At 40.8% G+C, this 142,590-nt stretch overlaps 9 protein-coding genes across 10 annotated transcripts in view; 6 read left to right on the top strand and 3 right to left on the bottom strand.

The window, feature by feature from the left end:
• The window catches only part of ptprna (protein tyrosine phosphatase receptor type Na), a 19,575-nt gene extending 13,363 nt beyond the window's left edge, over positions 1–6,212 (top strand). The window contains exons 14-24 of the mRNA XM_070837529.1: positions 143–352; positions 1,154–1,411; positions 1,544–1,691; positions 1,894–1,967; positions 2,478–2,555; positions 2,806–2,925; positions 3,807–3,973; positions 4,892–4,945; positions 5,069–5,133; positions 5,837–5,910; positions 6,025–6,212. Coding sequence (XP_070693630.1) covers positions 143–352; positions 1,154–1,411; positions 1,544–1,691; positions 1,894–1,967; positions 2,478–2,555; positions 2,806–2,925; positions 3,807–3,973; positions 4,892–4,945; positions 5,069–5,133; positions 5,837–5,910; positions 6,025–6,096 — 1,320 coding nt within the window. The 3' untranslated portion in view covers positions 6,097–6,212. The remainder of the gene's footprint in view (positions 1–142; positions 353–1,153; positions 1,412–1,543; positions 1,692–1,893; positions 1,968–2,477; positions 2,556–2,805; positions 2,926–3,806; positions 3,974–4,891; positions 4,946–5,068; positions 5,134–5,836; positions 5,911–6,024) is intronic.
• A 177-nt stretch (positions 6,213–6,389) lies between these two features.
• Positions 6,390–18,942, bottom strand: dnajb2 (DnaJ heat shock protein family (Hsp40) member B2). 2 transcript variants are annotated; one of them, XM_070837531.1, is made up of 11 exons: positions 18,698–18,942; positions 16,672–16,758; positions 16,204–16,313; positions 15,850–15,903; positions 15,348–15,464; positions 14,531–14,605; positions 14,056–14,185; positions 13,462–13,532; positions 11,413–11,706; positions 8,020–8,091; positions 6,390–7,821 (listed from the first exon to the last, which is right to left on the bottom strand). In XM_070837531.1, the coding sequence occupies exons 2-10, from the start codon at positions 16,734–16,736 to the stop codon at positions 8,063–8,065; spliced, it is 945 nt and encodes a 314-aa protein (XP_070693632.1). In that variant the 5' UTR covers positions 16,737–16,758; positions 18,698–18,942; the 3' UTR covers positions 6,390–7,821; positions 8,020–8,062. The 2 variants fall into 2 exon arrangements, with proteins under 2 accessions (XP_070693632.1, XP_070693633.1); XM_070837532.1 differs by having other exon boundaries at positions 18,702–18,942.
• A 1,467-nt stretch (positions 18,943–20,409) lies between these two features.
• LOC139208069 (tubulin alpha chain) lies at positions 20,410–23,930 on the bottom strand. The gene is made up of 4 exons (XM_070837621.1): positions 23,852–23,930; positions 22,163–22,385; positions 21,703–21,851; positions 20,410–21,506 (listed from the first exon to the last, which is right to left on the bottom strand). The coding sequence occupies exons 1-4, from the start codon at positions 23,852–23,854 to the stop codon at positions 20,529–20,531; spliced, it is 1,353 nt and encodes a 450-aa protein (XP_070693722.1). The 5' UTR covers positions 23,855–23,930; the 3' UTR covers positions 20,410–20,528.
• A 1,388-nt stretch (positions 23,931–25,318) lies between these two features.
• LOC139208107 (tubulin alpha chain-like) lies at positions 25,319–26,977 on the bottom strand. Its single transcript, XM_070837673.1, has 3 exons — positions 26,782–26,977; positions 26,402–26,550; positions 25,319–26,293 (listed from the first exon to the last, which is right to left on the bottom strand). Exons 1-3 carry the CDS (start codon positions 26,900–26,902, stop codon positions 25,319–25,321), a joined length of 1,245 nt encoding a protein of 414 aa, XP_070693774.1. The 5' UTR covers positions 26,903–26,977.
• Positions 26,978–30,732: 3,755 nt separating this feature from the next.
• LOC139208015 (tubulin alpha chain-like) lies at positions 30,733–37,583 on the top strand. Its single transcript, XM_070837551.1, has 4 exons — positions 30,733–30,862; positions 34,586–34,808; positions 35,441–35,589; positions 36,309–37,583. The coding sequence occupies exons 1-4, from the start codon at positions 30,860–30,862 to the stop codon at positions 37,281–37,283; spliced, it is 1,350 nt and encodes a 449-aa protein (XP_070693652.1). The 5' UTR covers positions 30,733–30,859; the 3' UTR covers positions 37,284–37,583.
• A 1,335-nt stretch (positions 37,584–38,918) lies between these two features.
• Positions 38,919–42,341, top strand: LOC139208525 (trans-1,2-dihydrobenzene-1,2-diol dehydrogenase-like). The gene is made up of 7 exons (XM_070838235.1): positions 38,919–39,029; positions 39,755–39,866; positions 40,066–40,229; positions 40,304–40,556; positions 40,749–40,873; positions 41,565–41,715; positions 42,062–42,341. The coding sequence occupies exons 1-7, from the start codon at positions 38,940–38,942 to the stop codon at positions 42,169–42,171; spliced, it is 1,005 nt and encodes a 334-aa protein (XP_070694336.1). The 5' UTR covers positions 38,919–38,939; the 3' UTR covers positions 42,172–42,341.
• Positions 42,342–42,722: 381 nt separating this feature from the next.
• Positions 42,723–51,180, top strand: pofut2 (protein O-fucosyltransferase 2). Its single transcript, XM_070838186.1, has 9 exons — positions 42,723–42,898; positions 44,154–44,407; positions 44,677–44,821; positions 45,294–45,404; positions 46,336–46,402; positions 47,329–47,454; positions 48,013–48,193; positions 48,584–48,707; positions 49,556–51,180. Exons 1-9 carry the CDS (start codon positions 42,723–42,725, stop codon positions 49,707–49,709), a joined length of 1,338 nt encoding a protein of 445 aa, XP_070694287.1. The 3' UTR covers positions 49,710–51,180.
• Positions 51,181–54,028: 2,848 nt separating this feature from the next.
• Positions 54,029–116,812, top strand: abca12 (ATP-binding cassette, sub-family A (ABC1), member 12). Its single transcript, XM_070838360.1, has 70 exons — positions 54,029–54,103; positions 54,529–54,622; positions 56,984–57,134; positions 58,279–58,409; positions 59,292–59,353; positions 59,663–59,833; positions 59,984–60,177; positions 60,462–60,580; positions 60,873–60,973; positions 61,318–61,464; positions 62,137–62,303; positions 62,954–63,087; positions 63,691–63,821; positions 64,410–64,574; positions 64,902–65,110; positions 65,494–65,627; positions 65,860–65,974; positions 66,901–69,531; positions 69,980–70,092; positions 70,368–70,435; positions 70,757–70,905; positions 71,102–71,232; positions 71,469–71,611; positions 73,293–73,460; positions 73,682–73,899; positions 75,069–76,013; positions 76,167–76,273; positions 77,519–77,625; positions 77,955–78,154; positions 78,632–78,708; positions 79,460–79,590; positions 80,626–80,796; positions 81,964–82,128; positions 82,310–82,499; positions 83,563–83,702; positions 84,279–84,398; positions 84,561–84,651; positions 85,082–85,261; positions 85,836–86,163; positions 87,083–87,197; positions 87,553–87,882; positions 88,604–88,673; positions 88,789–88,923; positions 89,864–90,025; positions 90,259–90,442; positions 91,068–91,286; positions 93,415–93,611; positions 94,783–94,940; positions 95,957–96,190; positions 96,388–96,535; positions 97,079–97,325; positions 98,863–98,952; positions 100,001–100,088; positions 100,244–100,371; positions 100,988–101,075; positions 101,495–101,603; positions 103,326–103,380; positions 105,010–105,187; positions 105,493–105,608; positions 107,666–107,828; positions 108,132–108,385; positions 108,807–109,011; positions 109,381–109,490; positions 110,308–110,458; positions 112,853–112,987; positions 113,639–113,742; positions 114,037–114,129; positions 114,357–114,462; positions 115,358–115,495; positions 115,974–116,812. The coding sequence occupies exons 1-70, from the start codon at positions 54,038–54,040 to the stop codon at positions 116,076–116,078; spliced, it is 13,479 nt and encodes a 4,492-aa protein (XP_070694461.1). The 5' UTR covers positions 54,029–54,037; the 3' UTR covers positions 116,079–116,812.
• Positions 116,813–117,682: 870 nt separating this feature from the next.
• bard1 (BRCA1 associated RING domain 1) lies at positions 117,683–139,250 on the top strand. The gene is made up of 11 exons (XM_070838346.1): positions 117,683–117,774; positions 118,798–118,854; positions 119,457–119,605; positions 120,218–121,272; positions 121,733–121,813; positions 125,151–125,323; positions 129,627–129,753; positions 129,879–130,011; positions 131,907–131,999; positions 136,824–136,921; positions 138,766–139,250. Exons 1-11 carry the CDS (start codon positions 117,683–117,685, stop codon positions 139,111–139,113), a joined length of 2,406 nt encoding a protein of 801 aa, XP_070694447.1. The 3' UTR covers positions 139,114–139,250.
• The last annotated feature ends 3,340 nt before the right edge of the window (positions 139,251–142,590 follow it).

Raw genomic sequence — 142,590 nt, 5'->3', positions numbered from 1 at the left:
GCCAGATTCCCTGGTGGCAGGCGACTACCCTCAAAAGACCTGATGTGCATGTCAACAAGCAGAGAAAGTAATCAGTTTTCTTTGTGCTCCCTCTCCGCTGCCCATATGTTACTCACAACTCTTTATGATGTGTTTATCCCAGAGGACAGATGCGCGGGGTCTCCCTCAGGTAACCAGGGTTTCCAGAGGCTCCAGTGGGACAGTCATCACCCTCGTTTCCATGGCAGTTGTGGGAGGTGTGCTGGTATTGGCCATGGCTGTAGCTTGTCTCAGGCACTACGCTCAGCAAGTGGCCAATGGCAAGCTTGGCCTCGGGCCAGAGGGAGGAGCAGAAACACACTTTGACTACCAGGTAAGAGAGCATAAGCGGATTCAGGACTGAGGAACGGCCATTTTATATAATTTCCCACAGGTTTTCTCTGTTTGTTTTTTTGGTACCACTTTACAATAAGACTATCCTCATAGAGGATTTATAAATTGTTTATAATCCGTTTATTGATTACGTTATTAACACTTACTTAGGTTAAAGCATTAATAAGCTGTTATAACACATTTGTTAGTTGGTTGCGTGCCAAATAGTGTTATTACATGATGATTTATGGCCTAATATGATATGAAGATACAGCAAGAGGTGAACTGTTACAACAGAGAGAGGATCTGTGAACTGTGAATTCTGTAGCTAATGGATGTGTCTTACAGTTGTGTTCACTTTTTTGGCCTGTGCGAAAAACTTTTCTCTGTATCGGAACACAAACACAAAATCAAACCAGATTACCATTATACAGTGCAGTTAGCTTTCTTTCATATTCCTTTGTTGATCAATGCAGTGTCACTACGTAGTGCTCAAGAGGCCAAAGAAAGATCAAACAATACTGAGCTCCTTAAGCGACTGTTTCATGTATTTATAACTTCAGTGAGCCCACATCTATCTATACTGTGTGCACCTCAGATCTCATTTGTTACCTAGCGTACCTTATTCCCTCCATCAACCAGCATTAACACCCGTCAGCTTCATCCGACAGTTAATTAGTTTTGTTGCAGCCCTGTTATCAACTCATCAACTTTGGGTTTTACAGCTCTACCCCCCTCTCTCTCTCTCTCTCTCTCTCTCTCTCTCTCTCTCTCTCTCTCTCTCTCCTTATTTTCCATTCAGGAGCTATGTCGGCAGCACATGGCATCCAAATCGTCCCTGTGCCGCCAGGATTGTATGGCTGGGAGCATGGTGGGCTCTGCTATAGCCACGGGCGCTGGAGGTCGTAGGGGCACGGACACATCCCGTGTCAGCAGCGTTTCCTCCCAGTTCAGCGACGGTCCCCAGCACAGCCCGTCGTCCACCCACAGCTCCACCCCGTCCTGGAGCGAAGAGCCGGCCCAGTCTAACATGGACATCTCCACTGGTCACATGATACTGGTGAGTTGCTATACAAGAGTAGAGAGAAGTGTACTTCCCGGTGTAGTTAAGGAATCTCCTGGTGAAAAATCATTTTTTCCTGGTTCAGCAGATATTAACCTACATTTTAATTGCATGTCATCTCTCCGTCAGGCATACATGGAGGATCACCTGCGTAATAAGGATCGCCTTCAGAAGGAATGGGAGGCTTTGTGCTCCTACCAGGCTGACCCCAGCTCAGTCGCTGTGGCTCAACTCCCGAGCAACATGGACAAAAACAGACACGCTGAATCCCTCCCCTGTCAGTACATCAGTGTGTCACATCAGTGTGTCTGATCCGATCATGTCTATGTCAATCATCGATCAGCCTGCTAGTGAATAACACATATGCACATACAGCAACACACCAATATCAGTCATTTACCAGACTAAATCTGTATAGTATGCAGTAAATTGGCAGCACAGTGTTTTTTTTCATTCATTCTCATTTCATTCTTTTACAGATGATCACTCTCGCGTGAAGCTGAAGTCAGAAGTAAACCCAAATAAACAAGACTACATCAACGCCAGCATCATTGTAAGAATCTATCGAACAGTCCAAAACATTTAGTGGATAGCATGTGATGATATTTATAATTTGTGGTTTATTACATGATGATTTATGGCCTAATATGATATGAAGATACAGCAAGAGGTGAACTGTTACAACAGAGAGAGGATCTGTGAACTGTGAATTCTGTAGCTAATGGGATGTGTCTTAACAGTTGTGTTCAGTTTTTTGGCCTGTGCGAAAAACTTTTCTCTGTATCGGAACACAAACACAAAATCAAACCAGATTACCATTATACAGTGCAGTTAGCTTTCTTTCATATTCCTTTGTTGATCAATGCAGTGTCACTACGTAGTGCTCAAGAGGCCAAAGAAAGATCAAACAATACTGAGCTCCTTAAGCGACTGTTTCATGTATTTATAACTTCATGACTGTATGAGAATTGCTCCCATGCTGTAGCTCACATCTGTTTGAGAATCCCCAACAGGGAAAAAACTAAGAAACTTTGATCTCTTTCTTTTCTTTTTTAATCCATAGTTTGATCATGACCCTCGCCAGCCAGCGTATATCGCCACACAGGGACCACTGCCTCACACTGTTGCTGATTTCTGGCAGGTCAGTACAATCTTCCCTCAGTTATTTCTCTCCTTTTCTGCCTCTTTCTTTTTCTGTCTCACTCCCAATTTAATGGATTTGGCGACTGTTCAGTGACATATTAAAATGAAGGAGGTCACTGGGCCATTCAGTCCATCTGCAGGAAATCTGCCTCGTTACTTACAGATGTCACAGATTTATTTTAATGTGACAATCAGATGATGTGTGTGTGTGTGTGTGTCTGAATTCATGCATGTCCTCTGACTCACAGATGGTGTGGGAGAACGGCTGCACAGTGATAGTGATGATGTCAGCTCTGGTGGAAGATGGAGAGAAACAGTGCGAGCGATACTGGCCTGATGAGGGCTCATCACTCTACCACATCTATGAGGTTAATTTCCTGTTGTAACTCATAACCTTTAATTTCACACAGTCATAATAGTTTTGTTCAAACACGCATGGAGTATATGAGAGGCAGGGTTATTTGTGAAAACAGCAGATATGAGGCATAGATGCACAGTCCGTAAAATTTGGAGAGAAAAAACCACTGAAAATACAGAATCTTATGAGATTGAATTAACAGATAAATCTGGTCCTAACTTTCTTCTACAAGTTCAATTTTTTTCTACAGGGGAAAATTAGGGCCAGAGAAAAAATTGGCTCTGTTTTCTTTGATTTATATTAACAGTGTTATCTCCTGCAGCACTCCTCATATCACTTATCTTATTCACTGTAATCTGATCCAAAACCGCAATGGCTTTGTGCACCACTAGGCTGGCAATGTGGAGAAAAAACATTTCCTTAAAACAAGATCTCTAATATATACACTCAATATTCCTTTACAACTTAGTTTAAATGAGGAATTTGACCTAAGACCCACCTTATGAATACAGATTATGCAAATGTAAATTCCCCCCGTCTTTGATGACATCTCTCTCCCTGGTGCCAGACACAGGTCACTTATTGTTTTTTTTTTTCCTCACATCTGTAATCACATATTTTTTTTAAATAGTATTAAGATAAGAGCGAAAATAGAATAATTGATGTTGTTTTGTATCATGTAGTCTCCTAATTGTAAGTGCAAATAATTGAATTTTTGTCAATGCACACAGCCTGCTTTAGGTTAATGTTTGTCTGATGAAGACCTCATTACATTTTTGGGTGTGCTGACCACTTCTCCTCAACAATCAAGTCACATTTTTTCTGCCCTCCTGTCCATTTTGTCTCTTTTTCTGTCCGCCACCTCTCCCTCTCTGTTTTTGTGTGCATCAGGTGAACCTGGTGTCAGAGCACATCTGGTGTAAGGACTTCCTGGTTCGTAGCTTTTACCTTAAGAACGTCCAGACGCAGGAGACCAGGACGCTGACGCAGTTTCACCTGCTGAGCTGGCCGGCTGACGGCATCCCCACCTCCACACGGCCGCTGCTCGACTTCCGCAGGTGAGGAAAAACCATGAAACAATCACGCATACACACACACACACACACACACACACAGACCACCCACACACGCGTGCCCTTGGTTTCAACATGTGCCCCAGGATGCAGTCATTTTCAGTAAGTAAACACAGAATGGAGCAAACAGGTGGTCATGAATCAGTGTGTGTGTAATGTTGCAGTGACTCACTGGTACCTTTACACATCAGCGGGTCTGAATCCTCCTGAACACCTTGATCACATCCATCTTATTCTCCGTTTCCTATCTACGCTGTCATTCTGCATGGTGTATAATCAATTAAAACCCACATGTTGTACATTTCATACCCTATCCATCATCATCACCTCAGCTCTCTCTCTCTCTCCCTCTCCCCCAGTGTGCAGGTTGATAGGTTTGCATTTTAACATCTCCCAGTGTCATTTTTGTGGTTTGCAGCTAGTACTCTGGCTCCAGTTGCATAGTCACAAAAATGAGCATTGGCAGGTGTGACTGGCTACTGCAAGAGGGACAGTGAATCTGTGGCTTCCTCTCCACCTGTTCTCTCCTGTTTCACCATCTCACTCTCCTCCACGGCCTCGAGCAGTTTTTCCTTTCCAGACATTCTTTACATCATTCCTAATCTCACTGTTTTTGTCTCTCACATAGCCTTGTTACATTTTGCTCTCCACTCATCGCCTTTAATTTAACTGTAGCTGACAAGTACCTAAAGCTGCATGAGAGACATTAATAGCTGTGCTGTATGCATTTATTAATGTATTGATTAGTGACAAGTTTATTATGCATATTCATTGAATATGTGAACGAGGTTAGTCGGGAAGTCGCGAAGTTAATAATAAATGATTTACATTATATTAAATACATTTTTTTTCTGTTCTTTGTTCCCCTTTCTTTCTCTTCTGCTCCTTGTTCCCGCTTTTCAGAAAGGTGAATAAATGTTACAGAGGCCGCTCCTGCCCAATCATCGTTCACTGCAGGTAAAGAATAAACACACCCGATGAGATTTCTGTAAAGCAGCAGAATTTGCAGGCGCATACTATATGAAACACTTAAGTACATGTGCACTGATGGCTTCCTTTTTATCTCTGTCTCTCCCACAGTGATGGCACTAGCAGGGCCGGCACGTACATCCTTATTGACATGGTGCTGAACCGCATGGCCAAAGGTCAGTCACTCTCTCTCACACACGGGATTTAATTTAGTACCTAAACATTTTGACATGAAAACCATGCATGACCCAACATGCGCAAAAGGAAGATGAAGGAACATTTTGGATGTTGAGCATTTTAGTGTGAGGGTGGAATCATGTTAAAGTTTGCCTTGTGTTACCTATAGTGGACAACAGAGGGAGCTATACACTCAATGTAGTCAAATAATTCTGCTTCTATGACATCTGAATTATTATTCCACTCTAAGATGTGCATACATTAATTTGTCATTTATGGGGGCTGCTCCACAAAGTAGCTTAGTAGGGTAAGTTGACCACAAATATAAAATGTAGTTTGTTTTTAGATATTTCAACATGTATGATCAGCATTAGAACATGAATTGCTCACATTGCACCTCGCAGTAATACTGAATTAGTACAGTCTTTTGATTACTCTACATTTCACAGATCATAACTAAACAAATTTGTTTAGTTGTGTTTCTTTATTTACAGATCTGATCCGAGTTGTATTATTTTTTTAAAATGATCAGAGCTGCAAACTCACTGAACACCTCTCATAGAAGCACAGAAAGCACTTATCTACCTTTGTTATAGGTTCAGTGGATTCAGAAAAGAGGCTCTTTGAGTCTGTAGCACCAAAACAATGACCGCAAACCTCCAAAAACTTTGATGATAATGCTCTTACTGTTCCTATTGTTAGGAGTGAAGGAGATCGACATCGCAGCCTCACTGGAGCACATCAGAGACCAGAGACCAGGCCTGGTCCGCACAAAGGTACCATCAGCATGTGTGTGTGTTTGCACTGTTTGAGCAATTTTAAAGTGGACATCCATCGTAACCCAACTGTCTCCCTCCGTCCCCTCTCTCTCCCCTGCTCACCCCGATCAGGACCAGTTTGAGTTTGCGCTGACAGCGGTAGCTGAGGAGGTGAATGCCATCTTGAAAGCTCTGCCACAGTGAGCTGCAGCAGCTGAGGACACAGTGAGGACATGGCACAAGTACACAGAAATAAATACCCATAAGGATGCACTTGTAAAATCCAGTGGTGCATGCCTGGCCGTCACTGTAAATAAGAATTGGCTCTACCACACTTGGAGCAGTTACTGCTCTTGTTTTCAGCATGCAGTATTTTATCATCTAGTCATTCTCTGGGTTTGAAAAACTTCTTGGAACTTAATTTTAGGAAAAATGCATTAAAAGATTTATGGCAGGATGTAAATATGAACACAAGAGCAAATTGGTTTTTTTTAACATTATGGCACAAATTTGATCTCTTTTTTCCAGATGTTTCTACCTAATTAGACAACAATGAGGACGTCAGGTGTGAACTGCAAAGAGTAAAAACGTGCTTATACTGTGCCTCTGTGAATCCAGACAAACTCCCCTTCTGAGTATGACAGGACAGATTAAACTTCTGTGAAACATTGTTTACCTATCTTACTGCCATCTTTGCCTCACCAGTCTTTTTACTGAACATCATGATGGTATAATTACCCCGGATAATCAAACGTTAACAGACGATTTACCGCCAACACTGAGGGTTTTGTTTTACTGGTCTGTTGAATGTTACAATTTTCTGGGACTGAAATCTCTTCACAAACTTCAGATTTCCAAGACACCCATTTTGCTGATATCCAGTAATGTTTCAACCCATTTTAACTCTCTGAGTGTGGTGTTACGTGTCCCCCAGAATACTGTATGCTACTGTCCAGTGTGTGTTGATTTCTGGCAAGTTTCTTTTTTTTTTTTGTGAGGATCGTCTTTGCCTTGATGACACGATTGTTTACTTTAAGAACTGGTCCTTTTGTAGCGGATGCTGAACATTGACCATAAAGTCCACACCATCTTCTCTCTCTCTTCCTGCACACTACGTAACTTTGTTTCTTTAATTGTCTTACTCACTGTATGACCTTGTGATTAATGTAAATAATTCATGCTGATGATTGTGTTTATTTCATGTAGCAGACAGATAGAAAATATCTATAAAAAATGTATTTTTGACTTGACCTGAATAAATTTGTGACGTGATGCAGCAAGAAACAAAAAAGACTGTCATCTAGTGGGTGTGCTTTTTGTTTTGTAAAAGATAAAAAGAAAGATAAAATGGCACATTTAAAACGGGTTCTTTTGTCTGATATATTTTATCCTCTCTTTTGAAATCCAGGTATTATTCAAAATGCATCAATAGTGCATCCATTGTCACTTTGGGCTTTTCAGACAGTCCCCCTTGTACCTCTGTGGTCACAATGGTAGAAGAGCCAAAAACAAGTGGATCACAATATTGTCAAACAGATTTTCTTCAACCTCAAAATTCATTTTTGCCATTTTATCCTCAACTGTTTGCTGCCACCTCCTGTTGGAAAGATGAACTACTTCCAACTGATACAGAGCAGGAAATGCTTTATTTTCATTGCTTATATGTTCTGAAGCATTTCTCTATTCGCCTTATTCATCAGTTTCCATTTTAAAGCAAAATTCAAGCTGAAACATAGTTAGTTAATGCAGAGATTAGTTTCTTGGTTTTGAAAATACAAAGTTTCCAGTCTTTCACTCAATAATGAACTCTGTACACACATACATACATATAAATAACGCATTTATGTCTTTTTTTTAAGTGTCATTCAGCAGGTAGGAGCCATGGTGGGCAGAGAGAGACAAGTGCATCATGGGGAATTGACCTTTGACCTGTAAGAATAGACGTACAAGGACATGTTAAACTTTATCAGTATGCAAATACTGGACGCATCACTTGTTATGAATATGATTCTAAGAAAGGCAGGACTTCATCACCCGATCTGATCTACTTGGGGCTAATGAGACAGGAGAAGCGATGAGTGAACAACTTTCAGGGTGCTTCAGGTTCAAACTGGTTTGGTTCTTTACCTCAGGGCACGGTTAGGGCACAGAGCAGCATGAGCCAATCAGGTTAGCTTGTGAAGGCCTCGAAGTCTGATTCTGAAACAGGAAGCAGGAAGTGTAAGACAAAAAAACCCAACATAATCCAGGTTAAGTCCTGATATTGTAGCACAATAATGCGATTGTCATATTAGGAATTTAAAATTAATGTTTTATTTCTGTGATGTCACAATGAGATCTACTGTATTTACAGCAAATAGGACCACACGACACGATAAGGCAAGACAGGCATTAAAAGTTTTTAATAGTTAAAAATTGATGTTTGATAGCAAACTGAGATAAAATGATGCTCTGGAGCTATTTTACATTTGTGCTTTTTATGACGCAGTCTGCACAAACAGACCAGGACATCTGCATGGCATCAAGATAATGGTTACCATAAAGATAGACACACAGGTGTTAGTGTGCTGCTTTCACTGCAGTTCATCTAATTTTTCCTATTATTATTACTGTATCCTGATTAATTTAGTGGTAATGGTAATACTAGTATAGCATGAAATCAAGTAGTGACAATTAGTGGACAGTGCATAACTAGTGCTGCCGTGTTCTGAAAAAAATCCAATATCCCAACTCCTCTTCATCTTAGTCTTTATTTGTTATTTCCTTTTTAACAATCTGAAAATAAAAATAACATGGACGAAAACACACGTAGTACAAATAATACAGGCAGATGTATATTCATAAGAGAGACCCTCTGCCGCTGCTTTATCTCTCATTCCCTTTCCACACGCAAAATCAGTTTGGAGAGCAGAAAGGATAAACAGCTCAGAGTCAATGAGTCAAAATGATTTGAATTTGTTCAAACTGAAGATATGTTATGACAATGTTGCTCAGATTTTTGCCAGTAATGATAGGTATCCTTAAACGTGAAAGCAAAACTCATGCAGTGTTAAATAAATCAAGCATGAAAAACATATGACAAACAAATAACGACGATATTGTCCTCTATGAGCAGTGTTAAAGAAGAGCAGGGGAATGGACACTGCCTGTAATAAAGTACTTATTAAGACAGGCATGTAATTAGACACTGCTGGCACTAGTAATGACTTCCAACCTTATTTCACATATAAAGAAAATATCACATTTTTGTTCCTAGTATTCCACTATGAACGTGTGTACAGCTGTGGATTTTTTTTTTGCAGAAGAAACATTAAATATTATTAAATAAAATATATTTTTTTCTTTTAGAAAAAAGTCTTTTTAGGCTAAATTTGAAGTGTTTGTTGTTGTAATACTATTTTTTGCCACAAGAGTGCATCTTGCATATCAAAAGAGTGATTGATAGCTAAAAGCTCTGCCAACAGAGCCACCACAAGGTATCTATTAAACTCCACTAGTCTTACTTAGAACTGAGTAACTGCAACAAAAAAAAGAAGAAAACAACAACAAAATATTTATGCAATTTTTCTGCTGGTTTTTACAGATGAAAACAAGAAATAAAGGACGATTATCTTGGCAAAACCTTTTTATCACCTGCTCTTAAGTCATAAACACACAAGGGGAAAAAAAATGCATCACCAGATGTTTTTTTTTTTCTGGCTTGGCCCTCGAGGCCTCTGTAAAAGTCAGTGCCAGTGGAGGCAGGATTATGGAGACGCCCCGTGGGACAACAGCCTGTGAAATTTGACACACTAAGCAGCTAAACTGGAGCAGGTGGGGTTAAGTGTTTTGCCCAGAGGCACTTAGTCAACAGATGCTGATAGAAGGAAAATGCAGCTAAAGTATCTCCCCTACACCAAACCTAACAACACCTAACATTGACTTGGTGATGGAGCTCCATTTTTTAAACACTTGCACAGCCAACATGATGCAGTTAAATGTGATCACTCTCACTCTACGACCACATGGCAACACTCCCAATCACTAATGTATACCTTTGCCATTTTCCTCTGTTAGAAAAAGCTAGTGCTGACAGAAAAAGATAATCCAAAATCACAAACACCCCATTCAGCTTGTCAACTACAATACATTTGCTTTGCTTGAAATACATTTGTTTTACTGATTTGGCACATGTGCAGTGGTAACGGAAGCAAATAAGCACACAACAAAGTGGCCAAACCATGCAAAGGCACCAAAATGATTATTTGTAACTGTGATTTAAAATCAGTTACAGTACTGTACACATTCTTCACTGTAAAATCCCCATCTATAATATGACCAAATATGGTAATGATATTTTAGTCATTTTATGAATTCATTACTATTGCAACTTTCCAACAGTGTAAAACTTTGGCTGATGTCTCTCAATTCTCGAGAAGCCTGGCTGTATTTACAAGGTATTTGCATTTGTGTGAGTGTGTGAGCGTGTGCTTGAACTATACACTTCCTACAAATTATTGTCAGATGACCAGTAAACACAGTTTTTTTTGGATGTAACTAATTTTTATGTCACGGTGAATATCACCATAGAAAACTCTGTGGCCTACTTTGGATTTCTGTCTATTGTTTCAGACTGAGTGTGACACAGCTCTCGTTCGTTCCCTTTGCCAGATAGTCGCAATGAGAAAATTCTATGGCAGAGTCTCAACTGACCCAAACACACACACATACTCACACACACACCCAGAAAAACACACCCAAACAACAGTCTGCCCTGGGATTTAAATCAACTTTAAAACCTTCATCTAGATCTCTCTTAATCAAACTTTTTTCAGTCTTTGTGTAAATATTTGGCAAATCTACATACACTCAGAGTTTTATTTCAATTACCTGTCAATTTACCTATCAATTACCTGTTCTGATTCGCAGACATAGAAACAGAAACAGAACAACTTTAACTTTGAGCTGTATAGCAAATTACATAAATGTCTGGATTGGCAATCAACAAAGAAAGCCAGCAAGACACCACAAATCCAGTCAAAGCTCACTTAGTGTATCTTTTACCGGAGTTAAGACTGAGACGTTTTGTCATCAGTTGATGCTCTGCCTCAAATTAAGAGTGTGAAATTAGAGTCTGGCTATAGGCACGACACTGAAGTAAGTGTAAAGAATAAGGCATCCCAAATGTACACACAAACACACTGCATTAGCACACAATACACCCGCACTTCTTTTTCTTTTTCACACTGCTCTGACTGCTCTTTCCTGCAGGTTCAAACTCTTCTCCACTGCACTGGCTTACTGGCGTAGTGTCGGCAGTTGAGGGTGACTCGGGAGAGAGGTCTGGCGCCTTGGTTCCATTTCCCTCCTTTTCCCACCTACCTCCAGGCCCAAGGCCCATTTTAAATTCCCCCCCTTCATCTTTCTCCACTACAACAACCTTCTCACTACCAGCCACCTTCAAATTTGTAATCTTAATAACCCTGCCTCCTTTATGGCCACCAGTTTTGTCACACTTGTCTCTGACCCCACCCAAAGCACCTGATATGAAGTCGGTAGCAGCTGCTCTCTGCTGGGCTTCAATTTCTGACAGGCTGCATGCCAAAGCCATCTGCAGGTCTTCATCATCTTCATCATCCTCGCTGCCTCCTGCAACCCCGTAGTGGTAGAAGGGGGCGGAGCTAAATGACCGATGCGTGGCTGCAGCGTAAGGGCTGGAGCGGGACCTGTCAGACTCAGCAGGTGACCTGGTCTGGATTTGTGGCTTCTGTGACTGACGGTGCTGTCCGTCTCGTCGGCTCAGCTCAAGCGCAAGGGCCATTTCATCCTCCACACCTGGGAACAACACACACAGCAACATATGTCTCGAAAACTATGCTACTACAATGGATTCAAAGATTCTCTTTTTGATAAGCAAGTGTACTTCCTGTCTTTGTTAGATCTATTACTTTTATTTTGCATTCGGTACCACTTTAAGGTAAATTTGTGAGATTCCATTCAAGATATTGTGGATGCTTAAAAGACTGAACTTAGCAAATATAACATGCAGTCATGGAAAAAATTATTAGACCACCCTTGTTTTCTTCAATTTCTTGTTCATTTTAATGCCTGGTACCACTAAAGGTATATTACCTGAAGAATACAATGAACACAACAAAAAATGCAGCTGATTCCATAATACTTTATGTCCTATTTGACATGCTTAAGCTTAATTGTATTCCCAGGGTATATAAGAGGCCATTTCATGTCATAAGCAGCACTGCCCGTGCAAAGGCCTAGAGTGGTTTCCTGCTTACATTCAAGCCGTAGCACAACTCAGAAGTTGTCAGCTCTCACATAATGCCTAAAACAAAAGAATTATGTGAAGCCACAAAGGCAGCCATCTCGGCACTGCTGGAAATTGGCATGAGTGAGAGACAGGTAGCCAAAAAACTGAAGATCTCCAAGACAGCCGTTCATTACACCAAGAAAAAGCAAGCCGAACATGGTACTACCAAATTGCTAGCTGGTCGAGGCAGGAAACGTCTTTCTACCCCACGAGAGGACCGTGCACTCATCCGTTCCTGTGTCAGGAATCGTCGTCAGACCTCCAGGGACCTTAAAAATGAGTGGGCACTGTCGAGAAATGTGACTTGTTCAGCAAGGACAGTTCGAAACCGACTTCTTGAAGCTGGTCTGAAGTCACACAGGGCACAGAAGAAGCCCTTCATCAACGAAAGGCAGAGGAAGGCCCGGTTACTCTTTGCTAGGGATCACAAGGATTGGACTGTTGATGATTGGGCTAAGGTTCTCTTCAGTGATGAATCCAATGTTGAGTTGATGCCCACTCCAGCCAACTTACTGGTTAGGAGGATGCCTGGAGAAGCCTACAAACCAGACTGTCTTGCCCCTACAGTAAAACATGGGGGTGGATCGGTGATGATCTGGGGTTGTTTCAGTATGGGTGGAACAGGGCAAATGCAATTGTGTGAAGGGCAAATGAACCAGGTCGTGTACAGGGCTACTCTTGAAAACAGTCTTCTTCCATCAGCTGATCCACTCTTTCCTGCCTCGAATTGCCTGGTCTGCTCAATCACCATATCTAAATCCAATTGAAAACCTGTGGAACATCATCAAACTCAAAATGGAGAACCACAAGCCCAAAAACAAAGCAAATTTGTTTGAATTTTTTGCAATAGGAATGGGCTGCTGTGACAGCAGAACAATGTCAGAAGCTGGTGGAGAGCAATGGTTATGCAATCAAGTACCAACTCCTGTGTGTATCATGTGACTAACAGACAGAAAAGAAAACATGGAATGCCTAAAAGCACTGTTTTGGGCAGTACAATGCCATAGCTATTGATGTAAGAACTTAAGTGATTTTGGTTATTATCAAGAAAACCATGGAAAATGGCTAGATATCAGCTCTTAAATTAAACTCTTATGAGCTATTTTTGTTGTTATCATTATATTTGTCCAAACAAATGTACCTTTAGTTGTACCAGGCATTAAAATGAACAAGAAATTGAAGAAAACAAGGGTGGTCTAATAATTTTTTCCATGACTGTAGGTCCTCAAATTTCTCACACAATTCAGTGGCGATGCTCGTACCATTAATGAGGACACACTTTAACACCCCATCCTCCTCAATCTCTGTTCTTTCCTGACCGTTCTCCTTTATCCTGTAGACAAGACAAATACACTGATAAATGTGGTATCAACATGCCTCCATCATTGTTTTTTAGCATTAACTTATGAGGGCCACAATAATTGCTCTACGACACTGTAGAGCACTGACTCAAATATCCAGTAGCATTCTAATACTATTAAAAACATGAAAGAACTTTGCTTAATTGTTTTGTATATTCAGGTTTGCAGTTAAATGGCAACTACATGCAAAATGCCTTCACAGCGTCAGCAAGATAAAAAACTAACAAAGTAAGAATATGTTGGTGGCCCTGTTAATGTTAGTTTCAACCTAGTTTTACTAAGGTTTGTTACATCAAGTATATTAACAAAGTGTTGGAAAATCAAATGGTACAAGCATGAGTACTGGTACTATTTCACTTTAATGCCTTTGCGCCTTGCTCTATAAAGCAAACCACATCCATGTGTCCCGTTGGGGATAAAAAGTCATATTGTTATTGAAAATATAACATTTCCCTGGTTGGGTAACCTTTCATTGCTAAAGACAGCATGACATACTTCTTGGTGGTGGTGCGTTTGCCATTTATGATGCGAGTGGAGGTAGAAACTGATTTGAAGTTGCTTGTCCCACCGCCCATGCTGTCCATCCCATCCAGACCACCCAAGGAAGAGAAGGAGGTAAATCCAACTGAAGACGGACAGATGATCAGAAAAAAAGCAGAAGAGAAGAGAAGAGAAGAGCACAAGTATCACTGTTATGATAACATGGAGTTTCATATTTTGCAGTGATTTAACAGGGGTTAAACTTTTAACTGGAGCTGTTTAAGAAATTAATATAATACAATATTTCCCATGTTACACTGAAGTATAATGTCTGTAGCCTTCTGTCTATTGAACAAAAAGAAAGTTTGAATGGAGACAAACAGAAAAATGCACTTCCTTCATATTTCAGTGAACTATTCTCGATCAGGTTTAATCCGCCCTCAACACAGCGTCAGCGCTTCTATTACTATGAAACTATTTAATTATTTACCTCCTGTTGAAGGAAAAGAAAAGAACCGACTTGGGCCATGGCAAGAAGACGAGCCTCCAAAGGATGAGAAGTCGTCTGGATGAGACAAAGAGAAAAGAAAGACACTTCAAATTAATTGAAAAAGGTACTGTTGTGATATGATGTAATATTACTGTATGACAGGTTTTTATGACACTAACTAACTAAGAAGTTTGACTTTAGTCAAACTATGGGATCTTCTGTTTGGGTGGATTTATCATTGTTTGACAAGTGAAAGAATAGAAAAAGGGAGATTTACCCAAAGCAGGATAAGTAGCCTCCCAAAGTCACAGTTTGTTTTACAGTTGCTAACAAGTGTTCACTTATGATTAAGACAGGAATGTAAGATTTCATATTGTCTACTGTGTGCAGGTAGAACTAAAACAAAATAAAAGTGATGCAGTTTTTGCAGTGCCATCAATTGTGTTTTGATAGAGTCAGCATATGTAGTGCTCCTTTGCATTTTGAAATGTAGAGTTATAGAGTTATAGAGTATTCGATGAGCAAAATGTTGTTTTTGTGCAGAAAATTAACTATTTGGCTTATTGTGTGATGTTGGTGTGCTGCTGTGCTAAGAGTTTAGAAAATGTATTTAGTTTAGAAAGAGTTTAGAAAGTATAGGTTAACACTTGTAAGAAATTGTAAAAAAAAACTGTAACGTGTGCAGAGGGGATCCATTAACCAATCATTACTTTAATTACAATTTTCATTTTGAGTTAAATAGAATTCTAAACATGGAAAGATGTAAAAATTCATAATATACTGAAATAACCCCACATATATGTTGTGTGCGACTTACCAAAGAAGCTAGCAAAGGGATCTTGGCCACCAAAAAACTCTTTGAACACCTCATCTGGGCTGCGGAATGTGAAGGTGAATCCTGGGAAATCTGACGAAAAGTCTGAGCTGGAGGAACCTGGAAAATTATTTCATCGGGGTCAGGTGGGGGAGGAGGACGACAGAGAGAGAGAGAGACAGAGTGAGAGAGACAAGTGGATGGGGGAAAACATGCCGTGGGGCCAGAATGGGGAAAAGTGAGTGCAAAGAAATTTACAGGGAGGTGGTAGGAAAGGGAAATGTGGAGAGGCAAACGTAAACAGGAGGAAGGAAAGGAGAAAAGACGAGAATGGGGAGAAATGAAAAGTGTAAGGGAGAGGGAAAAATGGAAAGAGGGAGATGATGAGAAAAATGAAAACACACTATCAATCTTTAAATGTAGCCATTTGAAGTCACCGCCAAACTATTACTATGATGCAGATGCATCAATATCTCAACATCTCATTGCTGCAGATTTTTATTACCTGTGTGCCGCACTCTGTCATTTCCATATCTGTCATATGCATCACGCTTACTCTCTGTAGAGGAACAGAGCACAAAGAACTAATGGAATAAAAACCCATAAACACCAATCAATGTCTCACACTTTTTCTTTTGTATGAACACCCAACACCAATGCACTGAAGTCAATCAAAAATATGACTAATATATTCAAAACTGATTGGATCTGAGGGGTTTTATGAATGAAGTTCCTCTATGAAGAGAATGACATCATCACAGAGAGATTCAGATTCATGACTCAACCCCCAACAGCCACACGCACACACACACGCAGACTGATATAAATATGTGTAAAGCTTCACACTGTCCTGACTTACTGTCAGACAGGACTTCATAGGCCTCAGCCACTTCTTTGAACTTTCTCTCTGCTTCGTCCTTGTTGTCTGGATTTTTGTCTGGATGCCATTTCAGTGCCAGTTTCCTGTACCTGAAGGCACGACACACACACACACACACACAAACATTGACTTACACACAGAAGGAAATACACAGTATATAGATAAAGACATGCACTAACACTCTCTCTTCAGCAACAGCAAACGATGAAATAAGACAGCAGCTCTGTAAAGCTCGATGCTTTACAGAGAGGAGTATATTTTTCATTCCAGTGGTTCTCAAACCTCTATTTATGGGTGTAGTTTCAATGTGTAATAACATATTGTGTTTTTGTTGTTTTTATTTTGAAATCAAATTCAAATTCCGTCTAAGAATAACAAAATCCAGACCCATAAAACTGAGAAACTGCTCATTTTGAAGACTTTGAGAGAGACTGCAAGGATACTCACGCCTTCTTGATGTCGTCCTGAGAGGCTGTTTTGGGCACTCCCAGGATGTTATAGTAATCCACCATGTTGCCTCCTCACCACACTGCTCTGGAAGGAAGATACAGCCGAGTTTTCTTTTAGAGAATATACTCAACTCTGCTAAATTCTGCATTTATTAAATTCAGAGCCTGATAACTAAGAGTGTGGGAAACTTTGTTACCTATGGCATTACCTAAAATCCAAAACAGAAACTGTTCTAAGCTCATTGAAGATCATTATTTGATTTGCAGCATATACAGCAGCAGCTGTCTGAGGAATAGCTAAAGAAGGCAATGTGTAATGTAAACATAGTTGTTTATCTTTCTATATAACAAACTCTTTTGACCTTTTCTCAGGACTGTGTAGACGTGTACAGACAGAACTCTCTCACTATCCTGTTAGTTTTCCTACAACCGTTAGGGACAACGTCTACACATTGTTGTAATGACATCACATAGTTCCCAGCATGCTCTGCCCAGCTTTAAACTGAGCAGATAGCTATTCGGTCAGAGTGATTGAAAACCCCTATGAGACAGGTGTTAATGAGTGTCTTGTTACAACAATATCCGTTTCATCTCCTTTTTGTTTCACAGTAAATGAAAGGCAGAGTGTCATTAGTCAACAATACTATTCGCACCTGAGTGTAAAAAGGCAATGTGGCTATTTACGCCTAGGTGTATGTGAAAGATGATATTTTGTGTTTAATGTACATTTCCTTTAATGTTCTTATTTGTTTTGGGTTTTTTTCTTTATAACCACTTTTCCTGAGCCTAACCACGTAGGTTTCGGTACCTAGACCTAACCAAACTGCAACTGAAAACTGATAATAATAAAAGAAAACTGAAATATATACGTTAAGAAATAAATTAAAAAGTAATTTATTATTGGTCTGAGATGGAATTCATACCCCGTGCTGCTGGGTGAAAGTCCTGCAACTAAACCATTCAGCCACCAAATCAATCTGAAGCAAGCGAAAATAGCCGAATAGCACGAAAACGAAAATTATCTGAACTGATCCTTTGCTTTTTCAAAAGCTCAAATGAAATACAAGAAGTCAGTTTATTTACATTTCAAAAACCATAAGGTAACTAAGACCAGGCTGCTTGAAAATAATGAGTCAACTGAAACAGCTCTGATAGTTCTGATCTACTGTAATTAAGTGCAATTTCACTTTCAAAGTCATATCAAGTTTAGCCGACGTGTGATTGGCATTGACTAGAGTGGCTGTTTAAAGCTGCACTCTATCACTAGTTTTAGGAATGAGTCATCATGAATCACACAAGCTTTGAGCCATACATTGTTGACATCCATGTTGATTTAGACCAGAATAAATACTGTAATCACAGTTTAATACCTACAGCCATAACTCAAACCCAATCAGAGTGGTGGTAGGGGTTAATAATGGGAGTTATTGTTGCACACAAGCAATGAGAATGTCCTTTTTTGTCCTGCACAGGCTACATTAGCTATAAATGGATGCACACATATTATCTATTTGCTACTGAGGTTAAAATGTTACTGAAAATGTTGTTCAAGTGTGCCCTAGAAATGATTAAGACCCGGTACAGTCAGTAGTTGTATTACAGCCACAGTAAGTCAGACTCAACATGCTAACTATCAGGTCATTATCACTGGTGGACTCGCTCGGTCCCGGGGCTGGAGGGGACTTCCAAACTGAGGGAAAATAACTAAACTTAACTTCCTATGCCCCCTCGGGAGCAGCCATGCGCTCACACAAGTATTATTACTCTGTTATTTCTAGCGTCATGGCAAGTGACAACTGCTGCTGACATTACGGTAGGCCCACGAAAACTTACATACAGGGCAGATGCACATGCAGACATGGGCGCTGTCTGAATTCAAGTTGGTAACATTAACATTGAGGTTACCACTGACATTATTTGGCTTTAGGGTTAACGCTATGTTCCCTGTTAGAGTAAAGTTGTAGCTACACGGCGTAGTGACTGCGGACAGCCACCTCTTGTCACGGGTTGCTGAAGCTGAGGACCTACCGTCTTTCGGCCTAATTAGTGAGCACTTTATCCGTCTGTCCACCGCTCTGACAATCAATTAGTTATGACAGCGCTGCCTCCGGAATGCGCTCCCCCTCTGTCTCTGTCTTCGTGACAGCCGCACAGACAGCCGCCGCCTCCTCCTCCTCCTCCTCCTCCTCCTTCTGTCTTCTCCACTCCACAGATATTCCCCGACAGCACAGTGTGTCTGCAGTGCTCCGTTAATGTTATCACTCTACGGTCCCCACCGGCAGAGCAGACGGTCCCTCGGCTCTGTTTTCCCAGCATGCAGCTCGCAGACGCTCACAGCCGCTCGCAGCTACGTCACCGTCAAATAAAACTCTAGAACATGCCAGTGTCCAGTGACGTCACCGGGCCTGCCCCGACGTCTGCCTGAAGCTGAGCGACGATGTGGCTCAACATGCAAAACATGCACGAAACATGCAGCTTCAGGTGGTGCTCCTGCGTGCTTAGCATGGGCAGCCACTCAGGGTAGATATGCAAACCACATTTGTTTAAAATCTTTTTGGAAAACAGCTATGCAACACATGCAGATACACGCTAACCACTCCTAGTTTTACCAGTGCAGTGGTTACTGTGCTAAAGTTTATTTTTACCCCACCATATTTATTTGGCAGCTAAGTAATAATAATGATAATAGCAATAATAATAAAAGTAATCTAATTATATAGTTGCATATAATAATATAATGATAGGGGTGATTTTGCTAAATAATTACTTTAACTCAGGGTACCTAAAGTAAATTTCCAGGGATTCAAAGATCTTCATTTAATACAGCACACATTTCCACATGAGAAATGGTTATAAGTCAAAGGGAATAAATAAACTGGATAAACAAGAGCACTAGAAAATAACCTGATAATGGCAAGAGTTCTCAATACATGACTGTTATGCTGTTATGGAGTATTTTCACACTGTGTTACTAAAACCTGCACTTGTGTAAAGGAGTTGAATACTTCCACTACTGACTATAACCACAGATAAGTGTGTCCATAGAGGTGCAGAATATTGTGCTTTAATAAACTTGTTTTTGAGTAGACCAGAGATGTGTAACTTACCAGAAAGTAAGGTTTCAGTTCAGTGCGTGACTCATTTGGTCATGATCACATGATGAGGTTATCACGTAATGCCACAGTTATTTGGTCTGCTCAGTCATACGGTTAATATGAAACCTCATTATAGTCTTTGGTCGAAACCAACTTACACAAGTTACAGTAGCTGGTCACATTGATCCCATCTAGTGTCTGATAGAAGCAACTGTAGGTAAAAGCCCAGCCCAGCCCATTGTATACTTTGTGACTGATCATCAACATGGGACAAAAAGGCAGGAAATTGGCAAAGGCAGAAAAGCTGGAATTTCCTTTGTAAAAGAATGGGAGCTGCATGTGAATGCAAGCTGAGAACCAGCAAAACACTGCTGGAAAAATATCCTCTATAAATAGAAAATATGATGACATGTGTAGAATTTATTATCTATGTTTACTTTGATGAAAATATTTCTTTGGGCACTACAGATAATTTTATTTTGGCTACATACCTTTTGTAGACAGTATTCCTCGTGTCTTCAGGCTAGCGAGGTGTTCGACAAATGTTCTTGTAGTAATTTACAAAAAAATATTTGTTCAATGGGCTTCCAAGCTATAGTGGAAAAGTTCAAGACAAATTACTCACAAATTAATTCAGGAGGTTCATGAGAATTTTTTATTGATAATACTGACATATCACCACCACAGGTTATCAGAATGTTGCTGGGAATGTGAAACGTTCATGATGCGTGATGGTGAAGCCCGGATGATGTTGGGCCCTTTAATATTCCTCTCCCTCTTCATCCTCCTCTCCCATGCTGTCAGTGCCAACCTCTTCATAATCCTTCTCCAGAGCAGCCATGTCCTCTCTGGCCTCTGAGAACTCTCCCTCCTCCATGCCCTCCCCAACATACCAGTGGACAAAGGCTCTCTTGGCATACATGAGGTCAAACTTGTGGTCTAGACGGGCCCAGGCCTCAGCGATGGCTGTGGTGTTGCTCAGCATGCACACGGCTCTCTGCACCTTGGCCAGGTCTCCTCCAGGAACCACAGTTGGAGGCTGATAGTTGATGCCCACCTTGAAGCCTGTGGGGCACCAGTCCACAAACTGGATGGTGCGCTTGGTCTTAATGGCAGCGATGGCAGAGTTGACATCTTTTGGCACCACATCACCACGATACAGCAGACAGCAGGCCATGTATTTACCATGACGGGGATCACACTTCACCATCTGATTGGCTGGTTCGAAGCAGGCATTGGTGATGTCAGCGACTGAGAGCTGCTCATGATAGGCTTTCTCAGCAGAGATGACCGGGGCGTAGGTGGCCAGAGGGAAGTGGATACGAGGGTAGGGCACCAGGTTGGTCTGGAACTCTGTCAGGTCAACATTCAGGGCTCCATCAAAACGAAGCGAGGCTGTGATTGAAGACACAATCTGGCCAATGAGCCTGTTCAGGTTGGTGTAAGTTGGCCTCTCGATATCAAGGTTCCTGCGGCAGATGTCATAGATGGCCTCATTGTCCACCATGAAGGCACAGTCGGAGTGCTCCAGGGTGGTGTGGGTGGTCAGGATGGAGTTGTACGGCTCCACCACAGCTGTGGAAACCTGTGGAGCTGGGTAGACGGCAAACTCAAGTTTTGATTTCTTTCCGTAATCAACAGAGAGTCTCTCCATCAGCAGGGAGGTGAAACCAGAGCCGGTGCCTCCTCCAAAGCTGTGGAAGATGAGGAATCCCTGCAGGCCAGTGCACTGATCAGCCTGAAAGAAAAATATGGTTTGATTAATTAAAATCTAATTAAAAAAGTCACAAAAGGTATGAAATCACATGAAAAGTCACCATGTCTTTCTGGAGTCCTTCTTCATCTCAGGCAAATGTGCTTTTTTGAGCAGTAAATCTTGGGTAGGGAAATCACAAGCTTGCCACACCTGTCTAGCAAACTAACTACACTCTCACCAGTTTACGAGTCCTGTCCAGAACCAGATCAATGATTTCTTTGCCGATAGTGTAGTGTCCACGGGCGTAGTTGTTGGCAGCATCTTCCTTTCCTGTAATCAGCTGCTCAGGGTGGAACAGCTGCCGATATGTTCCAGTTCGCACCTCATCTGTCAGAGGAATGTTTGAAAACAAGAGTAAGAACTAATGTCCACAAGGTATGAATGGGTTAACATTGTATTTTTTTAGATACTGTAATTAATTATTAAAAAGCATTTTAGTTGTAATATCATCAGTGTACATACATTATACTTTGTCAAGCATCAGCTTGGTTCAAGGGTGTTAGTGATTAGCACAAGTCAAAATCAAACAAATGACATGGAAATAACAATAGATGTGTAAGGAGAAGTCGAAAAGGGGCTAATTCATTGTGAAAGATATATAGAGGGTTATTTATTTACACTAAATACATATTACTGACCGATGACAGTGGGCTCCAGGTCAACAAAGATGGCTCTGGGAACATGCTTTCCTGCTCCTGTCTCACTGAAGAAAGTGTTGAAGGAGTCATCTCCCCCTCCAATAGTCTTGTCACTGGGCATCTGTCCATCTGGCTGGATCCCATGTTCCAGGCAGTACAGCTCCCAGCATGCATTGCCCATCTGGGCTCCGGCTTGGCCGACGTGCATAGAGATACACTCACGCTGAATAAAGGATGGAGGAGAGGATGGTTAAAGGAGGCTGCCAACTACTATGTAATCAGACATTGATTTACCATCCAAATAGAAGTATTACTGTATTAACTTTAATTATTGCCTGACCCAACATCAACTGCTTATGAATCACTCCTATCAGCACTGACTATATCCACAATTGGGGACTTTTACAGTGTGCATCACTGTATGTCAGCTCACAAGTTTTTTCAGTGGTTATCAGGGTAATAGTTATAAAAAGCACAAAGAAACATAAAGACATCTGTTGCATTTCATTATTGTTTCATTATTGTTCTATGGCACCCATGTTTTTCTTCTTTGAACTTTATGTCTAATGACAGTCATTGGTATGTCTGCGCTCAGTTAGGAGACGAAACAGCTCAGTCGGCAAAGAAATATTGATTGCTGAGTATTTTGTGTTAGAGCAGAGTGACGGGGCTTTTAGCTGCTCAAAGTGCCCATGGGAAAAGCAACGTTAAGATGAAAGCAGCTATTAGATAGTCCAGAGTCTGCAGTGCGGGTTCCTACAGTAGAATCCAGTAAATGTGAACAGGAAATAGCTGCAAGTGAAATGCAGTTTTGAAAGCCCTCCTTCTTCCTAAGAACTAGTTTTATGGAGTTGCCCCTCTAAAAGTGGAACATACAAACTGAGGCACTTTGTGACAGACAGGAAGGCCATGCCCCAAGAAGATGGGAAAACCTTCCCCCACTTCTCCATCCTGTATGTCCTCCCTTTTCTCTTCTCCTCCCCTTTTGTGCTTTTCTCCTCCCCCATCCTGCCCAGCTGCATAGTGCTGTGTAACAGTCAGGGATGTCTCCCTCTCCCCCTCTCTGTCCCTCCCTCCCTCCCTCCCCACATCCCTCTAAAACCTAAAACTCCTAACAGCTGCAAAATGGCTGCCAACTAACTCATATGGCCGAGGCCAGACCACTCCTCTTTTCTCTGTTCTTTCTATCCATCCCCCCACTGCCACGATTCCCCCGTTCACTCTTCCTTAGTCAAGACTACTGTAATTCCTCAACAAACAGAGGATTAAGACTCCAGTTGTTTTTTCCTCAGTAAAATGTGTCTATGACTAGCTTAAGTACATCAAACAAGCCTGGAAATGACAAAGCACACTAACTCATAAAGTGTCTGTCATCTGACCTAGATTGTCCTGAAGCAGAGAAATGACTTATGGAGTCATGCAGTCATATATAACCTTCCCAGAGCATTCCTCTCCCTGAATTCTAGACAGACATGCCTGAAAAAGTTTCATTACATAAAATAATCTCAAAACTACTGTCACCTAATAAGATATGGGTGTTTTTCTTTACTGCACAGCAGAGGCCTTATAAGCAATAAAAAGGGTCAGCTGTTTAGTCCATCTAATACTAAGAAACAGAGACAAAGGGAGACAGATGGGAAAAGAGAGTGGAAATTTCAAGGCTACGTCATCAGCCGAGCAGTTACTCACCATTTTGCCTGCTTGTCCTTCGACTGACGTTGAGGATTCAGATACAAGGCAGAAGTGCGGAGGAGAGAGAGAATCAGGGTTTATATAGGCAAGGATGTGGAGGGGGCAGGCAGGAAACCACAGCAAGCAGCTGCATAGCTCATTGGCAGGAGGGACCAGCAGTTTAAAAAAAAAGAGGGAAGTCTCTACTTGCTGTCTGTCATGGTATCCGCCCTTAAATTTATTTGCTTTGTCTTTCAGTTAGGGCTTAGACCTTTATGTAAGCAAAAGTAACCCTCTTTTGTTTACTCACCTTTCCCAAATTTCCTCATCTGCGTGTGTGTGAGGCTGTGACCATTTGCAGTGATCGACTATTCAGAGTTTGTTTAATTACATCCAAATATATACCAGCAGCATGCAAAATGTTCACCCCTGAAGATTTTCTCAATATTCAACTTACATGCGTTTAACAAGGACTGCAGGATTGGAGAATCATGATGCTTATTTAATGCATGTATGTGCACCCACACTCATCAACACACATCACCCTCTGTATTAACTCATTCAATGAGTAATATCACAATATCAATGTGAAACCAGGAAAAGTGTATAAAGCTCTTTATTCGTAATCATCAAATGTGAAACACTTATTTTCTTTAATGGTAGAATAAGTAAATAGTGAGCAGTGAGAGTCCCTCTAAGTAATGAGCCAAGATGACAGAAATTATATGACATTATGCAGTGTTTCAGTTTAACTGGTGAATTCAGAATACACAGAGAAACATCACATCAGAAACTTGATCAGAAATGCGGAGGCCAGTTTTCTGCAGGGTACAACTTCCTTGGTACAACTTTTCAACAGCTCCCTTAGGATCACAGAGCTGTGATTCATGCATAACTGGGATCCAATTGTTGCTGCAGGCCACTGTCTGAGTATGAGCTACACAAACAGCACTAGTCAGTGAGTTAGTCAGTTATTTTCTCACTCGCTCTCACAGAGTCACAGCTGAATGGTATATAGAAACTGACATAGGAGCCCTTTCATAACTTACATTCCACATGGGAGAGGATGGTGGGGGGAGGTGCACAAAAGAGAGGGTTTGGTCTATGTTTCTCAGTCTGATACAGTAGAAGGAAGAGATCTTTAAAGGCCCAAAACACAATATGTTTGGCCGCAAGTGTTTTTCCTCTTTGAATGCAAAAGCAATGCGTTTACACAGTGCCAGAACTAATGATTCCTGTAAGATGTAATCCTCATGTTTTCTAGCTTTAAGACTTTTTTTTCCTTTAGGTTCTTCATGGTGCAACTTATTATAAGGGGTATCTAAGATGTGTTAAATGTGTTATTTTCTTTACCAAATGGTAGTTTTGTTGGTTTACGTATGCATTTTATACATTTTTCTTCACTACAAAAAAACCTAAATGCCTAATTTTAAAACCAGAAATGAGTATTGATTTACTTTGGCTTGAACGCAGACCTTAAGAAAGTCAGTATTCCTCTCCTTCATCCTCCTCCCCAATGTTGTCAGAACCTACCTCTTCATAATCCTTCTCCAGAGCAGCCATATCCTCTCTGGCCTCTGAGAACTCTCCCTCCTCCATGCCCTCCCCAACATACCAGTGGACAAAGGCTCTCTTGGCATACATGAGGTCAAACTTGTGGTCGAGACGGGCCCAGGCCTCAGCGATGGCTGTGGTGTTGCTCAGCATGCACACGGCTCTCTGCACCTTGGCCAGGTCTCCTCCAGGAACCACAGTTGGAGGCTGATAGTTGATGCCCACTTTGAAGCCTGTGGGGCACCAGTCCACAAACTGGATGGAACGCTTGGTCTTAATGGCAGCGATGGCAGAGTTGACATCTTTTGGCACCACATCACCACGATACAGCAGACAGCAGGCCATGTATTTACCATGACGGGGATCACACTTCACCATCTGATTGGCTGGTTCGAAGCAAGTGTTGGTGATGTCAGCTACTGAGAGCTGCTCGTGATAGGCCTTCTCAGCAGAGATGACCGGGGCGTAGGTGGCCAGAGGGAAGTGGATTCGAGGGTAGGGCACCAGGTTGGTCTGGAACTCTGTCAGGTCAACATTCAGGGCTCCATCAAAACGAAGCGAGGCTGTGATTGAAGACACAATCTGGCCAATGAGCCTGTTCAGGTTGGTGTAAGTTGGCCTCTCGATATCAAGGTTCCTGCGGCAGATGTCATAGATGGCCTCATTGTCCACCATGAAGGCACAGTCGGAGTGCTCCAGGGTGGTGTGGGTGGTCAGGATGGAGTTGTATGGCTCCACCACTGCTGTGGAGACCTGGGGAGCTGGGTAGATGGCAAACTCAAGCTTTGACTTTTTACCATAATCAACAGAGAGTCTCTCCATCAGCAGGGAGGTGAAACCAGAGCCGGTGCCTCCTCCAAAGCTGTGGAAGATGAGGAATCCCTGCAGGCCAGTGCACTGATCAGCCTGTAGCAGTGAGAATGTAAAAATTCACAAAGCATTTAATAATTTAGTCTAGCAAACAAAACAATGTGGGAAACATTGTCGGAAACATGCACTCTCAGACTGTCTCACCAGTTTACGAGTCCTGTCCAGAACCACATCAATGATTTCTTTGCCGATAGTGTAGTGTCCACGGGCGTAGTTGTTGGCAGCATCTTCCTTTCCTGTAATCAGCTGCTCAGGGTGGAACAGCTGCCGGTAAGTACCTGTACGCACCTCATCTGGAGAGCAATACAACAGATTGACAAACAGATTTACTGACCTAAAGTTGAGCCACAATCAGCAGCAGCTTGGTATTAAAATGTTTCTACAGTGACACAAGAGAACTTTGTTCTGGTAATGAAGAAAACCACCTCTGCCAGTCTCAAATACACATAATAAAACTATATACAAATATTAAAAAATCCTATGAAATATATCACCACTTATATATCACCACTACAGGAACTGACCGATGACAGTGGGCTCCAGGTCAACAAAGATGGCTCTGGGAACATGCTTTCCTGCTCCTGTCTCACTGAAGAAGGTGTTGAAGGAGTCATCTCCTCCTCTAACAGTCTTGTCACTGGGCATCTGTCCGTCTGGCTGGATCCCATGTTCCAGGCAGTACAGCTCCCAACATGCATTGCCAATCTGAGCCCCAGCTTGGCCCACATGAATTGAGATACATTCACGCTGCAGAGAGTGAGCAGTGCTGTTCCATTACCAGAGGCATCTGTTTACTTTCCACATTTTACACAGAACTACGTCATATTCTGTTGTACGCAGTCTGTCACGGACTGATGCAGATAAGAAGCAGATCCATTTTCTCTTAATGTGCAACATCACACTTAGACTTAAAAAATACCCCTCTGAATTGCTAATAGATACAGTAGTATGTATTTACTGTGAAACCATATCTTACCATAGTTGACTTCTCTTCTCCAATGTCCACGTATCGGTAAGAGGATGCAGTGCTGAGACAACTACGTTACTCTGTGTTTTTATACCTGCAGCTTGATGCGAGCAGTGATTTGATCTGAGTTGTAATCAGAGAACCAACTGATGAGACCATGATAAGGTCATCCGCTTGACAGACATAAACACAATGCAAAACGAGGTCACCACCCTATTCATTGTTTGAGTCTGTGAGTGTTTTGTGCTGGTGTGTATTTGCACCTCATATTTCAGAAAGCACAAGCACAACCCCACATAAGGGGAAGGTAGCCTAATGTAGTTTCACTTTGCAGTTTTTATCGCATGACTTTATGATATAGCTGATGAACAGATACTAATGTGGCTCTGATGTTTTTATTAAGAACAATTATGATCACAACAGAGTCTAACGAACAGTCCAATAGCTTCAGTGTGTCACTGTCAAAGAACTGTTAGCCCAACGTACAAACTAATTTGGAATTTATATATGGCAGAAACAATACAGTTACTTACTATTATTGAGTTTTTCAGTGTCATATTGTATCTTTGTAAAATTGCCATTATCATGACTTTTTCCAATAAGTGGACAGCAGAGCTGTTTGCTACCAGATAGAATGTGAAAAAAAATAGACAGTGATTTTCAAGCAGATTCATTATTGTTCTTCTAAAGAGGATTTATGTGGATAATCAAATAAAATGTAAGCAAGATCATTTCTTCTACATTTTTTATGGGAAGACAAAATCTCCAAACACTTAAAATCAGTTTTTGAATCCCAATGGCACCGTAAACAACAATTTTATTTGAATAATATACATTGTTTGTCAAGCACACCACTTTCCCACACCCCTTTCCTGGGTTAAAATGAACTATCAGTCTTTATAAAGCAAAACAATATACATGAGACCGGCTCCTCCTTCCCTGGTCTCCAGGCCCTTGGGAGTGCAGAGAAACTGAATACATGTGAACTGTCTCATAAGGCGTCAGCTGATGAAATGGAGTCAGCAGCAGCTGCCAATATTCAACTCACAGTCACTCACAGAAATGGTACAGAAATTAGGTAAAAAAGTCACAAAATCATACTCATTTACTTATCAGGTTACATGGTTTACTTGGCCACAGTTCTACTCAGCATAAGTTTAGTAGAGGAGCTGCTTGTTTCAGTTGGCTGGAAAACCCAAACCGATCATTCAATGACATGGCTCAAAGGCAAACGCTCAGATCTGCTATATTCAAAACAAGTCAAACCACTTTCAGGGCCAGCAGGAATCCTCTGTACCACCAGAGTTCAAACCATATGGGAATGTTGATTCAGTATAATCTACTGTTTTGAGAATAAACACTGTGGCAGCCTGTGGTTTCATCATTCACAAATGACAGGAGGACTTCCTCCATCCCATCACCATCTTTATTTCTAACTGCATGCAGAGTAAGCGATGGATTTCAATCAAGTGAAAATGAGATGAACACCGTTAAAACATAAAGTATTTGCCACTGACTTTTAGCCTGTTTGTGGCAGCCAGGAAGTGAAGGGAGATGCCGCAGTGTCATCAGCACCACTATTCATCAAAAGGTCAGTTTCACTCCTGAGGCTGTGAGACTCACCACTAACACATAAGGTGATTGCTGTCGACAACATAAACTTTCAACACAAAGTATGCAATGTTATGCCAGATTAAAACATTTTGATTTTACATTGGTGCCCACACACCTGCAGTGTGTTTTTATATCTTGTAGAGAGGAGGGGGATAATTTTAACTCAAGCTATTATGATTTACCTTTTAATACTGTACAACACAAAATAAAGTAAATGTGAACACATTTCTACCAAATCTGTAGGTCGGGTTCATGTTCTATGAACTGAAGTTTTGTACTGGGACAGCACACACCTTTCTGTTGTCTCCTTTCATGTGTTTTTGCTCTCATAGGTGTTGCCAGAGTCCTAATGGTCTGTCCCACTTCCTTTGTGTGAGAGTATAGGTCCCCAATGCCCCACAATTAAATCTTACACTAATGGGTCAAGATAATGCTAGTGCTGGAAAGAAAGGAAACAGAACAAAAAACTATATAAAGAGATAATATACACAATTTTAGGGTTATGAGAGACAGATATGTTGTGCAAACTCAGCAAGATATGTGCAATTTCATTGAGAATGCCACACCATATATATATGACATGGCAAAATTTACAGAGAATGTGGGGTAGTTAAAGGCTGACAAATATAACAACACTTTGCAGAAGGTGGAACTGGAGACTTCTCTAAGATTTCACATGGACTGCTGATCACACTGTTTAGTCATATAGTGACTCATGGTGAAGCGACTACGACCTCTAGCCTTCAAATGGCTGCAGTGACAGCAAATCCAGTAAAATGGCAGTCTGAGGTGGGTTGGTGTCACTGACTGGTTTGCAGCATGTCCCTCCCACCCACAGGATAAATAACTGCAGGCGTGACCCATTCACACACGTGCATACATACCTTCATAGCTCTTGTGAAGGTTTTTAAAAATAGTTAACCTATATTTTATATGTTATCAGTGTGAAAGTTTGAATTGATGGGATGGGCAGAATTAGTTTAAAGTGACAGGGTTTTCAAATTACAGCAAATGCAATTACGTACTGTTATGTCAAATAAAATGCATACACTGGCATAAAATGATTAATGAAAGAAGAATCAGTGTTTCCCTTCATACATTTTCATTAGACAGTGAGGGCAGGACATCATGTTGAAACCCCTGCATATAAATGGAACAGTCTGTGGCAATGTAATCGATCACTTAAATTAATAAATAAAAGGCTAAATTATTATTATACACATTTGATTTTTGCTGTTTGATCAGGTAGGGGCTCGTGATATGTTTTCTCAGCAAAGCAGTGTGTCTGGAAATGATGAATTAATGAAATACAAATTCAAAAGGACTACAGTTACAGTCTTTAAAAGCAGGCTTGTTCTCTAACCAGGCAAAACACTCCACAAACAATAGACAACAATAGAAATGCCTGCTTTGCACTGTTCATTTACAGGTTTTGCACTAAAAGGCTTCCGTACAGATGCCTGAATCCAGGATGTGTTATGGTGACAGGGTTTTCTACATTACATTCCCTTTCCCCAGCCACACATTTCCACCTCTCTGTAGTCTGCTTAAAACTCACTTCTAATCGGTTTTCCATGTGGTGCATGAACTAACCTGCTGCTGAAGCTGATGCAGGACTTTGCTGTCTCTGTGTGCATTGTGTGAACCTGGTGCAGCTTTAAAGCACGTTGGATCAGCTGTTGTCCAACAGCATTGGTGCTATGTACAGCACTGACACTGTTTCCCCAACACAACTCCCCTCAGTGGTCGTGTTTGCTCGAGAATTGCGTAGATTCGCGTGATAATAATAATAACAGAGAAATAGTGAAAGAGTCGTGCGCGTTCACGGCGCGCGTTCACGTCGAGGAGACAGGTGGGAGTGGTTTGTAGTTGAATATAGCGTGACAGCTCCTCTCCCACCTGGCATTACAACTCACTCGGACCACATTGACGGCCGCTGTGAGAAGTTAAAGACAACCTAAGGTCGAATACAAGCTGCTTTTTTTTTTTTCTTTCAAAGGACTTTCTCCTACGAAGCCACAATGGTAATTATGTTTGTAGTTTGAGTCGGGGAGAAAACTCCACTGCGTATGTTTGTTGTCCAAGCCTGAGTAAATGTTTCTTCTGCAGATTTGTTTTTACATTGTGCGTCAGTGTTTAAATGCGCTTGGAAAACGTGACGGATTGAAGGTTTGATGCAGCAACTGCAGCGGGACACTTGTGTCAGAAATAGATCTTTTCACTCCGCGCTCTGGCTGCTGGCCTGGATGAGTAGGCGGTAATGATTGGCCCACATTTTCAGCACATCAGGAGAGACAAAGATATTAAACATAGATGATAGATAGTGTTTTTATGGCTAAATATATGGTTTTATTATATTTAAAGTCGACTTTTTCAGATTTAATGGAACATAACTGCTTGATTCTTGATTCAAACAGCATTTTAGGACATTTGTAATGCCTTATTCTGGACTACTAGGAGTTGAGGTGTGTGCGCGTGTGTAATGTTGCATGTTCACATGTGTCAGTGAAGAATCTAGGTGTGTCTCTCATAATCCAACAAGTCAGATGCTGCAGGGCAGGAAGGGATAGTTTTCCCTCCCAAATTCAAGCAGCCATGTTGAAGTTATGACAGTGACTGTACCTGCAAATGAAATGAGTGCAGACGGTGGTTTGGCCTCTTCAACTGCCATACAGTAGAAAGCAGAGGTACTTTAGCTTCTCTCTGCAGACAGAAACAGAGATAACCTTGCAGCCTCGAGAATGGAAACTTTATTGGGGAAGTTGATTGTAATAACTTTTTGAACTTGCAATCTCTCTCTCTCTCTCTCTCTCTCTCTCTCTCTCTCTCTCTCTCTCTCACTCACACACACACACCTTTGTGTGTCCTGTTTGCACAGTGTAGTATAAACACAGCTTGATGTGAACATTGTCAGCACTGCTTAAAAAAACCCAATGGTATCACTGTTTACAGAGTACACTACTACAGTGTGCCCGCCCTGATCAAATAGTGCTGCTCCATAGAATTTTTCTTCCTGTGTTGTTCCACTAATCCCATGGTAAAGAGCTGTATAGCTCTTATTTAACTTGGCCAGTAACAATAAATTACAATTTCTGCATAAAGGATCATATAAATGAATTCACATGACTAGCCCACTCCATGTGCAAGTCATTTTGTAATTGTAATTTAGAATTGGTATAATCCATGGACATCCACAACGGACACACATCAGATCATGTCCCGGTGGCACCAAAGAGAGACAGACTTGCACTGAGAGCTCGCGTGTGCTCAGGCAATGTCATGACAGCCAGTTGATTACTGTATATTGCTTGCAGTGGTGCAACAGAGACCTGAATGGACACAAATGTAGAATATTCAGCCAGTGAGGGCTTATCAAGTTCATCCACAACAACTGAATCAGTGTGGGGCATCACCACTGGAAATACCAAGAGGTGAATTTATTATTAATCAGAATCAATAGTGTTCTTACCCGACTGTGAATGTCCAGCTCAAAGTGCATGGCATTCTGGGCATTAGTTAACAGTTTGATCCTTTAATCTAAGGCACTGGAGGAAAGGGCATTCATTTAGCAAATGGATCACGTAGGAAGCATGAAAGTATTCAGTAAACAGTCAGGTGCTGGTGAGAGCTTCACTGCAAGTCCATCAAATTTAAATCATGTTGCACAGCTCTCCTCCAGCACAACATGCTTTATTCACTGTTTGTGCCGTATTTTCAAGGGGAGATTTTTTTCTTGAAGGTCATCATAGCAGTCCTCCTTTTTGTGGACACATCCTGGTCTAGACTACAGTGTCAGACAGAGCAACTGGCCAAATGAAAAAGGAAATAAAGAATAAACAAAGTAATAAAAGGAAGCATTCAAACAATGTGTGAACACACAAAATGGAAAGACACTAAGTATGATTTAACATGTCTGCTTTTGCACTTGAGGTCCCAGGCCAACATATGATAAACTAGATACATGGCAGTTTGGGTCTGGACAAGATTAAATCATTATCCATCCTCACCTTGTCTTTATGGTGCATTATGTCTATTTCCCAGTTGTAGAGGCAGAATGCACTGTGCCGATGGGATATTAAGGGATCTCAGTTCCCATGTCTGCTGACCCGAAAAAGCTTTTAACAAATGAAGTACTCCCTTTTACAATCTCATTCACTTTTCCTCGCCTCTGTTTATTTCTACTCACAGTTTTAGCCACCAACAAGACTGGAATCTCAAGTCCGTGTGGTGGAACCTCAGACATGCCCTTGTAACCGTCATACTGAGACACACCCTGACAGATTCTAGGGATAGGATAAGTTTGGCAGTTTAAGAGTGTTTTGGCCTCTACCCTGAATTATCTGTTGCTCACTCAAGCTCGTGATTGTTTGCAGATTGCAGAAAACATGACCAGTGACCACTATTTTGGGGGCTGCCAGTCAGTGTTTACTGAAACAGCCTGTACTGCTAGGTGTCAGGTTAGCATGAGGAACCTAAAATAGCTGCCTACGCAGAGCTCTGCTAACCTGGAAACGCAGGCCCGTCTGGGGAGGGTCACCTTTTGCTTTGGGTAGGTGCTGATGATGAGGTGTTGACTATAATCCCCAAATCCTCGTTGATCAACAGGGATTTAGGGAGATTTTATAGACTCTAAAATTATACAAGGTGATTCTGTAAAACCCTCCAGCTCCACTGCAGCCCATCCCTCACCCACCAGCACTTTGGTCTCTCTGATCATTGAGAAGGGAAATGTTGGTGGACTGAAAATAGCAGCTTGACATGAGGCAAGGTGGGGATATATAGTTTAGTTAAAGGCTGTCACTGTTGTGTTATGTGGAACAAAGTAAAAGAAGAATGGTTTTACTGTGCTTACCTGTTTAAATTCAAAATCCAAACACAGATTTATTTCACCTAAGTCCTAAAGAAAAAGGGGCTTCTCGTACCTAAGCTACTTTCTACAAAAGTCGACACATAATTTAGGTGATCAACAGGAAACTGACAATAAGTTTCACAATCAAGTAATAATTAAACAATCAAATGCTCCTCATTGCATCTTTTCAAATCTGAATATTTCCTTGACTTTCTCTGGTTTGTATTGTATATTGAGCATACTGAATTTTAGCAATTTTCAGGCTGTTTATTAATGGTTCGATTCTGTGAAATCATTTAAACTGTTGGAGGAATATACTAACCAGACAGTTTGCTGGCTTTGCCATAAACCAGACATACCGAAGTACCTGATGAGTGTTAGCTGTTTTTTCGTTCACTGCTTTCAACATAGAGAGCAAACACAACACTGTTTAGTTTAAGTATCTTTCGGTCTTTCCATCAGTGGTATATTTTTATTTGGGCCATCTTCCTACTACAAATGTTAAATGCTTAGTAGTTCACTGAACTCGGCCTCCATTTCAGCTCATGGACAGTCACATGAGATCCAGTGACAGCTGCAGCAATTCTGTTTTGCCTGTTGCTCAAGTTTAACCTTATTTCTCCCCTTAACTCGTTGCTTCCACCTAGTGGCAGAGTTTTTAAATTACTCCATTGGATCCCTACAACCTATAATATGTGTGCAAATAATCTGCAAAGTAAAATCCACTTTAGCTATCTTTAAAGGTCATTCAACTCAATGGAAAAGAGCACACACTAACTAAGATTTTAGAATAATTTCCCTTATACCATTGCCACTTAATCTTGCCTCTTCTGTATTTATCTCTCCTATCTCTTCTTTTCCTTGCTCATTGTTTTCAACTTCTCTTCTTCTCTTCCAGCGTGAATGCATCTCTGTCCATGTAGGCCAGGCTGGTGTCCAGATGGGGAACACCTGCTGGGAGCTCTACTGTCTGGAACACGGCATCCAGCCAGACGGCCAGATGCCCAGCCGCAAGCCTGTGGGTGGACACGACGACTCCTTCACCACCTTCTTCAGTGAGACTGGGGCTGGGAAGTACGTCCCCAGAGCCATCTTTGTTGATCTGGAACCCACTGTCATTGGTCAGTAGTGTTTATGATGTGAAGCTTGTTGTGATGGAAATCGTTGAAGCTGCTGTGAAGAAAAGTTTCCTGCAGGCTTCAACGTGTTATGCACAAATGTTTATTGACGCTTAGCCAAGGAGAACAGAGAAATTACGAACAACACCTCAATTCTGAAGGTTGCTTCCTGTGATCAGTGTTTTAACCTTTGCTAGTCGTGCTCAAATCACTGCATGCCACAAATATGTGTGAATAGTCTGTTGGTTCCCTGGTTTCTAAACCAGGAACTATGACCATCCCTGTTAGCCCAGATCACGTTGTATGAATCTCCAGCTTTCCAGGTTTCTTTAAGAAGAGACAGAGTCCATCTTGCAATGTCTGGAGCACAGCACAGCTATCGCCTGTAACCTTGGTCACTTCAGTGACAGAGCTTTGCTCCTTATTTGTAGGGTGCCAGTCTTTCCAAACAATCAGACAGCTAAACTTTGCTCCAAAATGGAGATGAGGCTTCTCCAACTGTTTTACTGTTGTCCTGAAGGCAACCCTGTGACCTGAACATGACCTCCTATGTGTAAAGAAGGAACATCCGTTCACACCGTCATAAATGAGAAATTCCAGAAGTTTCACATTTTTTTCGATTGTTCCTTTCACAGATGAGGTGCGCACAGGAACATACCGTCAGCTCTTTCACCCTGAACAGCTGATCTCAGGAAAGGAAGATGCTGCCAACAACTACGCCCGTGGACACTACACCATCGGCAAAGAGATCATTGACTCTGTACTGGACCGAATCCGCAAACTGGTAAGGCACTCGGTCATGTTCACACTGATTTTGCCCTCTAACTGTGATCCACACAGTCAGCTTATTTCATGAATCCATACACTGAAGACTGAGATTTGCACATACAGTATACTTGCACTAATGGCAGAAACCACACAAATATGCAAGTGCAAACGACAACGTCCGGCCCAGTTAGTACACATGCGCATCTCTGGTGAACATACTCAACATATGTTCTTAGGCATCAGTGGAGGTAACAAACAGCAGCCCTAAAGGGGGCCATATAGAGCTACTTGGAGCATTTCCATGACCACAGCAGTAAACAAGATTTTTGGGGAAACACACTGCTGTAGTAACTGCAGAGAAGAAAGGGAAAAAAAAAAAAGAAAACATAGATGTTGGAATGTGTGTCTGAAAGAAGAGGTGACAAAGTGTTAATATATGGATGTTCAGCTGGAGCTTCCTGGTGGCTCAGAGTGGAAGTGAACCCCAACAGAAGATCTCAGGTTTCCCTTTCATGCTGTAGCGCCTGCTAGCTGCATGATGATTTTTCAGGTGACACAACAATGCAGAAAAGGAACTTGAAGCGTCTGCTCCTGCAAACTTGTGGGGAACATTTTTGTGTCCTGAGGATGTTGAGTTTGTTTGTGTATAACCATGGATAAACATTATATAAAGCATTGCTTTACTTCTTGTTGTTATTTTCCAGTCTTTGTAAGTGTTTCTGTCTGTATCTTTAGGCTGATCAGTGCACTGGTCTCCAAGGTTTCCTGGTCTTCCACTCTTTTGGTGGAGGAACTGGCTCTGGTTTCACCTCCCTGCTGATGGAGAGACTCTCTGTTGACTTTGGTAAAAAGTCAAAGCTTGAGTTTGCCATCTACCCAGCCCCCCAGGTCTCCACAGCTGTGGTGGAGCCATACAACTCCATCCTGACCACCCACACCACCCTGGAGCACTCCGACTGTGCCTTCATGGTGGACAACGAGGCCATCTATGACATCTGCCGCAGGAATCTCGATATTGAACGCCCATCGTATACCAACCTCAACCGCCTTATCAGCCAGATTGTGTCTTCAATCACAGCCTCGCTTCGTTTTGATGGAGCCCTGAATGTTGACCTGACAGAGTTCCAGACCAACCTGGTGCCCTACCCTCGTATCCACTTCCCTCTGGCCACCTACGCCCCGGTCATCTCTGCTGAGAAAGCCTATCATGAGCAGCTCTCTGTTGCTGAGATCACAAACGCCTGCTTCGAACCAGCCAATCAGATGGTGAAGTGTGATCCCCGTCATGGTAAATACATGGCCTGCTGTCTGCTGTATCGTGGTGATGTGGTGCCAAAAGATGTTAATGTGGCCATCGCTGCCATTAAGACCAAGCGCTCCATCCAGTTTGTGGACTGGTGCCCCACAGGTTTCAAGGTGGGCATCAACTATCAGCCTCCAACTGTGGTTCCTGGAGGAGACCTGGCCAAGGTGCAAAGAGCCGTGTGCATGCTGAGCAACACCACAGCCATCGCTGAGGCCTGGGCCCGTCTCGACCACAAGTTTGACCTCATGTATGCCAAGAGAGCCTTTGTCCACTGGTATGTTGGGGAGGGCATGGAGGAGGGAGAGTTCTCAGAGGCCAGGGAGGACATGGCTGCTCTGGAGAAGGATTATGAAGAGGTTGGGATCGACTCATTTGAAGAGGATGAGGAAGGAGAGGAGTATTAAACAGGTTTAGCTGTCATTTGTTTGTTATTTTCAGGGACAAAATTGGTCTATTTAAGAAAAAGAACATATTTTCCATCTTGTTTTCAAATTTAGTAATATTTGCTTTATTATTTAAATTGACCATTTTTAAATTCAACTCTACCAACCTGTGAAGTTATGTTTGTTGAGAATCATGATTTTATGGCAGTGTATAGCCTACCGGTTTGTTGATTTTTGTTCTTAAGAAACAGAACAATGTGCAATAACCTGATTTTTGTAAGTTTGAAGTTTGTTGTATCTGAATAAATCACACCCCCCAAATATAGTGCCCGTTTTATTTTTTGATGAATCCTTCTTTTTTCTGTGGATAATGAAACATTTAATGTATAATTTGCATTACGTCTTGCATTCTCTTCCACTATCTAATTTCTGTAGCTCTCATCACGACAACACAAACACAGGTCGGTTCTTTGAAACAGCATTTATTGCTTGGACAGCTCATATTTCTCTGATGCATCCACACCTTAGTCACGCTGTCACCATCACGCCATAACACTGTGAGAACTTGTTGGCTGCTTGTCATGAAAAGAGGTTCTTAAGTTCTTGAAAGTCTCTTCAACAATCTGCTTTAGCTTCAGACGTCAATAATTAAGCAATGTAGCAGAGCCTCGTGAGACATTCACTTACGTTGGACAGTCCATCAATTAATTCCGTAGTAGGGATGCCACAAAGAGAACATTAGTTCCACTTCAGAAACAAAAACTAAAAAAATAACGAAACACAATGGACTATCTTATTTCTGCCTGATATGCGTCAGTATATTCCCGTACTGTATGAAACAAATCAATTTTATCACATTGTGAATTACGTTTGAACTATCTAACTTTACATCAAATGACTTATTTATTCACTTAGTGCATGAGGTTATTGAATCAGTTATGAATTATGGTCACATGTACGTTGAGCATTTGTGCACCAGCACTTACAATTTCTATTATTTGTACCTCATACCCACAGTGCTGGGCTAGTTGTAATGTTTTGTAGGTTTATAGCTGAGCCACTAGAATCCAGTCAAATCCAGCTTGTGAAACCATTTAAACTGAGAGGGAACTGATTTCCAGAACTGGTTCCACATGCAATTTAGTATGAGAAATTCCTTTGGACCACATAACACCTGAGACATCAAGGCTGAATGTTACGAAATACCAAATCTTTTATGCAACGTCCTCATTGGGAGTGGACTATGTACTTTACCATAGAACAGACAAGCAATAGTAATAATACTGCTTATACTGCCTAACATGCATGTGTTAGAACGGATTTTAAAAACTGCTGGGAAACGTCCGAACAGCTCTTTTTGCAGCAGTGAATGTTTGACTGATTGATTATTCCATGTAGTACATGTCCAGTGTGGAGGCGCTCTTTAGTGGAGCTGATTGAGGTTGCAGAGGTCAACTCACTCAGGGCTGTAATCATTTTTCTCCAACGCACTGGATTTGACTCATTCAAATTCACTTTCAAACTCAGACAGGCTTTACTTGCACGATCACATTGCAACAGTTTTGCCGGAGATCTACAAATGGCCTGTAGAGGGCAGCAACAGGCCTCTGCTGCGTCCAGTCTGTCTCAAAGGTCATCAGAAGAAGAGGAGCAAACTTGCTGTGGCTTTAGTTTACAATGGCAACTCGCTGGGGAATCTGCAGTGCAGGTAAAATCAGTCATGACTTCTCGGTTGCCTTACGGACTCTGACTCCTGAAGACCACGAGGTAAAGTTAAACAAAGTTTACTTCAGATAATGTAACGTAGACACCCGACGACACCTAAAATCTGCAAATGTGTACTCTTTGTGAATGAGTTACGTCACTAAGGAAGTAAATAATTAATCATAAACTCTGATGTTAAGGCTAAGAGTATTTGCTATATGTATTTGCAAAGCTATATACAGAAATTGTACAAGACAAATAACTTTCTCCATTAGTCTAGACTAATAATCTGTTTGCCCCTACCTCATTATTATTGCAGCACTGAGCAAAGTAAATACCAGACTGGCTGCACTGGGAAGCTACCAGGGTATAAGTGAGGAGGATGACTCTGCTTTTACTCTGCAGTGCTACTTTACAACAGAAAACAGTTTCACAGCTATAAGTTGGCCACAGCCAGGAGCACCGATCAGATGCTGTGATGTTCAGCTCCCCCACTGTCAGCCCTTAAGTCCAGCACACTTCTGTCAACATAGGGTACAAGGGCTGTACTTTTATTAGCCTCACTTAGCAGGGAGCACATTAACGTATCAGTAAATCCTAAAGTATGTGGGGTACTTTATGGCGAGATCTGCTAAGGTTGTTGCTTGACTCATCAGTCAAGTAGTTATTTCATGAAGTGACAGATTTATGCTCAGTGTCATTAGTATTCAAAGTTTGTTAAATATTTATTTGATCTAAATCACTGCACGTCAATGGTGCTTTCACCATAACGCTTTGTTCATCCTCAGATCGTGGCTGTTGCAGCGAGGGATCTGCAGCATGCTGAAGATTTTGCCAAGAAGCACAACATCCCGCGAGCATATGGAAGTTATGATGAGCTGGCAAACGATCCAGACATTGGTGGGTTCTTCTGTCAGCATATGGCAGAATGTTTTGGTCTAGCTTTATTTAGAAACTGTGCTTCTCTGTGATGTCTTTAGGCCAGCATGGAATCTCATCCAGCTCCCAGAATACTAATCTCTAATGGACTTTCCCTACTTGGATTAGTGAAGCATTAAATAATGTTAAAACGCTAGTTTATCTTGCCCTCTCTCTCTAGATGTGGTTTATATTGGCACCATTCATCCTTACCATCTGAACACTGGTAGGCTCTTTATGAAGTCCAAAAAGAATGTGCTCATTGAGAAGCCCCTGGCCATGAATGCAAGGGAGGTACAGGAACTCATCACTGCAGCCCGAGACAACAGTGTCTTTCTTATGGAGGTAACTAAATAAAACCAAAATCACATTTTCTGTTCACTATTCATCTGTTCAAACCACTCTGCGTCTTTTTTCAGGCAGTTTGGACACGTTTCTTTCCCGTATCCCTTGAAGTGAGGAGACTGCTGGGTCAGGGTGAAGTGGGTGATGTTCAGATGGTGAGAGCTGATCTGGGGGCTCCACTCACCCACATCCCTCGCTTGGCTGACAGGAAGCTGGGAGGTGGAGCACTACTTGACCTCGGCATCTATTGTCTGCAGTTTATCTTCATAGTTTTCAATGGCGAGAGGCCCGAGTCCATCCAAGCCACGGGGTATTGCACAGACACAGGTGACCGTATGAAGGAAGTCAATTTATCAAGCAAATATAGTAAATGGCAAGTTGTATTAATTAATTGAATATTCACCATTTGAAAACCCTGATGCCTAATCTCACACATAATCCTGAGGTCCGTCATAAAGGAAGCTACAGGGCACTTAAGAATCCAGGGTTATTAAAGACCTCTCTACATCTTTGGCCCAGGTGTTGATGGAACAGCAGTTTTGGTTTTGAAGTTCTCAGGAAACAGACTGGCCATTTGCACTTGTTCAATCACCATGATGCTGACCTGTGAAGCTGTTGTCACTGGGACCAAAGGCACCATCAAGGTAATAGGAAGTACAGCACGCAGTAAGAGAAGTACAAACATCTCCGTACAGGACTAAATAGCACAAGAATGTTCATATGCTAATGCTTAATGACATTAATCTGAACCGTAGCCATCGGCATGCTCATGTTAGTTAGCATTGAGCTCCAAGCACATCTCATGCCTGACAACAGTGAGCAGGGATAGCAAAATCTATTTTCTTACCCAGTTTTGTTTTCTGGTATGAAAAAAGTGTTGCATGATTATTTGGAACTATAGAAAAGTGTGTTTTTGATATAAAAAAAATATCAGTCGATACTACAGTGTTTCTCCTGTGTATATAAATTTCCCAGTTAAGTTGAATCCTAGTACAGTATAGTATAGTATAGTGTAGTGTAGTATAGTTGGTTGGATTATTAGTATTATTTTAATGAAGCTTGTAAATGTAGCACAGCATAAAAACATAAACAGTAAAACCTTATAGATCTGGTGAAGGACTAGTTTTATTGTGTGGGCTCAATAGCTTAATTAACTAACAAACAAACTTACTTGATTTTTGTGTTATAACTACTAACCAGTAAAAAGCAAGAGCACATTACTGTGGCTGTTTGTCTGTATGAAACGCTCCACAATGAAAATGCAGAGTCAGACCTTTGTGTGAATGGCTCGAACACTTCATGCAGGGCGAGTTACACGACTGATTTCCACATCAGGTACCCCACCATATGTGGTGCCCGACAAGCTTGGAGGTGAATGGGAAGGAAATGCAGTTCCCCCTGCCAGAGGCTGGCATGCCACTGAACTTCACCAACAGCACGGGTCTACGATTTGAAGCAGAGGAGGTCCGCCAGTGTCTGCTGAAAGGTACAAGATGCTCCAGTGCGTGAACATAGAACAGCTGTAGAATCTGTATAACTCATCTGTATTAATCTGGACTGTTTTATTTAATCATATTTTCAGTAATTAGTTATGTCCAATTGTGAAATCAACACAACTTATCTTGACCAATTAATCGTCAAAAAAATCTAAAGATATTTAATTTACTATATAATTTAATTTAATATAATATAAAATTAACCACAGGTGTTATTTATACTTGACCCTGTCCACATATAACCAATAATCAATCAGTGCTCCTGATGCATGCTGGGTTTACCTCTTGGCGGGGTCTCTTGCTTATCATCGTTTGTGTTTGCTCGTTCTCCTCTAGGACTGAAGGAGAGTCCAGGGATGCCGTGGGCTCACTCCAGCCTGATAGCAGAAGTCATGGATGAGGCCAGAAAACAGCTGGGAGTGACGTACGACCAGGACAACATATAGGGATGTGTTCTCAGCAACAGATAGGGAGCAGACCTGTTCAGTCTCCTTTTGAATTCAAGCCATGACAATAGCAGGACTTTAAAACCAAAGCATCTAAATTAAATTCAATCATTATTAATTGAATCATTTATCTTATCCTTACACACTGTGACATGTCAAAAGATCCACTGTGAAAAAAGCTGACTAAGATTGTAATGGTAACCTCTCTCACCTAACGTTTTAATTTTCATTAATTTTCAAGTATTTTGTATGAATTTGAGTCTCTTGACTGTATCTTGCACAAATAAACTCAAGTGAAAATCTAGATGGATAGTTTGACTAAAACTATTGATCAAATATTACATTTCTTTAATCTCAGACATCACATTTATGAAAATTCACCACTACTTGTGTTAAAAACACATGTAGACATTGCAACAACATGCTCATATAAACCCATCAAAATACTTTTCACATTTTGGTTAATTAATACTGGCTTCACGTCATTACTGGTTGCTCGGCAACTGTACAGACGCTTTTACTCTTCCGGAAGTGCGTGGCTCTGAGGAAATATGGCGCACAGAGCAGTGCAGGTATCAGTGTTGTTCATTGCTTCCTTTTATTCTTTTACCGCATTCAGTTTGTGTATTTTCGTCGCTTTTTCCTTATTTGAAACGGTGAACACTGACAGTGTGTTCAGTGCAAGCCACACGGCTACAGTGCCCATCGCTGCCGCCAGGGATCTACGGTGAGTCTACTAACCCGTTAGGTGACTGTTAGCTAACGCTAGCTACTCCATACTAACGTAAAATGAGTTAACTTACAGCTATTGTTTTGTACATCTGTGTCGTTAACGTTAAGTTTTGTTTGTACGGCAACTCCAGCTTCAGGTTGCACTCTTGTTGTGTAAAGATTTCTACCCTGTTTGCCAGACTTGAATGTGTTGCTAGTGAGAGGTAAAGGTGTACCGAACTCAATTAAAAAAGTTGTCAGTTTAACGAGTTCCTAAGCTTTAGAGCCATACACTCTTTGAAAACCCAAACCCTACTATAATTTTCAGAACACGATTGTGTTTTATCAAAGTTCGGCATTAACCAGCACTTGATAGTAGCTATTACAATCTCTTTTTCCCGACCTTTACATCACGGGAGTAGCGGTCTGATTACAACGTCGTCAATAATGTGAGAATCGGGGTTTATAGGCCTTTTTCATAGCAGACGTTTAAACTCGCTGTTGCAGGAAAATCACAGGTATAACTACCTTAACGATTGCTTTGCTGCATAAAGTATTGGAGGAAGCCTCTCCAGTTAGACAAACCCTGGGGCTGGCTCACCTAAATGGAGTACAGCCATCGTTGATGTTATTAATGACACCTGCGATTTCCCTAAAGTCAAAATGTCTGCCTGAAAAATGAATATTGGTTAGGACTATAATATTATGTGTTTTCTAAGTGTGGTTTGATTTAATAAAACAAAGTATGGTAGTTATCAAGAATAAATTACTATAAATGTTCAAATTCATAAAAATCAATATCAGTAACACCAATTAGGTGATCTGATGTGTCACATTAAATAGGATTTTGAGATTATTTACTGGTAGCTTTACCTGTGCATGAGCATTTGTTGTACAAAGTGATCCAGCAGCTTGCAGGTGTTCTCCCCACAACAACTGGGCATGATGGTGCTCTCGGTGTCATGGACGTACATTACCAACATATTCTATAATTTTATCAAGAATTTGCTCTATGCATTTTGTCATTCTAATTCTACAACTGAAATGATATTGCCAAAGCATAAAATAATGGCTACCTGCTGGTCTGAGGGCAAAAAGAATTTGGAAGGTATCAGCTGCAATGTGGCAAATATTGCGCTGGTTTGTTTACGCGGCTGATGCTTGACATTTTAAAATGGATCACGGTTGCATTATTACTGAATATTGCATTTTAAAGGCAGCTAGCCTTCACTCTTGTGTTCACTGACCTAAGAGTCTTTTTTTCACCTCAGGTACCTTTTGTATGACGTGAATCCCCCCGAGGGTTTCAATCTGCGGAGAGATGTCTATATCCGCATGGCCTCCCTGGTGAAGACTTTGAGAAAGGAAGGGGATGACTGGGTACTGGTGCTTCCCCCATGGGGTCGCCTCTACCACTGGCAGAGCCCCAACATCCACCAGATCCGCATCCCGTGGGGAGAGTTCTTCAGCCTCACTAGCCTGCAGACCAATGTGCCTGTCATTGAGTATGAGGAGTTCATCGCTGGTGAGCTTTTAACTGACTGACTAGAGTTACATTTTCTTAAAGGTTGTCATTTGAACCTATTGAAAGCTTAACGTCTGTATATGGTTTGTAATACACAGTATTTATATATTTTAAGCTTTTTCTACTGTAATAAATACTAATCGTCCTCTTTCATAACGCGCCGTCACCACTTCTTAATCAGCTGTTAAAACCAAGTGCTCTTTTGCTCATCTTAAGTCTGTTGAAGCCAAATGACAAGTGAATTTGTTTTGTTCCTCCCGTGGGTCTAGAGAATGGAGGCCCATTCATAGACCAAGTTCTTGTATTGCAAAACTACGCTGAGGGATGGACTGATGGGAAGTGGGAGGAAAAGGTCGATGAGCGGCCGTGCATTGAGAAGTTGATGTACTCCAAAGATAAACACAGCTTCTACAGGTAAAGCAACACTATTTATATACAACTAATTTGCAGTAGCAATGCAATGTAATGTGTAACATTCTCGTCATACAGTGAAAAGTAAGGGCGGGGAGTTCATCTGGTGTCTGCGTAAATTGTTTGAGACTGACACCAGGAATGTTTTTTTTTTATCGTGACCATTGATTACAATCTTCTCTATGCCACCATAGCTGTCATGACACTGAGGCTTTCTTGAATCCAGCCATTATCAAACTTCTTCTATCATGCCCTTGTTGTTCCCACATGAAAGAGATTCATTAAGCTAACGTGCCAACGAAAATGAATTGTAATTATAGCAAAATAATTCCGTAGACCGTCTTCAGACAGTGATGGATCACATCCACAGTGATTCTGTGTTAATGATACCCACCTCTATCTTCCTGCTCGCACAGCTCTCTCCTCTCCATCCATCATCGACTGTCTCATTTATCTTGTTTGTTTTTTTCCTAAGGGGCTGGTTTTGGGGCTACGAGGAGACGAGAGCTCGAAATTTAACATGTATATCAGCTCAAGGCCATGCCTCCATCATGGCCCCAGTTCTTCAAAAAAACATCACAGTGACGTGAGTGTACAAAGCAACATGGTGGTCTAAAATGCACTCACTATACACAAACATACACTGTGGTTGGTGAAGTGTGTCCTTGGCATATAAATCAATATCATTGCTTTTTAATTTTGTGGTTGTGTTAAGTTCTGTTTAGTTTGATGATCATCATTAAACCTTTGCAAATAATGTTTGATTCAACACAGTACCTAATTCTACTCATAATGCAGCACTGAAAGTCATTTGACAGATTACAGTGTGTTAAGTGTGTGTGTGTGAGAACTTATGTTGTGTATAATGTTGAAAAACACAGACATGCATGTTGCACATACAAAAATTTTAACCAGGGTTGTTTAATAATAATTGTAAAATATCTTGCCAGTGTATTATTTCACCTGCAGTGCCATTTTAATTGTCTTACAAATCTTCTACTACTGTATTTGTATATCTCTTTGAAAATTGCCTGTGTTTTGATGAATTAAATTCTACTGTAAGGCAAAATGAGACTGAATATCAGAAGAGCTATTTGGTAATGGGAGTATGTTATGCAAGTGAATGAAGTGAAGAGTGAAATCACTCCCAAAATTACTGTGAGACAGTGAAATGTCCTCTATTTGGTGTCTACTCCAACACAGCTACAGCACCAGAAAAAGCAGCTCATTTTACTTTAACTCATTTAGCCAAATGAAACATGAAACTACTCATGATTACTAATCCAACTTTGTACACTAGATGGCAGGTGTAGCTAACTGAAAAGATAATAGGTGAAAATGTGTCCAAGCCTATTAGTCTCTAAGTAAAACAGCCAAAGTACAGTGGAGTCTTTGATTACTGTATTTTTCCTGAAAGATGATCTGACTTCATTGTTATGTAAGTGTGGTAATACAGTTTGTTGTGTTAGATCTTGGTGACACTGACATGGATTAACTTCTATCCTATTATTTTGCAGATCAGTTATGCTTGACCGAGCAGAGACACTCCTTCATGACCACTATGCTGGAAAAGATTACTGGGATGTAAGTCAAATACTGTTTCTAATAATATACCTTTTCTTATCATGCTGGTATCTGGTATTAGATGACATGTTTTTTTCTAATATTTTTTTTTACTGTGTTAAAGGATAATTCTGGTATGTTTTAACTACTGTTCGAATAATCTTCAAATAGTTCACAGTGACTATCGTGTAGTATTTTTGCTTGAAATATACATCCCATAGACTGTAGGTTCAAAAGCTTTGGAACTGATCCAGCAGATCACTTTAAATGACCTACAATGGCTGTAATATCATCCTTTCAGCAACTGTGCCACAGCAAAGTACGTATACTGAAAGTACTTGTTTTTGAGACCGACAGGCTGAGGTTGTTACTCGAAGTGTCTGACAACATTACCTGCAGAGACAGACATGTAAGATCCTTTTTGTTTAACCAGTAATAGCTGTCGCGTCACACTATTCAAATCCACCAGACTCCTTTGACAAAAACTGTAATTATACCTTGCAGAACACAGGAGTGCCTGCTCTACTGCTCCCTCGATTGGTTAGTTTGTTTGTGTTTATAGTGTCTCACACAAGTATCGTGTCGGATGTGACTTAACCCTTTTAAACACCAAAGTCACACATTAACACAAACCAACTAAAAGATCAAGACAGTGGTAGACCAACAACTACCATATAAAATTACAGTTTTTATCAATGGAGTCTGGCAGGTTGGAACTGAGAGATAAAATGGCTATAGGCGTTTTTCTCTGGTGCAATTGCCCCAAGTGGACTAGTTCTAAAAATATTTGTACCTGTAGCAGTCATTTCAATTATGTAAAACTAGGGCCCTGGTTCAAATTCAAGTTCAAGTTATCCTTTAACACTGATCTATCTGGTCTAAGAGTTATCTTGAAGCCATGAATTAAAGACGCACTTATCTTATCCATAACCTGATCTGTGTTGTAGACACGCCGCAGTATGGTTTTTTCCAAGCACCTGCGACTCATAGGAGATGACTTCAGAGCAAAGTACCTGAACTCTACAGATGACAGAGACCACACCATATATAGTGAGGATTGGACTCGCATGAAAGTGAGTCAGTGTATATGAATGTATATGTGGTATGGTAGTGTGATTTTACATGGAAATAAGGCTTTGGAAATATACAGATGATACAATTTACCATGTGAATATTTGCTGGGATGTATTTGCATCATTTGGATTCTGGCTGGCACACATTTGAGAAATTTTTGAATTTTTGAGCTGATCACATCAGCAAATCCACCACATCACACCCCTTACTGTCCAACCTGATGGCGGTCAAATTTTATTTTGGTTTGGAGCACTAGATAAAAACATCTCGAGAAATCTTGTTAGTTCTTTGCTCAGCCATAGGCTATCAAATATCCATCCAATAATGAAATTAATAATTCTTGAATATCAAAGCTGTTAACTTTCCCCTTCAGGGGACTCCTTAAGTGTTGTGAAAAACTGGCATAAATTGCCATCAAATCATCTGTGTGTATCTTTCTGCAGTTTTTATCATTGACATTGTCGTCACTCATTTCTTAAAACAACCATTCGTTTCAGCCTTTTGATTATCAAGTTTGGAGCAATAATAATCAGTGTTCTGCTGTTTCTTCTCCTCAGTCCAAGTTGGGGTCAGCTAAAGGCGGTCCATATTTGGGGGTCCACCTGCGCAGGAAGGACTTTATCTGGGGTCACAGAGAGGATGTACCCAGCCTAAAGGGGGCAGTCAAGAAAATTCGCAGTTTAATGAAGAAGCACAAGCTCAACTACGTGTTTGTTGCCACAGATGCAGATGGGGACGGTAATGACATAGCAGCATATTGAGAGACAATTTACTATTTCATGTATATTTAAATGACCCTAGGGCATTTGTAACATTAGTGTGAGTGCTTGAATGTTATGTTTTAAAGGTTGATCTACAACATTTTTAGTTGATTTAATGATTAACATTTTTAAATAAAAGTCCAATATATTTTGTGAAAGTCATATCAAAATCTTTCTTTCTTTAATTGGAAAAAATAATCCGGTCTGACACAATAAGATAAGAATTCAATGTATTGTAACGCTAATAATACAGCAATAAGAAGACCTTGTATTTGTAATAATGTTACTAAGCAGTAGTAGCAGATCTATAAAATCACAATCACTGTAAATGCTTAAAACGTCCTGTGTGATCTATGTGATCCTGTAGAGCTGAAGGAACTGAAAAGGTTGTTGCCCGACATGGTGCGGTTCGAGTCGTCCAAAGAGGACCTGGAGCTCCTTAAAGATGGAGGCGTGGCCATCATTGACCAGTGGATATGTGCCCATGCGAGGTAAATTAGTTTTCATGGATTTGTTACATGTATTCATTACATGATGATTAGCGTAACAGTTTCATATCAGTCATTTTGATATCCAACAGTAAGATAGCACAGATTTTATAAGTTAACAACTTATTTGTGAGTTTTTATCGTATTTATTGTTATCATGTAGCACTTAAACAACTCTGTTCTGTCCCAAGTGATTACATTTAAATTCAACCTTTCAAATTTTGCAAGACCTTGTTAAAAAAATGTTTACCATACTGGTGACCCTTCACTTTTCTGTGACCTTTTCCTCTTAAACCATCACTGGATCAGATCAATTTGTCTAATCATTAGTTTAAATGCCAAATAACTGCAAAAATAATGGCATCCCCTAATTAATGAGCTTCAACTGTACTTTGAGTTTGGTGCTAATTTACAAATGTTTGCATATTAACACGCTAAACTTAGATGATGATCACGGTAAACATTATACCTGCTAATGTGAGCATTTGGCTCAAAGCACCACTGTGCCTAAGTTCAGCCTCACGGAGCCAACAGTACACTCATTATGGTAATGTGTGCGTAGACTAATTTAAAAAAAACAAATACAAATAGGTTTCAAGAAAGACTTCAGTGATTTCTTTTCTCTTTTTAAGATTAACCAGTAATGCCAGTTACCCTATTTTACCGCATGGCCAACTTCTGAACAAATGTTTTTAATGCAGAATACCTCCTTGTCATACCATGTCATACCTACCCATGGAAAATATGTCTCACTCAACTTGAAAAACAAGTACTTGACATGCTGCTCTTACTTCGTGCTGCTGCTTTTGCTTAAGTTTTTTATTTATTTTATTTTTCTAATTTATTAACAGATTCTTCATAGGAACATCAGTGTCCACCTTCTCTTTCCGGATCCATGAAGAGAGGGAGATCCTGGGTTTTGACCCCAAAACTACATACAATCGTTTCTGTGGGGACACTGAGAAAGAATGTGAACAGCCTACACACTGGAAAATTGTTTATTGACACGACCTCCTTTCCTTACATACACAAGTGCCAAATGCTGTGTTACAAGTGACATTTATTTGTATGGTGTATTTTTTACTCTTTTTGGTGTCAGAGTTGTGCAATCAGGTCTGTAGTGACCACTGTGACTGAACCTTACTCCCAACAGGCCAAGACTGAGCTGCCAAACATCTATTACTGTAACAATCAACAAGCCAATCTACAAATATTTTGTAGGCTGTATGCTAAATGTGGATCCTTCTGGACACAGACAGGTATTTTACAACATTTCTGATATTTATTACTAACACTAGCACCAGTGGTGAGAAGTGGTGTCGTATAATGGCGGCAGCCGACAGTGTTGTGCTGGAGCATTCTCAGTTTAACATTGTGAGATTCAAAGATGTTGAGCATCTAAACCTTAACTATTCTGTTTTTTTTTTTTCCAAAAATGACACTAGATATATATGAAGTAGCAATCAGAGATTGAAGATAATTCATTTTCAGTTAAAAGTACCTGTGGAGTTTCCTTGTAAGCAAGTAAAGATGCGTTTACATTCAGTGTTTCTTACCAAAAAAGCATTATGTGTAAACCTTATGCCTTTACTGCTTTTGAACTACTTTGAAACTTCCAATGTTTTTGCAACAGTTTTATTCTTCACTGCCTTTTGCTAGCACATGGCTTTGTATCTTCGTTTGTTACTGCCACCGACTGTTAATCAGTGGATTAGCGACCGAAACCAAAACGGTGTTACGGCCAGTGACCAGATACACACAGAGGAGGAGACTGATTTAACACAAACACCAAGATTAATCAAAGCTAAGGGAGTGTGAAGGTCTGGCCAAAAAGAACAAAAGAATAGGGGAAGTTTGGGCCAACCACACAATAGGCTGTAGCACCCAGAACTTCCACCTAACAACTACTTCCACATAATACTAACAAACAAAACGGCACCACCATACCTCCATCCTCAAGAGACAAGCACAAAACAAGAGTCAACAAGGAACAAAAACCACAAAAAAATCAAGTAGGCCACTTCATATGGGGAGAAGACAGGAGCACGGGATGGGGGGGGGTGCTCCACCGCACTACTAGTGGTCAAAAACTCCACAGGGCACCTTTTAATTAAAATACAAGGCTAGACTTAGTGAGTCTCAGCTTGATAAAATGAGGTGCATTTCTCCTCTGCTTCCACTGTATTCTATTGTTTGTGTGGAAAAAACGGTCCTCCCTTACTCCATACTTTTATGCAGTTTCAGTATTAAATTTTAATAAAGCTGTTTCTTTTTAAATCACAGGCTTCACTTCTCTATTGTAGTGTTATTGTTAATGATACTATCACTGTACTAGGAATTGAAACTGAAAGGAGTCACTGTTGCACGCCAAGCCAGCGGTCACCTTACAACACACCCTATTTTTCCCATGCCTGAGCGTGCACGCACACAGATACATTAAACCCTGCATGCTGTAGGCATTGTCTCATGACTTGATTTGAACAGTAGATGTACAATTTGGTGTTTGGTGAATAAAAGTTTATAGCAGAGTTTAAACATGGCAGGAAATTTGTGAAAACGAAAAACTACATTTACACATACACTTATTCACAGAATATAGTCAACCACATAAAGCCAACAGCTTAAGTTTAGACATCATATTGTGAATGTCTCTTTAAATGTGTGTAGTGATTGTTAGAGATTATATCTCAGTCTGCCTCGTGTGCAGCAGGCATTTTACATACTGCACTTGAAGTGATAAAATTTGGACCCCAAACTCCCACATTAAGTTGTACTCATTCAGAACAACAGCAGAGACTCCTGGTAGCACTTGAGATGCCTTTGTCTGCTAAAAGTAGGGAGCTAAGGGTGAGATAATAATAGGCATTCATCCTTGTACATTTTATTTTAAGTCTTCCTCTGGTGCTGAGAAAACCCCTGAAATCTGTTAAGAGCCCCGCTGGTTTTGGAAATCTGTGCATGACTCTAGATAAGATTTTCCTTTATTAGTCCCACGGTGGGGAAATCACCTTCTGCAGAATCATCCTGCAGTCCTGGTTTACACTGCACTGTGTCCACCAGTAGCTCTGGCACTTTTTTTCCCACGTGGTGTTATCAAGATGGAAAACCAGTAGGACTACCTTGATGGTGAAATTCTTATTGATGTTTCAATACAATAGTGTCATATGTCACCTATGCCCGTCTTTGGCCCAGCCCTGACGCTTCATGCTCTTCATTGTTTTGCCTTTATATGTTTGGTAATGGGGGAAAAAACACATATAATATTTTGCCTGCCAGGCCACTGCCAATACTGAGTTTACAGACCTGTGTCTTGTCGATGAATTTCATGCCCTAAATTGAAAATTCCATTCAGCATTGTCCGCATCATCGGTTGTATTTATGTACACGTACACAGGATGTGTGTGACATGCTAAATCTTATACTTTTGTTTTATTTATATTATTATTTTTCCACCAGTATAACTTGGATTTATTTTGTCATCTTCCTCTCAGCGTGTCCAGCGTTTAGAGAATTCTCTGCACTGTTTCATCTTTTCCCTGTGGATCCTCCCCACATGATATAAATGTGATTTTTTCCCCTGTGGAGACTCGTGCCTCCCTGACAACACCTTACAAACTTTGGTGACTGAGTGGATAACGTGATGCGTGGTGTTGCCCTGCACCCTCTGAAACAAAGTTCTCCCTTGTAGAAAAATCCATTTCACAGACGCTTATCATGTCATGTCATGAAATAATTCAGGTCAGACAAGTACATGAAAAAACCTCACACATAGTAAAGGTGACGGTTAAGTATAATCCTTATAGGAACTTATCGTTATTGCAGTATATCTAAGACCACTGCAGCTTTTACAGAGAGGCTTAGAGGTGTCAGATTGGTGGAGTTATGGCCAAATAAGCCGAGATCTAAAAATTGGGCTGTAAAAAAAAAAAAAAAAAAAAATCATTTCAACCTTAATAAACCTTTAAAAAAGTTTATTTTTTATATTTTATTTTATTTGCTATAACATTCACTGAAAGTGATTACCATAATATTCTTTGATATCATGTAATATAAATGATGAATGTGCCCTTTAGTCAAACCCTTGAATTGCCTGTTCAAGAAATAACTGCTATACATAATGGCGTAGTTCCCAGAAGTCATGCGCTTCTCCTTTGTTTTGGGCAGACAAGTGAAACACGCCCTTTCCCTCAGATTTACCTTCTCACACAGGTGGGGCTGCTCACACCTGAGAGAGGCAGAGAGCGGACAGGTGAAGGTTGTCGTTCCGTTTTTCCTTTGCTCACTGCGGCGTCAATCAAGGAGGATTTCTCTGTTTCTGTTTCTGAGCTTGAGTTTCTGCTTTTCCACCATAACCGACGGATGGAAAGGTCACCCTGCTGCTAAAGGGCCACACGGCGCAATGTCCTTCCTAACAGGCCTGCGAGCTACGCCCAGATAAGATAATTGGACCTGTTAAAAGGACGGACGCAGCCAGGTAGGTGCAGTGGTTTATTAGATGATTATTACTTTGTTATTATTGTGGCTGGGGGGGGGGGGGGAATGATCAGGATTTTAATCAAGACTTAAGTCCTTTTTCTGCCATCCATTCAGACATAACTTTCTGCATGTGGACTTGTGACAATCTTTCATATTTTATGTGCAAATAAGATCAATAACAGTAAAAAAAAAAAATTACTATTCATCTTTAGGCATGAAAAACAAAAAAGATTTGAACAAAAATTTTTTTCAACCCACATTTTATAAAGATATATTTACATGTCCAGTAGTTGAAATATAGCTAGTGATGCATTATGTACAATTCAGTGGACATGTGATTAATCATAATTTCCTCCCAATATAAAATCAATACTTCCACTGAATTGTACATCATCCATCACTAGCTATATTTCAACTACTGGACATGTAAATATGCCTTTATAAAATGTGGGTTAAAAAAAAAGCATTTAGGATAAAAAAAAAATCCTGACTGAGATTAAGACAGGGTTATGGTATGCTTGTGGTTAAGTGCCAGTGACTTGGTAATAAGTTACCAAGTCACTGGCTGATGGACAGGACAAAGTACGCTGAGTAACCAATAAGATTTGAGGCATGACAAACAACAGTTGACCCTTTTATCTATTGTGTTAAAACAGCTTATTAATAATTATAATAATGTTAACAACCCAATTAGTAAAATATTTATGAACCATGTATAAATCCTTTGTGAGAGTGGTCTTCTTGTAAAGTGGTACCCAGTTGGATAAAAACAATAAGATAAGCAGGATAAAGCTTCAGGATGGATGATGGATGGATATTTTTCATATTTTGTGTCTTTGTTGCAGCCTCTTCCACTGATGGCGTTCCTCCAGCAGCTGCGGCTTCTTCTCTGGAAGAATGGGCTGGCAGTCATCAGACAGCCGGTGAGTGACTTTCAAGTGCCCTGAAAACTATTGTTTTATTTTCACACAAGCCCACAGATCCCTATTTACCGTCAGCTATGCCATTCCCTGAGAAAGATTTTGGGGGATATGCAGTATATATTGTGTTTTTATCACCTCAGAAATATTGCAAAAATATGATCTATGCAAAATGTTAGAGATGCAGAAATGAATCTCCTTGCACCTTGATTATTCTTTTCACTTGCTTTAACCAAGAAAAATTATTACAGAATGTACAGGCACGATCACATCGCACCTGTTTTAGCCTTTTTACACTGGCTCCCTGTTTGTTTTCAGTTTATTTATTATATCATATTATTATATTTATTATTATCATTTATATTTATGTATTTATTTTTTCTTTTCATAAACGGATTACTTCTATTTTATGATATCTTTTGTTATAGATATGGTCCCTGACTTTGATCATCTGGCCTCTGGTCATCTTCATCATCATTGCTGTGACCCGCAACCAGTACCCTCCAATAGTAAAGGATACATGTAAGTGTCAAACTGCATAGAAAAAGGACGATGTATAAAAAATTTTTTTTAAAAAGATGAAGGTAAACCCTGTAATAGGTGTTTTCAATAAAGAAAAATTGCAAATTCCTTTGATAAATATTACAATGACGTCTTATATGCCTCTAAATTCAGAGTAGTAGATTAACGTTTTTGTAGCCTCCATGTCCTTGACAACATATTAAACAGGTCATTAAATGAGTCTGATGCTACGTTTTTAAAGTTTAGAGTAAAGACTGAAGCAAAATCTAAAACTTGGGAACTAGAGGGGAAAATCTAGTCAGCTAAAGTTAATTACAACAATACTGACTTGGGATGGGCTGCAGAATTTTTGATAAACATCTAAAAGGATAGCAGCTACACACTTGGGGACATTCCAGTTTCACAATCAAAGTAAACAAATTGAAAGTTCAACTGAAACTTGAGCAGTCCTTCAGATCCGAGCCTCTCCCCACACCATTGATACGGTGCTTGAGCTCCTTTATTCCTTAACCCCAACTGACTGAGCGCGTGTTTATTCATCTGCACTAAACATGAGTAAAGGTGCTTGAGGAGGGAGTGCTACATGCATTTCTGCCTTTGTGTCACCATCTACGACAGCGAGTGAGAGTTGAGGGACAGAAATTACAACCAGTCACTTGGTTTGGAAGAAGTCACCACAGGAGGACAGAAGGACCCTCTTGCTTTGTTGCAGTGATTGTAATTGTGACGAGGCAACCCTCCCACCTTTGTTTGTCATGGATCAGATTCTCTGGATGCAGGGATTCACCTGTAATTTGATAACCCCAGTGTGCCCTAATATAAAATATACCCTTTGGATCTGAACAATAACATCTCCCCTCCCTGTTTAAGTGATGTCTGGTAGGTTTTTTGTTTTTATACATGCTGGAAACAGACACACTGTTAGACCACACCCAACAGGCAACAAAGCTGTCTTCAATATCGGACTGAATGACCAGCAGTAGCCTTCAGTCAGGTAGTGCAGTGCTGTAAATTAATCTACTGACACAGACTCAAGGGATTTCAGATGACCGGACTGTTAAATTGAATCCAGGCCACTATTTTCCCCAGAGCTTTTAGTGCTAATAAATCATGACTTATGATCGTTATGGAAATGTACAATAACTATTTTCCATAAGATGGCTCTTGTTGCATTTGGAGTGTCATGGTTTAAAAACTAATGAATATATAGAAAATATATTAAAACCTATATACGCACACCAAGTTATATGCAGTTATATTATTTTTTGCTGTTGCTGGATAGTACTAATGCTTTTAAAGGATAACTCCAGTATTTTTAAACTTGGATTTTGCAGCAGCTGAGAAGAGGCAATATAGTGCTATAATGTAATCCTTTGGGGTGAGATCAAAGTAAGTACACTAAAAGTGCTTGTTTTTGTCGCCAAAAACTCAGATTGTTATTCTAAATGTCTGAGAGCAGTATGGAAAGGATCCCTACAGAGATAGACCATAGACCATAGCTCCTTTTTTTAAAACCAGAATCGCACTATTCATACCCACCAGACTCCCTTTACAAAAACAGTAATTTTACCGTGCAGAGGATGGGACAGCCCTGCTGCCTTAATTGGTTAGTTTGTTTGTGTTATTGTGTGTTACACAAATATTGTGTTGGATCCAAATGAATAATTTTAAACACCAAAGTCACACAATAACCCAAACTAACTGATCAAGACAGCGCAATAGACTGTAGATAGGGTTTAAAAATACTGGAGTTATTATGTGAGTGCTGACTGCTAGGTTTATTACCCTCCACATTTTCATTGCGGTTGCATAATTACAAAGCCGTTCCCATTATTGGATTTGCGCCTCTTGCCGTTCAACAAAGTTATTCCTTCTGTTGAATGCCTGTTTAAATACTGCTCATGTTTAACTCACATTAGTCATTTTTATGCAATTTCACTGTTTTCTCTCTAGCTATGTAAACACGTATTCTGAGGTCTGATGTAAATCAGCTCTTCAAAGTTAATTTATATTCTATAGGGCTCACAATGACACAAATGTCACAATAAGCCTAGTCAAACACTGCTCGGCCCTTTCAGAGAAACGTATTGTGCCTTCTCATATAACATTAACAGATATGACTACCAGAGAGGTCAGTCTAGTCACAGCGGTATGACTGGAACCTGATCTTCATGCTTTTTATGTTTCTTTTTCTGTTTTCTGAATCTATGGAGCAGCTGAGATTGTTTTATGACAAAAGGCAGAATGAGTTACTCACTTGCAGTGATGCCGACAAATTGAAATTAGTTCACATTTGCAACAATACTTAATAGAAGTTGTGTTTTCCAGCGTCCTCACTACACTTTGTTATGTCTCCTCCAGGTTACGTGGGACCCCGAAACCTCCCCAGCACAGGCTTCTTCCCTTTCCTGCAGACCCTCATGTGCAACACAGACAGCAAATGTCATAACAAATCACGCCTGGTGGACCCGGCTGCATCAAAGTCGACCCACAGATCCTCACGGAATGGACGGTACCATATTTATTGAAGTTGTAATTTCAGTCAGTGTCGCTGTATCTAGAATGCGCCATGTAGCTTCTTCTTTCTTAAACATGCTGGGTGTCCCCGTGTGGTTAAAAATTAAAAGTGTGCAGAAGGCCCATGAGCCACAAAGGAGGGACACGCCTCAGCATAGCAGCATCACATGAGATGATTAGTCAGGGTGTTCATGGAAATATACCAACAACAGACATGCCCCCTGTGGTGGAGGGGAAGTCTCCTTAATCCTTACATTATCATAACTTTCCACAGTTTCATGAAGGCATATTCATCCACTGTGAGTCACAAGGATGAAAATCAATTAACATTTTTGACTATATTTAATTTTTTTTTTGTGTAGCTTAGTTTTTTTGTCTGTCTTTTGTTTTGTCTGTTTTCACTGTAGTTCCTTCAAAAGTTACGTAATCTTAAGGAAACGAACACCTTTATTCACGGATGTCTGTCTACTGTAGTTCAAGCAATAATACCAACAGCAGTTAGTGGAGCTTACAATTGTCCTCTCGACTTTTGTCACTGCTGTCACTGAAACATTTGGTTTGCTTAACCCTAAACCTGCAGAGGAATGATGGATTACACAAATATCCAGCCCAACTACTTAGCTAAGCTTTTGTTTGGTTTTGAGTTAAAGTCCCGCCTCGTCTTTTAGCTGGCCTTTGGTCCACTGGCTTTTGTAACTGAACTTGTTTGAGTGTTTTTTTGTTGATCTTATTGAAAAAAATTAAATGTCCTTGCAGTTTTCTTTCTTTATTGTAAGCTAAATATACATCTGTTGTGTAGTGGATACTAAAATGAATTGTCAGCCTAACCAAGGTAACAAATATCATCAGCCAGTTTCAGCCAGTAGCTCACGGTCAAAGCCTCATGGGAGAAAATGCAAACATAAATAATTGCTTTTATACCTTTGTCAAATTGTATTCAGATCTCACTATTGAGTGAGTACAGTGATACCTGACTAGATACGATTATGAACCGATTGCCCTGTAAGATGTTTTAGCTTTTCAGACCGGTGGATTAAAACCCTCTGTGGGAACATGCTTGAAGACAAACTTTAGTTTGAAATACATACATAGATTTGGTAGAGTAGCTCTTCATTTCCTCATCTGACTCTGTACGTCAGGTTGAACTCCCTGCCGAAGGGCTCCCCACTGGAACACCTGGTCCAGGCAGAAGGTTTTCTCAAGGTTGCTTTCCAGAGGAACTCCAGCAATGACCCTGTGGCAGTGATTGAAGCCTTGAACAACATTTTGGGTATGCTCTCCTCTTTCACAGACCAGTCTTTCTACATGTACATGTGCCAAAATAACTTTCTCATGTTTTCACACCCCTACTTCTGGGTGAAATTATCTTTTTAATTATACATCCTGTAAAGTAGCCCCATTCAAACCTGTGCTAGCACAAACAGCCATTGTGATATTTTGACAGTGACACTTATTTCAGGAGGATAGAAGGAGATCATCACCCCAGGATGAATGGATTAGTGAAAGCAAATGATAATTAAATAATAGTTTCAAACTGGGAAACTAGGAAATTCTAACTAATTCTAACTTAGTCAGAATCTTTTCATTTCTAGTAGATTAAACATTATGAAACAAACATTGACAATCTTGAATTTCATTAAAGGAATAGTTTGACATTTTGACACTTGCTTTCTTGATTGAGCAGATTATGTGTTCAATATGAAACCAGAACCAGGAGATGAATAGCTTAGCATAAAGACTAGAAACAGGGGAAACAGCTAGTCTGAAAGTTAAAACAAAAGTATTAGATGTGCTGATAGGTGGATTTTATTAGTTTTTGTTTTTTTTTTACCTTGGAAACATAGTGAAGGTAGCTGTTGTCCCCTTATTACCAATCTTAATGCAAAGCTAAGCTAACTGTCTCCGGGTAGCTTCACATTTAATGGACAGATATGAGAGGGATAATGATCTTTTCATCTAACTCTCCGCAAGAAAGCATGACTCCCAAAATAGAATACAGAAGAATAGACGTTCTAGACCATATGGTCCAAAAAACCTGGTCTGAAGCTCCTTCTCATGTCGGCATTATAAGGTGACTATGATATTTGGCATTGCGGTAAATGTCGCATTCAGTCAGTGTTTCGACAATGTGTGATGTGTTCTTGTGTTAAAGGCGTGCCTCACCAAAGAAGCTCAAATGATGTCTCTGCCGGTGCCCCTCCTCTGGGAGATCAGGTGGGTATTGTTCAGTCATAATGGGAGGAACAAAATATATATGGGAAAGAATATGGGAAAGCCTTGAAGATTCATTTAAAGTTAAAGTTAAAACTTAACATCTTTGAGCATGTGTAGAAATTACTGGTTCCGGTAATACTTCAGTAATACAGCTAGTATTGAAACGTATCATAGAAACATTGTAATTTAAAGGTACAATTTATGTTCAGAAAATGAAATGTTATTGTATGAATTTACCTTTTGAATAAATATATTCAATTAATGCCTATCTGTGATAATCTGAATCCGCATAAATCATATCCCTTGTAGGAGAGCTCGAACAAAATGCTGGAGTCAGTGAACCTGTTGAAGAGAGCCTTCTGCACCATGACACTGCCCATGATAAACAGAACCTCAGCCAACCCCCTCGCCAATGCTGTGGTCACTTTCTGCATGTCCAACGACACTGTGTTTGAAGTCTCCATCATCACACTCAATCAGGTGTGTGTGCTTGTGTACATGTTTGCTAACTTTAAACTTTGTATCTTATTTCCGTTTTACATGAAATATTTTCAGTATATCTACAAATTACACAAAACTGCTACAGCCTTTTTTGCTTTGTCGACTCTGAAATTGCCTCTGGTCGTCTAGATACTGACGGAGCTGATGCTGACAAAACCAGATGAGATGGTGACAGTGGCCGGGATGGCGGTGATGGTGTACAATCAGCTGCAAAATCAGACCTCTCTGTGGGAAAGCCTCCTAGCTGTTCCCCAGCTCCTCTCCTCAGGATCTTTTGACCAAGTGCTGAACAGCATAGAGGTCCTACTCACCAACATAGAGGGGTAATGTACTTTCAATAATGGAACAATGCAAAATGAATGAAGGACAGCTGTGTGAAGGTGTAATTAGTTTAGTAAGTCTTGAAAAAAACCTAATATACTCCATTGGTATTGGATTTCAAACACTCAGTCTAGCCCTGTTTGCGACCCACAATGTCTTAGCTTAAGGATTTATAGGAGCAGCAGGGCAAAGTGTGTGTTTGTCTAATCATTAGTTCTGTCAATTGTTTGCTGCAGATTCTGTCTTGTTTTGAGCTTTAAATGTTTTCGCCCCATGGTCTCTCTAGGGCTTTCCGTGTCATCCAGAGCAATTTCCCTGAGGCCGGTGCCTCACTCTCCACAGTGCATCCACTGCTGGCTGGAGGCATCAACCTGATCCACTATGTTCAAAACTGGCCAGGCAAAGGTAACTTTGCACCATTAGGTGCACTGAACCATATATCACGCATTCTCAGCGATTTTGAGGGTGTTTTTAATTAAATGTCTTTAATGTATATTATACATATATTGTGTTTATTCTAAATATCTGATTACAACACTAGATCACAGTGAAGAAATGTCCTGCATGTTAAAGGAGGCTGCAATGCCATCATCGTTCACCTTTGATACCAAAACACCAAAGAAATGTTGTCAGTCAGGTTTTGCGCTGACGAGCCATTAGTGCGTAACACCTGACTATGTGATTTGATTTTGATTAGATGTGTCCATTTCCCTCGGAGCGGTTGTCACGTTGCAGAATGACTCACTAAGTGAAATGGTGAAACGTGTCCTACAAGAGGTCCAGATACCACTGGACAAGGTACGCGTCCAGCAAAGTCTTTGTATATTCCCACACTTTCTACACTGTATCAAGAAACCACCTCTAAAGCTCACAAACCAACACATAATATCTTGGTTGTTTAATACATAAAAAACAAAAGTGCAAAAACAGCATTTCACGCTTTTACAGGGGTTATGAGCTGGATTATTTGCTTTGCCAAATATAGTGTGTTAATTAGTATGTTTTAGAGGTGTAAAACTATTTGACACAATACTCTTTTACTACATTACTGTTTGACTATTTGTGGTAATTATTAATCCATTGATGAATTTGACCATAGTTGATGTTTTGACAATTGTATCTACTGTAAATCTCTTCTCTAGGCTATTGCCCTGACATTGGACAGAGACATGGTGCATTCTTACTTGTGTGGCAACAGCAGCAACCCGATGTGGCTCACAGCAGCGTGTAGTACAGGCGCTGTGGACATGCTTCTAGGCTGGATCAGCCCTGACATGCTGGCAAAACAGGTAGGTCACAAGGATAGGAGTGTTATCATCAGTAACGGTCAGACTCATGGACATCAGAAATGACTCAGCTGCTTGATGTGTGTGGGAGCCATTTTTTCTTTTCTTCCTTTCATCTCTGCTCTCTTTTCTCACTGCCTCTGTGCTCTTCTGCCCTTGCTCCTTATTTGCATTCTCGAGTGCCACCTTCACAAGTAATTCGATTCAGAGCGCACCAAATAATTAGGCTAAGACCGCAAGGAAGCTGTTGGCCATAGCAACAAGCACCTGCAACTCCCAGGTAGTACCTAGGGAACAGAAACCTCAAAGACATCCAATTAGCGGTGCTGCTACGGTAGATGTGTTTTGATGAGATAATTCCCAATCAGAGGCTGTTAGCTAACACAGTGATTACTGTGGACTCGCTCAAACAGTCAGACAGACATCAATTAACAGTCTAATGCTGGCATATAGCAATAATGTGCATGTGTCATGTTGCTCAAGCATGTCACCTACAGATTCACTGCCGGTGTACATGTGCTAATGACATACAGTTTAGTGCCAGCAATTAACCAATTCATGTGGTCTCAACTTTCTGCACCTTCAGGTTGGATTTAGCTGAAATTATTCTAATTTTGCAAATCTAATACAGCATACCTTCTTTGTCCTCCCTTATGTGAACTATTTTATTGCCAGGCTCTCCTCTCGTGGAGTCAGCAGGTTGCTCCGCATGATGTATCCTTCGCCAAAGGGCTGCTGCACAGTCTGATGGGAGGTTTATCCCCAGGAGGACAGGGAGGCTCCAACATCACGAGGATCCGGAGAAGTGTACTTACACAACCACAAAACATCGAGGAGGAGCTGTAAGTGCAGTTCTGTCTGCTCTTCACCTATATTGCCAAATAGGTGTAAAGCAAATCTATTACAAACTATTCAGTTTTTTAACGTGGCAAAAACTAAGCACATTATATCGAAGCAATAAATGGGATTTCCGAATGTCACACAAATGTTCAGACAAGTGGAAAGAGTTTTTAAGAAATGTATATTAGTGGGTAGTTAAGCATTTTTGTGCAATCATACAATTTCTCAAAAATATTCTCTTGCAGCAGCTAATGGTCACGTTATTTTATCCAAGTAGAGATTCATATACTGTACAGGGAGGAAACATTAGCTTTAACATTTCTGGGAAATCATTTGGGAGTTTTACAGATTACATTTTAACCATTTTTGTAACAATTCTTAAACTGTTTGTTCATCAGTGTATTCTATCATTGGCCAGCCCATTCATCTTTTCTAGTTTGATACTTTATTCCCAAACCGGAAACCGTCTGATGTTGTCCCTTTTTTATATTTGTCTTCTCACTGTCTGACCGTCAAACTTTTTGGGAGTCTCAAATTCTCCTTGCACACATCAGGCTAAATATGAGAAGCACAAATCAGTAAAACATTTCTGCCTCAAGTCTCGTATCCAAATTTTGTACTTTATCTTGAGTCTGGTCTTTTGCTTTGGCAGGTTTTTGGAAGTTGGTCAAGTGGTGATGGAGATTATAAATGGTGTGCCTGAGGTGGATATGGTGGTCCAGAGCATCTTGAGAACAGGTTTTCAGTCCATGAAGTCAGCAACACTGGCTTTACATACAGTGGAAGGTAAGACTACAGAACATCCTGCTAGTGGGGTAATTACTTTAATTGGCTCTTTACAGTGGCAGTGTCAGCATATGACAAGGTTTTTATACTAAAAAAGGTCTTTCTTATTTCTGTTGGACTCACAAGCATGGACAGCATTTGTTCCTGTCAATATGAAAAAGATTTTGATATTGATAGAGAGCTGCGGGAAGAGGTATGCAGTAAACATGAGCTTCTGTTATCAGCCCTCACAATGAAAGAGTGAGACAAGGGAGGGACGTGACTGAACTTTTTCTCTCTCTATCTGGAGTTTGTATATAACTGAGAGGTGGGATAGGTTCATATCTTTTCTCAGGGGACTGATGAAAAAGAAAATGTTGAACCTGTTGAACCTGTTGAACCAAAGTAGGACAGACATTACCAAGCAGGAAATGGATACACATACACACAACGGAAAATTATAACACATGATTACACAGCCCCTTGGGATGTATTATACAACAGAAATGGAAGTCAAATGAGTAACTCTGCAATGTAAGAGTGTGCAAAGGTGCATTTGTGTTTTTTTAGAATATCACTAATTATTAGTGAGCTCACCAGATCTGACTTTGTCTTTGTTTTCAGAAATGATGGACAATGTCCTGAAAGACGCTGACAAACTCCAAGAGATATATCAAACGTTGCTGACAAACCAGTTTGAGGCTAGCGTTTGGATTGGTCAGGTCCTGGACGGTCTGATGGAGGTGATTATAAAGGTATGCTAGTGACATTTCACCTGGCCATAAGCCTTTGGCTGTTCATCTCTCAAAAACAATCTTGATAGACAACTTTGGGTGAATTTACCTTAAGTTTCACTTCCAAATAAATGCTTTAGTTAATTAGCTTAACTTGTCCTTTTCTACAGTGGCTGTGAAGTTATAGCTGGCAGTATTGCAACAGTCTCATTTCACAGCAAGGACAGTGGTGTATAAATTGTTATCATAAACAAGAAAAGAAGGCAAAAACCGCAAAACAAGACCCAGGTTGCAAAAAACAACAAGCTAAATATCTTTATTTTAGACTATACTTTGCTCACTTTTTTTTTTTTGAAAGACATGTTAATCAGTCACACAGTGTTCAGACTCATGAAGCATAAGTGAGTTCTAAATACGATTTATAAATAAAACACAGAGTTAGAACACAAATAAATCTGTATGAAACTATGTGCAAGAAGTCTATAGTCTCAGATGACTGACTGAACACCTGTCCATCACAATTTATTTCACTAATGATTGTGGTGTTTGAGTACAGAAAGCAATTCAGTTAGCAAACACTTATCATTCGATGCTTTTTTGTTCTACTAGAGTTTTGCATCTGAGTCTTCATCGTGTGAGGATCTGTTGGGCCCCTTCGAGTGGCTTTTAAACACCGAGAGCATAAAGATCGAGGTGTGGAGATCACTGATCTGCCAGAACAGCTCCACTCTGCAGCAAGCTCTACTGATGGACTGGATGCCATTGGTTCATGAGGTAAAAATGACTTAACTGCATTTGAAGAGTTTCATTTCAAAGTGGCATGCTGCATGAAATTCACTTTCTACTCTGTGTTGAAAACATAAAAGATTTATGAGTCCGCCTCCAACTTTATGTCACACTCCATACTTTTTATTATTATTTCAGAGGTTTAAGACTTGAATTGTTGTATATGGTAGAAATGTACAGAATCCATTTAGTCAGTCTGTAGCAACGGATCCATCTATAATTGGTTTACATATGTTCTGCCTATGTTTTACCTGACAGATGATCATTAGATGTGTTTTTTATTATTACATCTTGTTTCATGTTGTATTTCCACAGGGAGAAACACTGTACAACACCATCATGGGACAAGCAGACTACATCGTAACACTCCCCATGATTCTCTCTGAGTGGCACAAGTTGTACAATAACAGCATGCAGTTTGGAATATTTTTGGATCGACTGGCCACAGATCTAGGTGGAGCATACTGGATGAACTGGATGCCAGACAACAACACTCATGATGTTGTTGGGACTCTCCAACAAAGGTCTTGAGAAAGTGTTGATTATATACCTGCAGGGTTTCATTCCAGAGCAGATTCTCTGCATGTCTGCTTTTGATTTGAACAGATGATTGATTGCAGGTTGTCATATCCTCTAAAATAATTTGTCATTATCAGTCTTAAAAGCCACATAATGTCTTTAATTTAAAAGTAGATAGAATTTTTTCACAGTGGAGAAATTTGATTTCAGTTGGACAAGGCAATGCAAATGGCCTAATTCAGTGAAATAAGTGCAAGGAAAAAAATTAAATGTGAATGGCAAGATCAATTTCCACCATTATGTGTTTTAGATAATGTCTCAATTAAAGCAGTTGTTTTGGCATTTTACTGTGTCAAATATGTTGTACTTTTGCCTTGTTTGCATGCAGTGTTTTCTTGTCCATGGTGAGGTTTGGAGAAGAGTTCGAGAAGAGCCAACTGTGGCCAGTGGTAAAGAATTATTTCCACATGGTCAACTGGATTTTGAACTACAGGCCTGGTGTCACAATTCAGCCAGCAAACTGTGAGTCTATATATAGTCTGTATTTGTCTATAGTGAGTCTATATTTCCAGTAAATCATTTTTTTTTTTTTACTCATATGGTTCTGTACTCATTAATTGATAGAGGATGTCACTGGGCTTAACAAAAGGTGGAGGGAGAATATGTAGAGTAAAAGATTCCTGGTTTATTTAAAATGGTAAAATGAACACAACTAGCTCAAGTATGTATGTAATTTGTTTACCTTCTCCTTTAGGTTCTGCTAATGTGCACACCTTCACCATTCATTGTGATACTGGTTTGGACTGGACACAGTTTGTTCCTGCAGTGACTCAGGCTCTGATGTCACCAAACCAAGAGGTCCTGGTGAAGTAAGAGACAAAGCTTGTTCATTTTAGCGAATGATGCCTTACTGAATGTGGAGACGATAGAGATGGATTAATAGGCTCTGGAATTTTCTGTTCTGGTATTGACTATCAGCTCTTAACTGATTTAAAACAAAAGGTATAATTCAGTATTTTGGGAAATATTGTTTTCTTTTTTGCTTAGTGTGTGATGAGAAAAGCGATATCACTCTCATATCTGTCCGTTAAATATGAAGCCATGTCCAGCGGCTTTAAAGGTTTCTTTGGGAATATTCCTTGCTTGAGGTGATGAAAGTCACAGCACATAATCCCCCATAAATCCGCAAATTGTCATTTTGACTCTTCAGCTTCTGTATAGATTAAATCATCGAGACATATTGTGCTAATTACTGATCTTAATCTCCATCCAAAACTATGCCATTTCGACCAGCTGACAGTTTGCTGACTCGGCTACAAGCTGATTGACAGTTGAAACGGGTGACATGCCTTATTTTCTAAGATTAGCCACTGGTGACTTGACAAGCTGAGTTGCAGGTGAAGCCATCAGTCATCTCGAGTCGAGCTGAAAGCGGCCAGTTTACAGCATTGCAACTTTTCCCTGTAATGCTCTAAAAGGATTTTGTTTAATCTGTTTGATTTTTTCCTTTTGAACGGAGCCAAGCTAGCTGTTTTCTGTCTGTGCTACTGACAATATTAGAGAGGTGTGAGAGTGTTTTTCCAAAAATGTAGAATTATTCCTTTAATTAAATGATTAACATGAACTGATTGCTATTGTCAGGGATTAAAGGGGCAGCCTCCTTGCACAAATGTGAAATTCAGCATAGTACAGACAGGGAGGTTACAAAAGTATGTTTCAGTGTTACCGTTTTACACACATTAGCCATTTATAAAATCTCTTCTCATTCTCCTCTACTTTTCTCTTTTCTCTGTAGTTGCCTCAAAGGGACTGTGAATCTGTTGCAGCATGTATATGGTGACATCTATAAACATCTGGCAGGATCATATTTGAATCAAGAAATCCAAGGTGGAGATGCGCTCTCTGTCTACCTGGTTAACCTCATCCATAACCTGGATGGTTTTGTCCAGAAGATCACCATGCTTCCTGACCAAAATATCACCAACACTGATGTCATGCTTCCCCTCATCAGTAGCCTGTTGGAGTCCACAGGTCTGACACCACTGCTGCCTCTGCTCCTCAGTGATGAACCCATCAGTGTCTCCACAGTGCTTGATGTTGCCTCTAAGCTTGGCAGGTTCAACCAGCACATTTTTACCTTCGATGAGACAGACCCAACAATGCCTGAACTGGAACGGTTGATAATGGAGTTCCTCTCCTGGGAAGGTAACCTCACCCTGTCTCTCTCCCACATCATGGGACACTCTCTGCTTACCTATTCAGGCTACTTCCACCCCGATTATGTGGCCCATCTCAGAGAAGCCATCCAGCCTTTCACCAACCAGACCTCAGCAGGGGTTGTAGAGGCCATCCTCAGCGCCATGGAGCTACTGAAGACAGTTATGGATTCTCCCAATGGTGACCCAACTAACATCATTCTTGGGTACATGCGCCAGCTTCAAGAATTTGTGATGTCTCTGTACAGACTGCAAAAAATCCAACATGTCACGTTACCAAGTGGGCAGCTGAGCGCAGCACAAGTCACTGAACTCCACCACCTTTCCAAGGACTTTCTCAGCCTCCTCACCCCCGAGAGCATTCAGAACCTGACTCAGGCTGGACCAGATGCTGCCCAGAGCATTGTTATACAGAAATTTGTGGCATTCCTACCACAGGAGGTCCAACAAGAAGCTGCTCGCTTTCTCCATGATTTCAAAGCACTGCAGTATCAGATTGCCGAATGTGCAGCAGGTCAGAACTGTCTGGCTGGAATCTCAGAAATCTTCACCTTCCTGGACCAGATATTAGACATGATGCTCTCAGCCAATGGTAACGTCACCATCAGACTAGCTGTACCCAACTCTGTTCTGAGTAGACAGGAAGATGAGGAAATTGCATCCCTGTTCTTCTCACTTCTCCTGTCCTCAAATCATGCTGCTAATGTGGAAACATTCAAACAGCTTGTTCACTTCATCAGATTGATCATGGCCACACCAAATGTTACTGTGTCTGGCATCCAGAATGCACTGGCACAGTCAAACCTGACGCTTGAGGAGCTAAACAACATTGCTGCAATGGCCGGAGCTGCCAACATAAACGACCTGATGATCAATATAATGGAGATTATCAACGTTCGCCAGTGTTTTGAACCACAGCAGCACCAGATGGTGACAGCCCAGTGTGTTATGGGATTGATAAATGGGGTCAGCAGTTTCCTGACACACCTACCTGCTCTCCGTAATGAGACAGCCACCCTCTCCCTCATCCCGGTAATGATCAATAATGCCATCAGTGACGTTGTCCAAAGTAACTTCAGCTCCGATCCTCACATGGCTCTCATACACACCCTAAACAGCACCCTGGCTAACATCAAGATGAACCTCCAGCTGAACCACCTTAACACACCGGAGATCATGAATGAAATCAGAGTGCTGGAGAGTCTCATACAGCTAGCCGCCACCACGGAACCATTTAACAACAATTTTAACGCCACCCTGATGATGAACCAAATGTATGCCCAGAATGTATATCTGAAGATTGTGGATTGGTACTTGAGGAGGCTGGAGAATGTCACCAGCAGCAGCACACTCTCACATTTCATCCAGCCCGTTTTGTACCTCACACAAATGCAAGTGACATTACAGCTGGCACAGACGGATTTCTCGTTGTTTGTGAGCAACCAGGTAGAGTTCCTGATCACCAGCCTCCAGCACCCAGTCGATGGTGCAGGGTTGAGTAAAATTGGCCAGACAACAGTGGAGATTCTCAGACGCCTTTTTGATGTCATAAAACTCAACCTAGAGGTTCAGAATAACATCATGGGTTCAGAGCCGTTGTTCAACACAACCATTCTGCATGGCGCTGAGCTCCAAATCAAACTATACCTTGATCTCATACAGAAGTGGATGAAACAACCCAGTGTCCCGTTGGTTCTCACTAGTATGCTCCAATGGGGAAACTCCTCTTTGACTGCCTCCACACCTGTGAAAGACCTCCAGCACCTGCTGAAGACAATGGCTATTGTTCTCAGTGATGATCAACTGGCCTACCTTACCATCATTGGCAATATCACACACTCCCTGAGCAAAGCCCTAATGGTGGCAGAGCAACCCGATGGCTTACAGAGTGATGACTTCTTAGCCGCCATTTTTGAAGCAGTCCGATTTGCTATGCAGCTCCTGACCGAAGCCACGGCCCCCCTGCCAATCTCTCTACAGCAGAACATTCTGGAAACTGTGCATGACTCACTTAAGCTCATTGTCCAACCAGGTATGAGTTTTGACTCATCGCGTAACATCTCCCTCCACATCCTCAAGAGGGCTGAGAGTATCATCCAACAGATCATACCAGAGATGTACGCAGAGTACCTGCTTTCTGGACTTCAAGTAGTCACCACATATTTTGAGAGCATGTCCACAGTCAGCGGACCAGACAGCTGGAATCAGATGTGAGTGATGCTGCTATTTTCCCTATACTTAAATTAACAAAATGGCAACATTGCTATAATGAGAAAAACATTTTATTTATCTGTGTTGTCGGGAAATAGGCTTGGTCAAACAGGACATTTTTGGCAGCATTTTTTCATCTGCTTTAAAGAGGTCAAATGTTGGTCCTTGGTATTCAGAGCGCTTTTGGTTGTACTGCCCTACCAATGGAAATTAATGTCATTCATTTTGCATGTCAGATAAGTAGTTCCTCCATAGATAAGTTTAATAAAAATCAGCAGGCGACATCATTCGAGAGATCATAATTAAGAACTAGGTGGATAATTTATACCAAATGGGAAGATGGATTGCATGCAGTGCTGCAATCCTTTGACAAAATTTGATGAGACATGATGACCTTTTGATGAGACACGTTCAGATGTGAAATATTGATGTGCTTTGTTTCTTAAGAATTTTGAATGAGATGAAGACACTGCAGAGCCTCCTGCCTCCAAACAGCGCAGCCCAGCCCTACGTCTCTGTCCTCATTAACATCACTCACTTCATCTTGGAGTCTGGCCAAGGCAAGTCTGCGTCTGTCTGTCACTGTAGGTGGACAACATGTTGAATCCTGATGAAGTCTGATGGAGTGGAGTTCACATTGTGCACTTCATTATTCAAGAGTTAATGCCAGACAGCCAAAGAGCAGTGGATCAAAGTAGCACAATGTTTGTTTCTTTTTGTTTTCTGTTGTAAGACTAAGACACTTCACTCCAAGTTTCACATGGAAGATTTTGTTTGTGTATTTGATATTGAAATTAAGGTCCACTTTGTGATCAGTGTTTTTTTTTTTTTTTAGGCAACATGAGTCTCTGGGCAACTTTTGAGAGTGCATCAGTGGAAAATCTGCATGTAATCATCGGCCAGGTAAGGCTTTAAATACTGTGCATGTATGAGAAGTTCATTATTAATACTAATATTTTTAAGTTAAGTGTGGATTAAAAGAAGGATGGTTAAACATTATGTTACATTAAAAGTAAAATGCTGATAAAACACCTCAATGTTATCTCTGTTGCTACTGGAACTGTTATCCAAAGCCCAGTTCAAAACTACATCCATAAGCTAGTTGTGTTATAGGATATTGAAATGCAGCATCATTTATAAAAACAGACAAAAACAAAACAAAAAAGCATGTTCTTGATTATGTGTGTGATAATGGAACCTTTTTTCTACTTTTTTTATTGTCAGATGAGCAAACTCTTGAGCATGCTTTGGCCACTCGTCATGGGAGACTCAGGCTTGCATACAACTTCTCCATCTCTTGCAAGCTTTGCTCATCTTGCTCCACTCCTGGAGCAGGTGGTGACCGGGATGGCGGACCAAGAAACATGGGACAAGTAAGTTATTTGGGGATTTAATTGAACCAAACCATTACTTAGATGTTGGTTAGACAGCGTCTTAATGTTGAATTTCTTCACTTGCATGTGTGTGTGAGATGATAGTGAAGTTTTTGGGGTTGTTTTTCATAATAAAGGCTGCTGTGTTGTTTCCTCTGTGGTTGCTCTAAACCAAATGCCGTGTTTTTCTTCACAGACTTGAAGAAGTGCTAGAAGCCCTTCTGTCCACTTTCAAAGGAACAGAGCTGTGGGAAAATGTCCAATCTGTTATCCCACTGTTTGAAAAAATCGTAGGAAGTACAGTGAACAACATGCAAGCAGAGAATGGTGAGAACACTACGTTACTTAGGTTAGGTTAGGATTAGGTAAGGTTAGAACAAGACTCGTATTGAGGGAAAAATGTAAGATATTGAACAAGGACGTCATTATTAGACTTGGTACGTCTTTCAAAGTACCCTTTCATAACCCATTTTCTTCTATGCATCCTGTTTTTAAAGTTATATTAATAAGTGTTTGAAAAGCCATTTGTATGAGTCAGACCTTCTGTCTTTCCTTCCTTCCAGTGATGATACTAGGCCTTCAGATTCCAGTGATGACCCTTATGAGAGAAATTGCACAGTCCCTGAACACCAGTCATTTTAACTTGTCTGAGGTCTCGGAAAGAATGCTGCTTGCCATTGAACACACGGTGCAGGCAGCTCAGCAGGTTAGACTTGAATGCCATTTGTACGTGCCTATCATTGTGTTCGCAGTCATTTGCAGACACTTTTTTGTGGACATATTTGCATGTGTGTGAGAACAGAGCTGCTAGATATCATTGCATAAATCTCGCACGCATTATTGCAAATAACAATATGTATCTGTCATCGCAGTGTGACAACTAACCTATCAATAGTTTCCAAACACGTACGTGATGTAAGAACATGGTGGGTGTGTGTTATTCTTTGTAGGTTTACAATCTGTCTGTTCCATCTGTGCGCACAGGCATTTACATGCATATTTACTCTTTAAAAAAGGTTTTGACCAACAGCAGTCTCATACCAGGACACAAATAACGTGGGTATGGTTGATTAACACTGAATGACATGCAGCTGTCGACTAGATGTTGGCTGGGATTTGTTACTTAAATTATTTATGCCTCAGTCATAAGACATACTGCTTTTCGTGACACTGACAGAAACCCAACTGATCACAGTATGATGGAGAAAACAGACAAGCAAAAACAGCATAAGTGCAGATTTGATCACATGTTCCTCCCCCAAAAGCCAAACACTGACAGACTGATATTTTTTATCTGTCATCTGTCTGTTATTGACTGACAGACAAAGAGAAAGAAAAAGACAGCAGTATATTTGAGTTTGTTTCTAATGTTTTGTCCATCCTCACTTATTTGCACGAGGGGGACAAAATATTGGAAACACTTTTCAATGCAGTGCAATAAAATACTATACTGACACTAAACTTTTGCTTCAAAAATTACGATAAACATAAATCATCACCTCTGAAACTGCAGGGCTGTTGTATTAGATCGCATTTGATTGTGCCACAGCATATATTTGACAACTTTTGTGCCTCCTTTAAATGAATAGTTTACACTTATTCACTTTCTTGCCAATGGTTACATGAAAAGATTGATACGGGACTACTTTGATGCATAAATAGTAAATATGAAGCTATAGTGTTGCCACCAGCCACTTAGCTTAGCTGAGCCACCACCTGTAAATGCTGCAATACGCTAACAAGCTGCTGCTGGTTTGCCTGTTTACTGCACATTGAAGAAAGCAAAATGGCATTATTACCAAAATGTCAAACCATTACTCATTTAAAAGAGGTTACTTCAGTCTGCTGTTCAAAATTACATTTACAGTTACTTCCAAGTTTATTGTTTAACCTTATATCTATCCTCAATACATTTTTTTCTCATGTATTGATACCATTATCAACCTAACAAAAACAAAAGATTGGCTCTAATCCATACCAAGATGAAAGTAGAGGCCTACTGTATAGAGTAGCACAATACTGCACCAGTGTTGGTCTGTCTTTGTCTTGTGTATACCTTAGAGGGAACCCAGTTAAAACCTGTCACAGATTTGATGTGGCAGAAACTCTATAGCTGACCCAGTGCACACACAGTATGTGTGGGTGTGTACCTGCATTGGCAGTCTGTGAGAATCCATGATACCTGTGTGACACTTCTGCCCTTTTCATTGTTTCTGTGTAAACTGCATGAACAGAGAGATTATGCTCTTTCCCCTGTGCCTCTGCCTTTTGTCTCCCAGACACTACTCTTCTATTTATATCTGTGTGTGGGTAACTGAACTGGTTTTCTCAGGACAATGTATATGAAACATAATAAGATGTCTTTTTCATGACATTTTTCCCTCCAGTCTAATGGCACCTTGCAGTGCAGTGAAGCTCTCGAAGCATGGGGTCCGGTAGGAGCGGCAGCAGGGCTAAGCCCCGCCACCATGGCTATGTGGTGCAGCATCAGCCTGCAGCCTGTTTTGGAGGCCTATCATGAAGCCCAAACTGTCTACACCCATCTGAACATGAACGTGAGTGGATGCATGCCAAATTGAATAGAAAATTGCAAACAGACAAATTCAAAGGATATTCCATCCTGGATATCTTTCTCAGACCAGACTCAAATATTAAAATGTATGCAAAAAAAATGGAAAACTTCATTCACAGTTAACACTTTCACCACTTGGTGGCAGTGTTGACACACAGAGAAAGCTGCCACTTTGCCCATCTCTGCTGTATTTTGTCTGTACAGCACATGAATCCGGGACCAATGGGTGTGAGTGCCACCGCTGCCAGGATTGTCAATACTGTCCGATCTCTCTACCACGTCAGCATTAACCAGACACTGGTGACAGAGCAGCTCGGCATGACTCTCCACAGCCAGCTCTCCATGCTGGCAGGCCAGCCTCTGAGCCCTGAGATGGAGCTTCTCTTGTACAAGCAGCTCCAGGACATGCAGCTGCGAAACAGGTGACTATATACAGCTTCAGTCAGGTTATGTCATTACTGACACGATGTGCCTTCACTGTGGTCATGATTTACTATACTTAAAAGACCACCATAAAACAAAAGGTATTTGGAGTGAATCTGGCATCCCAGAACCATGTAATTGTTAGGTGATTATTGCTTATTGACATTAACCTGTTGACTATCGAAACCTTTATGTGAAAAACACATAACTTTGTCGCCTCAGTACAATTGAATGGAAGAGCAACACTGAAAAGTGAGGAAAAATCCATCACAGCATACTTCTGTTCCCAGTTTCCTCACCTGCAGAGGCCAAAGTAGATCAGACAGACCAGACCGCAATGAAGCCACTGGATATGTGGACAATGCATCGCAATCCTATCAAAATGTAGTGCAGCCACAGAACAAATCCCACTGAACATTAAAGTCTGATCATACGTAACACTATTGTACACAACTCTGGTAGTTTTCTTTATATTTCCATTAAATTCTGTGAGGAATCCATCAGCATTTCTACACAGACACACCGACTCACCTATACACCAACTCACGGCTCCTTTTTGTTGTTACAACTTTACCCATAATGCACCAGTAAGACCAATTTCATTCATACATAATTACACAAGGAATTAGAGTGATCACATTTGCATTCAACTTGATTAATTTAATGCGAGTCTCCCTGAAAACAGGCAGATAGCGGCTTAGCCATGATTCAGCTCACCGAGACATCCTCTTAAAATTGATTTCCCTTTATATGCCAGCTGCAATAATGAGCCAGGCATGGTGATAAGGATCACATTCTGCATATCGCAGGGAATCAATCAGGTCTGACTGCATGAGTTATAGATCATTGATCACAGTGGAAAGACTTCACAGTCTATTATGGAGGATGAAATGGGAAAACTATGCGAATAAGTATAAAGCATTATGATGAAGAAATATTACTTCTGGTCAAAACCGAGAAATTAGAATTCTGTCATTGCATTGAGGAAGTGAATCAAAAACATGGTTTACATTGCATGAAAGCCGCTGGTGAGAATTATTTCATTGTCAATAGAAGTGCTTTAGGTCTTACAATTATCTCACATTTTTTGTATTAATATTGATATATTTTACGTGAGACTATATGTGTGTAATGAACTGAACATTCATTATATTTCTCCCCTTTTCAGTTTATCTTCCATCAAATTGCTCTTAGATGAGCTGCGAAGCGTGGCCCCCTTCCTCGAGCCTTACATTGAAGGTATAGAGAAAGCACTGAGTCACATTCTGGACAACTACCAACTCACTCAGGACAGCAGCTCTTTCCAGGAGCTCCTCGGAGAAGCAGCAACGATCTTCCTATCCTCTGCAAACATCACCTCAGATGACATCTTCTCCATGATTTGGGGAAATCCCTCCGGACTAAATGAGGCAGCTCTCACTGACATCATAATGGACGCTATCAAGCTAATAATCAACTTGAAGATATTTGGGGATGCGCCTATGATTTACCAAGCCATGGAGCAATTTCTGGAAAGAAATGGCACAAGCTTATTTTTGCAGAAGGTGGTCGAGATGTCGGCATGGTTGGCCTCTACTCAAACGTCTGGACTGGATCTGCTGACTCAGGCTCTACCCAAAATCTACGACATCCTCCAGCCTCTCTTGTCTGTTCTGACCCAGATGAATGTGGACATGCCAGCAAACATGGAGCTGTTTGAAGACCTAGCCGGAAACATAATTGCAATGTTGAGGCAGTTGGTAACCACCAGTGGTCTTCTGGGCCCTGTGGGCCACCATCTAATGTTTGAGCAGACAATGGCAGGCGGTAACCATGCAATGAGGACCCGACACCGACGCGAGGCCCCGATGATGCAGACAAGAGACCCCATTGATGACTTCATAGACCTGTTCTACATTGACTACCATGCCATGTTCAAAGCCGTCTCTGTCCCACCTACAACTGAAGAAATCATGGAAACAGTCCACGTGCTCTTTGCCAATCCTGATATGAACACTGTGATGAAGGGAGCTACACGTGGCATGCCGTGGGGTTTGAATGCCTCTCGGGAAGACACCATTGACTCTGCCCTTGGGGTGCTCTCCTTCCTCACTCTCCCTGGCGTGCTTCAGACGTAAGTCTGACTTAGAAAAAAAAAGAAAATACTTTTTGCCGTTTTTTCTTCAGTAGACTAAGCCCCAGCATCTTAAAAAAAAGGTTGGTTTTCATCATTATGTTGCTCTATTGACCCCTGTTTCATAAATTGTCCCTTTTTAATCTTCCCCAGATCATCAATGGATCTCCTGATGAATGCAGTTGATATGCTTCCTGATGGCTTTCCATTCGCCTCGATGCTTAAGAATATCATCCGAGCAATTGCGAGTGAATCTCAAGGTAAGTCAGTGGTTCAGACCTACTGTCTCTCTGACTCAGCCAGGACAGTTAGACAGACACTGGACCAGGGGCAGCTTTATAATGAGAAACGTGCTCTCAGTAGTTAAATGGAGAATCCCCAGATGTAAGATCCTTTGTCTTTTCAGTTTTTCGAAATTAATTTTAGCCACTGACTCCTCAGTGAATTCCCTCCCACTCATGCTTAGTCTAATTTCTGCTGTACTGTAGATCTCCCACTAATGCTGCAGCTTGTGTTTACAAACCTCCTGTGACAGTACGTATGTATGTATCAGCCCGGTTTGCCAGCCTGTGCCATTAAACAGTGGCACAGCATGGAAGAGTACCTGCGTTTTCTCTGACCTTCATAGCTACTGTGAGACCATGGGAAGACCATAAAACGTTTTGTTAATGCTGTTGTTGTTGTATACATGATTATAGTGCGGCATAATTCATTATGGAGATATGAGGAATAAGACTTCACATCAGCTTAGCTTGAGCTCCCAAAGAGCCCAAGGCCATATGGCCCTTCTCCAGCAGAAAGCCACTCAGCACCTTTTTAAATCTCATTAGCAAAGTAGAATTCAATCACTTATCCTGTCCGCCCTCGCTAAACGTCTCCCCTTGCACTCACACAAGTGGACATCTATGACCTCCTTTTAATTGGCATCTGTGCTTGTGTGATAATGTTTTCAGTGCATAGAATCTCTTTGTAAGCAGCAGGAGAGCAGCAGCAGCAGCAGCAGCAGCAGCAGCAGCAGCAGCAGCAGCAACTTCCCCGAAAACCCCACTCGTATTCTTCACACACACGCACTCAGAGTGAACTGTTGTAATTGCAAAGGCCTCAAGGTGTTGAGCACCCTGAAAGTAAACATCACCATTGTCTAATTTCGGCCTAATTAAATATTCTGTCATCACATCTTGTTGCCTGAGGTGGAGCCTTTCTTTGGGCTTGTCAGATGTGTTTTAATGCACGACAGCATCTAGTACTGCTGGCCCTTCTGGCCCCATCAGTCCCGCACAGGGCTTCACTTTAAGCACATCATTTGCTGCTTGCAGCCTGACGACGCTGCCCCGTAATGGTGCGAGTCGTAATGAAGCCCAGTGGGATGTCATGTTATTCTGTCACCTTACAGACCTTATTGCCCTCTTTTCCCTTCCCCATCCCATCTCTCTGTCTAACTCTAATAACCTCTCTCTTATCCTCATTTTTTTCCCCCCTCCTTTACTCTCTCCCTCCTGTCACAGAGAACCTGATCCTCATGCAACAGACCATCCAAACAGCCTCTGAGCTCCTCCACATCAGCCTGACAGACCCACAATTCACAGAGAAACTTGGCCACCTGAGATCTCAGGTCTCTGCATTAATGCTGCAACTTTCACACATTTACTATTCATCGAAGTAGGAAAAATAGCACTTCAGAATGTCTCAAACCACACTCATTAAACGTTTCAATAACTATATTTTCTAATTACTTGAAAATAAATTTATTTCATATATTGTTTATACAACATGACAGTAATGTTGTCAGGGTTTAAACCCATTCATATTAGAGGCACAGTGAGACAGATTCTAGGCTCTAACTGTAACCCCACTCCACAGTAGCTGGCCCGATCTTTGTTGCCTATGTTTGATCCTGAGATTCTGGCGAGAAATGGTGCTTATGTGACTGATTCGTTGCAGGTGTGCACCTTGGAGAACACAGAGTCTGTGCGTCAGCTGATGTTGGCCATCTCCATTCAGCCTGGTCAGCTGTGTAACACTTTTCTGCCCAGCGTGGAGATCTTGGTGAAGAGTCTGATGATGAACACAGCCACTCTGGAAGATGCCATCTTTCAGACTTTCATTGGAGACCCAAGGACCTACAACGTCCAGTCAGACTGGTACAGCCTTGTTTTCGTCCTTTCATCTTTTCCTTTCAGGAGTTTTCACAGCAGGGAGCAGCACTTTGCACTGTGAAAGCTGCTCTCACTATCATCTAGATCGTTACCTCTCTCATCACTTTTGTGTAATTTGCTAAAGGTAATGGCCTAGGTTGTTGCTCTTTACAGAATTCACCTCACAGGATTTACAGGTATTGAAGTATCTAAGAGTTACTTGATGGGTTGCTTGGTGGGGCCAGTAGGCAAAGTTTCATTGTATTTTTTGAGCTGATTTATCACCGTAGCACATTTCTCCTGCAGGATGCCTGGCAATGTTTAATTTTATTGAAATAAAATTAAAATAAAATGTAAGTTTCCTGTCAAGAAATATTTTATTATATTTCCTGATTAGTATGTATCTCTCTGTTTGTGTTTGTGTCTATTTTCTGTGTGTGTGTGTGTGTGTGTGTCTGCATGCATGTTCGTATGTAATTACAGGACCTCTGTGTTGAGTCAAGGTTTGGGCTTTAACATCAGCAGCCTGGGCTCTCTCAACATTAACATCAGCTCCCCAGGTGAGACACCAGTCACTGTGTTTCACATTATGATGCATTCCCGCATCACTGCGACACTGTTTTACAGAAGCCTACCAGATGTTGTGTGTTGATATACAGATTTTCCTTTTAGAAAAATTCAACATATATCAATCTTGAAAACAAAAAAAAAAAAAGATATATCCAAAATCTGATTTAGGGCTGTGATACTGAAAGGGTGCTCCCTCATGCGCTATCATTAGAAAAAAGCAGATCACAAACCTTGTTTCCATAACAACACACACTTGTTGCTCACTTGTGTCTGATGCCACCATGCTGCTTGTTGCTGGATTAACAGCAATAGTAATTTATCACAGTGGTCAGTTTCTGCACGGTCACTTTGTCCATGATTGTGCTCTTTTAAACATGAAACCAGTGTATCTTTCATTATGATTGTCTGGCTGAGAACAGTTGATGTCATTCAGCAGTCAGTAGCCCGGTGTGGTTTTTAAAAGCGGTATCTGCAAATGGCAAAAAAAAAGCAACATGTGAACACACCCTATTCAATAGCAAGGAATGCAATCAGGTAGTACGACAGCACTACATTAAGATGTAATTGACAGGACAACTATTTGAAGAATTAAAGGACGAGATGCACCTCAAAGCAAAAATAATTCCTAGGTGATCTTATAGTCCATTTTTATGTATTTTCCACCAATAATATAATAAAAAATAGAAAAAACAAAACACTGTATCAATGTCCTAATACTGCTTCTGTCACTTTATTTCCCAGGGCTGGTGACGGTTGGCGAGATGCTGAGGAATAAAACAGCGTTTGTGGCAGATGTTCAGGAACACATGCATTTCGACCCAGTTGCTCTCCACCTCCTGTTGGAAACCACTCTACCAAACAACAATTTAGTGGTGAGCCAGGGTCATTTTCAGTAGACACAGTCACCGAATTTGAAGACACACTGCCAATCTAATACATGGTTTCTAGGTCTGTTTTGTTGCAGATCGTTGTATTCTTTTGCAGAGAAGTCCTTAGTTCCCTTTATTAAGGGAATATTATGTGGCCTTGCATCATTGTATTGTTTTTTCATTAGGCCTACATAGCCTATATACTTTTCCCAAGGCTGATGCTACATGGTGCAACTTACAGTAAATGTAACTTCACTTTGATTGGAGGATAGCCCTGGAACTTTCAGCAAATGGCACAGGCGCTGCGTTTTGTGAAGCCAGCTTGTTTTATTTAACACCATCTCAATCATCCCAAAAAAAAAAATACGAAACTGGTGTCTTTACAGTACAATGGATACAGAGTTGCAAGCCTAATTAAAATCACTCAGTGGCTGGCAACAACTATACATGCACCATTTCTCTACAGCACATATGACTTTGTGGAATAAAAGGCTGTCTTCTTAAAGTCAGCAGCAGAGTAGATTATTTTACAAAAAGTGCATGGAAAATAATTTAATAGGAGAGTTTACATTAATAACACAAGATATAGCTGATCTGTATGACTCAGACATGTACCTTGAATTGGAAGAAAGACATTTCCATGATTTCTAACTTGAAAAGTAGTTGAGTCTGATTGAGACTCATCTTTTCACTGTTACTATTCCAGATCCTCACCGTTGTTTCAACATGTCTCAACATGTTTGACTACATGCAGTTCTTGCAAAGCATTGAGAGCAGCAAGACTGACTCATCCCGTAAAATACTAAATGTTGTTTTCACTAAATAAAGGAGAAATCAGAGATTTGTAAATCTATTTTCCACATAAAGACTCAGGTGAACAGTTTGAAAGAAGGAATCTGCTCTCAGTGATGTAAATGCACTAATATAGCATGGATCATGCTCATAACTGTCCATAGGTTTGTTAGTGTCATACTTTCTACCGTACTTCTGTTGCCAGTGTTAATTGTTTCCATATTTGCTTTAATGCTTTTAAAATAGATCCTGTCCTGGTTGATCAACCTGCGTCACTGCAACTCCACAGCATCTGGGAACATGAAAGACACAGATTCGGTCATCTCGGAGACCTTCTGCTCCTTGTCTGTTGAAGAGTGGTACAGCTTCTCACTGCTGGTGGCTCGCCATGTCAGCATGGAGAAACTCATCTACAGAGTAAGGCTGAATCCAGATTGAGTCTTTTGTCCAAAGAAAAATAACATGGTACATTTACAAGTAAATGTTTTGTTTTTTGTTTTGTAAAAATACCAGAGAATGTGAGGATTTACTGATTACAAATTCCTTTTTGTAATGGCTGAATGGACCAAGAAATAGTTTGTTTTGGACAGTCGTAAAAACACGTTTGATGCTAAAGTGTGCTTGTTTGAGGAACATGTAAGTCGGAGAGAGATGCTTTTGTACAAGAAAATATTTGTTCACTTGACAAAGCTCTGTCTACCTCACAAACCCATAAAAATGGATTTCATGACTGATGTTTTTTCATTTGATCTTAGAAAACAAACACTGTCTGTCCCAAAAACTCAAATGGACCATTTATATTTTTATTTGAGAGCTAGTTACCTAGATACAGTCAATCAATGACAGACACAGTCAGTTTCTTTATCTTTTCTTTTTCAAATGCAACATCTTTTCTGTTTAACCATGAAAAGTTACTTTTGTCTTCATCCTGGGTTTTAATTCATATTTTGTCCTAATTTGTTGTTTTTTTTTAAATGCCCTTTGATTATAATCACAAGGCACTGATTGTAAAAACGGATTGATTCTAATCAAAAAATATGTCACCTCCATCGCAGTACATACTTATACTCAGCAGGGAGCATGACTTACTAATGTCATTCAAGAGTGGCAAGTTAATCTGAAACAGCTAAATCTGAAAAGTGATTAAGGAGTCATTACACACATGCTTAAATCCTGCTTGTGTGGAGTCCTTTCAGCACAGTAGCATTCACGCTGCAGTTGAAACTTTAAGATAGCTGTGTTCATTTCATATATTTATATTCCACTCGTTGGAAGGACATTAACACACATATAAATACAATGCAATAAATATTTTCTACCTTCAATCACTGATTGGTAGATTCCTAGCTGTATTTAAAGCTGCTCTAATCAATATTTTTGAGGCTCAAGAGGCTGATGTTTACCTCAGGAGTTAGTGAAGGCCAAACCAGAGATAAAAAAGAGCGAATATTGGATTTACATTATCCAGCTGGCTAGAAGCACGACTCCAAATGAATGATAATGTTGCTCTGTGTCTGTGGAGCAGTCACAGTGGGGAGAATAAAACCAGACGGACATGTTTGAATGTTGGTCCCTTTCTTTCAGATGGTGTTGTCTGAAGAATTGCAGAGCCTGGTGGGAGTTATGCTTCAGATGGCTGAGATTATAACCGACATGATGAACAGTATTCTTCCTGCCATTGATCAGCTCCAAAGCTACCTGCTCAGCATGAGTGACCTCAACCTGGTGGCCAACAACGAATTCCACCAAGTGGGTAGTCTTTTCTACTGTCCAGTGCTTTGCCCACAATGTATTCATGCATGTTCTACTTTGGTGTCTCTAACCCCTAAACAAAGATGAGAAACATAAACGTTTCAGTGCTGAAGTCCTGTCAGCCTTATTTACAAGACATCATAAAGCAATAAAAGCTTCTATCTGTGTTTTTCACCAGATGACGAGAGGACAGAGGACCCGCATGTCTAGCAAAGCTACGTTCGTCACGCTCTCTCGAGCATTGTGCAGTAATGGTATCCTGGCTCTGTTCGGAATCTCCAAACTCCCCGCCATGTCAGCCTCCTCCTTCCCTAACAACCAACAGAGGGAGGAGATGATCGAGAGGTTCAAGATTCCACGAAATGCCAGTATGTTGAGAAGAAACGAGAATTGGTGCTTTTGCAAACTGAAGTATACAGTCAGTGCAGTCACCTTTCTTAATGATAGTAGTGTTTCTAGTTGTCGTCTTAGCCTAAATCACAAAGTTGGCATTAAGAAAACAGAGTATCCCATCCCCCTAACCTTTTGCCACAGACTGGAGTATGGAAAGAGAAATTCACAACTCAAAAATGTACTGCTATTATGAAGCAGCGTTTTGGACATTGCGATCTTGGTTTCTGAACCAGCAGTGGCATTCATTCCATGAAGACCCCCGCCTCTGATTAGTTAGTCACAAGTTAATCCCACTCTAATGCATGCCCTGATTTATCATCTGGTTTACTCTCAGTGGGACCATAATTTACAAAATGAACATCATGCTGTATTGAAGAAGACTTGAAACAAGTGACTGAGACCATAAACTCATTCAGAAAATGTTTACTGAGATAACATATCTCAGTCTCTCAATGTGAGTTATTTTCTCATAGACTTCCATACAATCGGACTTCTTTTTGGAGTTGCCCCTGCTGACCATTGGCATTACTTTTCAGGCTACATCCACCTCTCTTATTCACTAACAAGGCCAAACATTTTCACCACCTTCAAGATTTTAGGAAGGTGTGAAATTTTATCTCATCTCATTATTCACAAAGGAGTAAATATTAAAGAATAAGGCTGCTGATCTATTTTTCTTCTCACCAGCAAATCCCATGAAAAGACCAAAACTAACAAATTAATTGATACTACCATGAAGTATTGTTGAAACTGCATAGTTATACTTTTTAAAGATTATATAGTCTTGGAAATGAATGACCTTGGGGCTGAGTGCTACAGACACTGTAGAAAAGTTGGACAGACTGCCTTATGCAATGTTGGTTTTGGCTTTGTTGACAATAAGAAAATATTAAATCTTCATCCTTCAAGCTCAAAAATGTGCCTCAAACTGTATATAACAATGGAACAAAACATGACCCAAGTTTTCCTGGACAACTATTTCCCCCCCTTGTGACTACTGTATGTCTAATGGCTCTTCTCTCTTTGTTCATTGTGTAGCTCCCTACTGTATGAACATGTACCTGGACATGGTTAATACCACCGGAGGAGCCATCGCCTGGGCCTTCCTCAAACCTATGCTGATGGGACAAATTCTGTACACCCCTGACACACCTGTCACCAGGGCTATAATGGAGAAGGTAGACTGTATATACATTATATATGAGCACATGCACAAGTTACATACTCTACCCTTTACTAGATATTACCTACCCATCTGCATGCTGTGAACATGATTGTGACTGACCTAGTGTGATGGCATCCCCACTTTCTTCTCTGACTCATTTCCTTTGCTTTTCAGCTCAAACATGTTGCAGTCAGCTTGTCTGAGGGTTAGCACATTCAGGACCTTTATGAACTTTTGTGTTTGAAATCCTACCAAAACCCTTATCTGACTTCGGTGATGCTTTTACATAAGTTTGTAGCATTGTTTCTACCTCTTCTAGGTGATAGTTACTTGTTAAGTCTTGATGCACCCCTGACTGGCATGTAGTAAACAAGCAAGACAGAGTTGCAGGCAGCATACACATATTTGTATGCACCCCCACCTTCAACTTTGGTTCTATTTTGAGCAAGTGTGACTTTATTTGCAGTGTACTGTTGCCTTCACAGAGTCAAACAGCCACACACACAAACACTCAAACACAGCAGGTTATGAAATCTTGCTGATACCCGGCCATTTCACATGTTCTCGTCCTTGTCCCGTCCTTGTTTAGGCCAATGCCACCTTGCAGGAGTTTGCAGATCTGAGGAAGCACTCCAGTGAGTGGATTGAATCCTCCAACTACATCATAAAGTCTGCTGAAGTACTAAGCCACACTTTGCCAATGCTGCAGGTATGAAAACTCAGAACTGTCTTCTGTATATCTGATTATTCTATCCGGCTCGCTGTCATCTGAAAGTCTGGAGATAAACTTTTCAGTGGTCTTCTACGAGTTTCAGCAGCTGAATCTTGATGTTGTGCATCGTCTCTTCCACTCTCCCTCCCCTCCTGTCAGAATTCCCTCGGCAATTCCTTTGTGAAGAATTTCATTGAGATGCAGACAGACATCAATGTCGGCGAAATGAAGGAGACGCTCAGCAACTTCTGTGAGTGAGCATTTGAAGGTCTTACTTTTGTAAGCTGCACATACCAGGCTCACCTTTATATTCTTGCCTCACTTATTGTCTGTTAAGTATCCACGCTATCAGAAAGTGGGGCCCCTCCTCAGGTTTGCATGAAGCCTTGAACTCATTTCAGCATGAATTCTTCTTGATATGATAATGCATGCCAGTCATTGTTTCCACAAGGTCTGACTTTGACATACACACATTTAATTAGATTACCTTATATTATCAGACCACATTCCTATCTTAGTTAACATATAACATAACAGGGCGTGACACTCAACAGACACAACAGATAGGATTATTTTTATTTGGGTTTACAGCAGTCAAAGCTAAAAATGCACCTAGAGTAACTTTATCCTTGTCAGTAAATTTCTAAATCTTGTTTTTTTTTTTTTTTTCCTTCCCAAAGCTAACATGACAGCCATGCTGGAAAAGAACAAACACATGCTGAATCAGATCACCACCTTGTCCACCCTGATGATGAACCTTTCCTCCTGTGTCAAGTTTGACCGTTACCATGGCTACGACTCCGCTGACCAGCTAAACGCTGCAGCTGAGGAGCTTGCCAAAAGCCGCAATCTCTACGGAAGTGAGTAAATATTGGGTGTCATTGACAAGGATTATGTAAACAGAACAGACTTATGCAGTCCTCACTGGACAGTGACACATGCATCCATAACCTGCAGTGGTTTGTAATCTGCTTGCGTGGATGTGATGTTGAACTATTTTGCATTCTGTGACAGTAAATCATGTTTCTCCTGATTCACTATAATATAGCTGTTTGAAAAAGTTTCATGGCCTTGATTAATGTCCCCCCTTTTAATAGGGAGACGCCCAGTAGATTACCCATTAGGATTTTTCAACCATTGAGTTTTTCTGTGCTTGAGTGTGTGGGAAGATAACACAGAGGTTTCTTGAGTGTAAGAACAGCCTGTGACAAGAGGCTGGCAGCTTCAAAGGCACATTAAGCATCCACCTCATCAAACATAGGATCATTTACATTTTTTAATCTGTGGTACTTCCTTTAAAGGGCATAATGAGTTGAGGTGAGGATGCTTATAACAGTTTATCTAGGTCAAGGAACTTAGGAGTTAGTCTGTTCTTTGAATTTTTGTCCTTAAGTGAAAACTGCGTAGAGTGAGATGGTGCAATCTGTCTGTTAGGTGTCATCTTCAAGCTTCCCAAGGACGAGGACTCATCCAGGAAACGTCAGGCCAGGTCTTCCACCTCCGCATCCTCCCTGCCTCCCAAAGTCAGCTACACAATCCGCATGCATATGGACAACGTCATGCGTACTGACAGAGTCCGGAATCCCTACTTTGCGAAGGAAACACACATCTCGGCGAGCCAGACAATGCGCTACAACCGGGGCTTTGTCTACCTGCAGGAGAACATCGATAGGGCTATCATTGAGACCCAGACTGGACAGAGAGTCACAGAGCCAGCTGTCCAGCTGCAGCCCTTCCCTTATCCCTGCCACCTCCGTGATGAGTGAGTCCCCTGAATACATGCATGCACACATACATGCATCTGAAACAAACGCACACCTGCACATGGTATGAACCTGCTCTGATATGCATGCATACATAGAAACAGGAGAGAACACACAGTGTATCTGAAGGCACACACAAACACTGATGTGGAATAATGCACGCTCTCTCATTATTCATTTGCCACTTGACACTGACGGTAAGTAGTCATTCACAGGAGCCTTTTGCATTTTAATTGGCTCCTCATCATGCACATAAATTTTCACTATTACCGTGCATTCATTTTTGAAGATCATACACATATATGAATACATTGTAACGTCGTTCAGGCCTTTAATAACCACCTATAAAGAACACCACTCAGCTTTGTAGTAAATTTCCAATCCAGAATGTTCTTGGCATTAACTTGTGCGTCGATACACTGCATTGTCTCCAATAAATCATGCTTGAATGTAATGCCTATGTTTTTGCTTGCCCTCGAGTGTATCTTAAGACAGTGCTGATATCTCTGTCTGCGAAGCACCAGCAGGCCACTGTCTCTGGCTGGCTGCTTTCTGACTAACTATAAGATATGATGATCCTCGCATCTCTGTTCTTCTGATTTATTACTCAACAGCACAATCCCTGACATGATAGCCGTGAAATATAGTTATGTAGTATGAAGAACATCCTATTCCTACGTATCTCCGTAGGTCAGAAAAATAAAAAAATAAAACATAGCGGAATTTTTTTTACTAAATAATAAGAAAATCAGAGCGCAGCTGTCAAAGATCCCCGAGTCTTCTTTCAATATTGTTCTTCTGCTTTGCATCTGTCTCTCTGTCAAGCCAGTGACTGGATGATCATCTGCTGTTGTTGACAGTGATTGGATGTTAGGTTTTCTTGCAATTTGACTGACAGTATTGTACTGTATTACCCAGGTACCTGGAGGCCATCTCTTTTGTCTTCCCACTCATGATGATGATGGCTTGGGTGTTGTTTGTGGCTGATTTTGTGAAGAAACTGGTGTACGAGAGAGAGCTGAGGCTGCATGAGGTAATGTTTCTTTTTCTTTCTCTCACTTGATTAAACCTGCCTCTGTATTTTTTCACTGAACACTGACTTCTTAGTTTCCAAGATGTCCTATAATGTTACTGTCAATTTCATTTTGTTTTTCTCTCTAAAAAGTAATTACAGACTCACATTTGTGGACAAATCCAAATTATTACTGATGAACAGTTGAAAGGGTGATGGGCCTTCCTCTCTGAGTTTTGAACACAGCTACAAATGCTAAATTGTCTTTTCCTTCCCTCCTATTTGCAGGTTTCTTTTCTGAAGTAAACAGAAATTATTCTATTTTTACTGACTTTTCTTGTATCCCCATCCATTGCTACTCTTGTTTTTCTCATAGTACATGAAAATGATGGGGGTCAACCCGCTCAGCCACTTTTTTGCCTGGTTCCTGGAGTGCGCCACCTACTTGGTGTTGACCATCATCATCCTCACACTGGTGCTGAAGTACGGCGGCATCTTGCCCAGCAGTGACGGCTTCCTCCTTTTCCTATACCTCTGCGACTATAGTCTGAGCATCCTGGCCTTCAGTTACCTGGTCAGCTCCTTCTTTGACAAGACCTACATTGCCGGCCTTAGTGGCAGCCTCCTTTACATCCTCTGCTTCTTCCCCTTCATCGTGGTCATGGCCATGGAGACGAACCTCACCATATCCGAAAAGAGTGCCCTGGTGAGGAACCTTTGAACCTCCTCTGTTATGGCTCTTGTATATGAAAGTAGTACTGGTACTGTGACAACAAAAAAATAATATAAGTTATTATATTCTTCTTCTGTGAACGGAGAGATAAGGAACATATCATGTTATAATCAAATATTCTTTATGCTTTTCGTCTTAGAAAACTATTTTACCAACATTATGATTCAAAATATATTAGTGCAGGCTCAAAAATGCCGGTTACTTTATGAAAATGTTTGAATAAACTGTAGCTCTTTCTTCCAGTTGTTTTCCATTGTGAGGTAGTATTTTTATTTATCATTTTAATGTACAAACACAGATGTAGTGGACGACAAACAGCAGTTTCTAAATTACAAAAACTATTTTCCAGCCTTCTTATGCTAATATAAATTGTGTGCATTTTTGCAATGCATCTTTGTTTTTTTCAGAAAATACAGCAGTTTTTTATTTTTATTTTCATCTTGGTGCTGATGATCCGTAATTGGTAAATTATACATTGAATTCATTAAAGAACATAACATCACTGTGCACATCTAAAGCCTTCTTAACCTTGAAGAAAATTCTTCATAACACTTTGGAAAAGGCTTTTGAAGTACTTCACTTCATACGACACAAAGTTGTCGAGAGCACAGAAGAGAGGCCTTACTGAAAAGCAGTGTGTTTTTAATGCTTCTATTTGTGTATCCTGTCTAATATGTCTCTCATTTTCCTACAGAGTTTGTTTTCCCCAACCTGTTTCAGTTATGCCAGCCAATATATCTCTCGCTACGAATCCCAGGGAGAAGGTGTGCACATATACACTAGACATCTGACTTGCATCAAACAAAATCTCTTCGACACATAAGCACCCACACTCAGTTGGGAAGCAAAATAAAACATTTCCTCTGTTGACTTCTTTAGGCATTCATTGGAGCAACTCATACACCTCGCCCGTTGCTGGAGACACAGCTTCCTTCGGTTGGCTCTGCTGGCTAATGCTCATCGACTCCATCCTCTACTTCATGATCGGGGGTTACATTCGAATGGTGTTCCCAGGTAAACTGTAAAAGCCGGGTCTCTAATTGTGGCCAGGGATATGGTCTTCATTAACAAATAAAGGCCTGCTTCAAGTAAAGGCTGGAGGAAAACAAGGGTGGATAAACTCCTGGTGCCCGTTATATAACGTGCATAACAGTAAAGCATAATGCACATTTCCATCACTTCAACAATGTAAACATACTATTCTCAACACTTTATTGTTCTGGATAACTCATCGTAAGTGTTATTATCCACATTTCTGTCACTGTGGATGTATGTAAGTTAATGTCTCAGCCTACTGCATAATGCAGGGCTTCACACTGAAATAAAATATGACCAAATTTGCCTATCAAACAGAGGGAATTTGAAATAATAAATGTCTCTAATATAAATTTTAGGAAATACAGTAGCTTTACTTTGTTGAGTTCAATTTTTGTCTAACATTGAACTCCTTTGTCATGCCAGTTCCTCTTGAAGCCTAATGGCAATTTACTTTTAGCATAACATTATTAGCATTAGCATGACACTATGAGCATGACTGACATTTTGACTTAATGTGTAAAGTATCAGGAGTAAAGGCACTATAATGCCACCATTCTGTGCTAAAGTCTGTATTTGGGGCGGCTGTGGCTCAGAGGTGGACTGGGTCGTCCATCAATCAGAAGGTCAGCGGTCCTTGGGCAAGACACTGAACCATAGCGTCAGTGTGTGAATCAATGTGTGTGAAAGAATTAGTCTCTTCCAACTTCCTCTTGAATGAATGTTGTGTGAATGGGTGAATGGATGAGGATGTAATGTAAAAGTGCTTTGAATAGTCAAAATGACTGGCTGCACTATACAAATACAGACCATTTACCATTTGAGGGACAACTCGTACAGTAGTGTATGAATTGCTTGGTGAACTTGTGTCTAAACAGTGTTTAACGAGGAAGTCTTTGTTTTATTTTTTACCCTTCAGGAAAATATGGCATCGCTGCTCCATGGTACTTCCCCTTCAAAGCCTCCTTCTGGGCTGACCTGTGCTGTTGCATTAAACCAAACAGTAAGGTGGGGAGAGGACTTCTCTTCAGCAACATCATGCAGAAAAACCAGCCTGTCTTCTCAGACGACAAGGGAAAAGGTACAGAATAAAAATGACGATGTACTTTCCTGCGGCAGATAACAATAAGCAATGCTGTCTCCTCCAGTGTTGTGTTTTGAAGCAAGAACATGATGTCTTTCCTTTCGTGGTCTGTCATTTTTTTCCCAACCTTGACACTTCACTACATTTATATTTCCCCCTTACTCGTCATTTAGTTCCTGCCCTCCTGTTAGTTTGATTTACAGGATCCTCTGTCTTCATGTTTCTCTCAGGCCAGAGCACTCTTTCCTCTCAGGATGGTGAGGATTTCTCAGAGCACCCAGTGGGCGTTGCCCTCCATGGTCTCAGCAAGATCTATGGCGACCGAGTAGCTATTGAAAACCTTAACGTTTCCTTTTACGAGGGCCACGTCACCTCGCTGCTTGGTCACAATGGAGCCGGCAAGACCACCACCATGTATGTGTGGCATATTTTTTCAGTCAGTTTTCACTGTCTCAGCATGTCTTAACTGAATACAAATGCATTTTGACCATTCATATACCGTATGTGCTGTCTTTTAAATTTGATTTGTGCATCCCTTTAATCATCTCAAGGGTCTGCTGCTGACAGGGAGATTGTTTTGTCCAAATCTGGCACAGCAAATGTACCGTGGCAGAGATTAGCCTGGCAGGTCCTCATTAACTGGAGTACTTACATTTACATTTTAAATGTGACTAATTTTGCTGATGCTCTTTTTTAGAGCACTACACTATGAATGCAGCAGCAGAATACAATCCAGCAATGTTAAAAACAACCAAGTCCATGATGGGATTTCATGTGTTTAATATTCTCAGGACCAAGAAATTGTAATTCAAGAGTAAAGTTTAAAAAATAGCTAATGGGGAGAAAACATTCAGGCATTTTTAACATTTTATACCCAGGTAGCAAATATGAACAAAAGTATTTGAACTGTATTGAAATGCATTTGAATTCTATTTGAACTCTTTCACAATTATGAAACATAAAATAGCCAAGAAATCATCATAACTAATTCTGCATGAGCTGTTAAACCATCAACACTGGCACCATACTTTGTGCTTAGGTCCCTCCTGACTGGCCTTTTCGCCCCCTCTGCGGGCACCATCGAGGTGTATGGCAGAGACATGCAGACCAACATTGATGACATCCGCAAAGATCTTGGGGTGTGCATGCAATATGATGTCCTCTTTGACCACATGACAACCAAGGAGCACCTGCTGCTGTACGGCCAGATCAAGGCCCCACACTGGTCACACAGGGAACTGCGTGAACAAGTCCGCATGTGAGTTACTGGTCACACAGTACAGTGAGCATGCTCAGTGTCATCATGCCAGTCAACGGCATCTTTAACAATAAAAAGGAAATAATGGTTCTGCAGGGCCAGCCGAAGCCTTTATGGGGCTCTAAGCAATATTTGATTTGTGGGCTTGGCTCTATCAGTAGGATCAAGACTAGAATTAGAATTAGAATTAGAATTAGAATTAGAATTAGAATCAGAATCAGAATCAGAATCAGAATCAGAATTGGCAAGTATCTGTACACAAACAAGGAATTTGACTCAGTGCTCTCAGTGTACTAATGAACCTTAGACAAAACAGAAATACAACTACAAGCAAGGACAACAAAGCTGAACAAAGGTAGACTTAAACATTTAACAGTTGTAAAGGTTATTTATTGACAATGATGATAATGATAATGATAAAAAGTAGGCTGTATACCATACTATCTTGATCATTCACACCTATTACACTCTCATTATCAATTGTATTAGTTGTACCTGTGTTAACTTGCTCACACAGTACTAAGTGGCACTCTAAACATGTACAAAACCCAATAACAGGATAACATAATAATGATTTTAGATTAAAGTTACTCATTTCAATAACACAGTTATTATTACCATGATTACTTGTTCCTCTTTTCAGCAGTCACTTGTTAACAGAAACTGTCATTTAGATGTTTTTACAGCAACTTTCCTCCAGATGTACTCTGTCACTTTGACATGTGATGTGTCGCTGGGTTATGTTTGGGTCTGTCTATATCCAGGTAGCCTTGGATGTATAAAGGGTTACAGCATTGGAGGCGGGGCTCTGCTCATTCCTATGAAAGTTGCTGAGTGGTGCATGAAGTCAAAAAAGACTTCCTGTGCATAAAAGTACTCAGGTCTTCAGCATTGTTGGGTCCATAGAGCATCTGCCAAGCCAGCTAGCTCTCCGCTAACATGAATGGGAATAAAATTATTTGATCGTTCAGCTCCACTTAAACAACTTTATCAATACACACCGGCCGTATCTTTTACAGTGATCGGTTTATTCTTTTAGACATTTTCTTGGACCATTCACTAACATGCGTCATGTATGTTATTCACGGTTCACAGTTTTGGATCAAACAAACGTGATGATCCTCAGTAGTTACTCATAGAAGAGTAAGAAGAAGTTAGTAAGAGTTAGTAACAACTAGTACCAATTTATTGTAGATGTGTCGGGTTACCAGTTTTGGGGCCTCCTGGTGACTGCAGCGCCTTAAGCAGCCGCTTAGTTGGCTGCTAGGACGGGTCAAATAGGAAGGAGAAAGTTAAAAAAATCCAAGTAACATTCATTTATGGTCATAATCAGATTTTATTTTTAATACTGTAATTTACAGGTCTCTCAGCCTTGGTGCAAAATTATTGTTACACTTGTTATCCTTGAAATAGGCCCCAACTTAAGCATCTCAGCAGCTTTAAGTGTATGTTACTTCTACAGTCATTTAATGCAGATTGAGAACGCTATTGTTCTCTGAGACTTAGTGTGGCAGCCACTATGAATAGGTGCTCCCAACCAAAGGCTTCTCAGCTTCCCCTCTCCCCCTCTTTCCTGTCCAGACCTGTTAAGAGTTAGGGTGCCGTGTTCACTATGTCAACAAGGGGGATTTCAGCAAAGTACCCGGCAGCAGCCGGGCAAAGATTTACCACGGACCTGACATGGCCCTGTAGCCCAGCTGGCAGTTCTAGATGGCTTCATCTGTATAGGAAAAATAGAGAACAACACTTTTCCCCATGTCAGGCTCCCATTTTCCATAAGAATTTTGTCATATTTGATTTTATGACTTTTTGTCCTTTGCACCTTCTTAGATAAGTTTGTGGGAACAAGCATTGGAAAAATAATTTTTCATTCTGTGGCATCATTAAGCCATGGGTTGAACCCCCAGTTGCATCATGAAACTATGTCTGGAGGGTTACTGCATAACAAGAGGAGCAGTAATAAGCCTGAACCTAAAGGCAAGACACTGTACCTCTCCACTGGTTCCTGTAGTTCAGAAACCCCAACTGGGTAACTAATGGAACTAAAACTCAGAAACTGGGTTGTAATGCATAAAAATATGTTAACATGAGCTCCATGTTAAATGCTTTTCACTGACACCCCTACCAGGATCCTAGAAGAGACAGACATGCATGCTCACAGACACAAGCGGGTGGGCACCCTGTCGGGCGGCATGAAGCGCAAGCTGTCAATCTCCATCGCCTTCATAGGGGGCTCACGCTTGGTGGTTCTGGATGAGCCAACCACAGGAGTCGATCCTTGCTCTAGGCGTAGCATCTGGGACATTGTTATCCAGCACAAGAAACGTGAGTGTCTCAGACACACACATACACACACACACACACACTACAGAAAGTATCCCTGTTAATTTGATTTCATCCAACGCCAAGTTGCAGCTACTACAACTGCTTATTACTGTCTCCACAACTACTATGGCTGCCATTGACAATAATGAGAATAACACGTAGAACAGGGAAAAATAACAAGAAGATAAGAGAACAGAGCAAAACCAGCGACATATTTTCTCCTTCTAAGTCATGTGGGGTCCCGCAAGGCTCAAAACTTGGCTCGATTCCGTTCAGTTTTTATCTGCTGCCCTTCGGCCATCTTATGCGTCACTTTGATTCAGAGCCCTACCATACTAATATAATATAATATAATATAATGTAATGTAATGTAATGTAATTTAATGTAATGTAATATAATATAATATACACAGAACAAAAGATGCTTATGAGATATTGAACAGGTGAACAGATAGATGAGTCAGATAATGAAGCACTGACCCCCCCTAACCATCATGTTTCCTTGATCTAGGACATGGACATCAATGAAGAATACAAGCATTCTTTATTATCAGCCTAAACCTTGTAAAAAATACTCAAATTCACATTCTGTACTGCATGCGCACACACACACACGTTTTCCACTGAAGAATCTCATCTCATAAAAGGGAAAAGAGAAGAGCAGGAAAGTGCAGTGAACTCGGAGTCGACCATGAAAGACTTTTCTCAGGCTTCTGACTTTAAATTTAGCATATAATTAATCTAAAAGAAATCAAAAACTATTTTTCTTCAGGCTGTCTTACGGCAGCAGCAGTAATGGCAGGGAGACTGCTAAATGGCATATAATTGGAGATGTGGAAAATATCCTGTGTAATTGTCCCTGTCTCAGATGTTAGGGAGAGTTTGTTGCCAGGGGAATCTGTTTCAAAATAAACTTTCCTCATCTCTCACTGTTTGTTTGCCTGTTTCTCCAATGAGTGGTCTGTACAAGGCACAGCATGTGCATCGCTTTGGCTCCAACTCCTTCAATACTTTACAGACTAGCCTCACTGGTAAACATAATCTCACTGCATGCATTTCACTTTCACATTCATTAATATTCACACAATTCTCCTTAATTCCTTTAGTTGGGTGATAATATAATAATGCATCCACAAATAATGCTGATTGTTTTGTGTTGACGCCCTCTCAGATCGCACCATCATCATGTCCACCCACCACCTGGATGAGGCTGAAGTACTGAGCGACCGCATCACCTTCTTGGAGAGAGGAGGATTGAAATGCTGTGGATCCCCCCTCTACCTGAAAGACAAGCTGGGTCAGGGCTACAAGCTCACTCTCACCAAGAAGGTATTGGTCCTCAATCCAGTCACCACATCCAGCTAAAGCTCTTTGTTTTCCACAACATGAAATTATCATGAAAATATCAGGTGACATTTTTTAAATTCTTTTATCTTTTAAGTAACAGCATATGTCTGAAGTGTTTTATTCATAATTTCTGTTACAGTGATACATCTTAGGCAATGCCCTGCCAGCATAAATAGTTACAATACAGTACATTATTATGAAGGAGCTATTCATGTGTAAATAAATCCTAGGTTTTATTTCTGCCACCCTGAACACTAAAGCTGCACACAAAACATATTGCAATAGTGTGATTTTTAAGAGATGTATTCGAAAAACTGCTAAATGGGCTGATTTGAACACAACTTGTGCTCTGCTGACTGCTGCAAATTGACTCAAGCTATACCTTCAACTGCTTTCCTAATGTAGCAATATAGTATGCTTTATCACAGTTACACACTTTGGTTAAACGTAAAGTTTTCTTGAGTATTCTGTATTCTGACTGCTTCTTACATCTGTTTCAGGCTGTATCAAAGGCCTTTTTCTATTGTAGTGCTCAATCATTTGAACAACCTAGAGGCAAAAACCCGTCAGACAGTGTCAAACTAAATATGTTGCCAGTTTCCTGAAGCTTATCTCATCCTTAAAAGCTCATAATTTACTATACACTATATTATTGAAAAAAAGGAACAACATTTTATAACTAACAGCTGTGTTTTTCAGTAATCCATCTCACGTGTACCTGACACTACCGAGGTACTCTTATTTCAAACAATACAGCTGCCTTCACAGGCCATGTACTAGCTCATGCCATATGTGTGTAAAAGCAAGCCAAAGCGTATTTTGTGTTTCGAGTCTCATTTTAAGTGGATAACAGCAGTGATTGTGCATTGGGCTGTAAGTGATGCCAAAAAGTGGGTTTGCAGGCGGTGAATGGTAGAGCATACCATCCATAAAGAAAAATAACAAAAGAAACAGTAGAAAAAGCCATTCCGAACCCATTCCTACTGTTCTATTTGCAGATGCTGAACCTAGAATCTGAGCAGATCGACGATGTTGAACTGAAAGCCTTCATACAAGCTCATGTACCCGAAGCGCAACTGAAGGAAGCCCAAGGGGGAGACATGGTCTACTCACTGCCCCCCTTCACGTCATCCAACGCCTCCTCATACCGCTCCCTCCTGACCGCGCTGGACTCCAACCTGGATGCCCTGCAGCTGGGGGGCTATGGCATCTCTGACACCACTCTAGAGGAGGTAAGCTTATACGCAGCCACAGTGGAGAAAAAAACAACAGGCTCAACTGCTGAGCACATTTGAATATTCCCTATCCAAAATAGGGCACCTCGAAATGTGCTCATGTTCACAGTGACATGTAAGCATAATCATATTAAATATATATTTTATATGTTCTTTGATGTACACGGATGCTAATGTTTTCTTTTTATCTGTAGGTGTTCCTCCAATTGACTCACGAAAACACAGAAGCTGGAGCTGAGGACGGCCCCCCGACTATCTCGGGGACGATTTCTGACACCGAATCCATCAGCAGCTTCCCTACAGATCCCAGTGGAAGCATCTCCAGCTTTGGTGACACGATCAGTGAGTTCACTCACTTTTACGTTACCCGTTCCTTATTTTGTTGTCATACCTTCCTTTCTCCCTTTCTTCCCTCCATCCCTCCTCTCTTTCCTCCTGTCGCCTGCACACATCACATTCAATAAAACAAGCACCGAATTATATTATAATATCTATTAGAGCAAAAGTATACATGTAGGAAAATGTTGCATTAAGTTCATACAATTCCTATTTAAACATTTTACAGAATTTACTTCTATATGTGCCGTAACATCAACAGTTAGTGTTCATATAGTCACCAGTTTATCGAGACATTCGTCTGTTTTATAAAATACTTTATAATACTCACTTGGCTGACCTAGTTCATAAGCTTCTACAATTGGAACACCCTTCTTGATGGATTTAACTGCCATCTCAAGTGATACAATCTACCTGTGAACCTTTGGAGCAGTGTGCCCTAGAGAGGAAAAGCAGGCACTATCAAGACAGCAAGACAACAAGAAAGTTAATTACATTAGTGCAAAAATTTGTCAATCCTGTGTCCATTTTTTCTGCCATGTGTTCCAGAGCTTACGGGTTCATCCATGGTGAGCGGAATGGCCCTGGCCTGGCAGCAGGCGACAGCCATACTGATCAAGAGGTTCCACCACAGCCGCAGAGACTGGAAGGGTCTGATCTCCCAGATTCTGCTCCCTGTTCTGTTCATGGTGTTTGCTATGGGCCTGGGCTCTATCAAGAAAGACCTGAGGAACTATCCCGAGCTGAAGCTCAGCCCAGCACTTTACAACTTCGAGCCGAGCTACTCTTTCTTCAGGTCAGTCCTCATAACAAAAAAAAAAAGATACAAGGGAGCAGTGGGAAGGGAGGACAATAAAGTAAAAAAGGTCAATCAGCCGAGCATGTTTGAAGCAGTTCAATCAAACTCTGAAGTTTTGCTCTTTTACTTCAGTAAATTTGTTGAGGTCAGACCAATGCCACTGAGACTCAGGTGGCAAAAAATAACCACACTAAAACACATGAAAAAGTGGGTGTTGTCCAAGCAAATGTTGATATAATTTATCTGCTCAATTTGAGGAAATAGCTTGTGGTTTTAAAGCACAAACGTGATAAATTATAGCAAAGGCTAGAGGCAGATCAGACAAGTCAGGAACAAAGGAACAGTTCAGGGATTTGTTGATAAAAATCAAGATACATGAACCTACTGGTATGAGTAAAAAGTCTGAACAGAAGGGACTGACAGTCCACTGGTGGAAAAGCACCAACAAAAAAGAAATCTCAACAATCTGGGCACTGACTGGGTGAAAGGAGCTTGTATATGTACTGATTGGGGAATGCAACACAGGTGAGCAGGGGGATGTGGGAGTCAGGTGATCAAGATTGATGGGGAAAGTCCGAGGACATCTGGTGCACAGGTGGAGAGTGGCAATAAAGCTTAATAGAGATACAGGGGCCTGGGGAAGTGGGGATGTGGGCTGAAAGGAGGGGCACAGAGGCCGAATGGACAAGCATAGCCACAGGTGAGGAGAATGTTTACTATAGGGTGCACTATAGTCAAATAAAATGTTGAAACCGCAGGCCTGCTAACTGCAACACCTCTGCAACTTCCACAAAGGCTTGATGCATCCCCTTACCTGACTGCCCTGATGTGCTCCTGCATCGTTCATGAGAGACGACATGTCTTACTTGTTCTAAAATGAATTTGAAGCTGTAGTTTGTTGAAGGGCGGACAGACCTTAAGAGAGAACGAGGGAGAACGTGAGGGAAAGAGATGATTGTGATGAAGACGGCTGAGATGTGAGATCAAAGTGGGAGAGATTAAGAGTGTCATAAGGTTGTGAGATGTCTTCATTCTTGAGAAGTGCTGTTGTTAGATCAAGGCGCTATGTTGCCAGGGAGAAAATGCTGAGGTGCCAATCTGTATCAAAGACAGCGCGGATGTTCTCCCCAGTCCTCTTAAGCTTGATATACAAAAGAAGTAGAAAAATAATACATTTTTTAGGGATTTTAGATAGTTGACGGACGAAGATGTAGACTGTAGATTGTAACTCAAATGTAAATTGTTTATGAACTTTCTGAGTTTTCAGACTTGCCTGTATGAACAATGCAACTGTAATGATCAGTGATTTTTTTTTTCCATACCTCTGTGTAACTGTTGTGAATTAGTAAATGCCAATTTCAGATTCTTTATAAAAGGCCTGATGATTGTTCTCTCTGTTGATACCGTGTTAGAGCCTTTTAAAACAACATTTTCTTTGGGCTACATCCTGTTATTATTGTTGTAATTATGGTGTAGTTCACTAAAATATCTGTGTTTCCTTTGAGTTGAATCTGACTGTTTTCTGGCTCCACAGCAACAAAAATCCCAACTCCAAGCGCCTGGTGGACACCATGATGTCATTCCCTGGGATCGATAACGCCTGCCTCGACGAGCCCGATAACCTGTACGTAATCTCACATCAAATGCCTTTTTTTTTCTTTCCTGAAAATGATAAATTCGTCTGTGATACTCTGGGTGCTCCAGCTCAGTCTCTCTATGTATTCTACCCTTTTCCACATGCACATTGTTTTCATATTTCACTCATTGTCATTCGCTTCACGCCTCCTCTTTCACCTTGTTTCATTTTTTAGTCTCCCTCCAATTCCTGCAGCTCTCTTTCTCTCTCTCTCACTGGTCTTTGTCATGTCCCTCTGCTGCTCAGCTCAACGTATGTGGCTGAAAGCCTGCAGCAGGACGCTGCGATGTGAGAGCATCATTTGTATTCCATAAACACCCTGTGTTTATAGGGGAGATTTTCCCCTTACAGGCACTCAAATCAATGTTGGCACTCATGAACCAGACCCCGGAGGCATTTTTAAATTCTCTGCAAAAAAATAAATATAATAGAGGAAGAGAAGGAAAGATACTATGGTGCAAAAGGCACTGGGTGTTTTGCTGATGATGCCCTATAATCACAACATGACAGCGACTGAAAGGGTGCTGAGGGCTAAATTTTCATACAGTAGATTACCTTTATAGAAAATATAATGATTGTGGTCATTGGTATTGACTGATTCAAAGTAACAGGTGTGCATGTGAGTGTGCCAGTGGGCAAAGACATGTGCATTGCTACAGCCTCTTTTTGATCTGAACAAAGTGTACCTTACAGCATTTTGCAAAAACAAAATGTGGAGGAGTTGAACATCAACCCCCACACAAACACATTTGATACACAATATGATATTACAACACATATTAAACTGCTTTGAAAGCTGTTTTGAACTGATATCAGAGAAAATACTTAGGTCTCACAAAAGTCACACAAATACCCAGCTGCTGTATGAATGGTTGCAGATTTTGGCATTTTCTGTGACACTTTATGTACACAGGTTTCTACTATTGATGTAGGCCATCATCAGACGTGTTGTGGGGTTTGCCAAGGAATAGACTTGTGGCATTATCACGCACCGCAGGCTCCCATCATTTCACTCTGTGAATGTTTTTCTTTTAAGGGTCTGCACAAGAAGCACAAACCACTGGAGCTCCAGAGGGAACAACCCCAAAGCATTTAGTGTCTGTAAATGCACCCCTCAGGAACAGGTGAGACTAGGTCACCGAGAGCCGCACGTGTGTGTCTGTGTGTGTGTGTGTCAGTGTGTGTCAGTGTGGGTACATCTGTGTCTTCCTGTGCTCAGGTGCATGATTGTTTTAAAAAAGGGCAAGTGCAATGCGTTTTTCTCTCCCGTACACTGCAGATCTGTGATGGGAAACATTTCCAGCCCCCCCACAAGAAGATCCCCTCATCTCAGATTGTGTATAACATCAGCGGCATTAATGTGGAGAACTACCTGGTGGCAACAACGAATGACTTCATGAGGAACCGGTGAATACAACCAGTGTTTCCATTAGGTTTAAGGAAGCCACATCATAGATCGAGCAGTCTGAGTGGTAATCTACTCTGAACCGAACTAAACCATGAACTATATGAGGCGATGATCCAAGAAATCCAAGTAGTTATATTGGATATTATCTCCTATTTTAGAAATGCATTTCATTATATGACATTTTGGTGAGTTATCATAGTCTGAAATAGTTTGCAAGTAAAAGTATGGGGCTCAATTTGTTTCGGCTTTATTAGATTAGATTAGACGATTGACTCAAACGGAAAATGTATTTTTTCCTGTCAGTCTTTTAAATAATATACATCAGTTAACTGGGAAGCTTTTAATAGGTAAAACTGGCGATGTTGCTATTGCAAGGAAAGTGAATTGTAGACATTACAAGGATGTGCAAAAATTGCAGTTGCAGCCTAAAAGCTTAGCTTCCCTTATTACTCTGTTATACTCTGTTATGCAATACAAATGGGCTCCTAGGGTCTTGTCAGCCATGTGAATCGTACTTTTAATGTGGGTCTGATGCTTTTACCCAAAATGCCTCTCACCTGGTAGGTGGATATTTGCTTTGATTAAAAGAAAAGAATTTTTTTTTTTTTTTTTCAGGTATGGTGGCTTTGATTTTGGCATGCCACTCCCTCCTGACTTACAAATGGACCTAAAAGGAGTGCCCAAAAACCGAACTCTGTCTAAGGTAACTTTGTCTCCTGCTTCCCTGCTGCCTGTCTCATTTCCACTTGAATCACTGCACTGGTGAATAGTTAAAAAATAAAGCATGACTTCCTAAAGTAGTTTGGCTACAAGATCAAGGCTTGCAGAAGGAGCTGCTCATTCACAGCATCAGCGTGATGCAGTAAAGCATCATGAATATGCTTTACTGCACTAATTGTGCCACTGTGTTGTTGTGTAAATTTCCTCCAATGATGGCGTCTGCCGTAACTATATCTGTTAAGTCCTGGTTGAAAACAGAAAACATCTGAAAGCATGAAAGCATAAAACATGAAAACATCTGAAAGTATATAGCAGAGATGTAGTAGACTTACATTCCCTGATATGTAGCACTTTGAGTGATGGTTTATTTGCATGTCTGTGCTTGTGTTTACATGGGTTTAGGTCTGGTTCAACCCTGAGGGCCACCACACAATGCCAGCATACTTAAACAGCCTCAACAACTTCATCCTACGCTCCAATCTCCCAGCAGACAAAGATCCAAGTGAATATGGTAAGCTTGAGTTTACAAAAAAAAAGTACTTGGAACTTGTAAAACTTCACTGATAAGCCAAAACGATAGATTGTGACATTTTAGTTTAATTGATAAAGGATTATACACATACAAAGGTGAAGATCACTGCTATTCAGTTTTTACATGGTGCTATGCATATGTTACTTTTTACTCCTATTTTGTAGTGTTTTATTGATTTATACATATTATTTTTGGTGGGATTGCCCTTTCCCTTTCCCTTTCTTCATGCAGACCCACAGGACTCCCTGGTTATTTTTAAAACACAGGCTGAGGAAAAGGTTTGAAAATTGAAAATAAGACATGACAGGCATTACGCAAAATGGATGTACACATCAGTATTAGGAAAATCTATCGAGAAAGATGCTACTGATTGAACCCCGAGTGCATTCTGTATGCTAAATATAAAGAGAGCTGTAAAGAGTGTGTTACCTCATGGTTCATTTCACTGGATTAAAGCCAGAGGGTGCTGTATGTCCTTAGACTCACATCAGTATGTGTGGTGAATACTGATGAGTGCCGTTCACTGGGGAGCTATGCTAAAGAGAACGAGGCTGGTTCACGTTTTCAGTACTGTTTCAGCTCTTAGTATCACCCTGACCATCTGCCTACCAGCAGGAGCACGCAAGCACAGACACACACTCAAACTAACACTCATGAAGAAATGCTCATAAAAACATACAGTGCATGCACAGAAGTACATACACACATTTTCTCTTTCCCACTGGATGACAAAAGTGCTTGAGGGTAGAGTGTAATCATTTAAATGTTACCTGCAAATTCACAGCGGTAGCGGAGGGTGTCAGGGGTGGAGATCCAGGGAGATTACTTTTCAAGGTGATGGTTTATCTGTCAAATGGGAAACCCTCACATTGTGTGCTGCAGTACCAACCTTCTAGGTTGGGACTCATCAGAGGTCTGTTCCAAATTGTTTTTTTCAAGCCATTCTCGCAGGATTTCTGCCCACCGTCTCACATGTGGCATCACACTGCTGTCTGCTCCTGTCCACGCTAGAGATGCATATCATCACCCTCAGCAGTGCTATGAATTGAAAGTCTGTCTGTTCCATCCTCCACTGAAAAACTGTTACTTTGGAAGATGCGAACTGAAACAAACCTTACAAAACAGTAAGAACTAAAATGTTATAGATTATGACCCATTTTGCAGTTTGGCTACATCATTTTGGGCTCTGAGCAGTCTGCAGATAAATCGATAATGAATATAATCGTTAGTTGCAGCTGTACTTCTTTCCCATTGGAAAAGATACAAACCCAATCTGCAAACATCTGACTTCAGAACAATAGCAATGTAGTGTTAATAATTACAGATCAGATTTGGATTAGTCGATAGAACCCATCAATTCCACCAAAGTGCCCATTAGCAAGCCATTGAGCCTTCAACCTGCTCCACGGCTGCTGTGCTCTGGCTGAACTCACCCTCCTCTATCTCAGGAAATATAAACAGAGACATATATGGGAGCAGCTCATGTCTGTGAGCATCTATACGACCCTGAAAAAATGATAAAGAAAATTCAATTTCCTTTGTGTGCACTGGCAAATGAAATCATCTTGCACTATATTTTTCAATTAACTATGTTCCAGGCTAAGAGAATATCATTGCTCATTTGGTTCCTGTGCTGAAAAATTGCCTGTATGGAGTTGTTTTTCCATTGCTAACACAATATTCTGTTTCTTTCTGTTACAGCCATCTCAGTTTCCAGTCACCCTTATTTCGGCCGGCCGGATGATGAAGATTCAATGTACGGGCTACACTATATTTTTCCCTCTCCTGCACTGACTGTCAGTACAATGTCAAAGGCAGTTGTGAAAAAGATTCTCATTAGCATTCTAATTGGTGAAAATATCCCCAAATTAGTCAAGTCATCATGAATAATGGCTGTTGTGTGGCTGAGCCCAAGATAAATTATGAAAGCATCCTACTTTTCAATTCAGGACATCAAAGTCAGAGTGGACTCAGGGCGAGGAGGTACATGACAGCAGTATTTACCCATATTTGATTTTCTAAATGGATTTCCCTGAGCTTGCACTATTGATCAAAGTCCCAATATAATGAGTGTTTACCCTGAAGGTGGCACAGAGGTGGATTGATTCTACCCCACTCCCCAAAATGAGTTTATTCAAAATACTCCACATTCTGTTTTAGAGACTGCGGAATGAGCGCTTGTGTGTGTTTTCATATATGCATGCATGTTGTCCAGAGGTCAAATCAAATCATTCCAGTGTTGTGCTAAGTCGAGGCTGTGGCCTCATGTTGGTCCAGCCTCTCCAGATCCTTATTAGCACAAACCTTTTCCCTGGCCATTTACCTCTGTTTACTGCCCCGCTCCACATTTTTTATGTGTGTTGTATTTTTGTAGCCTGCTAAGGTACCGTAGCTGCTAAAGGTGCAGTGTGAAAGTCGTGTGAAAGATACAATAGGCTTAAATGTCTTGATTCTCACAGTGTGATAGGTTTGCCTATGGGAACAATTCTAAGGCTATCTTGGCCGTACAGATAACAGCCCAGCTCAGTAGCTGCTGCTGCTGGCTATCCTCTGTAGTTAGTGCTGCCCTAAAACACCCACCACATGTCACTCTCTGCTGTTCTCTCTCCTTCCCACTCGGTCACTACCAGCTTCATCATCATCATCCTCTTTTTCAGCCTCTTGTAACTTATTCTGTTTGGTTGGTGGTGTTATGCCCTGTCCAGAGGGGAGAGGAAAAGGTTCTACAGTAGCATGTAGGATAGGAAATAGAGCCTGGGAACAGGTAGAGGCATCAAGAAAGTTTGAATGAGTGCACTTGGTTGAAGAGTAACTGAGGGATCAAAGCCTCAGCTGGTTGTCTGGGCTCCAGTCTGGGCAATAGGCTGTGCAGCCTCACAGCAGCACCGCTGGCTTACTAACTATACAGCACTGGCAGTGCTCGTGTTCTCTATATGAAGCCATCTGTTTCTTTTGCAGTTATTATCTTGTCAGAGGTGAAGCACAAGCATCTCTCTAACAAAGCTGTTTGTTATTAATGGAATTCCAATTATTGTGAGCCACTTCAATAGTTCAAATGAGTCAAGTCCCAGCAGGGAACGACATGATAGTTTGTAGGACGGATTTAAAGTGAGCCATTGTTTTGGAAAAGAATTGCACCAGGTTGCCTCATTCAAAGTGACTCAACACGCCAGCGTTTATTTGATTCATTTGTGCACTAAACCTGTATCTATTACACAGAACATAGTAAAAGACGACAGGAATTTGGCACAATTGTTTACCATCCAGGAATATAATTGTCATTAATTGAGTCAGTGTGGTTGAATAATTTACTAATTGTGGACATGACTGGCAATTAATGCCATATTGGTGTCAATGACATCATGATTCTGTTTTTCCCTCACAGCGTCCAGGGAATGCTCCAGATCCTTGTAGCTATGTGTGTGATGACGGGTTACTCAATCACGACAGCGAGCTTCGCCATCTATGAAGTCAGTGAACACCACAGCGGCTCCAAGAGGCTCCAGCACATCTCTGGCATCAGTGAACCCTTCTACTGGGCTGTGAACTTCTTTTATGACATGGTAACGTCTTCTCATCAGCAAACAGGAGACCCGCATAGACATCTCACTAACCTGGTTAAATGTAGTCAGATCCATGTGTCAAGCTCAATAAAAGCAAAAGCAAGCATATGTATGATATGTACCCGCCCATGATCGATTGCACCAGCATATGCAAAACGTTGCCATCTACTTAGATCTTTTCATTAATTGAGAGCACAAAATATTTGTATGCCACCATTAATGCATTGATTATTAATATTGAACCAAATCTTTCAATTAAGCGACATGCCCTCATGTGGCTGCATTATATCCCTTTTTTTCCACAGGTCATCTATCTGATCCCCGTGACCTTGACTGTTGGCGTGATCGCAGCCTTCCAGGTTCCAGCATTCACGGATCGGCAAAATTTGGGTGCTGTCACCCTGCTCCTGGTGCTCTTTGGGTGAGTAATTTGGCCTCACAACATCTGTGAATGTTGAAAAGTCTAGTAACCTATTCACAGGGATTTAGGGGGGGGGGGATTTGCAAAGCCTGCTACTACATTTTTTGGCACTGTTGGTCTTTTGACTTGTTTTACTCATGACATCATTGTCCAAAAGGGATTTGACTATGAATTAGACTATCATGAGGTTGACAAATTTGAATAAATTATTCAGAAACAATGTCGCTGTACTAACCTTGACAAAATGAGCTGTTAACTCGATTATTAAAGGAAAGCTATGTTTTATTATTAGATTTTTTTTTAGCTCTGTCGATCTATCAATCATTTATGACAACATTGTACTCACCTAGTGCCAAAATCTCAAAACACTGCAGTATCACTCAACACTGGTTCAGTGGTCTTTTTGGGTTTCTTGCCACATGTTTTTGTTAATGGTGCCAGCTCCTGAGATCTCAGCAACTACATAGCTGAGCATGATGTTGTCATAACTGATCAAACAAATCAAAATGCAAAGAACAGCTCATTATCCAAGACATACCACTATATTTGTCAAATGTGGTGGATGGCTGCAAAGTATCCAAAAACATTGGGGAATGGACCAAAACCCATTTGATGAAGCTTCATTCTGCAGCAGCACAATCACTCTCACCATGTACCCAAACATCCCAGGAGTTTTTCTAATGCCAAACAGCAGAATGTTCTTGGCTGGTATTGGTGATCGTCTGACCTCAGTCGATACGACCAAATGTTTCATGCAAAAGATTTGCCAAAGTAATCAGATCAATTAATAATTTCTTAAACTTTAAAAATGTTGTATTTTCACGACTCTGTTGTATGTTACTTTGCGTGTTACCATGTTGCATTTACAACACTGAGCATAAGGAAGCTGCTGTTCTTCAAACACAAACACAGCTCAGTTTTCTCAGAATTTCTTGCAAAGACAGATGGTGGTAGGGCTGAAAAGCTGATAGAAAATTTGTTACCAGCATGTTTATCCTATTCAAGCCAAAGATGCTAGAGAGAGGGAGGGAGACGGATCAGGAAGCAACAGGGTTTATGGCTGTAACAATATGACTTGGTGTGAGAAAGACTAGCTAGCTATCGTCTCGAGACACCAAGCTTTTAAAACCAAGCTACCAATTTGGCAATGAGATTTTTGGAAAGGTGTCAAGCCAACGTCATCCCACATCTGGATTACTGAGATTACTTACATCATTCCCCAACTGTATCTGAAGCTTAGTCTCCTATGTTTCCTGTTGCTGTCGCAGGCCTCGTCCTGAGCCCTAGATCTTAGGAGGCCAAGTCAGCACTCTGCTTCTCATTTATCAGACAGATGTCTCCCTCCCAAGCAATGAATAATCACAGCGCTCCATCTGTCAGGCTGCACCCACCTGGTCTGGTCTGCAGCCTTCTTGCTTCTGTTCCCTGTCATGGCTTGGCTCCCACAGTCTGCCTACCAAGCACCTTTTTTTGGGCATGGCACGCCGATGCTTTGTCTCTGTCTGGCTCTATCTGTTTGTGTCTGTCTCTTTCTTTTCCCACCCTAGTTTTTCCGTCTTCTTCTCTGTCTCCCTCCTTCTCTTCCTTTCTGTTTCGCTGACCCAGACACCCCAATCAAATGAACAAGCAGATTATGTGAGAGAAAAGGGAAAAAAAAGAAAAGGATGTTCTGCCACCAGGGGAATAAAGGGAGAAGTAATTTATCTTCTTCTCTTTTGGCATCACGACTGAATGTTTACCCTCCTCATGGTGTAGTATTTTTCCTCCTTCCCTTTTCAGTATTCTGTGGTGCCTGGTTTCATCAGGCTCACAGCTGCTATGTTTAGTCTGTTAAACCACTTCAGTTAAAAACTGCAAGGTCAAGTCATTTTAGACGATGCATTTGAGAGGAGGACTGTAGAAATTTTCCATATCCACTTTGTGTGTTTGTCTTTGTGGGCTTTCTGCATTTGAAACCAGCCCAGCCAGATCACAGCAGGGCTATTTTAAGGTGTATGTGTGGAACTATTTTTACTCCGTGCTGTGTATAAAGGATCCTGTCACTGTCATTTCCTCAGGTTTGCAACCTTCCCGTGGATGTATCTGTTATCAGGTGTCTTCAGGGATGCAGAGATAGCCTTCATCATCTATGTGTGCATCAACCTCTTCATCAGTATCAACACCATTATGTCCACCTCCATTCTGTACTTTCTGGGCCAAATTTCAACACGCAACCCAGAGGTAAGCGAACGCTGCCAAGTGCACATGCCATAGAGGAAGTTAAATGCACACTTAAAAGTATACCTGTTCATTCATTGTTGAATGAAAGCCATTCAGTCCCTGTAGCTCTAGTGATACGTGGTAGCAGTGGAGTTAAAAGGGCTAGCATACTACACATATTCAATGACAGGAAAGTGAAGATTATTCTGCATGAGCTCTCAGGCTACTTTAGACTCAGTTTTACATCTGCCCTCCTTTCCCTCTCTCTACACCCTCCCCCCTTCCCTCTCTCAATACCTTTTGTTCTGTCCTTCCCTCCTGCAGGTAATCCAGGACATCTTCAACCGTCTGTGCAACGCCTTCCTAATCTTCCCGCAGTTCAACTTTGGGAACGGGATGTTGCAGCTGGCCAGGATGAACATAGAGGTCCAGATCCTCAGTGGCTATGACATTGACGCCTATCAGAACCCATTCTCCACAGATGTCCTGGGCTGGATGTTCATCGCGTCCTTCATCCAAGGCGTGGTCTTCTTCACCCTGCGCCTCCTGCTCAACAAGTTTCTCATGCGCAAAGTCAGGTGAGGAAAACAGGATGCCATGAATGATCATGAACTCCTGTGGTACACATCCAGCCTTGTAAGTGAATTGAGAATATCAGTTCAATTGGTTTTCACCTGAACATTGTTTAATAGTCCCCTTGCAGGACCGAAGCTGAGAATATGCAAATGAGTGGTTGAACATTTATCCCTTCAAATAAACAAAGACAACAGTGCATAGTGAAACTATGCTTAATATAAATATACATTTCCAAATTCTTTTTTGAAAAATAAAAGCCAAAATTGTTGCGCCCCAAAGATATTAGAAGCCTGAGCCACTTCGATTGTCACCAAGTTTCAATCAGTTACAGATTTAATGGAGTGTTTTCTGTGTCTCTGCCAGTTATTCACATCAGCTTCAACACCCAGAAGTTAATATGAAAAAATACTTTTCCCTTTGCAGGCATCTGATTTGGGGCAGAAAGACTGTGCCCCAGGCGGCTTGTGAGGACGAGGACGAGGATGTGGCGGCTGAGCACCTGCGAGTGTCCAGTGGAGCAGCCAGCTCAGACATACTGCAGGTCAACCAGCTCACTAAAGTCTATCAGCACCTCAAGAAGAAGGTCCCTGCTGTCAAGAGGCTCTCTGTGGGCATCCCTGCGGGAGAGGTAAGCCTAAGCCTTAACCCATAGTAGGAATGCGAATTTAAAATGCAAGCAAAATCAATTTAAGTCAGCAGGATAATGAAAGGGGCATTGCTTAATTACTGCCTATTGTCAAGCTCTTGTGGCAAGTATGACTATAATTATCCAAATCATCACAAAATAACATAAATTACTGGGTGGATTCGTCTGTAGAATATACAACTGTATTGCCAGTAATGAATATATATGCATAGTTTGTAACCAATTTTGACATCCAATATTACCTCAGAATCGTATCCCTCTGCATGATGGCTGCTTGTAAGATGGGATACTTAAATACTGTGAACTGGACAAATGCTGCAGGATTGCTGAACAATGAGTGTTCACTTACAGTGCTTTGGTCTGCTGGGAGTGAACGGAGCAGGAAAAACCACCACCTTCAAGATGCTGACTGGGGATGTTAGCCCCACCGATGGCACAGCACAGATCAGGGACCGGGATGGGTAAGCTGTTGATGAATTTATTTGTTCATCGTCAAGCACATGCAATGCAAACTTGAAGTAACACTGACTTCAAGACAGCTTAAAAACCACTATTAAGAATTTGAATCTATCGTATTTTACCTTTTCAGTGAGAATAACGATGCTTTTCTTTTCTTTTTCATTTGCTATCCTCTCTGTTTCTGCAATAGTGTATGCCTAGTACATAAAAGTAAAATAGATTTTCTAGAAAAAGAATTTATCTTTATTTTTATTGGTTAAAGTCCATTTTATGGTTGCTGGCTGCAGCCTATATTTACCCTTTGGCTTTTCCTTGTGCTTATACTTGCTGCATGCACATTTCTAAATACATCAGGTTAATATTTGTATTATTAAAATGTATTCCTGCAATCCGAAGATGATTTATGAGCATCATTATAAGAGGACAAAACAGAAGCAAACCCATCACAGGACAAAGCTTGATTTCATTTTTACAGGTGCCCAAGCTGCACTGTCTAATGAATCTGAGCTAGATTCAATTTGCATAACACAAATATCCACAAATGAGGGATGTTATCGCCTCGCATCAGCCAAAATTGGAACATAAATGGTGTGGGATTTTGCAAGTAGCAGCTGTAGCGTATATCTGTATCTCAGGTGCTCCTATACAGGTATAATTACCTCTGTAAACACAAGTCAGACTGCCTGTTACAGCTCTGTTGTTAAGCACAGCACACTCCAGACTGTTTGGCCAATGGAGCACCTTACATGTCCGTCTGCCCCACCCCATGTAGTGGATGCCATTTAAGAGAATATGTCTGTCTTTGTCTTTTTTCCCCAGGCGGTTGGTAGACATCATACAGTGCCGTAACAAGGGAATAAACATCGGCTACTGTCCCCAGGTGGATGCGCTGGACGATCTGCTCACTGGAGAAGAGCACTTGTACTTCTACGCTCGCATTCGAGGCATCTCAAAGAGGGAGATAGACAGGGTAAGGAAGAGCCGCAGACTCTGTGCTGCTCATCAAAGCTCCGGGTAGTGTCAACACCATCCACAAAATGACACGAGATCTGATATAAATTCAAAGGTGCACTCGCACTGCAGGACTAGTAACTGTTGATGCTTCCATGCATACTAAATCAGAGGGTGTAAAGTATTGAGTGACGTGTAATGAAAGCTGTACTATCTGGGGCAAAATGGAAAAGCTTTTGTTGTCAGCTTGTGCAATCCAAACTTCAGAATTAAGCTGATGCTGTATGCTTCACTGCAGGCAAATTTACATTTAAACGATACTTTGATGATGAGAGGATCTCATTTGACATGTCACTTTAGCCCCATTCTTCCCATTTATCTTTCTGAGAACTAATCAATCTTGCTTCTGTGGTGATTACTGAGTGTGCCTGTCTTTTGCTGCTGTTGCTGCTGCTGCAGATGGTGACATCAGAATCTGCAGAGCAACCAATCAACAATTATGCGATTTCTGCTTTTCCATCTTATTGTTTATTTAAGAAGCAGGAGAGAAGCAGCTCTAACACGTGTGAAAATGTGTAGAAAACTTCATGACAACATATAGATTGTATGCAGGAAAACATCTGTCTTTGATAGCCTCTCTCTCTCTTTCTCTACACCATTGTGCAACGTTGGATGCAGAAGCACAAAACATTGATTATCTCTGACAATCTCAGTCATGTCACAAACAGAATTACACACACATTAGCAAGGATGCACATAGACACACGCACATACGCAGACTGTGAAGCACACAAAATGGATCTGTCCAGCTCTAATCCCCTTCACTGCTGTTGTTACAGCTCCTCTTCTCTGGTCAGGACAGTGACAACAATGGTTATAATGGCCGCGGCATCGATGTCGGGCTAATTCACAAAGATGAGGTTATATATAGAGCTCCTCTTATGTTGTTTCTCACTGACAGTCCCTTAGCTGTGGATAATGAGACAAGCCCTAATGGGGTCATTTTGCATTGACATGATTTTGTCAGGCTTAATGAGCTGTTACATCAAAGGTGATAGAAAGGGGCTTTTATGAGAGAACATAAAAAGCCCACATGTTTTGATCTGAACCAGTCAGGTATATGCTAAATTTATGTTACCAGTGCTAATCATTCAAATGCAGCTGCTGATACTGTATATTTGTCTAAAGTACCTAATGTCCTACACTGTGTTCTAATAACCTGGTTGAGTAAACTCAGGATCATGTGGAAAAATCAACTCTAAAGACAAATCCTATTACAGAGAAAAAGTAGAGAAAGCTATCCATTGCATTGGTTTGCTTCATTGATCTAGTTTCCAAACAGCAACTGATGGGGAAAAGGCTAAAGCGTACCGATGGGAAATCACCTCAAGCTGTTTGAAAATTAACCGGTATTTAAAGCACACTCTTTCATGTGATGAAGTAGGCAGGCATAGAGATGAAGTTACGAGCAATTAAAGTTTTTTTTTATTCATTTCTGCTTTCAGTGCAGTTGAACACACAGGATCAACTAACATGCACCAAATGTTCTCTAAAGCTGCATCCTGAAAACAGTATGAAGTTTAGATAAAATAAAGTCACCAAGTGAAGTCATCATTGTTGTACAAACAAAATTAAATATGCATGGGAGTGGGACAGATAGATAGATGGCTCAGTTATTTGCAGTGCAGCTGCACTGGACAGAATAGGGGATGGCCATAACAGCAATGAACATGAATGTCAAGTAGCAAATAAGTCGTAGGGCCACCCTTCGCCCTCAGAAAAGCTTTATGTAAATGTGCCTTTCCCTGCTGTGATTAGTTCCTGAATTGTGTGTAGTGGGATATTGGACTCCAGTCGATGGAGTGGATGGAAAACCAACTTCCTGTTAAGGTTTTGTTTTGTTTAAATCAGCTGGAGCCACAGATGGGAGGGTTAACTTGATCCTCATGAGCATGAAACAAGGAAACAGCATGCTGGTCTATGAAATTATCACATTATACTACATCATTATCATACTCCTTTATGGTCATGGAGCCAGGCATAGCAGTCCTTAATCTCCCAATATGTGACTGCCAGACAATTACATATTTTCCCCAATGGTTAGCAGTTTACAACAGACATAGGTTGTATTAACTGCTGTTTTCTATTATTTATATATTGTCATTCTTACACCAGATCATATGTTTTATGGTATTTATCAGCTAGTACGCTAAGCATCTTGTTGTTTAAATGTTTAAAGATGGTTGTCCATGCAATAATGAATAACTTAGTTGATGCCTGTAAGTTAAACACGACTCGTCTGTGTGGCCACCTCCTACTTGTGATTAGTGCATGTAAACCTATAATCCCTCTCTATATGGTGCTCGTTATTTTGTTCAGCCACTGTATAATCCCCTCCATGTTTCCCTTAAAGGTGGTGAACTACCTACTGAAGAGGCTGGAGCTGAACTACCACAGAAACATCATCACTGATGGTTACAGCTGCGGCACCCGCAGGAAGCTCTCTACTGCTCTGTCTCTCGTTGGCCATCCGCAAATCCTGCTCCTGGTGAGGACACAGCTGTTCACGCCGCTGTAGCTGCCCACTTCATTGCCTAACTGGCCACCAGACAACAAATATCAAATTAACTGTATACTGCTGTTCCTCCTGAAAGGGTCTTTGAAGTAAAGTAGATATTGATACCCTAGACTCGACTTCATTAGTCTGCTTCCTGAGGCTTATCCTAGGGTGGTCTTCCCTGCAACTTTCAGCTTCGTTTCTACCTTATGTCTCTATCAAATTCTCCTTTCTCTTGCTTTTTTCTCTTTCCTTCTTTCCTTTAATTCTCACCATCTGTTTTGTTTCCTCTGTGTGTCTCCTTAATTTCCCCATTCTCTCTTGAGTTTTCCTTCTGCCTTTTGTCTTTCTCACCGTCTCTCTCTCTTCATTTCTTCCCTTACCTTCCCTTTTTTGCTTTGCCGGTAGCACTGGGCCTCCCATCTCCCTTCCTGTTTTACAATTACGCTGTTCTGTTTGCTCTTTCCTAGTCATCCTACCCTTGTTTTTTTCCTTCGCCTATGTACTGCACACTGTTTGGAACATACTACCTTCCTCAATTAAGTCCTTGTTTTTTCTTGATCTCTCTCCCTCGATTTCACCCTTCTTCTCTTCCTTTCACACATACTGCTATCCCCTTGTAATTTCATCCTCACTCTGCAGGATGAGCCAAGCTCTGGTATGGACCCTCGCACCAAGCGTCACCTGTGGAAAATCATCTCTGAAGAAGTGAAAGGAAAATGTGCTGTGGTCCTCACCTCTCACAGGTTAGAAGAGTATCACATACGTACACCTGCTACAGTCTGTCTTCATTGATCTTACTCTGCAGGTTGTCCATCAAGAAAAAGCTTTGGATATCACAGATAAATACATTACTAAATTCCAGTATTTGAATTGAATACACAAATTGTTTTGGATTAGGGCTATAATTACTGTTAAAAAGGAAGGTTTTTTTCCCCACAATGTAACATAGATAATGACAACTTGCATAGTTAATTACTATATTCTGAAAGGATCCTTTCGTGACCTTTTGTCTTTCTCTCTTTATCTCCATATCTCAGCATGGAGGAGTGTGAGGCGCTGTGCAGCCGTCTTGCCATCATGGTGAAAGGTCAATTCCGTTGCCTGGGCTCCCTGCAGCACATTAAGAACAGGTTAGTGACCTCTGTTCATCCCCCAATCCAGCCATTGCTGCTCCCACCACTGTGCCTCTGCAGTCTCTTATCCCCCCCCCCCCCCCCCCCCCCTTCCCCCCTTGTCGTCCTTTGTACAACTGATTGCTCAGTTTTGATTGTCATACCAGTGTACGCCTCCCCCCCCACCACCCACTCCTCAGACATGTAATAACACACGCTTTGTTCATAAAATCTCTTTCATGCAGGTTTGGCAGCGGGTTCACTGTGAAGATGTACTTGGCCAAGGCCTCCTGTGATGCAGAGGCAATCACTAGCTTCATGCAGCGCCGATTCCCCAGCACTTATCTCAAGGTGAGCTTTGCCAGCTATCAAAAATAGTCAAGAGTACTTTGTAGAGAAGAGAAAAGACCAAGTTTACATTAGAGTGGGATGTTGCAAGACAACGGATGAAATGGTAGTGTGTATGCATGATGCTTTGTGCTTATCAGTCAAGGGAGCATTAATTGATCATCTTAAAACCCCAGCTGTATCATATGTGCCCTCACATGAACTAGCTACAGTTAAAAGGCTTTAAAGCAGCATTAGATAGATCTTTTTTGAAACGGATCAAGCTGATTTTGTCACTTTATAACATTGTAAGCATTTTGGCAAGTTGTTTCTGTCAACCCGACAAATGTAAGTCCATTTAGCTCTGATTTGGTCTTTCTAACTCCTGAGATAAATATCTGTCTCTCTTTGTCAGCTAAATCCTCCATGTTCACAAGCTAGGCACTATGTTTGTCTGCTGCATGCAGTGAGTTTATCAGTGAGTTTTTCTGCTTAAAAAAGCTGCTTGATGCAGCCAGAAATGAGGAAAATCAAAACAGCAAAGTTCGGGGCTATGAAACCAAAATAATGAGCTGAAGGACGCTAAAAATAAAAACTATAGAGCTTAGGTGAACTGCAGAGTTAAATGATAATTCTCTGTCTCCCCCATTTGTGACCCCTTTCACATTACAAATATGACAATGTTGATATGAATTTTAAAGAAGAGTAGAAAGAAACTCATTCTATAAGGATCTGCTGTTTTCCAGGAATTAGTCTCACTCACCCCCTTAATTCAGTATATATACAGTATATTGTAACAGTGTGTAGATATTATAGTTGGTATAATCAGCTTTTCACTGTGTTTTACCTATTGTTTAAAACAGAGAGCATATTTTGGGATATTTAACCCTCTACTTGTGCATTCGTCTTCAATAAACAGGACCAACACTCCACTATGGTGGAGTACCACATACCAGTTGCTCCGGGAGGGGTGGCTGACATCTTTGACCAGCTGGAGTCCAACAAAAATGCTCTGCAGATCAAACACTTCTCTGTGAGCCAGACCACACTGGATGAGGTGAGAAAACTAGACATGGCATAAACAGAGACAAAGGGAGAACCAGTGTGAGGTTTTTTTTTTTAGGGGTGGGTAGATGGCAGTGAGGAATAGAAAAAAGGGACAGGAGATGAGAGAATAAAAGTGAGGGTGGTAGGGGAAGCAGGGACAGAAGAAAGTTGAGTGGGAGTGAAAGAGTGAGTTGAGAAAGTTTAAAAGAGGCAGAGGGAAACTGACAGAGGGTATGCCTGGGGGGAAATAAATGGAATATGAGTTAGGGACAGAATCCATGAGCTTTATATGCAGCCAGTGCTGATATTCTTCAACCACTCTGCTCTTCTGGGGCTCTGGGATTGGAAGATACCATTAGCAGAATAAAGAAAGGGGGGTCGGGGAGTGAAACTAACCAGCAGATTAGCTAAATCTATAGAGTTCGGAGGAAAAAAATGATTGTTTTTTATGTTGGCATGATACTTAAATTATTACTGAACCCTCACAGGTCTTCATCAACTTTGCCATGGGAAAGATTGGCATGGACACCATACCAATTCAGAGCGAAGACGAATGTGGTGGCCTGGGCTCCATTAAGGCAGAACAAACGTAGAACTGACTGCCATCTTTTCTTTGCCATTTTGTCCTTGTCCTCTGTGAAATGAAACACAGTAACTGTTCATAGTAAATCTGCTCTTAATCCGCCCTTAATATGTGAAAACAGGAGCTTAAATCATTCATGTTTTAACTATACTGAAGTGTCTTTGCTTTGATCATATGAAGGCTAACTTTCTCTCCGTACCAAATTAAACTATTGATGAAGAGCAGAAGAGCACATACACATTTGCATACATGTAAAGATGGAAAAAGTTGACAAATTGAAGTCTTATATGTTCACTGACTTTTCCTATCTTACAGGTCACACACCTGTTTACCAGATCTTATTATTTATATGGAACAAAATTGATCATGTAGGCTATTGATTTCTCTGTGTGGTTGGGGCGCTGTTTACTATTAGAGGAGTATACCAAGCAAATCAAAAATATATAGTATAAATATTTTCAATTTGACCTTATATCACATAATTTTAAAGCACTTATACACCAAACATGTAATGCGTCTAAAGAAGTACATTTTTAATCAAATGTAAAAGAAAATATTCAAATCCTCAACATGCACTTTTCCCATACTCATTAAAACTTCCTCTAAGGGCATACCTAACTTTTAGAATTAATGTATTGAATAATTAATGGACTCTTTCCTGCTTATGGACCAGTTCCATATGGTCTTGAATGTATCAAGCCTATTTTTATTATTCTAATAAAGCTATTTTTCAATTGCAACTTCTGTTCATTTGTCTATTGTGCATGTTTTTCTTATATTTCTGCAGCGGACCTCATTCAAGATCAAGACACTTTTCCCATTGTTTGTGTATAGGAGCTTTTCATGCCTTGTGTCCCTTAAAGGTCTGTGTCTTGATCTAATGGGGAGAACACAGTAGGCTAAATATACAGATCTGAAATGCCAAAGGGATATAGCCATGGGTCACAGCTAAAATAGAGATGATGGAAACAGAAACTAATTAAAACATGCACATTTTTCTGTTTGAAAAATAGTGCTTGTGCACATAATCTACCCTGATGACTCAAACATAATATTTCTTGAATGAGTCTTGGATTTTCAATTAGAGTGGAGGCCATTCATTAGCATTAATGACATTAAACCTGACGAGACAGATACGATTTATTTCACAATTTTTGATTCAACCTAATAATGATGTATATTTGTTTATGATATTACACAATAGTTGGGTAATACAATAAACTATTGCTGACATATTTATCAGGCCAGGCATTATATAGAAATAAAGCAAAGCAAGCATCAGAATCAACAGGAATAATTTACTTCAAAGAAGTTTATGAAAAGATGCAAATTAAAGAAATATCTGATGTGGTGTTCTGCCGTTGAATTGCGTGTTTGTGCTAAAAATATTAACTTCATATTTACGCATGTTGTTTTGATTTCTACCGTGACGCTCGGGGGTGGGGCGAAAACTACGTCATGGACGTAGCGACGGCAACAACCACAGGTTACTTCCGCAAATATTTGGCGGGAGATGCAAAGAGCCAGGAAGCGAAGTCGGCTTGTTTTGCAGCCTTGTTTCCTAAGCAAAGTCATAACAGAGTAGCTCGAAAACAATTAAAATTTGTTGTAAAAATGGATAATGATGTCCTTGAACAGACAGAGGCTTGGAAGAACACTACGGAGGCGGTTGCGAACTTTCGACAACTGCTACTTTGCTCCAAATGGTGAGTCGGCATTAAGGTAAAGGTAGTTAACGCCATCACAGAGGTGAATTAACGTTATGTTACAGTGGAAACATCCTTTGATGGATCACGTTACTGCCAATGATACACTAAACTTAACAACCAGTACCATTTACACTTTTGTATGTCAAACTAAGCACTACTACTGAGTGCACACAGCTAACATTAGCTGACAGACGTGTGGAGTCGCTTTACGTGGATACGTAAGAGCCGACAGGTACAGAATCGATAGGAGAAAGGCACAGATTTCAGGGTTTAAATCAAGTCGGTAATGCTGCCTCTTAAGCGCTATTGTGACTTTCCAAGTTAAAACACTAGTTGTGTAACTACTGCTGGACTGTGCTTGTGTTCAAGTTAACTATTGATGTTACATAACCGTAGATTTTAGTGGAAAAGTCATCCATGTGTGCCTCCGACGTGAAAGCCAGACTGCAACAAAAGCACAGGAACACTACAGTATGCAGCATTATAAAAGACACAGCAAACACGATGATAACGATGTAATATAGATTACTATATACAACAGTGTCACAAAACATGGAAATACACCCTCCACACACAACAGCTAAGGTAACATTAGCCTGATGGTGGACAAGCTGGCATGCTCTGCAAAAGCTTAACAAAAAAAGTCACTTTAGATATCTGAAATCCAAATAGTGTTCTCTGCTTTCTCCACATCTCGACAATTACTGGATGGATCGTCGTGTGATCTTTCATTTAGCAACAATACATGGGGTTATATTCAAACTCATCACATGCCCGTCAGCACCAGCTGTACTCTGTTTAGTGCATTTTAGTAAATGTTAGCATGCTAACACGATAAACCTTATACCTGCAGAACATCATCATGCATTCAAAGCCATCTGTGCCAAAGTACATTCTCAAACAGCCTGCTGAGGACTGAGCACACAGACCTGGGCTGGCACCAGTGCCCAGTGTGTTGGAGGTGGTTTTGTCTATTCACACTTTGCTGACCACATTTAAATGCTTTTTGTCTTTTTCCAGCTCACATCTAATGAAGGAACCTGTGTGTCTAGGAATGTGTGAACATTTGCTGTGCAGGTAATGCAACCTCAGCTCAATGTATTTTTCCTGGCTGTGCTCACCAACAATAGACCTGTCTCATGGTGGCCATTTCTGCATATAAAACACAGATCCAACTAAAAATGTTAATTATGACTCCATTGCATTTAGCTGTTCTACTGCCAGGATGTAGGTATGGCATATGTCTTCCACTGGCACACCTCAATGGAAGTGAGCCATAATACTTCATTTTTATTCTTTACTTTTGGCCACATAATGAGTGACAGTGCTATTTCCACAGGTGTTTCACACATATGAGGAACATGGAAAATTATAATTTTATGTTTGTCTTTTTATACATGATTATTAAGAATTTTTGTAGTAAATGTGGATTCATTTTGTTATGGGGATTATTCTTCGTGCAGATGAAATACTGCATATCCATGGCAATGCCATGGTTTCTTGGCAATGCATGCTAGATGTTAAAAGCTTTGAAGGCAATTAACATCCCAAGTATAGCCCCAATTTATTCCTTCTCTTCATGACTGAATGCTCTTAAAAGGTAAATCAATAAGCTCATTGTATTGCTTCTCACTGAACTGTAAAGTGTACTTCTAATCCAAGATATGTTTATTGCTCAGGTCCTGTGCGGGCCCCCAGGCAGGAGACGGTTGTGTGGTGTGTCACAGTCCTGCGTGGGTGAAGGACATCCAAATCAACAGGCAGCTCAGCAGCATCGTACAGCTCTTCTGTGGTTTGGAGTCCCTGCTCAGTCCCTTAGAACAATCAGGTAGACGGTAGCCATTATATAGCAGCTTGAAAGCATAATTAACAACTTATCTTCTCAAATCCACGTGTCTTAATCATTATCTTTCCCCCCACGCTCATCTGCCCACTCCCCCTTTTATCAATTGTTGACTGAAACATTTAACATTTTCCTCCACCAATCTAATCCCTGAATGACAGTATTAGTGGCTTGTTCATGTGGTTTATTATCTTGATCGCCCATCCAGCATCCCAGTAATGACAGTAATTATGCAATGCAATTAACCATGGGAGTGCTCAGTTTGCAAGTGCGTCTCAGCTTTGACAAAGAACTCCAGCCCTTTTTTACTAAATGTCAAATGTGCAGGTTGTTGCGGCGTCTAAATTTACACAAAAATAGCTGTGGGTTCAAGAAGTTGTTTGGCTACTTCTCTACTTCTGTCAAATATCAGTATTATTGGTTGGCAGTGTATCATCTTAGAGTTTAGTCTTCTCTTTTTATCTCACCAGGTAGTACAAGATTTTTACAAATACAAAGAGCCCTGTGGACAGCAGTTCACAATGAAAAATTATTGTACATGCTGGAGGGGAGCTTTTTGTTTTGTTAAACATGATTTTTTTTCACCTCTCATTGCAGACTCCTCTCCAGCTGAGATTCAAACACAACCTGAGAACCCTGTCTTTAAACACAAGAAGAACTTCAAGATCTGGTTCAGCCCCCGCAGCCGCAAGGTACGCTGCATGGTTGAGAAGCCCTCAGAGGTCACCATACCAGAGAGCAGGTCCTCTGGAGAAACAGCTGCAGCACAGCAGGACACTGTTGCTGCTCAACATCAGGACCTGTCAGTTTTTAATTTCACCTCTTCCTCCCAAGACTCTGGCTCTTCCTCTCAAAGATGCAAAAATGAAAACATAGACATAAAGAAGAGGTCAACTAAGAAAAATGCTCCCAGCAGGAAGGTGTCGTTGCAAGGAGCCACTAGAAGCACACCAAAACAGAGCAAGCAGAAGATGAAGAAGAAAAGGTTGGAGGACATAAACCAACAATGGGGGATCACAGAGGAGGTAGATGCCTTAATGGAAAAGGAGCAGCCCTGTACTGAAGGGGCAAGGACATCCAGTAAAAGGGTTTCCTTCTTAAGCCCTGCTATCGCATCTGATGAGCCTGAGCCTGAAGTGCCACAGAAGAGTACTAATGAACTCAGCCCTGGCAGGAGCACAGTGAGGGAGAGTCTCTCAGGAGGCAGTGTCACAGCGCTGAATGACCAAACGCAGCCTGGTCAGAGCATGTTGAACAGTGTCGTCCAGCATGACATACTCTCTGCAAATGGCCCCACCCCAGCAGAAACTCCGGAAAAACGGGTATCTCCCCCAAAGCCCTCTTCAAAAAGATCCAGAGTGGAGGAGAAGGTTGCCACATTGGATATCACACCCAAAAGGCCTAGGGCTTCCCCAGACAGGAGGAGAAAATCACAGATGTCTCCAGCCGTCCTTAACCCTTCGTCTCCGGCTAGTCCCTGGTGTGATAAGAGGAAGAAAATCTCAAGAGAAAAGCAAAGTGACAGTCCCTCTGTTGGTAGGAAATCTCCCTGTGCTCAGGGTACATCTGTTGGTCGGCCCACCTCAGGGAGCCCTGCAGTTATGAAAAGGAACCACAAGGGAGAGACCCTGCTGCATCTAGCTGCTATAAAGGTAGAGAGGCTTCTGAATAATTCACCTCATTTCCTTCACTCCATTTGCTGCTCCTTTTATGTCGCTCGTTATTCAACAAACGGCAAAAATTCTGGTGATGATGAACATGGTGATGCTGCAGGGTGCAAAAGTTGTTCACTATCTTTTAGTTTCACTTCTTTTTTTCAGAGTGCATCTAAGATAAATCTCCTGTAAATCTCTCTGTTGAACATATTACTCATTAGATGATTGGACTGTTATGTTCCGGTCTGTTGAGAATAGAACGTCTTGCAGTAATCCTTGTAAACATAGCTGTAATCCCCCCCTGGATCCCAGACAAGGTAATCAATGGCCCACTGTGGAGTGTGATTGATAAACAGCAGGGCTTTGGTACACTGGGATCAGTTGCTCTGTTTGAAGGGTTGCGTTTGCAGGTCTGCAATTCTGACCTCGGGTTTGTTGTTCTCTCTCGGTCCTGCAGGGAGATGTAGAGGCTGTCAAGGAACTGCTGGACCAGGGGGCTGACCCTAACCTGAAGGATAATGCCGGGTGGACGCCTCTGGTAAGACTAATAACACCAAGTGATTTCTTCTGAAAGCTTTATTCGTTATGTGGGAAAAACTCTGAGTGACAAAATGTTTCATCAACACAACAGCAATTGTGAAATAACATATTGTATATTGTCATATTGTTAGATTTCTGCTGTTTCTTGTCAGAATGGAAGCTATTGCAATTTTTTGCATACAGTTACTTTCTGCTTTGTCAGTCTTTCATCGCAAACATTTTCTGCACAAAGGCCTGTTCACAATAGCGTCTCTTGCAACATTAACCATGGGTGCAAGAGCTCTGTCCAACGTTGGATTTCAGTCAAGATTGAATAATTTGTTTATCATAGTCTGTTTATTTTTACTGCTAGTAGATCCCCTTAGGGATAGTACCAAAACCTGGCATTAAATGGGCCCTGGGGCTAAGTTATTAAAGACCATAATGCTGATAAGCTACAATGTTATTGGTTCTTTTGACTGTATTTATTTTTACTGTTTTGATGTAATTTATTGTCATGCAGCATCCTCTCTCTGCTTTCTGTATCAGCATGCACACGCGCTCAGAGTGTACAGCAAAGAGTGGCCAACTTGGCGACAGCTATGCTTTTTAGTGCAAGTGCAATAAACCTTTGCGAATAAGAAGCCAATACATTATCAATACACCTGTTCAATCTGCTCTGTTGGCAGTCTCTCATCCGCTGCAGCTATGTTTTACACAGCACACTAGCTCTGCTCATGGCAAAAGTGTTATAGACAAGCTACACTAAAAGCTATCTGTAGACTGTTAGTTTGCATCTTAAAATTTGGCAAAATTGTAGCTGAGAATTTATCTCAAGTGAGATTTTATTAAGCTTATACAGTGACTTTGCTGTTGTGAACATTACTGTTGCAGCTCTAGAAATAACATGATGTTCCATTCAAAATATAAATCAATTCTAATCCTGAATTTATTCAAAATGTGTTTTTTAAAAAAGCAATTTTTTTGTAATGAAAAAGAACCGATAAGAGCACTGATAAAGAACCAAATCGATAAGCAGCATCAAGTAGCTGTGTCAATAAAATCCTAACAACACTCATCCCACTGTCAAGTTATGGAAGGGCAATAGACTGAAGGTTGTTTTTTTTTTTTTGCTTGAATGCAGTAATACTAAATGATGTAATTTGTGTGATTCGCCCTGGACATTCAATGTGGACATCAGTAAAAAGAAAAAGAAAAAAGTTAAGTCAAAATGTTTTTTCTCACCAGCGCCCATATTCAACCAACATTTAACCTACACTGTTACATTGCTGTTATTAATAAGCTTACAAGCCTAGTTCTCCTGTTTTAAATAGCTCTGTTACATCTTTCTACATCCTAACACCTGTTTCTGCCATGTGCTGTTTCTCTTTGCATTAAGCAAACTGCAACCAACAAGTGAAGTGAAAAAAAAAAGGTTGACTTTAGTTTAGCCGGTAAAGTTTACGCATGTCATAACAGAAATCAGGGCTTCAAATCCTGAATGAATCAGTTGCTGTGAGCACAGCTATTGTGTGTGCATGATGACTTCCCCCAAAACATGTAGGCCTGTACTGTTTTTAACACTTTAGTCTGCACAGGACAAACTATAAAATCCTCCATCGCTGGATGAGCTATTCTTTTTCCTTTGAGAGGCAGCGGGAGAGTGTTGCTGCTATGTTATTGCAGCGCTTCATGTGGCTACTTGTTATCAAGATGCTCCTCTTAAACTTCAGTTTTCGATTTGAGTTTTGACAGTTTGAAGCTGATCTCAAATTGCTACCAATAAGCCTGGAGAGTGACATAATCATTTTTGACAGACTTGCATGTATCTGAAAAGACTGGGAGCTCTCAAACATGACAAGCTACAATCATCTAGACTCACCCCCAGTGTATTTTTTCAGTCCTGCACTTTCAGCACCATTTTACCAGGAGATGTATTGCTCAGGTAATATTAAGCTTAAAAAATGTAAGAACTTTTGAGATGTGTCTGTGCTTACAGTATTTGTCAAGGCTAAAATTGTTGCAACAAAAAAGTACCTTACCAATGAATTATGGATTATTGTTCCTTGCTGGAAACAAAATAAACATTTGTCTGCTACAGGTGAGTAAGTATACCAGCCAGTTTTAATTTCTAGATAAATAAAAGCAACACAAGATACAAGCATATTCTGAGTGTAATATATTCTGCTGATTCATGTTGCAGATGAATATTTTTAGATGTTTGCTGTGATAGAATAACTCTACAGCCCACAGTAAATGTATAGCAGGGTTAGCTGAAGCTTGTGTCCTGTTTAGAGTATTTGAGCCATTTGAAACTGAATTGGAACAAAAAAACTGGCTTTCGGTTATGGTATGGATGCTTTCTTACTGCAGTGAAAAAGCCACGTTTTCCAGTGGTTTGCTGGTTCACTGTTGCCCTTGGTTAGAGTGCTTAAAGCAGCAACACAAAACTCTTGGAGCGTTCTGAAAAAAAGATTTTTTTCTCTAGGTGGCCACATGATGCTGCATACGCACTCTCTCTCTGTCTCTCTGTCTCATTGCAAAGAGTGAAAAATGATGCTGGTACTTGCTGTATGGGCCCTATTGCTATTTTAAAAACATGTACAAAGCTGTTTGTTGCTTTAAAAACTAAAAAGGTCAAAAAACGCATGCAGCTTATAAATAAACATGGACAAGTAGTAAAGCAGTCTCATGAATTATTATTCTTCAAACAGCAAATTATATGCTTTAGGCAAAATGGCTATAATAATAATAAGGCTTTAGTCTGATTTGGCTTTTTCAATGTGCAGCATCAAAAGGGAACATACATACTTTGTGTTCTAATTATATTAATATATTGTGGTGATGAGGGTACTGAGCTCAATCCCACGGCAGGCATCATATGACTGTGGTAATGCAGTTTTCGTCTACAGCCCTACACTGGTCTTTTACTTTGTCCAAACATGACCATTTAAAAGCACTGACTTTTATTAAGCTATATCCCTCATTCATGTTAATTTTAGAAAAGAAGAAAAGCAGGTCCCCTCAGAATCTCTCTTCGTATTAGTTCTACAAAACTAATGAAGTGCAGCTAAGCTGTAATATCTGATTAGCACGTAGTTATCTGAGTACCTCATATTTTCAAAATACCCCAAGGACTACATATTCCATCTAAATATTCAAAATCATTTGAATATTCAAAATCATTTGAACTCTTTGAAACACTTCACATAACATAGTGTCAACTGGAAAAATAGATGGATATTACAGTGATCAAAATGGCTGCATGCATATTAGGAATACGGCTGTACTTCAAGGATAACAGTAGATCAAAGCGGTGCAGGATGACTTCTGAGCATTACCGCTTTTTGTTCCAGCATGAAGCGTGTAACCTGGGTCACCTGGCAGTTGTGGAGGTGCTACTCTCAAGGGGAGTCCTGTTGAATACGCCTGGCTACGAGAATGACTCTCCACTTCATGATGCTGTGAGGAACGGACACCCAGCCATTGTCAAACTGCTGCTGCAGTTTGGAGCCTCACAGAAAGTTCTGTAAGTAGCTTCACACGTTTTATCATACTCCGACTTAATTGATTTTGCAGGTGAGATGCTGTCATATCATTGAAGCTTTTTTTAGCCTGTAATAACAATTATAAACTGCACGCAGTACTGTTTTAGTGGCTTTTACAAAGATTTGCTACATGTCAAATGAATCACATAGTTACCCATCACAAGATCAGAGTCAGACCTTTATGTGTGTGAGAAAATGGGCTGGGTCAGGAAAAACATTTACAAGTGCTTATGGCTTGTTTTGCTTTGTCTTGGTCTTTTGTGAAAACCTTAAAGTGCTGAACAGAAAGTCTGACCTGATAAGATTCTCAGATAGGAATGCTTAAAAAAAAAAAAAAAACTAAAGGCAGCTTTTATCGTAGTACTTTGTGTTCTCGTCCAAGCCACATTAAAAAGCTATGTCATTCTTTATGTAGCTTGCCTTTACAATTGTTTTTAAGCTCAATAAACGCATGATATTTGACTGGAATATCTCCCATTAAAACCCTGCCATACGCTATAGATTTGCTCACCCCTGGGTAAGGTACAGGAGCCTCCAAACACATGAAAACATGGCTGCAGTGCTGCTGGACAGACAGTCTTGTATTAAATACTACTTTTGAGACACTTTGTGAAAGTTTAATGTGGTGGGACTGGGTCACTAAGGTAGTTTGTGGTATTGGACTGCATTTACTTGTGAGGTCTTTCAAACGTTTTGGTTTTTACTCCCCCATATATGTAAATAAATGAGGGTTGCAAAATATTACAAACACCTTTCAACTGAGTCAGGCAGCTCAAGTAGAAATCTGGACAAAAACATGTTTTAAGTAATTTAATATTTATTGCACGGCTATTGTATTTCAGTGTATTACATCATAGAGGTGCTTCTGTTATTCTGGACTAGTGCTTATTTTCTACATCTTCAGTAGATCATCAGTTTCCCAGTTATTGTTCCGGGCATTCAGCCCTTTGTTATTGAGGACAGGCTTGTGTTCGTGCAATACATAGGCGGACTGATAGAAAATCAACCAACAACTGATTAGTTGTTGGTCAATCACTTGATGCTGTATCAGCGTTCCTGGCCTGTGTAGACGCGTAGCACAATGTCCATAATGAGGGAGAGGATGCTGATTAATCATCGTGATCAATAGAGCAGTTGATCAGGGTCAGTATGTTGGTTAGTTAGCGCTCTCTTTGTGATCATTTGATTACAATTATCCTCCATCTTCATCCCTCTTCATTTCATCTTATTTGTCTCAGTGCTTTGATGGGTCCCAATTGCCGGGTGTTACATTTTCTCCGCTTTACTTTATTACTAGTCTGCAAGGCAAAGAAAGAGGCAGCGGTTGTCTGTCAGAACACTGCAAGATAAATGCAATCCTTGCCCCAGCCACCACACATACACACATGCATATACTCACGCAAGAGGCAATCCAAGACATCTGCCAATGCAATCCCTAATGGAATGATTGGCACACAGCTTGGTTTTTGGAAATGCAGGTTTTGCAGATTTTCATTGTTACTCTGTGTATGTTTATGTGTGCACATTAGGCTCGAATGATTGGACTGTATTTTGTACTGGGCCTGTGCTCTAAATCAGTGTCCTGAATCTACTTTCTAGCCAACTCAAGTATTTGACATCCAGGATAGGTTTTTAGAAATACTGAGGGAAGTCTTAAATTATGTCAACACTAATATGTTGTATGTATACAGTCGACCATTCCATGTTATCTAAAAAAAACAATAGGTTAAAGCATTTTCTGAGAAGCTGCACAGCAGAACTCTTGGCTATAAGTCTCATTCCTGTAAACATAAATATCCACCAGTGCAGCACATGTGGACAGACAAGATTAGGCCTGCAAGGTGTTATCTAGTAGCATATGTTGTGTTCACAAGCTGAAAGCGCCATGTATAGTATGTACATTTGCTACAAATTTTGTTACTTAACTGCTCACTATTTTCCTAACTGTCCCATGTTTAAAATTTTAAGTTGTCAGTGTTAAGTAATTCATGTCAGTTCAGTATGAAAATTAATTTGTGTTCATAAGATGGGGAAAACAGGACGTATCTAAATTGACTCAGTCCTAATTACCACCCAAAGCACTGAATCCATACAGACATTACTTAACATCACCTGTGTGCCTCGTACTGGCATACCAATCCAATACACGTTGGTATAATTATACTACATAACGACAAACAAGCAATGACAGTCTGTCACACAGTTCAATATGCAGTACTTGTGCAGAGTTAAATGGAGGCGTTGGGTGAGTCATGTACTCAATCATCAGCTCTAAGCCGTAGCACCCAGCTGATCCAACCATCAGGACAAACTGAGTGTGGATTTTTTTAAGAAGGAAATATAACTAATGAACCTTTTGATTAAAAATGTATTCGTCAGGGCTTAAAGTTCTTCGGCACCATGTCTGATATCAGCCATAGAGCAATTTCAAATTCATATAATACTTTGTTTAATACATTGTACACATTTCCGCCTGAGCAACTTCTCAGGTTGACAAATCTTATCTTGCTTTAGGCCTGATTCAGGCCTCACCCACTGCCTCATCATTTGCTTGCCATGCCATTGTCAGACGTATGTCTCCTTTTAAGACGGACTGAGACACAAAAGCTCTATCAGCAGTGGGATTAGCATGAGCTTGGTTTGAATTTTGAAGTGACCTCAGAATTTTTTAGGGGACAGACGAGACAGAAATGTAAATATTTTCATATCTCAGTACATGTAGATTGAATTAACAAAGGAGAATGTATACATCAGCATACCAACAGTAGGCTATTATCATTACCAGTGTTGTTGTCATTATGGATAGTGATAGGTGAACTGTGTTTGACTCAAAATTAATATTTGAATCTCATCCCCCTGGTTAGAATAAGAGTCGTGGTTACAATAGGTATCCTCTAGAAACACCACCGCCTTCCTTCCACTTGTGTACTTAAGGAGATGCTTGTGGGGGTGTTTGTGGCTTTACCTCCTGCACAATTTTCCACCCTTATTTTTCTTCAGATATTCAGATATTCTCGCGTGTGGCTGCATAAACAAGGTGGTGTGTGCGCATATGTATACGTGTCGGGGACATTTTATGATTGTTTGTATTTATGTGTGCATGGGGTTGAGGATATGAATCCAAATGAAATATTTTATGGACCAGTGGACCTATTAATTGTCCCCCAGGTGTTATCTTTGCTGACGCCTAATCTTTTAGAGACGGCCTGCTGGGCTTGGTTCTCCTCCTTGCACTTTTCTTCATTCTTTCCTCTTCTTTCTCTTTACTCAAGGTGACCCCAGTCTGGTTTCATGCAGCTCTCTGCAACTTAGATGTTGTAATTGAAGAAACACCTTTAAATCTGGTATCTTATCTATTGTAACCACGATATGGTTGCACTTATATCTCTTTTGAGTCTCTGCAAAATGTTTTTTTTTTTTTTTTTTTTTTTGATGGTGATGATGTTAAGTCTCTATTACACATACTGTATAACTATACAATGACTTTAAAGCTAATGTAGTCTTGTCACCCGGTAAATGCTTGTAAATTGGAAAGCTTGAGTGCTAAAAAGTCAGCACGTTTCAGCCATAACAATTACTCTTTTGCATGCTGTGAGTCTAATGTGACCTAAGAGTCAAGTAGAAATTTCAGCTTACCCTCATATCAAACAGTTATGCTCCAACAAGTGAATGACACACACGCACACACACACACACACACACACACACACACACAGAACAAGCAGGGTGTGGCATTGCCAAATTGTTTTTGGCAAACCTCTGGACTGGCAAATATTGATTTTTATTGTGACCTGCATGGCCAGTGATTAAAATACTACCCAAATTGTGCACTGATTGTAATGAAATTATATGACAGATTATCTTGTTGGCAAAGACTTTGCTTTGGGCTTATCACAAAGTAATAACAACGCAGCATTAGTGACTGTGAAAACTTCAATCGGTCAGGACAGCGACAGGTTTGTTACAAAAATGAGAGTGGTTAATTTGGTCAGTTTTCCATTTAAAGTGTCTTGCTAGCTGCTAAGGGTCAGGAGGAAAAGGATAAACTTTGAGAAGAACTGACTGATCAGAACAGTGTACTTAAGCAGATGATTATATTGTGAAAGGCATTATTTTCTTTTTTTTTTTCTTTCTTTCTTTTTCACTTTTTGCTTATCAGTTTCAACATGCCTGACTGTCCCTTGGGTCACCAGATGGTACACTGCAGCAAATGCATAAATACACAAGTGTATGCATACTGTGAGACACTGACACACTTTATCTTTTGAATTTTCTTCTTCACAGTAATCTGTATGGAAAGTGTCCAGTAGATTACGCATTGAGTCAGGAGATGTTGGAGATTTTCCAGGAAGCCTCAGAGGGAACCAAATGTGCAAATCCCTCTCTTAGCCCCTCAGCCAGTCTCTCTGTGGTATGTCTACATGAAGCAGTTAATAACCTTCTTTTCTCCCTTGGAAAGTGTTAACCTTAGAGCATTAATATCCTTGCATTATAGGCCTAGAAATGTCTAAAACATGTTCTTATGTCCTTTCTTAGGTGAGCAACTGTGCAAAGAGGGATGAAATAGCGGTGTTTCTGGCCAGCAAGCTGTCACAGGCAGAGCAAAATCTACTGGCCAAACTGCGAGAGCTACTGGGAGGGAGGATGGCTGACACCTTTTCTGGCTCAGGTAGTGCTCGTGTGGAGCAGACACGCTCCAGAAAAAAAAAGCATCTTTGAATACTGGTCGCATATGATTGCTTTGTAATGATGTAGTTTGAGACACATGGGCTCTCAGCAGCACTGCAAAGTAATAGCAGCCAATCCCTGGTACACTGGTATGTGGTGAGTTTGTTCACTGCCAAACACTGTGAAAAGTAATCCACCATCATTTGGATATGGGTGCTGTGTCCAACTGATGCATTAGATGGTTGAATTGCAGGCTCAACCCCCCAAACTGTGTGTTGTCATGAGGTGTCTTGCCCTACCCACAGTGTGATTAAGGTTATGTACAGTATTTGCACCAACAGTAGGTCCTTGAACATCATCGCTCATGGAGGTTCAACAGTAACTAACAAGTGCTTTTAGAGTTGTATACATCATCGTGACACAGCTGCTCCTTCACTGCTGCATAGTAATGCCTGGGAGAACACCAGAGAGCAAAAGTAATTGAAATCATTCCTCATAAAATGTTCGGAGGCACTGTCAGGGTGATGAATAAGCACTAATGAAAACAGAAACTCTCCCTCTTCTGATCGAAGGGGTAAAAGTTGTTGCTTATGGAGAATGGTATTTACATTTTTGAACTAAAGGCTACAAATGCACACAAATTCACGGTGGATGCACAATGTAAGCAGGTTCTGCCCCGGAGATATAAGTATGTTAATTCTGTACTTGTCAGCCATGCTCACTTGTTGAATGAAGGGGCAGTAAGCTTGTATTTAAATTTTTAATTAACCTATAATTACGTATCCTTGTCTAAAGCATTTTACAAAATAAGCTCTTGCTTGGCGTGTTGTTGTGTTGCCATGAATTGTTTGACAGGTTTGCAATAAGCTTACCTGTTCACCCAGGCAAAGTAAGGCATCAGCAAATTATTAAATGAGAGAGAAATGCACTATATTTAGGAGATGAATGAGCAATCAAAAGCCTCTTCTGCAGTTGTGTTAGGGCTGATAAATCAATATCAATCACTATCTACTATTAGAATTGTGTTATGTTTTCCTATTACAAAACTCTGCAGTCACAATTAATGATTTCAACACAAATGTTTTGTCCTTTTTTTTTATTTTTATTTTTTACACAGTATAGTTTTGTCTGATGCAATGCGTGACAGTAAAGTATACAGTACGTCTATATTTAATAGATTGATGTACTGTATATTGAAAGAGGCAGACATTCATGTCTCCCTCAGGATTAATTCTAATGTCTTTGCTATCTTTTCTATCATTAAGTCAAAATGTTGCACTAACTGTCTGCAAAACTACACTCCCATCATCCTCAGATGGACTTTATCCTCAGTGCTTCTTAGTTTAATGGTGTTTACATGCTAATATTTGCTAAGATGTTTACAGCTAAGCATGCTGGCGTTTATAGTGTTGAGTCTTGTCTTGTTTTCTGATATTTAATGTTTTGGTGTTATCAATCATCTTGCTCAGCTGTACACAAGAGCTTGAGCTCAGCAGGGTTGACTCTTGTTGAAAGATTCAAAGTACATGAGAGAATATATTTGATAAAGAAAAATATACCATATACAGCACTTACTTTACAGACAGCCATGCCTTCCAGTCTGTTACACATGGTCATGGTCATGACTCATCCATCCTGGGCTGGCAGAAAAATCAAATTAACTATGTTTGTTCTAGGTCAGTGTATAAAATACAGTATCCAAATTATAAAGTGCTGTCTTGTAGCACTTAAGCTATCCTGCTCATCTTATTTACACCAATAACACACACACAGAGACACACTGTGTCAGACACAGTAGGATAGCAGCAGCAGGTAGCAGCTATTTGTGTCCATGTAGCACAACTCATCTGTACCTTTTTTAAAATGTGTGTCTGTGTGTGTGTCTTCCCCCTCTAGTGAGCCATGTTGTGGTGCCAGAAGGACACATGCCCACCACCTACTCCACCCTCCTGGGTCTTCTTGCTGGCTGCTGGGTTGTCAGATTCAGCTGTGAGTATGGAGTGAGCTGTCGGGAGGAGTATTTCTCTGTAGATGCTATTTTTGGGTGTCACGTAAACAATGTTGTTGGTATTGTATTGTTATTGTAATTATTGTTTGTGGACTTAATGATAATATAATATATTGTGCTGGCCTTCATATCAATCAAGACACAAGTGAAGTGTGGATGATCACACAATCACAGCAGGTTACAATAGCCTGTGAAAGCTTTTAATTAGAGCAGCTGCTGCGGCTTCGTCTTCTGTTTTCCAAAAAGTAAAGAAAATCTTTACACTTCATGATGGGTAAATCCAATTGTTGTGCAGCCAAATAATTTTCTATTCATCCAAAATTTAAATATTTACCTTTTAGATTTTAGAGCAGCTAAGAGAGAGAGATTAGAGTTCACCATGACGATGAATGACAATGAATGTGAGTGCGCTTTTCTTTCCTGACAGGAAGAGCAAAGGGCTTTAACACTCGCACCTTTTCCTTGTTTTTTCAGCTCAGAGTAACATAAAGCAAATTTGTGACTTAATGATAACACGACTGTGGATAAAAACCCACTTTAACCTTTTTAGCTTTTCTTCAAGGATTTTTCACAGACAGACTATCTGTAATTTTCTTTATCTGGCAGCAGAAACGGTTTGAAGGCTTGGCTTTGTTGATTTATAATAGTTTATTAGACAAAAGAGCAAAATTTTCAATTTTCATTTATTTTCCATATTCACTTGACAACTTAACATGCCCACGTTATGAAACAAGGCTTAATTTCCACTGTCATTTATTGCCTTAAATTGAATAGTTCGACATCTTGAGACGCGTGCGTATTTACCTTCTTGATGACAGTTGGATGAAATAATTGATACCACTCTTGTGCACCAGTTATATGTGAAGCTAGTGCCAGTAGCAGGTTAGCTTAGCTTAGCAAAGAGACTGGAAGCAGGGAAACCGCTAACCTGGCTCTGACCAACGATGTGGAAAAATGCCTTCTTGACTGTTCACTAATTATCTCAATGTATATAGTTTGTGTAATCTGTAGCAAAGCCAAAGTGTTAAAACTGCAATTTGCCATTTTAAGTGGGGGTCATTCAGCGGACTGTTTCCTGCCTGGGTGCAGAGTATCTGCTGGCTGCCTGGTAACTGCTCCAAGAAATAGTCTTGCATATAACCTTAGATTTAGATTGTCTCTCTTCTGAGAACATTTTCATCGTCAGATTGTACAAAGTTTAATCTTTGATAAACATTGAATTTTACAGTTAAGTTATTGTGTGCGACCTTCAAAGGCTGCTCTAACATAGAAAGATTATTTCCATATGCATTTGAAGTTACGTTTGCTGCAGTAAGGTGACTCTTGGCATAGTATAGGAGAAGTGACAAATCTAGGAGGGAAATATTGAACTCTTGGAGTGCACAGCGCAGGCCAAATAGATTGCTGCACAAGCTGTTTTGGAGTAATTTTATGGGCTTTGTGCTCTTCTCTGAATCCCAAATAACATTTTACCTGTCATCTCTGAAGAGGCTACAGTGGAGCTGTATGGTCTAATATTCAGTTTGTTGCTTTGACATCTGCGCTTCACTGGAAGCACAAGGACATTTTTATTAATTGGATATGCATATCTGTTGGCTACTGTCTTATGCTAAAGTCCTAGTCCGGCTCCAGTGTTGATTCCTCCTCGGTTCCAAAACTAGTCTGAGACATAGCATACATTCGTACACATGATCCTGTTCTTCCTCTCCTGCAACTTTTCAGGTGCAATCAGGCTCTGTGTTTGGAATAGGAATTTTTTATTGGGAAAAAATAATAGAACATTTTGCATCTGGCAATTTCCAGATAAATTGTTTGGGCCTGCTGCTACGTGTGCACAGACCTGCTTGCATGTCTGACAGCCAGGTAGAGCCGGCGACTCGGGGAAGGAATCTCAGAATCGGTGCACCGGTGAAACGAGAGCTAAGTCTCTTTACCTGCTTGATTTACACTAAGATGAATACTTAGCAGAAATGTAGCTATGTTCAGTCAGTCTAACTGGCATCCTTAAACCAAGTCAACATGCAGATATTCAGAGGAAATAGGCCTTAGGGGAAGTACAAAGAGACTTGCTGTCAAAGAGTTTTCTGGCACCTTGGTGTGCCCTTGACTGGTGTATCCGTCAGTAGCATCTCTTCACTGTGTGTGTGTGTGTGTGTGTGTGTGTGTGTGTAATAAAATGGCATGCAGGCTTGTCTCTGTCTCTGCCAGTAAGCCATTTCAAGTTTGAATGTGTGTGTTTTGGTGTGTGATTGTGTCAGTGTGCAAGACTTTGTGTGTTTGGACCATATTCAGCCCCTCCCCTTCTCTTTTCTCCACGCAGGCTGAGCACTTGACACAGCTTGTCTCCCTTATGACAATCACTGTGGCATCTTATCTGTCTCTGTCCTTGTTTTTTTGTGTGCACACACAAGCCGCTGGATTCTCACTTGTCACCTGCCTTTGTATACCATCGCTGTCAGCTAGGCCAAGCCAAGCTTGGTCTTCCGTTTCTTTGCAGCACATTTTCCTTGGATAGGCAGCTCCAGTGTTATGTTCAAGGTCCATCAAGAAAATCAACTTCATCTTTCCAAACAGGGTTGCTAAAAGTCTTAACTTTCATTGAAGGACAAATGATGGTTTAAATCCCTTTGTCCATCATGCTCATATCACTTAAAGAAATGGCTCAGCATGTTGTGAAATATACTTGAATAAGAAGTGTGAGATCAAGAGATGGACACTGATCTCTGTGTCCAAGCTGGAGTCAGAAAGTGTTAAGTCTAGCTTAGCATAAAGCCTGAAAGCAGGGGAAACTAAACCAATCTAAAGCTCACTAAATAACATGTTGTATCTCATTTGTGCAGAGATGAGTACATAAACAAAAATGTACAAAATTAGTTCTGCCCGTACTATTTCAGTACAATAGTTGCAAGCTTCCTATGTAGAAACTAAAACTTGTGCTTGCCATCTGGCAGCTCTACGCTATAGCTGGGGATGCTGTCATTTTTTTCATTTCCATTCTTTTATGGGCTAAACAAACAAGACACATTGTGTAAATAAGGTGCCTTTGTAGGTGTTGGCAGGCACATTTTATTCACTTTGGACACAGCAGGGCAAACTGTTCCCCCAATGCCTCCAGTCTTCATGCTAAAGTAAGCTAACCAAGTCCTGGCTGCAGCTCCGCATTTAATGCACAGCCGAGATTGACCTCATCTCACTTTGGAAAAAAAAGCAAAAAAGCGCAATTCCCAAAATGTCGAACACTTCCTTAGATATCATTTTTTTCACTGCTTCCTCCTTTATTTCCATACTTGTAATGGTTAATTCCCTGTACTTGGATTCTTGTCACTGCCACTCCCACTGTTGATCCAGGGAGGGTTTGTGCACCCGTGTGCTTCCTCCTGACACACGAGTTAGAGCTGCTTCTTGTTGGCTGCCAGTGAAAAGCTTCACGCAGACACCTGCCCAGTTTGACACAGGACCCTGCTGGAGGCACTGCCACCATGGATTGAAGCTGGGACTCAGCTGTGGGCTGGTGTTTTGCTGCTTTATTATTGGTCCTGCAGCATGACAGTGGTTTTTAGCATGCCGAGCATTGATAGAGAATGACCTATTATACCCTGATCCCGAAATGTCACTGGTGGCCTTCAGAATTTCACATCAGTCAAACCGTAGTCTCCAGTGGTGGACGTGACTCTTATTTAGTCTCATGGTTAATCAAAGGAAATTGGTTCATCTGGCTGTTCACTCATTCACTGAGTCAGGAAGGAAGGGATGTTTTCTGCATTCAGTCTTTGTGAACGTAATTAGCAAATATGCTAATGATTCCTCAGCACTAAGCACCATCGTCCGGAGCGATTAACCCCACTATCTCCCCTCCTCTCTGCCTCTGACTCTGGCAGGGTTCCTGTAAAGGAAAGTTGTAATTAAGGGGGATGAAGAAATGTAATTATGCTCCACCCCGTGTGTGTGTGGTGTGTGTGGTGTGTGTGTGTGTGTGTGTTTAGCACCATGATGGGGTGCTGTGTTGCGACGAGGTGTATATGCTCACATTTACCCTAATCTGTTCATGTCACCATATCTTGCAGCTGGAAGCAAGATATGGAAATGAATCACAGCATTGTGTGAGTGTGGTAAAATATAGATACTTTGTGTATTAAGTCTGTGGGACTGTTTTGTTGTTTTAAAAAAAGGAAAACCATGATGCAGCTATTTTCAAACAAATCTAGTTTCAGTACGTTTAGATGTGTAACTTTTAAATGTATAGTTGTTTTTATTTATATATATATATATATCCCCAACATGATACTTAGTAATAGATTGCTTACGGAGAACAGTAACACTGTGATCTGTGTCATGATCACTTTTTTAAAAAGAAATCTGTGACAGTGAGGGGTCATTAAAATGTGACTTTTGCCTTTTCCATATCTGCCTGAACTTTTTTTTAAAGGTTTTTTGTCTTTCGAGATGCTTTTCCTGAGGATTTAGAACAAAAGATTATTTTCTAACTCAAAAAATTCCGGGATACTGGCTGTCACACAGTTCCAATTTGACTCTGTAAAAGCTCAAGAGACACAGAGAAAGAGGCAACGCTCGAATTCTGCTTAAGCTTGTGATAGTTAAAGCGAGACTTGCATCATTAACTCCATCATGCTGTGGGCATCTTTCTCTGTCAACAGCTGCAGCTTTGCCAGTACTTGAGCTCTTCCAACTTATTATGATAAAGCACACATGAGCTTTGTCATCCTCCGTTCAGAATTGCCTTATCACACTCTTTCAAGTAAACATAATTAGCTGTAGCTTTAATTTTTTTCTCTCTTTGATGCCAGGGGTGGAGGCATGTCTGCAGGCAGGCAAGTGGATGCCCGAAACTGAGCACGAAGCGGGAGAAGGCCCCCAGCGCAGTCGCATCAACAGATGTAGCTTGGTAAATGAGATGCTTACAAACAAACACATGAAATAGATGAGTATACATTGTCTAGACCCTTTTTCCTCAGGGAAAAATGTTTCAGACAGTGGTACATAGTTCCATTAAAAGCACCCCATATGACTTTTGTTTTTAAACTATCAATCACAGTGTAACTGGGCTTTTTTTTTTTTTGACACTAATCAAGTGAAACAAAATACAGAAAATATCTACAAATTGATCTTAATTAAAGAATTCTAGAAATTAATGGTGTGTGTGTGTGTGTGTGTGTGTGTGTGTGTGTATATATATACATACACATACATACATACATACATACATACATACAGTATATGTGTATATATATGAATATTATTTAGCCCATTTGCTCTGCCACACACACATCTTCGATTGTACAGCTAACTTTTTAACAACAACACACTCGTGCAGAAAAACAGAAAAGTAGGGAGGGCAGAGTTTTGACAATATCTAAGGCTATATTTGGTGTTATCCAACATCGTACATCCTCAGAAACACACCATTCCCTCCGCAAAGCCTGGTGTTATCTAGATCATGTTGGAGGAGATGCTTTGCAGCAGGCCCCATAAGTGAGGGTAGAGAATAAAATGAATGCAGCAAAATCCTGGAGGAAAACCTACTTCAGTCTGGAAGAGAACTGTAATTTTGGAGAGGATTTATTTTCCAGAAAGACGGCACCTCCAGAAAAAGCCAAAGCTACACTGGAGTGCCTTTTAGAAAAACTGCTGCTGTCAAGTCAGAATCAGGACCTCAGTCTAAACGAGATTTTTGGAGATTGCGGCTAAAACTCACCAGTCCTCATGAAACCTGACAGAGCTTGTGCTGTTTTACAAAGACCAATCAGGACACACTCCATTGTCTAGATGGCAAAGCTGATAGTTATTTACGCACAATCAAGGCTGTACTTGCTACTAAATGTGCCTCTGCTAAATCTTGTCTTGGAGGGAGGTTTAGATACATTTGTTAAAATGTTATAACTGGAACATTCATCTTTTTCTGTTGATTTATGTCAAAAATTTCAGTGACATCCACGTGATCCAGTTTAGTAAAATAGTGAAATGTGAAAAAATCTAAGGAAACTCACTTACTTCTTATAGGCATTGTTTGTATACACTATATTGTGAGCAATTACCTTTTTGCTCACTGAAAAATATTGGCACTTTTAGAGTTCCTTTAATAAGGAATATATAGAGAGAGTTCTTAAGAGGCAGACTCAAACCCTGCATAGACAGACATGATAATAAAAGCACAAATTTGAGAGACTTCTGTTTTTTCCCTTGTGTTCAGAACAAAATCCCCATGTTAGAAAAAAAAACAAAAAACATCATCAATCATAATCATAAATCGAAGACACCTACACACATGCACACAAGAAAAAGTGACATCAAACCAAAGTGTAGTCAAAGAATGTACTTAGTAGAAACTCTTGAGAGCCAGTTTACTCCCCAAAACAGTTGAGTTCATTGATGCTGTGAATAGAACAGTCTCCAATGGCCTAATTCAGCGCTGCTTTAAACAGCAATGCTAAGCGGTTCAGAGTCTGGAGAACAGTGCTGATAAAAATGTCTCCTGGCTCTGCTGCAAAGAAGTAAATACAAAGCATCAACACAGGCATTTGGTAAATGTGAGAGCCTAGATTTAGTGGAGAGGAAATTATTCAGTGTTTAACTTCATCATAAACAAAAAGGCTGAATTTATTCATGGACGTTTTATCCTGGCGCCGGCTCCACTGAGCGGCTAACTTTTTTTTTTTTATAGAAGAGGATAATGGATAACAGGTCGACCTTGCTTTTGATTCTGTCATTCTAACCATTCATCTTTTGCAGCTCCCACCACTCTTCGATGGCTGTTTCTTCTTCCTCCTTGGCTCCTTTAAGGCGCCTCCCAGAGACGAGCTCGCCAAGCTGCTCCGGGAAGGTGGAGGTCAGCTCCTGAGCCGGCAGCCCAAGCCCGACAGCGATGTGACACAAACCCTGAGTGCTGCTGCCTACCACGCACTGCCAGGCTCCGACCAGGCCCTCTGCACCCAGTACATCATCTTTGACCCCCGGGGCCCCCACAAGCCAGCAGTAGTGCGGCGAGGTAAGGTGTGGTCAGCACCCTCCACCTGGCTCATCAGCTGCATCACAGCCTTCCGCCTCCTTCCCGTACCAGACCCTCAAGCGTCGGTCTAAACAGTGTTTCTTATATTCCATAATAATTTTGCACCGAGATAATACTTATTCTTCAGCATACTCATTATGTGTCCTTTTTTTAAAAATAAATATTCATGTGATTCGTGTCAACTTAATCACTGCATAATAAAACAATAATGTGGCTCCTAAAATCTAAAACGTATCGTTTCTTCATTCTGGGGCTAAGAGTAACATACACTCCATAATATTATACCCAACCTAGGGGTCGGGGATCCTCCGGGGGTCACAAGATGAAGAAGATGAGCAATTATAGGGCAATTAATGTGATAGGAAGGACAAGAAAACAAGGAGGTGCTTGTCGGGTGTTGGAATAACTTGGGAATCCTCCTCCCCGCAAGCCTTTCTGACATCAGACGGGGGGCTGAGGTGTCTTGACCATCCCCACTGATTCCAGTGTTGACGACCCGCGGCTTGTGCACCTATACACATTTATGCATTTTCATCCGTCACCCATATCTCTTCTTCATTTGGTTTGTTTTGTTTGTGTCACGTGTGCCACTCAAGTCAGTTTGTTGTTAGCTGCAGTATTTAATGAGCGGTTTTAGATCGGAATTGCGTTCCATAATCTGCATGGGTTTTCCGGGAAGAGATAATTATCTAATTACCTAATTGAAAATGCCTCTTTGATACAAGTGGAGAGAGTAAGTCCCCAAAAAAGATCAATGAAAATTCAATACAAAGTGTGGAATAGGAAAAACAAAGCAATTAATTCTTCTCTCACAGCACTGGCACTTGCCATGTCTAACGTTTGTGTCCACGGCGTGGGTGAGTGTGAGCACGTTCCCCACCACTAACACAGGGCTGGAGGTAGGTGTGCTTTAAGAGGTCTTCTGCTGGCCATCTCCCAAGATGCCATTTTCAGTGGGATTAGTCAGGGATGCACCTAATTGCTATTGATTGCTGTGCGCTGCATAAAATTGCTTCCCTTTTCTTGTCCACGCTAGGAGGTGGGAGAAGGCAATTAGTTGTGCGGACAAGATAGAAGCCCAGACTGACTTGTAATGAAACAGAATGGAGGAATGAACCTGTGAGTAATGCCCTTGAACTCACCAAGCACCACCATTAAACAGTGGTATCTTCTAATTTTCTCTCTCACAGCCTCCAGCCAGGAAAATACTGTAGTTTTATTTACTCTGAAATGTTCTGCTTATAGAAAGGTAGTCCTGCGTCAGCTGTAAACTAACATTGTTTTCCAGTTTGTTTGCCGTTTCTTGTGTGGTTTTAGAACACAGAAAATGTGGTTAAATTCAAGGAGATTTGTCAAGTAGCATCTTCTAGGATTCAACTGAATTTCATCTGCACATGCTGCTGTTCAGTTGCTAAGAAATGCTGTGCCTTTCGCTGTGAACAATTTCACATTTCTCAGTAATCAATGGTGTGTTTTCATGCCATGTTAGGCAACCTTGTGTCCAGAAAATATCTGTATAATTCTGAGGGAAAAAAAACACCATAAAAAGAAATCCAGACTCACTTCTGCTGAATAACACTTCTTCTCAAGTCTATTTAACAAAATAGTTTTTGTCTCGATGAATGATACACATTTTCTTATTTCTTATCTTTTTTTTTTTTTTACTCAGATTTCAGAATACACATTATACGTTTGAAAGTATTTACATATGAACAACATGGGGTACACCAAGGGCTGTTTTTAACTTTTTAAAATCTGGACCCTTCATTTCTTGTACAGCTTACGGCGAACCTGTGTGAGCATGTAGTCATATACAATCAAAGATGCTCTTAATCTTAAACATGAATGTTCTGAATTTTGTTATAGAAATTACACTATCCCACCTGAGCCCCTTATGAACAGACCCTTGGTGACCCAAAAACTAATACAGTTGATTGTATAGTAACAGTGTTTCTCTTCGTATTCCAGATAGTACTCTGTTGGTTTTCAGGCACACTTTATGTAACAGTTTTGTTGCTGAAAAAAACATAAGGGCAAAAAAAGAAAAAACAAACAATCTTTCATTTTCCAGCTACAGTAAGTCGGTGTCTCATGGAGAGAGCAAATGGTATACCTTTTACAAAATGCCCATGTACAAGCCTGCGGTTTGAAGTAGGGGAGGACAGATGGGGTCATTTGAATAGACATTCACAGACAGACATAAAGACTCAAGTTTCTTGGCAGAAAATGAACAAAGACAGACTGTGCTGCTGATCTGTCCTTGAAACTGTGCAGCTTTGTGAATTTGCAAGGAGAAATCTAATTTCCCCTGGTTTGCCCAGGCAGAGGCTGTCTATGAGATACGTATAGTGGATGTGAGCCACATAAACATTATTTTTTTTTCCATTGTGTTCATAAGTGCACCCTATTCCTTCAAACAACACACATAGGAATGTACCATATGTTAATCCACGCGGATCCAAACTCAGTTATCAGTGAGAGCTATAAAAATAATATTCATGATAACTGTTTAAGTAGTCAACCTCGTTAACAATGCAGCGCAGCAGAGCAACAGAGCAATCAGTACAGTCCTGCTGCATGCCTGCATCTTATTTGCTGGGGTGGAAAAAAAAAAATCCTCCATGGTTTTCTTGAACTGCACCACCTGCTCTGAATATATGATTTGCTCATTTGATTTCATATCTCTCTCTTTTTTTTTTTTTTTTTGCTTCCCACTAGCAGCCTGGATCACGACTCAGCTCTTTTGTGTGGAGGGACAGTTGAGCGTGGTCTCGGTCTGGATGGTTTGACTGTTGTGTCTGTTCTGACAGGCATGTCACCCTCTGCGCTCCTACCTTCACGCCGCGTTGATGACGACGGCTTCTATCTTACAAATTAAGGAAGCGAGCGGCCATGGCACCCTCTTTTAGTGTAAGAAATGCATGGAAGGAATCTGCACCAGAACAATCAAACACTGCGATGAGTGGCAATGTCACTGTTCTGAGGATCAAGTTTTCTGAATACTTTTATCCACCATTTTGGCTGCTTCTGCATTTACTGCTTCCTAAGAAAAAAAAAAAGAGGAATTTTTTTTTTTTAGAGGAATCTTTGAATTCAAGTCTGCGTTGTTGGCTGATAGAGCTGTCTTTGTCCTTGTACTCCTACTTCACCCTGTGAAAAGGTAAAACGATGACTTGTTTTAGGTAATGCATACTGGACAACCATTGAACCGAGGCATGCAAACAAAGTAGCACTTAAAGCACTCTGGGCTGTTCATACTGTATGAAGCCAAAGGCCATGCTTTGTGACTCATATCTGGAACAGCAGCAATAAGGCATCCGTGGTGGCAGAAATGCCTCAGAGCCTCGTCAACTGGCACACTCACCTCAGTCTTCCTCTGTTGCTACCAAGTAAAGTAATTCCAATATAATTTAGATACATGTATGGGCTGAATAATTATTTGGCATTTAAAAGTAATTAAGATAAATGAAGCTTCTTTCTACATCCTAAAATGTACGAAGCGCAGAGGCTGTAATTGATAAACCATCAATGTCAGTTTTGTTTTATGG

Source organism: Pempheris klunzingeri, chromosome 10 (genome assembly GCF_042242105.1).
Source record: "Pempheris klunzingeri isolate RE-2024b chromosome 10, fPemKlu1.hap1, whole genome shotgun sequence".
Lineage (NCBI taxonomy): Eukaryota > Metazoa > Chordata > Actinopteri > Acropomatiformes > Pempheridae > Pempheris > Pempheris klunzingeri.
The sequence above is the reverse complement of the archived record's forward strand: the minus strand, read 5'-3'. Positions and strand labels throughout refer to the sequence as shown.

What these genes read in the sequence shown, in the direction of transcription:
- pofut2 (XM_070838186.1), top strand. Translation starts at nt 42,723, where the DNA reads ATGGCGCACAGAGCAGTGCAGGTATCAGTGTTGTTCATTGCTTCCTTT. An exon ending in GCTGCCGCCAGGGATCTACG is followed by an intron (nt 42,899 to 44,153) that starts GTGAGTCTACTA and finishes TTTTCACCTCAG; the next exon opens with GTACCTTTTGTATGACGTGA. An exon ending in AGGATTGGACTCGCATGAAA is followed by an intron (nt 47,455 to 48,012) that starts GTGAGTCAGTGT and finishes TCTTCTCCTCAG; the next exon opens with TCCAAGTTGGGGTCAGCTAA.
- LOC139208107 (XM_070837673.1), bottom strand. Translation starts at nt 26,902, where the DNA reads ATGCCCAGTGACAAGACTGTTAGAGGAGGAGATGACTCCTTCAACACC. An exon ending in CCTGGAGCCCACTGTCATCG is followed by an intron (nt 26,551 to 26,781) that starts GTCAGTTCCTGT and finishes ATTGCTCTCCAG; the next exon opens with ATGAGGTGCGTACAGGTACT. An exon ending in TGGACAGGACTCGTAAACTG is followed by an intron (nt 26,294 to 26,401) that starts GTGAGACAGTCT and finishes TCACTGCTACAG; the next exon opens with GCTGATCAGTGCACTGGCCT.
- LOC139208525 (XM_070838235.1), top strand. Translation starts at nt 38,940, where the DNA reads ATGGCAACTCGCTGGGGAATCTGCAGTGCAGGTAAAATCAGTCATGAC. An exon ending in TGACTCCTGAAGACCACGAG is followed by an intron (nt 39,030 to 39,754) that starts GTAAAGTTAAAC and finishes GTTCATCCTCAG; the next exon opens with ATCGTGGCTGTTGCAGCGAG. An exon ending in GGACCAAAGGCACCATCAAG is followed by an intron (nt 40,874 to 41,564) that starts GTAATAGGAAGT and finishes TTTCCACATCAG; the next exon opens with GTACCCCACCATATGTGGTG.
- abca12 (XM_070838360.1), top strand. Translation starts at nt 54,038, where the DNA reads ATGGCGTTCCTCCAGCAGCTGCGGCTTCTTCTCTGGAAGAATGGGCTG. An exon ending in GGATGCCATTGGTTCATGAG is followed by an intron (nt 64,575 to 64,901) that starts GTAAAAATGACT and finishes GTATTTCCACAG; the next exon opens with GGAGAAACACTGTACAACAC. An exon ending in TGGAGAAACTCATCTACAGA is followed by an intron (nt 80,797 to 81,963) that starts GTAAGGCTGAAT and finishes CCTTTCTTTCAG; the next exon opens with ATGGTGTTGTCTGAAGAATT.
- dnajb2 (XM_070837531.1), bottom strand. Translation starts at nt 16,736, where the DNA reads ATGGTGGATTACTATAACATCCTGGGAGTGCCCAAAACAGCCTCTCAG. An exon ending in TGACAGAGTGCGGCACACAG is followed by an intron (nt 15,465 to 15,849) that starts GTAATAAAAATC and finishes ATAATTTTCCAG; the next exon opens with GTTCCTCCAGCTCAGACTTT. An exon ending in TTCTTTTCCTTCAACAGGAG is followed by an intron (nt 14,186 to 14,530) that starts GTAAATAATTAA and finishes GTCCGTCTTCAG; the next exon opens with TTGGATTTACCTCCTTCTCT.
- LOC139208015 (XM_070837551.1), top strand. An exon ending in TCTGGAACCCACTGTCATTG is followed by an intron (nt 34,809 to 35,440) that starts GTCAGTAGTGTT and finishes TTCCTTTCACAG; the next exon opens with ATGAGGTGCGCACAGGAACA. An exon ending in TGGACCGAATCCGCAAACTG is followed by an intron (nt 35,590 to 36,308) that starts GTAAGGCACTCG and finishes CTGTATCTTTAG; the next exon opens with GCTGATCAGTGCACTGGTCT.
- LOC139208069 (XM_070837621.1), bottom strand. An exon ending in CCTGGAGCCCACTGTCATCG is followed by an intron (nt 21,852 to 22,162) that starts GTCAGTAATATG and finishes TTCCTCTGACAG; the next exon opens with ATGAGGTGCGAACTGGAACA. An exon ending in TGGACAGGACTCGTAAACTG is followed by an intron (nt 21,507 to 21,702) that starts GTGAGAGTGTAG and finishes TTTTTCTTTCAG; the next exon opens with GCTGATCAGTGCACTGGCCT.
- bard1 (XM_070838346.1), top strand. Translation starts at nt 117,683, where the DNA reads ATGGATAATGATGTCCTTGAACAGACAGAGGCTTGGAAGAACACTACG. An exon ending in TGTGAACATTTGCTGTGCAG is followed by an intron (nt 118,855 to 119,456) that starts GTAATGCAACCT and finishes TTTATTGCTCAG; the next exon opens with GTCCTGTGCGGGCCCCCAGG. An exon ending in TGCATCTAGCTGCTATAAAG is followed by an intron (nt 121,273 to 121,732) that starts GTAGAGAGGCTT and finishes TCGGTCCTGCAG; the next exon opens with GGAGATGTAGAGGCTGTCAA.